Here is a 135,227-nt window from a genome sequence, read left to right as displayed (position 1 = left end):
GTCTGAGAGGAACAGTGATGGGTGTCTTGGGGGACAGAGTACCCAATTCCAGCAGTGAGGTGTATATGCTGGTAATGCCACCACCTAGAGGCCACGCTGAATGACTGCAGGTGCCCCTTTTGCCCTGGGCACAGCAGTGAGAAGACACACCGGAACCACCCCATGTTTCGAAGCTTGGCTGAGTGAGGGGCCAGGAGTTGGAGGCTGCAGTGAGCCATGACAGTGCCACTGCAGTCCAGCCCGGGCAACAGAGTGAGACCCCACGTCTTGAAGGAAGAAGCTTCAGAGTGAGAAAAGGTGCAGGCGGGTGGCATTCTGGGTGAAAGGGCTGGTGCAGGACAAGGAAGTCTGCTGGAGGGAGGTGGTGTGGTGGGGAGGGGGCTCAGGGGAGCAGCACAGGAAAGGGCCATGAGGTGGGCGGGGCTGGATCACACAGGCCCCCAACGCCAGGCTGAGGGTCCGGGGCAATAGGGCGCCATGGAGGATGTGGAAGCAGGGGAGGGGCAAGGTCTGATTCATGCGTTGTAAGACGCAAGTTAATGACGTCTGGGAGTCATTCACTCTGCCTGAGAGGAAACCAGGGACGGCTTCTCCGAGGAGGTGGCATTGCACCAGGGCCTTGAAGAACTTTCTCAAAATATTAAAGCTAAAGATATATATATAGATATAAAACGGGGCCGGGCGCGGTAGCTGACACCTGTAATCCCAGCACTTTGGGAGGCCAAGGTGGGCGGATCACTTGAGGTCAGGAGTTCGAGACCAGCCTGACCAACATGGTGAAACGCCGTCTTTACTGAAAGTACAAGAATGAGCTGTGTGTGCTGGCAGGTGCCTGGAATCCCAGCTACTCAGTACGCTGAGGCGGGAGAATTGCTTGAACCTGGGAGGTGGAGGAGGCGGGGAGCTGAGAGCACGCCACCGCGCTGCGACCTGGGAGGCGAGAGCAAGCCTCCGTCTCAAAAAGAGAGGAAAAAGAAGAAAGAAAGAAAGGGGAAGGAAGAAGGTAAGGAAGGGAGGGAGGGAGGGAGGGAGGGAGGGACGGACGGGGCGGGGGAAGGTCCAGGCATGGTGGTTTACACTGAAGAAAGAAAGGAACAGCAAGCAAGAAAGCAAGCAAGCAGGAAGGAAAGAAAGAAAGGGAAGAAAGGGAGGAGGAAGGAAGGAAAGAGACCGGGCGCGGTGGCTCACACCTGTAGTCCCCGCATTTTGGGAGACTGAGGCAGGTGGATCGTCTGAGGTCAGGAGTTCGAGACCAGCCTGGGTGAAACGCCGTCTTTACTGAAAGTACAAGAATGAGCTGTGTGTGCTGGCAGGTGCCTGGAATCCCAGCTACTCAGTACGCTGAGGCGGGAGAATTGCTTGAACCTGGGAGGTGGAGGAGGCGGGGAGCTGAGAGCACGCCACCGCGCTGCGACCGGGGAGGCGAGAGCAAGCCTCCGTCTCAAAAAGAGAGGAAAAAGAAGAAAGAAAGAAAGGGGAAGGAAGAAGGTAAGGAAGGGAGGGAGGGAGGGAGGGAGGAAGGGAGGGAGGGAGGGAGGGAGGGAGGGAGGGAGGGAAAGAGGCCGGGCGCGGTGGCTCACACCTGTAGTCCCCGCATTTTGGGAGACTGAGGCAGGTGGATCGTCTGAGGTCAGGAGTTTAAGGCCAGCCTGGCCAACATGGTGAAACGCCGTCTCTACTAAAAAAAAAAAAAAAAAAAAAAAAATTCGCCAGGTAGAGTGGTGGGCGCTGTAATCCCAGCTGGAGAATCGCTTGAACCCAGGAGGCAGAGGTCGCAGTGAGCCAGGATTGCACCACTGCACTCCAGCCTGGGTGACGCAGTGAGATTCTGTCTCAGGAAAAAAAAAAAAGAGGGATGGGGTGGGGAGTAATTTGGGAGTCTCGGAGAGAGACTTGGTCTTGGAGCTCACAAATCCTCACCTTGAGGAACCGGCTCACCCTGAGCCAACAGCCTCACCAGCCTCAAAGCATTTATTGAGCACGGCCGGCACAGCCACAGGAGGCTGACGACAGGGTTCGCGCAGTGACCCTCCTGTCCCCTTGTTGGGGGTCTCTCCTCCTCCTCTAGGAGCCGAGGGCGCTGAGGAGTGGCGTGGGGGATGGGGAGGGAGTGGCAGAGTCCCCCTGGGGCCTCAAAGATAGTCCTTTCCTGTCCTCATTCTTCAGATGGGGAAACTGAGGCCAGAGAGGGGGTGGAATGCCCTGAGTCACCCGGCAAGGACTGGAGCGGGTCTGGGTGGAGGCTGGGACAATGTGGGCTCAGCGCCCGGGGATCACGTACTCCTCGTCATCGACTGGGGCCCGGCCCAGGGACTGCAGGTTGCAGTAGACAGGCTGGGAGGCCAGGTTGACGTCCTCGTAGTTCATGTAAAAGTCACTGTCCTCTGAAGGGTGAGCCCTGTGGGGACAGACAGACCAAGGGTAGGTGGGGAAGGAGGAGGACTCGGGGCAGGCACCTGAGCTTCGAGAAAGTTCAGAGGGGGCCAGGTCCCGTGGCTCACACCTGCACTTTGGGAGGCTGAGGTAGGTATCACCTGAGGTCAGGAGTTACCTGAGGTCAGGAGTTTGAGATCAGCCTGGTGAAACCCTGTCTCTCTTTCTTTTTTTTTTTTTTTTTTTAAACAAAGTCTTGCTCTGTCGCCCAGGCTGGGGCACAGTGGCACGATCTCGGCTCACTGCAACCTCCGCCTCCCAGGTTCAAGCGATTCTCCTGCCTCAGCCTCCCGAGTAGCTGGGATTACAGGCAGGCACCACCATGCCTGGCTAAGTTTTGTATTTTTAGTAGAGAGGGGGTTTTGCCATCTTGGCCAGGCTGCTCTTGAACTTCTGACCTTGTGATCCACCCGCCTCGGCCTCTCAAAGCGCTGAGATTACAAGCGTGAGCCACCAGCGCCCATCTGAAACCCTGTCTTTACCAAAAATACAAAAATTAGCCAGGCATGGCGGCACGCTTGAACCCAGGAGGTAGAGGTTGTGGTGAGCTGAGATTGCGCCACTGTACCCGAGCCTGGGTGACAGAGCAAGACTCTGTCTCCGAAGGAAAAAAAAAGTTTCAGAATGGCTGAGTCCACCCCGAATACATAGGGGAAACTGAGGCATGGGGTAGTGTTCTGACTCCCAGCCAACCCCACCCCTGAGGAAGCTGGGGGAGGGGAGTGATTTAGGGAAGATTCTGGGGATTAACGCTGCGGTCAGAGGACCCTGAACCCCTTTTCCTTCCTTAAACATGAGATAGCGGCCAGGCACAGTGAGTCACGCTTATAATCCCAGCACTTTGGCAGGCTGAGGCAGGAGGACCCCCTGAGGCCAGGAGTTTGAGACCAGCCTGGGCAACATGGTGAGACCCCTCGTCTCTACAAAAAATAAAAGCATTATCCAGGTGTGGTGGCGTGCGCCTGGAGTCCCGGCTACTCGGGAGGCTGAGGCGGGAGAATCGCTAGAGCGCAGGAGGTGGAGGTGGCAGTGAGCTGTGATCACACCACTGCACTCCAGCCTGGGTGACAGAGGGAGACCCCGTCTCAAAAAAACAAAAATTGAGGTAGCTGTTCATTATTACACTAAAATCTAAATGTTCATTTCCTCTTGAAAAATCGGAAGCTCTGGCCACGTCGGTCACATGGTCACAAGAGGCTGCAGCACGCTGTCTGCTCCTTCAGATGGGAAACGTTTTCACCACCGAAGCAACTGACTGCGGCCCTCATATATAAAGGTAAGTCTCGGAGCCTCAGTTTGTGCATCCACAAAATTGGTCACTTAGGGAGTGACTTAGGAATATTTGTTAAGATCAACAGGGAGTCGCTTAGGAATATTTGTTAAGATCAGCAAAACCCCCAGAGAAGGACTTTCCTGCCTCCTGAACATTCTTTTTTCTTTCCTTTTTCTTTTTTTGAGACGGAGCCTCGCTCTGTTCCCCAGGCTGGAGTGCAGTGGTGGGATCTCGGCTCACCGCAACCGCCGCCTCCCAGGTTTAAGCAATTCTCCTACCTCAGCCTCCCAAGTAGCTGGGATTACAGGTGCAGGCCACCATGCCCGGCTAATTTTTGTATTTTTAGCAGAGGCGGGGTTTCACTGTGTGTTGGCCAGGCTGGTCTCGAACTCCTGACCTCATGATCTGCGCTCCTCCGCCTCCCAAAGTGCTGGGATTACAGGTGTGAGCTGCCACGCCAGGCTGCCTCCTGAATATTCTAACTCCACCCCAGCTCCTCTTGTAAAAAGGGCCAGTGGGCCAGGTACGATGGCTCACGCCCAAATCCCAGCACTTTGGGAGGCCAAGGTGGGTGGATCATGAGGTCAGGAGATCGAGACCATCCTAGCCAATATGGTGAGACCCTGTCTTTACTAAAAATACAAAAATTAGGCCGGGCGTGGTGGCTCAAGCCTGTAATCCCAGCACTTTGGGAGGCCGAGGCGGGTGGATCACGAGGTCAAGAGATCAAGACCATCCTGGTCAACATGGTGAAACCCCGTCTCTACTAAAAATATAAAAAAATTAGCTGGGCATGGTGGCGCGTGCCTGTAATCCCAGCTACTCAGGAGGCTGAGGCAGGAGAATTGCCTGAACCCAGGAGGCGGAGGTTGCGGTAAGCCGAGATCGCGCCATTGCACTCCAGCCTGGGTAACAAGAGCGAAACTCCGTCTCAAAAAAAAAAAAAAAAAAAAATTAGCTGGGCATGGTGTCAGGTGTCTGTAATCCCAGCTACTTGGGAGGTTGAGGCAGGAGAATCACTTGAACCTAGGAGGTAGAAGTTTCAGTGAGCTGAGATGATGCCACTGCACTCCAGCCTGGGCAACAGAGCAAGACTCCATCTCAAAAAAAAAAGGGGGGGCGGCAAAAGGGCCACTCTGGGTAAGCAGCATCTATCAGTCATTTACCCTCTAGTAGGAATTTGAGACAGAGTGAGACTCTGTCTCAAAAAAAAAAAAAAAAAACCGTCGGCCAGGCATGGTGGCTCACACCTGTAATCCCAACACTTTGGGAGGCTGAGGTGGGCGGATCACCTGAGGTCAGAAGTTTGAGGCCAGCATGACCAACATGGTGAAACCCTGCCTTGAAAAAAAAAATGTAGGGTAGAAATGACACATTCGATTCTAAACACAGTGCTTCTGGAGAAAAGGGATTTAAAGGAGGCTGATCTGGTGACCTCAGGGACAGGGAGGCCGCAGTGAGCATCAGCACAGAAGCTGCCTTTGTGCGCCGCGTCTTCAACACCCTGCTGCAGACCACTTCTGCTTTTGAGCCATTTCTACACCTGCTTTGCATACCCCCCTTTCCCAGCAGTGGTCTCCCGGTAGCCTCCCTGCCTCCTGTCATGAACTCTGCTGTCCAAACACGGCCTTGACCCATGACGTGGCCCCATCTGGCTCGGTCTTCCCTGCTCCCCCAACACCTTGGCTTGCAAGTCACCCCTCTCAAGAACCATTCACAGCAAATTCTTTTCCATCTCTGGGTCTCTGCACCTGAGGGGGGTTCCCACCCCTTGAAATTCCCTCCACTCCCTTTTCCAACCCACAGAATCTTTTTTTTTTTTTTTTTTCCTTTTTTTTTTTGAGACAGAGTCTCACTCTGTCACCCAGGCTGGAGTACAGTGGCGCCATCTCAGCTCACTGCCACCTCCACCTCCTGGATTCAGGTGATTCTTCCTGCCTCAGCCTTCTGAGTAGCTGAGATTACAGGTGCCTACCACCACACCTGGCTAATTTTTGTATTTTTGGTAGAGACAGGGTTTCACCATGTTGGTCAGGCTGGTCTTGAACTCCTGACCACAGATGCTCTGCACGCCTTGGCCTCCCAAAGTGCTAGGATTACATGTGTGAGTCACCACACCCACCCCCAACCTAGAAAAGTTCAACTCATTTGTCTAAGCCCAGCAAAATCATCTAGAGGCTGGCCGCAGTGGCTCACACCCATAATCCCGGCACTTTGGGAGGCTGTGACATGAGGATCGCTTGAGGCCAAGAGTTTGAGACCAGCCTGAGAAACATAGCAAGATCCCCGTCTTTACAAAAAATACCAAAATTAGGCCGGGCGTGGTGGCTCATACCTGTAATCCTAGCACTTTGGGAAGCTGAGGCGAGTGGATCATGAGGTCAGGAGATCGAGACCATCTTGGCTAACATGGTGAAACCCCGCCTCTACTAAAAGTATTTTTAAAATTAGCTGGGCATGGTGGCGCACATCTGTAGTCCCAGCTACTCGGGAGGCTGAGGCAGGAGAATCACTTGAACCTGGGAGGTGGAGGTTGCAGTGAGCTGAGATCATGCCACACTGCACTCCAGCCTGGGCAAGAAGAGCAAGACTCCTTTTCAAAAAAAAAAAAAAAAAAAAAAAAAAAAAAAAAAAAAAAAAAAAAACATTAGCTGAGCATGGTGGCACCTGCCTGTGGTCCCAGCTACTCAGGAGGCTGAGGCAGGAGGATCACTTGAGGCCAGGAGTTTGAGGCTGCAATGATCTGTGATCGCACCACTGCACTCCAGCCTGAGTGATAGTGAGACTATCTCCAAAAAAAAAAAAAAAAACAAGAAGAAAGTCATCTAGAGGTCTAGAGGTGTTGGGATTTTGTAGGGCATCTTTTTTTTTTTTTTTTTTTTTTTTTTTTTTTGAGACAGAGTTTCGCTCTTGTCACCCAGGCTGGAGTGCAATGGCGCGATCTCGGCTCACCGCAACCTCCGCCTCCTGGGTTCAGGCAATTCTCCTGCCTCAGCGTCCTGAGTAGCTGGGATTACAGGCACGCGCCACCACGCCCAGCTAATTTTTTGTATTTTTAGTAGAGACGGGGTTTCACCATGTTGACCAGGTTGGTCTCGATCTCTCAACCTTGTGATCCACCCGCCTCGGCCTCCCAAAGTGCTGGGATTACAGGCTTGAGCCACCACGCCCGGCCTGTAGGGCATCTCTTTAACATCTCATGTATGTCATGGGGACATGGGGGGCTGTCCCCATTCTATGGAGATGGAAATGGAGGTTCAGAGAGCCCTGGGTCACACGGAATCTGGGCTCACGCTGCTGACAGCCACCACAGAGCCCCGACTCTGCCCAAGCAGTCGCTTCTTCTCTCCTCGTCCTTGGCGACCAGAAACTGGGTTTACAGGTCATGAAGGGGAAGTCTGTGCCATATATGGGAACTTGCTTAATTCTTACCCCAACACACTAAGATGGGGGCTGTAACTCCCCCCCCCCATTTTATCTTACATGATTTTCGAGATGGAGTCTCACTCTGTCACCCAGCCTGGAGTGCAATGGCATGAATTCGGCTCACTGCAACCTCTGACTCCCGGGTTCAAGTGATTCTCCTGCCTCAGCCTCCCCAGTAGCTGGGACCACAGGCAGCCGCCATCACACTTACACAGAATAATTTTTTTTTTTTTTTTTTTTTGAGACGGAGTTTCGCTCTTGTTACCCAGGCTGGAGTGCAATGGCGCGATCTCGGCTCACCGCAACCTCCGCCTCCTGGGTTTAGGCAATTCTCCTGCCACAGCCTCCCAAGTAGCTGGGATTACAGGCACGAGCCACCATGCCCAGCTAATTTTTTGTATTTTTAGTAGAGATGGGGTTTCACCATGTTGACCAGGATGGTCTTGATCTCTTGACCTCATGATCCACCCGCCTCGACCTCCCAAAGTGCTGGGATTACAGGCTTGAGCCACCGCGCCCAGCAATTTTTGTATTTTTTTTTTTTTTTTTTTTGAGACGGAGTTTCGCTCTTGTTACCCAGGCTGGAGTGCAATGGCACGATCTCGGCTCACCGCAACCTCCGCCTCCTGGGTTCAGGCAATTCTCCTGCCTCAGCCTCCTGAGTAGCTGGGATTACAGGCACGCACCACCATGCCCAGCTATTTTTTTTGTATTTTTAGTAGAGACGGGGTTTCACCATGTTGACCAAGATGGTCTCGATCTCTTGACCTTGTGATCCACCCGCCTCGGCCTCCCAAAGTGCTGGGATTACAGGCTTGAGCCACCGCGCCCGGCAATTTTTGTATTTTTAGTAGAGATGGGTTTTCACTGTGTTGGCCAGGCTGGTCTCGAACTCCTGACTTCAAGTGATCTGCCTGCCTTGGCCTCCCAAAGTGCTGGGATTTCGGATGTGAGCCAGTCTTCTCCCATTTTATAGATGAGGAGACCGAGGCTCAGAGAAGTAAAGCTACTTGCCTAAGATCCCACAGCCTGCAAGTGGCAGAGCTGGGATTTGTTTGACTTTTTTTGCTTTTTTGTTTTTTTGTTTTTGAGACAGAGTCTCACCCCGTCACCCAGGCTGGAGTGCAATGAAACAATCTCAGCTCACTGCAACTTCCGCCTCCAGGGTTCAAGCGATTCTCCTGCCTCAGCCTCCAGAGTAGATGGGACTACAGGCACATGCCACCACGCCTGGCTAATTTTTCTCCTTTTTTCGTATTTTTAGTAGAGACGGGGTTTTACTATGTTGGCCAGGCTGGTCTCGAACTGCTGACCTCATGATCAGCTCACCTCGACCTCCCAAAGTGCTAAGATTACAGGCATGAGCCACTGCGCCCCGGCAGAGCCGGGATTTGAACCCGGGTCGTCTGTGTGTGTAGCTTTGCTATTCGTCACTTTGGCAGGCGTCTTCATGGGTTACTTACCCCTGTCCGGCCCACTGGTGCTCGGCTCCTGGCTGGCCCACAAACATGTTCTCATAGTCGGGAGTGGAGGGGCGGGGTGGGGTGACCACCTGGGGCTTGCGGGAGTTCCGGCTGCTGTACCGTGGCTGCCAGCCTGAACCGGGCTTGGGCCCGTCCTGAGCGGCCCAGGGCTTGCCCACGTCCGGGCTTCTGGCCACGCGGCGCCGCCAGAGTCTCCAGGCCAGCAAGGGGCCAGCGACGGCGAGCCCGAGCAGCAGGCACCCGCTGGCCGCCGCCGCCGCGATGACCGCAGGGGCCAGGCCGGGGGCGCAGCTGACCTCCAGGAAGGCGGAGAGGTTGCGCTGGGAGCCGGCGGTGTCCCAGCAGAGCAGGGGCGCCTGCCCGGAGCAGTTGTCTCTGCGGACCCGGTGCCAGGGCGCCAGGGCGCAGCCGCAGTCGGCCCGCAGGTCCAGGTCACAGCGCGCGGCCAGCGCCCCGTGCACGTGGGACAGGGGGTTCTGCAGCACGTCCAGGAGCTGAAGGCTGCGCAGGCCGGAGAAGAAGGTCGCCGGGAGCTCCCGCAGCCCGTTCGCCGACAGGTCCAGGACACGCACCTCAGGGGCGCGCAGAGACTGGTTCTGGGGCAGGCGGAGGCCGAGGCCGCTGAAGTTCAGGCACGTGTCCCCGAACTCCGTGCTCCAGTCCACACCCGCGGGGGACACGGCGCACGACAGGTCCCGGCTGTCCGACTCCGGCGGCAGCAGCAGCGGCAGCAGCAGCAGCGTCCAGGCCAGGGCGCCCCCCATCCAAGCCACCTGCACAGAGACGCGGAATCCCAGCCCCGACCTCAGCCCTGCGGCCACCCCGCCTCCCCTCCCCGCCCCGGAGTTCACTGTCATCGCTCAGGCCAGCGCGAGCCGCTCCTGAAACTGTAAAACGGAGCCCGGGTCTGGTCGCCTCCTCGGGCTGGTCGGCTGCCTCAGTTTCCCCTTCTGGGGAATGGATAGGTAACCCCGGTGCCTAGCGGGCTTGGAGGGCGAGGAGGAGACCCGGTCCCAGTTAACGCCTTCTGCTACGTCCTGGACATTTTGGGCGCCCCCTTCGGCCAGGACGGGACCCTATGCAAATAAGCGGTTGCCTTGGAAACGGCCCCGCCCCCGATCCCGGGCTCCTAGTCTCTCCCACAACGTGGGGTCGCTTGGAAGCCCTGGGATAGGGGGAGTGGGGGCTGCTGAAAGGCTCCCCCCAGCTCCGGTTGGCGTCCCCGCACAGGTGCAAGTTCTAGAGCCTCGGGCCTACCTCTTGGGTCCCACTGCCACGCTTTTGCCTCGGCGATGCTGGAAAAGCCACAGCACCCAGGGGCTGCGACCTGGCGCACCTGGATACCGGGTGCAGCGGCCAGCACCCTCCGCGGCGCTTCTGGGGTCCCTGGCGCTCCTCTGGCTCTGCACCAGCGACTCAGCAGCGGGAAGAGGAACTGGTGTCTGGGTGGAGAGGAGAGAGGAAGAATGAAGACAGAGACCCGCCCCCTTGCAGGGCCTTAAGGTTCTCACAGGAGAGGGAGGGGGAGGGGCGGCCCAGGGTCCCACTTCCCTCTCGAGAGAGCCCAGTGACTTCATGTCCCCTATTGCCACCCCAGCTGACTGCCACCTCAACTCGCTTCCAGATCTCAGCTCAGTTGACTCCCAGCTCATGTGTTACTTATTCATTCAACAAACATCACCCACGCTGGGTCCCCAAGAAGCCCTAGCCCTGGCCAGGTCCTCAAAGAAATGTCTTAAGAGAGGGCAGAGCTGGACACAGACACTCCTAGTGCCATGCAGTCAACGAAGGTCCGGAGGGAAGGACAGTGTCCCGGAAGCTCCCTGGAGGAGAAGACATTACGGCTGGGGCTTCAACACATAAGTAGGAGTTCTCCAAGTTTCCCCACACCTGTCATTGGCTCTCCAAGCTCCTCCAAGCCTCTCCCACTGAGTTCTTGCACAATGGCACCTCTATGCTGGAGGGGACAATGAGGGGGATCCCAGGAGCTTGGGAAAATGTAGCTGCCTGGAATAGCATGGTTAGGAGTGGAGACGATGGCCGGGCGCGGTGGCTCACACCTGTAATGCCAGCACTTTGGGAGGCCGAGGTGGGTGGATCACCAGAGGTCAGGAGTTCAAGACCAGCCTCGCCCTCATGGCGAAACCCCATCTTTTTTTTTTTTTTTTTTTTTGAGATAGAGTTTCACTCTTGTTACCCAGGCTGGAGTGCAATGGCGCGATCTCGGCTCACCGCAACCTCCGCCTCCTGGGTTCAAGCAATTCTCCTGCCTCAGCCTCCTGAGTAGCTGGGATTACAGGCACGCGCCACCATGCCCAGCTAATTTTTGTATTTTTTTTTTAGTAGAGACGGGGTTTCACCATGTTGACCAGGATGGTCTCGATCTCTTGACCTCGTGATCCACCCGCCTCGGCCTCCCAAAGTGCTGGGATTACAGGCTTGAGCCACCGCGCCTGGCTCATCTTAAAAAAAAAAAATAAAAGGAGTGGAGAGGATAGAAGGAATTGGTGGCAGGGGAAGGGGTCACATGGAGCCAAAGCTGGTGTGTGGGCAGAGGGGCACTGGCTGAAGAACCCCCTCTGGAGTGAGCCTGGTGTCTGGGTGGGCAACATGGGAGGGAGGCTGAGGTCCCAGAAGCAGATGGGGGCCTGAGGCAGACTGGAGGGGTATTAGTGACAAAAATGAGACTGAGGAAGGTGCTGGGAGAAGGTCTCACCTGAACCTGGTGTCAGGCAGACCAGGTTCCAACCTCCGCCAGCCCGACTCACGGTGCCCCCTTAATTGCGCTGTGCCTCCGTGTCCACAGCTGTCACATGTGCAGCGGCTTCTCCGGGACCTGGGGGCTGGAAGTCTGCTCCCCACACTTCCCCTCTCCTCCACCTCTGTCCTTCCCATCTCTCCACTCCAAGAAATGGTCAAAGGCTTTGAACTGAGACCTTGAAGAAAAAGCCGGAAACCGCTCTTCTACGTGTCCAAAGACACTCATTCCTGCCGAGCGCAGTGGCTCACACCTGACATCCCAGCACTTTGGGAGGCCGAAAGGAGGAGATAGCCTGAGCCCAGGAGTTCGAGACCAGCTTGGCCATCATGGTGAAACCCCGTCTCTACTTTAAAAATACAAAACTTAGCTGGGCATGGTGGCACACCCCTGTAGTACCAGCTACTCGGGAGGCTGAGGCAGGAGACGTTTGAACCCAGGAGGCGGAGGCTGCAGTGAACTGAGATCACTCCACTGCATTCCAGCCTGGGCAACAGAAGACCTGTTTCAAAAAAAAAAAAAAGGAAAAGCTCGTTCCTAACAAGAAAACTACAAATCATAAACTGTCTTCACCGATCAGATTGGCAGAAATCCAGCAGTGCAATGATCTTCCGTGCCAGGCGGGCTGTGGGATGTGTCCCTGGCGCAGCCTCGCCGGAGGGCACGTTGGCACAGGCCACCGGAACGACACACTCAGGCGCCTGCTGACATAGCAGGTCCGCTTCTGGGAATTCCTCCCTGCACATTTGCATGTGTACAGTGTGAACTGAGGAACGAATAAGGAAACGTGGCTCATTCATACAGGGGGCTATGATTCAGCCACGAAGAAGCCCTGAGCCACGCTACAACTGGAACCAAACCGGAGGGAGTCATGTTGAGTGAAAGGAGGCAGTTCCGAGAGGCCACGTGTTGTGTGGTTTCATTTACATGAAATATCCCAAGTAGGCTGGGCACGGTGGCTCACGCCTGTAAACCAAGCACTTTGGGAGGCTGAGGCAGGTGGATCACCTGAGGTCAGGAGTTTGACACCAGCCTGGCCAACATGGCAAAACCCCACCTCTACTAAAAATTAAAAAATCAGCCGGGCATTGTGGTGGGTACTTGTAATCCCAGCTACTCAGGAGGCTGAGGCTGCAGTGAGCTGAGATCGTACCACAGCACTCCAGCCTGGGTGACAAAAGTGAAACTTCATCTCAAAAAAAAAAAGAAAGAAAGAAATATCCCAAGTAGGCAAATGCATACAGACTAAAAGCAGATCAGCCGTTGCCAGGAGTTGGGAGAGACAGAACGCGAAGTTGGGGTCATCACTGCTAACGGTGATGGGTTCTCTCTTTGGGGTGATGGAAACATTCTGGAATTCGATAGACGTGATGGTCGCATAACATTATGAATGTGGTGAAACGCCACCGAATTGTGCAGTTTAAAATGGCTGGGTCAGCCAGGTGTGGTGGCTCACGCCCGCAATCCCAGCACTCTGGGAGGCTGAGGTGGGAGGATCACTTGAGGTCAGGAGTTTGAGACCAGCCTGGCCAACATGGTAAAACCTCGACTCTACTAAAAATTAAAAAAAAAAAAAAATTAGCTGGGCATGGTGCCAGCTGCCTGTAATCCCAGCTACTTGGGAGGCTGAGGCTGGAGGATCGCTTGAATTTGGGAAGTGGAGGTTGCAGTGAGCCGAGATCACGCCACTGCACTTCAGCCTGGGCATCAGAGCAAGATTCTGTCTAAAAATAAAATAAAATTAAAAAATAAGCTAGGCATGGTGGCTTCAGCCTGTACTCCCAGCTATTTCAGAGGCTGAGGTGGGAGGGTCACTTGAGTCCAGGTGATTGTGCCACTCCACTCCAGCCTGGGCAGCAGAGCGGGACAGGGTTTCACCAGGCTGGCCAGGCTGGTCTTGATCTCCTGACCTTGTGATCCGCCCGCCTTAGCCTGCCAAAGTGCTGGGATTACAGGCGTGAGCCACCAGCCTGGCCAGAAGCAACTTTTTTTTTTTTTTTTTTTTTTTTTTTTGAGACGGAGTTTCGCTCTTGTTACCCAGGCTGGAGTGCAATGGCGCGATCTCGGCTCACCGCAACCTCCGCCTCCTGGGTTCAGGCAATTCTCCTGCCTCAGACTCCTGAGTAGCTGGGATTACAGGCACGTGCCACCATGCCCAGCTGATTTTTTGTATTTTTTAGTAGAGACGGGGTTTCACCATGTCGACCAGGATGGTCTCGAACTCTCGACCTTGTGATCCACCCGCCTCCGCCTCCCAAAGTGCTGGGATTACAGGCTTGAGCCACCACGCCCGGCCCAGAAGCAACTTTTTAATGGGATGATCAAGGAAGCCCTTAGGGAGTCAGGAGGAGGAGATGTAGGGAACAGCAGCCAGGAGTGGGAACAGCTTGTGCAAAGGCCCCATGGTGGGAGGGTGGGAGCAGCCCTGGGTAGAGAGCAGATGTCTCCTAGTGTTTGTGCAGGCTGCTATAACAAATCCACCATAAACTAGGGTGGCTTATGAACAACAAAAATTGATTCCTCACAGTTCCGGAAGCCGGGGAAGTTCAAGATCAAGGCTCCAGCAGAATCGCTTCCTGGTTTGCAGATGACCTCGTCTCACCGTGTCTGCGGTAGGCAGAGGGAGCAGGGGAGCTCTTGGGGCCTCTAAAGACCAGAGGGATGGAGGAGCCCAGGCAGCAGCGAGCCCCGCGCAGCTGCACGCCCTCCGCGCCCCGGGAGGTTACTAGGGGAGTCCACTTCCGACACCACTTAGAAAAGAAGGAAATGAAGAAATGAGGAAGTGCCAGATCCGAGGCTGCAGGTGGTGGGGGCAGGCAGGCCTGGGGTCCGGGATAGCGAGTTTTGGAGGTTGGCCTGGAGAGGCTGGTGTCTTGGAGTCTGACAGTCTGGGTTCTGGAGGGGGTCCTGAGATTTGAGGGCTCTGAAGTCTGGGGATCCAGAGGTCTGGGAGTCCTAGGGTCTAGGGATCTTGGGATATGGAGGTTTGGTGGGGACATGGTGGGAGTTCAGGACCTGGGGATTCAGAGGTCTGACAGTCTTGGGGCTGGGGTCCCAGGGGTCTGGTGGTTCTAAAATCTGGGGATCCAGAGGTCTGGGAATCGTGGGATCTGGGGGTCCTGGAGTCTGCGGGCCCTGGAGTTTGAAGTCCTGGGGTCTGAGGGTCTTAGGATATGAGAGTTCTGGGGTCTGGGTGTCCTGGGGATCCTGGGGTCTTGGGATCCAGAGGTCTGGGAGTCTTGGGGTCTGGACCTTCCTGACACAGCCCCAGCTGGCTACACCCAGGTTTCTGAGAATGGGGGCAGCTCAAGTCTCCACCAGTCCCTCCCTGCCCGAAGGGAGCCTGGAACTTTCAGAGGCCACCTCCCTGGGGTCCCTCTGCTGCCCCATGATGTACCTCAAACCGTCCCGGGCTTGAGTCCCAGGCAGGGCCAGCCAGTCCACACAAAGACCCTCAGGCAGCCACCAGAGATGGCCCCAGACAGACACCAGTCCACCCCGCCCAGGGATACTCAGAGATGCCAGGAGACCCTCACAAACACTCAGAGACCACCAGAGGCGTGCAGAGACACCGAGAGACACTCAGAAACATCCGGAAAACCTCACACGTCCCCAAGACCCTCAGAGATATTTAGAGACCTTCAGAGACTCCCAAAGACCCTCGCAGAAACCTTGAGATGCTCGCAAAACCCTCAAATTCCCAAATACCCTCAGAGACCCTCAGAGATCTCCAGAGACTTTCAGAGATATTCAGAGACATCCAGGCCATGCGTGATGGCTCATGCCTGCAATCCCAGCACTTTGGAAGGCCGAGTTGGGAGGATTGCTTGAGCCCAGGAGTTCAAGACCAGCCTGCCCAACACAGACCAAAATAAAGAACCAAAAGTTCTTTTTGAGACAAGGTCTCAGTCTGACACCCCAGCTGGAGTGCAATGCCAAAATCCTAGCTCGTGGCATCCTGGGCCTCTGGGACTCAGGTAATCCTCCCACCTCAGCCTTCGGAGTAGCCAGGCCTGCAGGCACACGTCACCATGCCTGGCTAATTCTTTGCATTTTTTTAAGAGTTGGGGTTTCATGCCGGGCACGGTGGCTCACACCTGTAATCCCAGCACTTTGGGAGGCCGAGGCGGGTGGATCACGAGGTCAAGAGATCGAGCCCATCCTGGTCAACATGGTGAAACCCCATCTCTACTAAAAATACAAAAAAATCAGCTGGGCATGGTGGCGCGTGCCTGTAATCCCAGCTACTCAGGAGGCTGAGGCAGGAGAATTGCCTGAGCCCAGGAGGCGGAGGTTGCGGTGAGCTGAGATCGCGCCATTGCACTCCAGCCTGGGTAACAAGAGCGAAACTCCGTCTCAAAAAAAAAAAAAGAGTTGGGGTTTCACCATGTTGCCCAGGCAGGTCTCGAACTCCTGGGCTCAAATGATCCTCCTGCCTCAGCCTTCCTAAGTGTTGAGATTACAGTGTGAGCCACTGTACCAGGCCAAAACTTTTTTTTTTTGAGACAGGGTCTACCCTGTCACCCAGGCTGGAGTGCAGTGGCGTGATCTCGGCTCACTGGAAACGGCTTCTTGGGTTCAAGTGATTCTCGGCCTCAGCCTCCTGAGTAGCTGGGATTACAGGTATGCACCAGCTATCGTTATTATTATTATTATTATTATTATTATTTTGTGTGGAGATAGGGTTTTGCCATTTTAGGCGGTTCTTAAACTCCTGGCCTCAAATGATCTGCCTACCTCGGCCTCCCAAAGTGCTGGGATTACAGGTGTGAGCCACCTCGCCCTGCCTAAAAAAAGTTTTTTAATAAGTCAGGCAGGGCGATGTGCACCTGTAGTCCCAGCTACTCAGGAGGCTGAGGCAGGAGGATCCCTTGGGCCCAGGAGGTTGAGGCTGCAGTGAGCCGTGATCGCGTCACTGCACTCCAACCTGGGCCACAGAGTGAGACCCTGTCTCTAAAAAATAAAAATCACACACACACACACAAAAGCCTCTGCCCGCAGGTCCCCTGCTGATGGAGTCCGGTCTCCCCCAGGGGAATGGGGAGGGCTGACCCAGCAGCAGAGGCTCTCAACAAAGCTTGGGATTCTGGAAGGGTCTGGGGGGCTCTGGAGCCAGCGATCAGGACCAGAAGTAGGTGTAATGACCATGAGCTGGGCCAGGGAGGGCTTAAGGGTGCGGCTGGAACACGGACTGGCATGGACATCATGGACCTGTACGCATTAATTCATCAAACGATAACTGAAGCCAGCTCAGACGCTTCAAAGCTGTGTGACCTAGGACCCGTGCCTCAACCTCTCTGTGCTTTAGCTGCCTCCTCTGTATTTTTATTTTGTTTATTTATTTTTTGAGATGGAATTTTGCTCTTGTTGCCTGGGCTGAAGTGCAATGTCATGATCTCGGCTCACTGCAACCTCTGCCTCCCGAGTTCAAGCAATTCTCCTGCCTCAGCCTCCCAAATAGCTGGAATTACAGGCACACGCCACCACACCCAGCTAATTTTGTACTTTTAGTGGAAATGGGGTTTCTCCACTTTGGTCAGGCTGATCTCGAACTTCTGACCTCAGGTGATCTGCCCGCCTTGGCCTCCCAAAGTGCTGAGATTATAGGGGTGAGCTACCACACCCCGCCTATTTTATTTTTTATTTTACTTTATTTTTTTGAGATGGAGTCTTGCTCTGTCCCCTAGGCTGAAAAGTAGTGACGTGAACTCAGCTCACTGCAACCTCTGCCTCCCGGGTTCAGGCTATTTTCATGCCTCACCTTCACTGAGTCGCTGGGATTACAGGCACGCATCCCTACTGCCCGGCCACGTTTTGTATTTTTAGTAGAGACAGACAGGTTTCACCATGTTGGCCAGGCTGGTCTTGAACTCCTGACCTCAGGTGATCTGCCCTCCGCCTCCCAAAGTGCTGGGATTATAGGCGTGAGCCACAGCGCCTGGCCTAAAGTATGATTTTTTAATAACATGGGAAAACTTCCTTTACGATCACATGGCCTTGTGGGTAATAATAAGTTTTTTTTTTTTTTTTGACACAGAGTCTGGCTAAGTCTCCCAGGCTGGGGTGCAATCACAGCTCACTGCAGCCTCACATCCTCAGCTCAAGGGATCCTCCTACTCAGCCTCCCAAGTAGCTGGGGACTACAGGTGCACGCCACCACACCTGGCTAATTTTTCTTTTCTTTTCTTTTCTTTTGGTAGACAGGGTTTTGCCACATGGCCCGAACTGGTCTCAAACTCTTGGGCTCAAGAAACCCTCCTGCCTTAGCCTCCCAAAGTGCTAGGATTGCAGGCACGAGCACTGTGCCCGCCCGGCAGGTTCTAGTAAGATTTTAAAAGCCGCTGAATACCTTTGGGAGAGTCGCGGGGAACTAAAGCATGGCATTAAGGCAGCCATGGTTGGCCAAGCGCGTCCCGCCTGCCAGACTTGTGTTGCTTGGCTGGCAGCTGCTGTGACCACGGGAGGGCACGTCACTGGGCCACAGGGCTCTCTTGAGAGCTGTCCTCAACCACAGACGGAAGGAGAGTTGGCTGTAAATGCCTCCACTCCCTCCACCCTCAGGTAGGACCCGCCTGTTCTGTATGTTCTGTGCCACCTCCCTGAGAAGGGACCCACTCCTGGTGGCCCACGTTGAACCTGCTCGCCGGCGCCCCCTGCAGGGCCCCTTCCCTTCCTGCCTCTTTAGCCCCCGGGAGAGCTTCTGAAATCACCGCTCAGATAATTACGCCCCTGAATTTAGTCTTAGAGTCTCCATCACCAAGCCACCAAATTTTTTTTTTTTTTGAAATAAAGTCCCACTCTGTCTCCCACGCTACTGTGCAGTGATGTGATCTCAGCTCACCGCAGTCTCCACCTCCTGGGTTCAAGCGATTCTCCTGCCTCAGCCTCCTGAGCAGCTAGGATTACAGGCGCACACCATCGCGCCCAGCTAATTTTTGTATTTTTATTAGAGACAGGGTTTTGCCATGTTGGCCAGGGTGGTCTTGAACCTGACCTCAGGTGATCCACCTGCCTCAGCCTCCCAAAGTGCTGGGATTACAGGCGTGAGCCACCGCACCCAGCCCAAGCCACCAAATTAAGACAGTAATTTTTTTTTTTTTTTTTTTTTTTTTTTTGAGACAGAGTCTCGCTCTTGTTACCCAGGCTGGAGTGCAATGGCGCAATCCCGGCTCACCGCAACCTCCGCCTCCTGGGTTCAGGCAATTCTCCTGCCTCAGCCTCCTGAGTAGCTGGGATTACAGGCACGTGCCACCATGCCCAGCTAATTTTTTGTATTTTTAGTAGAGACGGGGTTTCACCATGTTGACCAGGATGATCTCGATCTCTTGACCTCGTGATCCACCCGCCTCAGCCTCCAAAAGTGCTGGGATTACAGGCTTGAGCCACCGCGCCCGGCTATTTTTGTTTTTTTGAGAGAAAGTCTCACTCTGTGACCCAGGCTGGAGTGCAGTGGCACAGTCTCAGCCTGCGACCTCCTCCTCCTGGGCTCAAGTGATCCTCCCAGCTTAGCTGTTATGTAGCACTGACCACAGATGTGGGCCACCACACTCGGCTAATTGTTTGATTTTTTTTTTTTTTTTTTGTAGAGATGAGGGTCTTGCTATATTGCCCAGGCTGGTCTCAAACTCCTGGCCTCAAATAATCCTCCTGTCTTGGCCTCCCAAAGTGCTGCGATTACAGGTGTGAGCCAACGTGCCCAGCGTAAATCAGCAAATTATAAAGGAGATTAGGAAATAATAGGCCTTTGGGGCTGCTCTGCCTACGGAGTGGCCATTGTTATTATTTTTATTTGCTGAGCTGTAGTCTCGCTCTGTCGCCCAGGCTGGAGTGCAGTGGGGCAATCTCAGCTCACTGCAACCTCCATCTCCCGGGTTCAAGTAATTCTCTCGCCTCAGCCCCTGGAGTAGCTAGGATTACAGGCATGCACCACCATGACTGGCTAATTTTGTGTGATGTCAGTAGAGACAGGGTTTCTCCATGTTGCCCATCTGGTCTCCAATGCCTCAGCTCAGGCAATCCTCCCGCCTTGGCCTCCCAAAGTGCTAGAATTACAAGCATGAGCTACCATGCCTGGCTGTATCCATTCTTTTTTATTCTTTTACTTTCCTCCTCCTCCTTTTTTTTTTTTTTTTTTGAGACAAAGTCTCGCTCTGTCACCCAGGCTGGAGTGTCGTAGCTCGATCTCAGCTTGCAGCAACCTCTGCCTCCTGGGTTCAAGAGATTCTTCTGTCTCAGCCTCCCAAGTGCTGGGGCTACAAGAGCCCGCCACCACGCCTGGCTAATTTTCGTACTTTTTTAGTAGATACAGGGTTTCACTATGTTGGTCAGGCTGGTCTGGAACTCCTGACTTCAAATGATCCACCCGCCTCGGCCTCCAAAAATGTTGGGATGACAGGCGTGAGCCACCACGCCTAGCCTGGTTCACAGTTTTAAATGGGCGAGTCAAAGAAGGCCTCGCTAGAAAAAAATATGGACAAGCAGGAAAACACGTTATGTTGGAAGGAGTTCAAAATGGGGATAGTGTTTTGGGGTTGTGACGTGACTGGGTGGTTTCTGTATCAACCTCCTCCTTGCCATTAATTAATTCAATACAGAAATCTAAAGATATACATTTGTAAGCCAACCTGGGAGCAAGGGCGAGGTCAAGAGAGGCAGGCTAGATCCCACCCCCACACTTACTTGGGGCTCAGTTTAGGGTGGCTTCAAGGGGGTGCTGGGGCCGGACCTGCTGGGACTCTCAGGAGTTGCTACTTTGAGTCTCTGCTGCCCTCAAGTGGTGATACTTGGAATGCTGCATCAAGGCAGCGCTGGCAGCCTCGGCAAAGGCAGCTTAGCACAGAGGGGACGTTGGTAATCTTGAGTTCATTTGCTCAGCAACAAATATTTGTTGAGTACCTACTGTATGCCAGGACGTGCTATAAGCACTAGGGGCACATCCCTGAACAAAACACGAATTTCAGCCAGGCGCCATGGCTCATCCCTGTAATCCCAGCACTTTGGGAGGCCGAGGCAGGCGGATCACGAGGTCAAGAGATCGAGACCATCCTGGCCAACATGGTGAAACCCCGTCTCTAGTAAAAAAATACAAAAATTAGCTGGGCCTGGTGGCACATGCCTATAGTCCCAGCTACTAGGGAGGCTGAGGCAGGAGAATTGCTTGAACCCAGGAGGCGGAGACTGCAGTGAGCTGAGATCGCGCCACTGCACTCCAGCCTGGCGCCTGGTGACAGAGCAAGACTCTGTCTCAAAAAAAGAGGGTGAATCTGGGCACAGTGGCACGCACGCATCTGTAGCCCCAGTTACTTGAGAGGCTGAGGCAAGAGGATCGCTTGAGGCCAGGAGTTCGAGACCAGCCTGGGAAACAAAGTCAGACCCCTCCCCTGGCTACTAAAAAAAATTAGCTGGGTGTGGTGGTGCATACTTGCCCCAGCTACTCAGGAGGCTGAGGTGGGAGGACTGCTTGATTGAGCCCAGGAGTCTGAGGCTGCAGGGACTTGTGATCGTGCCACTGCACTCCAGCCTGGGTGACAGAGTAAGACCCTGTCTCTAAAAAAATGAGGAGGGGGAGGCCGGGCGCGGTGGCTCAAGCCTGTAATCCCAGCACTTTGGGAGGCCGAGGCGGGTGGATCACGAGGTCAAGAGATCGAGACCATCCTGGTCAACATGGTGAAACCCCGTCTCTACTAAAAATACAAAAAATTAGCTGGGCATGGTGGTGCGTGCCTGCAATCCCAGCTACTAAGGAGGCTGAGGCAGGAGAATTGCCTGAACCCAGGAGGCGGAGGTTGCGGTGAGCCGAGATCGCGCCATTGCACTCCAGCCTGGGTAACAAGAGCGAAACTCCATCTCAAAAAAAAAAAAAAAAAAAAAAAAAAAAAATGAGGAGGGGGAGGAGGCTGGAGCTTGAGAGAGAGGTGGTGAGGAATGGGCATTGCCAGGGCACCTCGAAGTCAGACCTGGTACCTCCACTCCCTGCTGTGTCCTCGGGCAAACTGCTTTGCTGCTCTGAGCCTCAGACATAGGTGGGGTGCCATCTATGGGTCTCTCACACGACACCCTTGGTGCCATTATGAGCCTCAGTTTCCGCACCTGTAACATGGGGAGAATAAATGACAGCCAGATGTGGTGGTGTACACTTTGGTCCTAGCTACTTGGGAGGCCAATGTGGAGCCTCCGCACCTGGCGTGTGGGGTGTTTATCCACCCCCAGCCTCCGTTTGATTTCCCAGAAAACAGACCCAGGATGGCACACTGAGAATGTGGGGGCCCACCTGGTAACCTGCTGTGGGAGCTGGGGAAGGGCCCTGCAGGGGAAATATTTGGAAATGAAGTTGAGTCCTGGCACAGATCTTAGGGAGACTAGCATGTCCTTAGAAAGGCGTGCGGTGGTCCACACCTGTAATCCCAGCACTTTGGGAGGCCAAGGTAGGCGGATCACACGGTCAGGAAGATAGAGACCAGCCTGGCCAACATGGTGAAACCCCGTCTCTACTAAAAATACAAAAATTAGCCGGGTGTGGTGGTGCGTGCCTGTAATCCCAGCTACTCAGGAGACTGAGGCAGGAGAATGGCTTGAACCATGGAGGTGGAGGTTGCAGTGAGCCGAGATTGCGCCATTGCACTCCAGCCTGGGCAACAGAGTGAGACTCCGTGTCAAAAAAAAAAAAGAAAGAAAAGAAAAGAAAGGGCATTTCCTCGGCCAGAGAAAGCTACAGGTGAGGAGAAGCAGAGGCCAGTGGTAGGGAATGCAGCCACGTGGTGAGGCCTGAGGTCCCCTGCAACCAGCATGCACCCGGAGCTACCAGCAGCTGCTACAGACTCTCCTCCCAGACCTGGGATTTCCAAGAGTCACCTCAAGTCTCCCAGACCAGACAGGGTACTGGAGGCACTCGGATGGGTGGGGTGTCACCTATGGGTCGCTCACATGACATCCTTGGTTCCTTTACAAGCCTCAGTTTCCCCATCTGTAAAATGAGGAGAAGAGATGATGGTTGGGCACGCCTTTGGTCCCAGCTACTTGGGAGGCCGAGGTGGGAGGATCGATGAAGCCCAGAGGTTGAGGCTGCCATGAGCTATGATTGCGCCACTGTGCTCCAGCCTGGGCAACGGAGTGAGACTCCCATCTCTAAAAAGAAAAATTAGAAATGGGGCCTCCTTTGGTCTGGCAGGAACACGTTACCGGATGATGCCAGTTCCCAAGGGCTAGTTGGAATCTGGAGTTCAAGTGCAGGGCAGAGAGGTGGGGCTTTGACGTGTGGCGAGTGGGAGCTACAGAAGGTCCTAGAAGCGTAGCAGTGTACCCGGCTTTGGGTAAGCCTTGTGGAGGACAGACACGGGGGTGAGAGGGCGCAGGTTTGGCAGAGGCTCCTCAGCCAGGCCCTCCTGTATCCGCTCTGTCACCTCGGGTCCCTCACAGCCCTGTGGGATTGGTGGCATGACCCAATGGCTGGAGGGGTCACTGAAGTTCAGCTGTCTCCCGGTCAAGGTTACACAGTGAGCCAGGGCACGGCCAAGTTCAAATCCAGGCCTAGAGCCTCTATCTGGGAATTTCCGCCTCCAGGCCGTTGTTCTTGTGGTCTGATCCCCGGTTCAGAAACCCTACCTGGCTGTGCAGGAGTGAGGCTGCCTGAGCACCCCTCGTCCATGCTGGTCACCCCCAGCCTGCCTGGCTTGAAGGCCCAGCTCCTCCCACCCCACCACCCCCGGCCTCCCCGCGCGTTCACCAGCTGCTGTGGCTGCTCCCACCCTGCTGTTGTTTGGGTTTTAATTTTTGTGTTGCATTTAGAAAATTACCCATAATTACAGCTTCTGAGAGGAAACGGTCTCCCAGCGCAGACCCGCTCCCAGCTGTGGCCGCCTCCCACGCACGGCTGGGGAGGGGCTTACAGGGACCGCCAGCCCCGGTCCTGGCCCCTCCCAGACCGCCCCCCACTTTAACGAGGAGGGAGGGAGGCCGCTTCCGCCTCCTATGGAGAGGAAAAACCACCAGCAGGAAAACCTAATCCGGCCTCCTCTGCGGTATCGTGGGCCCCGCACCGCTGTGTCCTCAAGGAGACGGGACCCAGAGGAAGGCGGAGGCGGCCAGCTGAGGACGGGATGCGTTATTTCATCCAAACACTGCCAAGTCCAAGTAGGGACTGTGCAGAAAGAGTCATGCGGAGGCAGTGCCCAAGGAAGGCTTGGAGGAGGAGGAGGATGAGAGAGATGAAGAGGAGGAGGAGGGTGATGAGGGGGAAAAGGAGGGAGAGGGGGGGAGGGAGGGAGAGGAGGGGGAAGAGGAAGAGGAGGAGGGAGAGGAAGAGGAGGAGGGAGAGGAGGAGTTGGCTTCCTCCACCAGGAGGACCAAAGAGAACCCTTGGTCGAAGGAGGAGCCTCTGTTGGCGAGGCCAGAAGCCAGAGAAACAGTTTCAGGCGGCAGGAACCGCAAGGGTTAAGGCTGGCGGGTGGGGCTGTGCCGGGAGGGTACAGGGTAGAGATTACGGCCGCCTTCTCCTGGCAGTCCCCTGCCCTATAAGCAGAGTCTCCTTCGGACTCCCCCAGGCACAGACCCCGACCTGTATTTAGGGGACATCCATGGTGGGTGACTTCACTAATGCCCACCCCAACAAACACTGACCCAGCTCGGCCAGGGCAGCCCTGTCCCTGGCCCTGGACCCTGGTCTACCTGGGCCCCTTCCCGAGGCAACCTCCCTGACTTCTCTGTGTCACCTTGATTTCGCTGGCAACCCCACGGAGCTTCTCAGGTTTTTTAGTTTTTAGAAAGGGTCTTGCTGTGTTGCCCAGGCTGGAGTGCAGTGGCACGATCACAGCTCACTGCAGCCTTCACCTGCTGGGCTCAAGGGATCCTCCTGGCTCGGCCTCCGAAGCGTTGGGACTGCAAGCACAGGCTGCCACCACGTGCGGCCTCCCATGGAGCTTCTTAAACTCTCGAGGCAGAGCCCAACCTCTCCTATACACTCCACACCCTTCCATGGCTCCCTATTGCTCTTAGAAAAAAAAAAAAAAAAAAAACCCACCCCCTCCCCCACTGGGCGTGGTCCAGCACTCCGCACTCCCTGCCATCATCCCCCTCTTCTTCCTGCTGCTCCGGCGACCGCTGCGTCCTGTCTCTGCGTCCAGCACCTGCGCCATGTACCCACCTCAGGGCCTTAGCACTTGCTGTGACTACAGCCTGAACGTTCCACTTCCAGATCTTTCCAATCCACCCCTCCTCTCCCCGTTATTAATAATTATTCCTCCCCGCCCTGCCTGTCCCTCGCGTGGGTGGGGGGCCCTTTCTGCGGGTTCTGCCCCCGCAAGGCGTGCGCCCTGGTTGGGAGTGCGCGCGGCTCAGCCTCCCCGACGCCGCGTGGGACCCGGGCCCGCTCCCCTCGCACTTTCCCGCCGGCGCCCCCGGCCGTGTTTGGAGATCCTTCCCGGTTGCCATGAGAACCGCGCTCCTCGCTCCCGCCCTCCGCGCCTCCCCCTTCGCAGCTCTCGGGGCCGCCGGCGCCTCCGCCTCCCTCCCTCCTCCCCTCCTTCCCTCCCTCCGCCTCCGCCCTCCCCCGGGGAGCCCGGCCGACCCCGCCAGCACCCGTCCTGTCACCAGGGGTCCCCTCCCTCTTATGCACGTGGCACTCCCTGAAATTGCCCGACTGACTCGCCAGCTTTGGACTGTCCGCCTCCCCCGGCAGATACTGAGCTCCAAAAGAGGTAGCGACGTGTCCCGGCTGGGTCTCCGGAGCCCAGCACACAGTAGGCGCTCAATACATGTTTAATGGTATGAAGACTCACATTGACCCAAGGAACCGTGGCTCACAGTGGGCGAGGGAGCCAACCAGGGCACACAGGGTCCTGGGGAGCCACAGAGCTCCGGGAGATTAAATTGAGGGTGGCAAGAGGGGCATCTGCCGGGCCCGGGAGCCCCGGTTGTCACCAAGGCTCTGTGTGGCTTTGGGTGGGCCACACCCTCTCTGTGCCTCGTTAGAAGTAGGCGCTGGGGGGCAGTGGTGGGGGCGGTCATTATGATGACAATGCCCTGGACGCCGAAGCCCACGCCCCCCGTGGCCCTCCAGGCTCCGGGCAGTCGCCAGCCCTAGGCCCTGTGGAATCGTGTGGGCCCCTCCTCCCTCCTGCCGGGCCCGGAGGCTCGTGAGAGAGGAAGCTGGGGGAGGGGGCGGCTGGCTGGACAGGAAGTGGGAAGGGCTGGCGTCCCCCCTCCCGTGCCGGGGGCCCCTCGGGGAGGAGGCGGGGCTGGGGCTGGCTCTGCCCTTCCCTTCCTCTCGGCGGGTCTGGAGCCCCGGTGGCTCCCGACTTCCCACCGGCTAGAAAGCTTGGGGTGGGGGCGGGGAGGGTTCTCTCGTACTGGGGGGGTCGGCCTCTATGGGGGAGGCATCTGGGGGGTCAACTGGCAGCGAGACACGTCCAGACATTCACACACGCACACACGCACAGACACACACACAAAACAGCGCACGGCCACACACAGATCCCAGGGAGCTGGCGGCCCACCCACGCGCGGAGGCACACACGTGCATATTCGCACACACTTGTGCACACAACCTGACTGGGCGGCTAGGCCCGCACCACCACGGTGGAACCACAATTGCCACCGCGCAGCCAGCGACAGTCACTGGGACAGCGATCATTGGGTGTTTGCTAGCCCCCCACGCGCAAGGACGCACACGTGCAAGGACGCACACGTGCACTCACACAGGAGCCGCGTGTTTGCACACACCCGCGGGTGTGCACAGGAAAGAAAGGAATAGCCGAGACAAACAAACATCTAGACCTAGAGACACAACCGCACCGCCTTCCCCTACCCTGCCCAGGCGCACACCACCCACTGGTATCCGGGCACCCCTGCCCTGCGGGGATTCCTGCCTCAGTATCTGCCCCACCCTCTCTAAACACCCTTGGTGGGGGGGTGAAGGGCCCTAGAGGGGGAGAGGGCACCTACTGCCTGTACCCTGACCCCCGCAGACAAAAGTGGCATGAGCACCATTTACAGCTCACGGCACCAAGGCTGAGAAGCCCAGCCAGCAGTCACCCTGCACCTAGGATTGTCACCGGGTGTCACGTGGAGGTGGTGCAGGGTGGCTCCCACAGCCTGGGTACTATAGGAGCTTTGTGTCTGTGCCTGTGTTGTGTCTGTGTTGTGTGTTTGCGAACGGCTGGCTAAGTGTCCACAGGCCATGTGACTGCGGATCTGGGTAGGGTGTGGTTCTCAGGAGGCCACGACTGTGCGCCCCAGGGTGACTGCGAGTTAACTGCGTGGGCTCTGTCCACGGCCGTTGGAAGCTGTGGCACGGCCTTGTATAAGAGTGTGTCTGCGTACGGCTGTGGGTCTGTGTGCGGTGGCCTGCGTTTAGTTGTTCCAGGACGGCCACTGTGAGCTGGGTATGTGTGTCGCTGGCGGGCTGTGTGCGCGGTAGTTCCCACCCGAGCTCTGCGTGGGTGGCTCTGCGGGGTGCAACACCCAGTGTCACTGTCTGAGGCTTTAGGGGGCAACCCGCAGTAGTTCCAGCAGCGGGCTACACTTCTGTCGTGTAGAGCGCTACGTTGAGTGTGGCTGCGAATATGTGTGGCTGGGTGTGTACAACAGCTGGGGTGGCTGTCCCCATTTGGGGTGAGTGAACCTGTGTGCGCGCGCGCGCGCAGCCCCGATCGGCTGCGCGTCCCCGGGTGGCCGTCCCCGATCCAGGCCCGCGAGTGTGTAGCCGCGCCCCCAACTCCCGCGGCGGGCACTGCGCGTGCGCGCCCGGCCCGTGGTCCCGGGGGCGGGACCCACCCGCGCGCCCGCCATCGCCCCTTTAAGAGTGGCGCCCGCGGGCGGCGGGGAGGCAGCGAGCGGGGCCGCGCGCGGCGGGAGGAGGGGAGCGCGCGCTTCCCGGAACAGCCCGCGCGGAGGGAAGGGAGGAAAAAAAGGCACCCTGCGGCCGGGGCCGGAGCTGGAGCCGCTGGAGCCGCAGCTGCCGCCGCCTCCACGGCCGTCTGGAGCTCCCCCGCGCGGACGATGTCCGCGGTGCCCGCCCGGGGCTCGGGGCGGTGAGGCCCGGGGCGCGGGGTAGCTATGGCGACGGCGAGCGCGGCCCGCGGCGCCGCCTGACAGGTGTGGGCCCCCGCGGCGGCGGCGGCGCGGAGCAGCATGTACGCCAAGGGGGGCAAGGGTTCGGCCGTGCCCTCCGACAGCCAGGCCCGCGAGAAGTGAGTGCGGGGCCAGGGGCGGGGCTCGGCGTCCGCGCTCTTCCGTGGGCTCCGGCGCGGGCGGGCAGCGCGCGGGGCACGTGGGCGCGGGCGACGGAGCTCGCGGAACCCGAGCGCGCTCGAGGGGTCGCGAGATTGGCGGGGGCGCGCGACCCCCGAGGGGCGCGAGATTGGCTGGGGGCGCGCGAGACCCCGCAGGGTCGCAGGAGTTGAGGGGTGGCGGGCGGCCCGAGGGGCGCTAGACGGGAGGGGACGCGCGAGACCGGGGCGGCTGCAGGGGTCGCAAGATTGGCGCGGGCGCGCGAAGCCCGAGGGCGCGAGATTTGAGGGGGCGCGCGAGATCCCTGAGACGTGGGTGCGCGAGGCCGTGGACGCGCGGGGATCGAGGGAGGCGAAGTTTTCAGGGACGAGCGAGAGTGGTGGCTCGGGGACCCCGGGCGCCTGGGGAAGAGCTGGAGGGGCGCGCGGCTACCTGTCTGCCTTGGCCCCAGCAGCTGTGTGGGGCCCCTGGGGAAGCCGCACAGTTCACAGTCGGGGGCAGGTGGGGACAGTGGAGCCCCTCTCTTGATACCGAAGAGTGCATATTGGGGGTCCCTCTTGTTCTGGGCGTGGCTCTAGGCCGTGGGTCCCAGGAGCTCTCAAGCTGGTAGGAACAGGTTCCACCGCGCCGGTCGAGGAAGGGTCGCTCGGGTCGAGGAAGGGTCGTGGTGGGGCTGAGATCTCTCGGTGTGGGGAGGCAGCCGAATGCGTTCTCCAGGTGGCGAGCTTGGAGCTGTGACGGTCCCGCAGGGAGGGTACGGGGCAGTTTGCAATGCTGTGCCCAGGAGGAAGGGAGTCTTGTCATAGCTGATGGGGACTTGCAGAATCCTTGAAGTTGAGCCGCCTGGAGTAGCCCCGGGTGTGGAACTGGCCACCCAAGCAGAGAGGAGGCTGGGTCAGCAGGGAGGGGTCCCACAAGGACCCGCCTTGAGGGCCAGGCCAGGATGTCTGCGTGGTGGAGAGGAGCCCTGGATTTGGCTGAGTGTCCCCGGTCCTGCCTCTTCTGCCTGGGCTGACTTGAGATGCCCCACCCCTCCGCAAAATGAATGTCCCCTCTGCCCAAGAGGCCTCCCTTGCCTGTGTGCAGTTAGGAAGTTGAGCTGCATTTCCAGGCACCCTTAAGCCCAAAGACTTTTTGAAACTGGCATTTGGCTCCTGCTCAGGTTGGAAGCAGGAGGTGTCTGGCATGGTCACCCCCAGACCCCAGGTCTCCAGCCAGCTGCTGGCTTTGGAGGGGACCACTCACCCATGGGAATCAAGATCCTTCACCCGTTAAGCATTTCTGCCCTGGGTGTCCCAGGGTGTGGCAGTTGGGAAAGCACAGTCTGGTCAGGAAGGCAGGCTCTGTGGCCCTGAAGAAGCCCCCTCCCCAGCAGGGAGGCAGGAATCCAGTTACCTGGAGAAATCGAAGCGGGTGATAGTGGAGGGGGAGGGGATGTCAGCGAGTGCAAAGGCCCTGAGGTGGGACCAGGAAAAGGAGCTGGGGCTGGGCCCGGTTGGAGGAAGGGGCAACCTGCTAGAGTTCGGGGTGGGCGGAAGTGTGCTCTGGCTCCCAGGTGGAGTGAGGTTTGTAGGGATCAGAAACAGAGGCTGGGAGTCCCTGGGGATGGGGACACAGTTGCGTGAAAGACAGCTAGGGAGGCCGGGCGCGGTGGCTCCTGCCTATAATCATTCCAACACTTTGGGAGGCCGAGGTGGGTGGATCACTTGAGGTCAGGAGTTCGAGAGCAGCCTGGCCAACATGGTGAAACTCTGTGTCTACTAAAAATACGAAAATTAGCTGGGCCTGGTGGCAGGTGCCTGTAATCCCAGCTACTCAGGAGGCTGAGGTGAGAGGATCACTTGAACCCGAGAGGTGGAGGTTGCAGGGAACTGAGATCACGCCATGCCACTACACTCCAGCCTGGGTGACAGGGTGAAACGTCATCTCAAAAAAAAAAACAAAAACAAAAAAACCCAAAACACAGCTGATGACAGCCTGGAGCAAGGTAAGAAGGAAGTGATTCGTAGGTTTGAGCCGGGGGTGGTAGGGTGAGGGGATTAGTCGAATTCCCGGCCACCTTCCCCCGCTGTCCGTCCACCCCCCAACCTGCCCAGCAGAGGTGTTTTGGGGATCCTGGCCTCGGGACTCAGGGCTCTCGGCAGTGCCTCGGCTGCTGGTGGGAGGCTGCGGGAACCATCTTTAGGCAGAGCGGCCGGCGTGCTTCTGTTTCACGGAGAGGGTCCCATGTAGGTGCTGGTTTGGAGGTAGGGTTCCACTGTGAAAGAAAGCTTGGAAAACACCAGATGGCCTCATCCCCCTCCACCCCCCGCCCATTTCACAGAAGGGGACACCATGGCCCTGGAGAGGAAGCCACCTGGCAAGAACTCAGCTTCTCTGCACAGATGAGCTCTCAGAGGCAGCCCCAGGCCTGTTTCCTCATTTGAAATGTGGACGACCCGTCTTTCAGGATCTTCACCAGGACCGGGTGGGAGCCCACAGGCAGAGCACCTGCCAGGGCAGCCCCTCAGCTCTCAGGAAGTATCCGCCACGGGCAAGCCACTTCCTGCCTCCGGGCCTCACTTTCCTCCTCTGTGAAATGGGGTGAAGGGGTTACACTGCTCCAGACCTCAGCTCCCCAGCCCTGTGCTCCCCTTCCTGCGCTAAGCCTCCTGCCTCCTAAAAGTGAGGCCCTGAGGCTGGGCTCGGGGGCTTCCACCTGTCATCCTAGCACTTTGGGAGGCCGAGTCAGGCAGATCACCAGAGGTCAGGAGTTCGAGACCAGCCTGGCCAACATGGTGAAACCCTGTTTCTACCAAAAATACAAAATTAGCTGGGTGTGGTGGTGCACGCCTATAATCCCAGCTACTCAGGAGGCTGAGGCAGGAGAATTGCTTGAACCCAGGAGGCAGAGGTTGCAGTGAGCTGAGATCACACCACTGTACTCCAGCCTGGGCAACAGCGAGACTCCGTCTCAAAAAAAAAAAAAAAGAGGTCTTGCCTTCTCTTCCATCTCTCTCTGGCCTCAGTCCTCAGCCCCTTCTGGCTTCCCTTGGAGCCTACGGGCCTCCCTGTCTCACGCTAGGTCTTGGCCAGCTCACTCCAGAAAGCGACCGAGCACCTGGTGGGTGCCCGCCCTCGGGGGCTTGCAGCAGATGGTGGTGACTATGGAGTGTGCGGGCGGCAGAGTGGGCCGAGGGAGGCTGGGGTCTGAGTGGACCACTTGCAAGAAGACGGGGCTGTGTATACCCCCAGCACTCCAGTGCAGCCAAGCAGGTTGAGAAGGGGTCTATGAATGACGGCCATGGTTGGCGTCTCCTGGCAGCTCGTGGGTTTCTCCCGGCTTGATTTTGAGCCAGCACGTGGATGCAGTGGCTTGTTCATCAGCCTGGCAGGTAAGCCAGGGATGGGATTCGCAACTGGACATGGTCTTTTTGGCCCCTGGCTGGAAACGGCTGTGAGGGGCAAGTGTGGAGGGCGGTAAAGAGAGGCACCACCCTGCCGAGAAGCTGCCGAAGGCCTGGCCTTTAGGGTTGGCGGAGGGGAGGGAGGACAGCGAGGGTTGGAGAGTCCCTTTGGGGGCAGCAGTGAGACCTGGTGACATGACACAGTGACACGAAGCCATGAGTGGCAGGCATCTCCCGCCCCAGCAGCGTCTGTGTCCAGGAGGGCGCTGGGCCGGGAGCACCAGTGCGGCTGTTCTCGGTAATTACGGTAACGCACGTCAGTATGGCGGTGGCCGTGGTACATTTCAGGCCACCAGGTGCTAGCACCCCGTCCTGTCTCTGCTTCCCTGCAGCTCCATGCTCGCTCAGGTCCAGGCGCCCCCTGTCCTCCAGGTCTCGGGGTCCTTGGCAGGGAGGCTGCTCTGCCGGTGCCTCCCCATGTTTCTTTCTGGCCACCTGCCCGTGTGGCACAGGGAACCCTCGTGGGCAGGCCCTGAGAGGTGGTGCCGCCCCGGAGCAGGTGGCTGGTGGGAGGCAGGGGGCACGGGTGATTTGTATCCAGAGCTCTTTCCCATAACTGAGCTCAGGGCCCCAACCAGTGGCGCCCCCAGACCTGGCCCCCCGAAGCAGTCCTCTGGGACGGGAGGACCTTTTAGATCCCCAGATTCCCTGACTGAACAGCCAGGCTTCCGAACATTTTACCCAAAACAATCACAACCCGCAGTTCTTCCCTGAGACTGAATCCTGTTTAAAATAAAAGGACCGGACGGGTGAGGAGGCTCACGCCTGTGATCCCAGCACTTTGGGAGGCTGAGGCGGGTGGATCACAAGGTCAGGAGTCCGAAACTATCCTGGCCAGTATGTTGAAATGCCATCTCTACTAAAAACGCAAAAATTAGCTGGGGGTGGTGGACGCCTGTAATCCCAGCTATTTGGGAGGCTGAGGCAGGAGAATCACTTGAACTCAGAAGTTGCAGTGAGCCAAGATCTCGCCCGTGCACTCCAGCTTGGGTGACAGAGTGAGACCCCATCTCAAAAAAAAATAATAAAAGTACCGCCATGGAAGGGAAATGGGCAAAACCGAAAACTCTGGCCTCCCTTCACTCCCAGGATCAATTCCCAAATCCTCGGTGTGGACACAGTAGCTGCCGGCCTGCCTCGGTGCTCACCCGTGGCTCGGCTGGTCCTCCTGACATCCCAGGAGGGGTCCCGGGTGGTTTGTTCATTCACTGTGGTGACGGGGCCCTGGATGCCCAGCTCCGGGCGTTGCAGGGAGCAGACTCCAAGTCCCTGCCCCACCTCCAGCGACCTTCCAGCGGGGGCCCGCAGGCGGAGACTATCAGATGGGGAGAGACGAGCAGGCGAGCAGGCAGGGGCTTCCAAGTGACAGGGAATCCCCTGGTAGGTGACATTGCAGTCTCTGGGCGGAAGTGCCCCAGGCCGGGAAACAGTGCACAGAGGCCCTGGGGCGGCCGGGCAGCCATTGTGGGGGTGCGAGGGGTCACGGGAAGGCTTGAACAAGGAGCATGGGGGTGTCGGGGAGCAGCGCCTGGAGGGGACTCTCATAATCCAGGTGAGAGACGGTGGGTGGCCTGGCCCAGGTGTGCAGTGGAGGTGGGGAGAGGGGCCCGAATCAGGAGAGAGACTTCCTTCCGTGTTTTCTTCTCATTAATTCGGTAAATGCAGTGATGTTTGGGGACAGCTGGGTGGATGTCATGCAGGCGCACACCTGTGCGCGGCCACCAGAGGCTCCTTGGACAAGATGTGTATGTGCCGGGCGCGGTGGCTCAAGCCTGTAATCCCAGCACTTCGGGAGGCTGAGGCGGGTGGATCACGAGGTCAAGAGATCGAGACCAACCTGGTCAACATGGTGAAACCCCGTCTCTACTAAAAATACAAAAAATTAGCTGGGCATGGTGGCCCGTGCCTGTAATCCCAGCTACTCAGGAGGCTGAGGCAGGAGAATTGCTTGAACCCAGGAGGCGGAGGTTGCGGTGAGCCGAGATCGCGCCATTGCACTCCAGCCTGGGTAACGAGCGAAACTCTGTCTCGGGAAAAAAAAAAAAAAAAAAAGATATGTACGTGTACCAGTCTCCCTGACGGCCTCTGGGCAGGGAAAGGGGAGGATGGGGAAGGGGTGGGGGCTCCAGTGTCGAGGCTGGGTCTGTAGCTGCCAAGTGGACAGTGGATCCCTAGTTTGGGGAGGGTCAGGCCACGGCACCCTCTGGGCAGCCCCTACCTGAAGGCATCATCCAAACAGGCTGGGCGACCACCCAAGGAGAGGAGAGGACAGAGCGGGGAGCCGGCGGGGCTGGAGGCAGGAGGACAGCAGGAGGGGGTGGGAGGCCAGGGTGGGCTCTGAGGCCTGCCTCCTGGGTTAGGTGCTGATGGGGACAGTCGGGGAAGGGGTGACGAAGGAAGGCAGGTATAGCTGTTGGCCACCGCCTCCTTCAGGAGCCCCCCCTAGGCCTCCTGGACAGCCGGCCCCTGGGCGTGGGTGCCCAAAACACAGCGTTAGCAGGACTTCCGCTGCCCTCACCCTCCTGGGGTGGCTCAGCAGCATTCCCGAAACTCCGTCTTACCCCACTCTGGCCTTTTGTGCCCCCTGCTCTGACCCCCAAGTGGCCAGGGTGGGAAATGGCTGACCCCACTCAGCCCCTCTTCCGCACCTGATGGTTGGGTTGGCACTAGGTTCCCCAGGCTGATCGGTCTCCACCAACCCCCCGGCCTTGTGTGCTTCCCTTCACGGATGGACGCAGGCCTGTCAGCCGCTGGCACAGGGGACAACTCAGAAGCCCCTAGATGGGCCAAGGTACCATAGAAGTGGGCTGGACAGGCGGCCCTGCAGGCTGTGGGACCGGGCAGTGGAGGAAGGCGCGGGGGTGGGAGACTGGAGGGCTGTGGGTCAGGATCTAGCAGGGTGTGGGCCGGGGGCTCTCTCCGAGTGGTGTGATGATGCCAGGTGACCACTGGGCACTGTGTGTCCTGCCCCCTCCCTGCCTCACGTGGTGCCGGATGAGCCTGGCATGCCCTGCCCTGGGCCGCCTGCTACGCCCCCTCGCCTGTCTGTAGCCTCAGCACCTTCCAAGGGGCCACACAGCTCACCTCTCGACTCGTGTTGCCTGTCTCTGTCTCTCCCCTCAAGAGTGTGGCCTCCAGGATGGGCGCCGGGTGTGTGCACTGCACAAATGCGCTCCTGATGCTGGAGGAATGAATGAAGTTAATGAATGAAGGAGGGAGGCAGGCTGAGATCTGGGGCAAGGGCACTGCCCATGAGGGCGGGAAGTCCCCCCACCCCGTCCCCTAGGGGCTGGGGCAGGAACAGGAGGGCTGGAAGTCTGAAAGGGACTCGGGGGGGGGGGGGGGGGGCCTGATGGGTGGTGGGTGCTGGGATTGGAGCAGCCTGGCTGGGAGGGAGCAGAGCGTGAGTCAAAGGAAGGTTATTTTAGGATGGGGCCGGCAGCCAGGGAGGGCGGCACAGCTGAGCTGGAGGCGGCTGGAAGGGCCCCCAGGCCTGCCTGCCTCTCGCCTCTAGGGCTCAGCCTCAGGCCTGCCCTCTGGAACCCTGTCTTGAATCCACGACTGCCCCAAGCCCCGAGCAGGCCCTCACGGGCCCCTGGCTGTGCAGTACAAGGGCTCGGAGGGGCTCTGGTGGGGGCCCCTCAGATCCAGGGAGGTCCAGAAGGGCTGGTGCCACAGGACCGGGCAATGCTTTGGATAGGGGGTTGTCCTCTGCTTTCTGGTGTGGCCGCTGGACTGGAGCCAGGCAGACGGTCCAGCCTTCCCCTGTGACCTGCAGAGGGCTGTGCTGGAGCCCCCCTGGCTGGGCAGGGGTGCCCCAGGTCCGAGCTCTTGGGGTGGGCAGTGGCTGAGGGGGTGAGACCAGGGGTCCCTGGCAGCTGGGGACTCACACAGAGCCCTGTGTACATTTGGGCAGGGCGGCAGATGTGGCACTGTGGGCCTGCCTCCCCTGACCCCCACCTCCATTCCCTGGACACCGCCCCGGAATCAGCACTGCCTTGGTTGGGGACAGTGCTGGAAGAATTGAGGCCACCACAGTGGATGGGCAGCCACCCCAAGGAAGAGATGGGGTCCAGGGATGGGAGGGGCCTGTGGAGGGGGGCCCTTCCTTCCCTCCTGGGCCAGCGAGGCTGGGGATGAGTGGGGTGGCCCTCAGCACAGGACACGGCCTAGAGTGCCCACTATTCGTCCCCACCCTGCACACAGCAGTGACCCTCCTCTACGGAGACCTCCCAGGCGCTGAGGCCTCTGGAGGCATGGCGTTGGCAGGACAGGGCCAGGATTTGGTCCCCGAGGGCGCACTGAAGGGAACTGAATTCGGCCTGGAGTTGGGGGTCAGGGCTGCCTGGGAGGAGCCCGAAGGATGTTGATGGATGAGTACGAGTTGTCTGCTGAGCAGCTGGTGGGGAGAGTGCTTTCCACCCGCCCTCCCGAGAGGTGGAAGGGCTTTAGGGCGGGGCCTTGCTTTGGAGAGCCTGAGCCCCCCGGGCCACCTCGTCCCGGCAGGTTGGCGCTGTACGTCTATGAGTACCTGCTGCACATCGGTGCCCAGAAGTCAGCCCAGACCTTCCTGTCTGAGGTAAGCTGCTGCCTCCAGCCTGGCCCTGCCTCCCCACCCACACACCGCGGTCCTCCTCCATTTCCACTGGGGACCCTGGGGATGGGCCCTCATTGCCCCTCTGAAGGCTCTGGGAACTGAGGGCTGGGCGGGGTCCGGCCCTGGGCTGGCATCCAGGCTTCTGGTCCGCATGCCCAGCGGGGACCTGCTGCACATCCTGGGGCCCTCCACCCACCCAGTTACCCTTCCCTCCCCACTCCCTCCCTGCCCAGATGTTCTCTGGGCACCCTGCCGCGTGGTGGGGCAGGGTCAGATGGGGCCAGCCCCTCACCTCCTTCCTCTCCCTGCAGATCCGATGGGAGAAGAACATCACGCTGGGGGAGCCTCCCGGGTTCCTGCACTCCTGGTGGTGGTGCGTGCAGGGCTGCTGTGGGTGGGCCGTGGAAGGGGGCTGGGGGCGGGGGGGTGTGGAGTGAACGTCCTCCCCTGCCGCCCACAGCGTCTTCTGGGACCTGTACTGCGCAGCGCCCGACCGGAGAGAGGCCTGCGAGCACTCAGGCGAGGCCAAGGCCTTCCAGGACTATGTGAGTCCCCACCCCAGGGGCTCGGCTCCAGGGCGAGAGGCAGGGTGGGGGGCTGCACAGCCAGAGGAGGGCTGGGGGCGGGGGCAGTCTGGGGTTGACAGGCAGGGCTGCAGCTGTCACTCAGCTCTTGGCCACTTCTGGGGTCCCTCCACCCTCCTCTTGGTCCAGGGTCATTCAGAGTAAGGGAAAGCTTTTTCCACTGCACTGCGGTCCCCTCAGCCCTCCCACCCTCCTCAGGGCACTGGAGGGTGCCATCTCCCTGCCCTCATGTGAGCGTGTGTGGAGATGGGAAAAGCTCACTGCCTTCACCCTCCTAGGCCACGTGTGCGCTGGGGGGTCGCCGCTGCTCCACTGAGTTAGGAGCCAGGTGGGGGTGCCTGATGGGCCAGGCACTGGGACACTTCTTGACCTTGCCGGGTGCCTGGAGCTGCCCGCTCTACCTTTCTGCGGTCATTTTCCCTCCGGGTTGGAAACGATCAGAGGCCAGTATGGAGTGGAGGCTGCCGGGCTAACCGAGGGGATGGCGGCCTCCTGTTGTCACGGGGCAGCAGATGGCAGCCCTTCCCTTCATCCTCTGTGCTGGGCCACCTGGCCCCCTCTGTTGGGTCTGAGGGGGAGCTGCCGGCTCTGCCAGCGGGTGTCTGGGGGGTGCCAGTCCTGCCCACCCCCCTGCCCACTGTGCGAGGGAGCACAGGCCTCAGCAAGGCCGAGGCGGCCCGAGGGGCAGGAGGGGCGGGCGCCTGTGTTTCCGAAGATGCCTCCTGCACGCGATATGGGAGCCGGGCATGCTGAAGCCCTCGTGGTGTCACTGCTGTCCACCCCCGTGGTGCCCCCACTGCTCGTGTGTGGTCCCCTTGTCCCAGTCCCACTGGATCTGGGGCCCCAGGGGTGTCTGGAGCTGTGGGCTTGGGCGACTCCCCCCCCCTACGCCTGCCGCCTGGGTTTAGCAGCCTCTCTGGGCACCCCGCTGGGCCAGGAGGGCGGAGCTGGCAAGTCAGCGTGAACGCGCTTCCCGGGCGCGGCGGTTACCATGGCAGCGCCGGCGCGGAGCAGAGACCGCAGGGCCCGGGGCGGAGGCCGCCCAAGCCCTGGGGTGACCAAATCCCCGTGGGCACCCATCCTGCCGGGCTGCCCCTCTATTGTTCTCACTCTAACTGGGGGCGCCTGGTCTGCTGACCCCGCACGGAGGCGGCCCCTTCCTCTCACCTTCCGAGGTGGGGCTCTGTCTGCCTCTCCCCGGCTCCAGGCCGACCTTGGCGTCTCCAGGAAACACTGGAGCGCCCAGCCCATCGCCATGGCAACGCGGGGCCGGGCCATCTCCTCTTCAGGGATGATTGACGTAGGGGGTCCGGCCAGGGCCAACAGCCGGGGAGGGCCCACTGCCCGGGATTAACTCCTTGGGGCCTAGAGTTGGGAAGCCGCGGGCCGCAGGGGGCAGGGAGGCTGCAGTGGAGCCTCCTCGACCAGGAAACTCCCAGGCGTCTGCTGTGGCCCGAAAGCCGGCTGCCCTCCCTGCGGGGTGGACAGACGCAGAGCTCAGAGGGGCCACCTGGGAGCGCAGCTGCTCCAGGCCATTGTGTTGGCGGGAGGCGGCGGGGTGGGGGCCGGAGCCCAGAGGGGACCTGGCAGTTTCGAACTGAGAAAGTGGCACAGGAGCGGGCACGGCGGCTTTGGAAGGATTTGTTCTGGGCCTTAGGAGTGCTCCCTGTCGGTGCTTGGGAGCTCCGGCCTCCACCCCCTTCCCCACTTTAGGGCCCTGGCCGGAGGCTCGAAGCTGATCTCAAGAGAAGGGGCAAGAAGGGGCTGGCCCGCTGCCCCACACGGGGAGGGAGGATTTCTCCAGGGGCCCTGTTCCAGCCAGGAGGCCCCTTGCAGCAGTACCTGAGGGCAGGAAATGCTGAGACTGCAGGCAGAGTGCCCGCCTCTCTGAGCCCACGTGGCTGCAGTTCATGCCACAAACACCAGAGTGTGCCTGTGCACTGGCTTGGGCCAACCTCGGAGAGCCCATCCCCTTCCTCTTGGGATTCGGGGCCTGGCCTGGACCGTACAGACCCGGGCCATGAGAGAAGTCCTCCCTCCCTGTCCCCACATGTCCCTCTGCCCTCATAGACTGAGCCTCCCTCCCCACCTCGTCTCCCCCAGAGCACACAGGTCTAGGACTGGGAGCCAGCCGGAGTGGCCTGTCAGCCTGTCCTAGGCCAGGTCTGGGCTGCACCAGCATCTCTGACAGATAGGAGGCCCCCAGCTCTAGCACCCTGTCTTCTGCCCTTCTCCATCTGTGGAGAGACGGGGTTGGGGACCCCACCCCAGAATCCTGCTCTTCTCCCCGCTCCAGGGCGGGGCGGGTCGCAGCTGCTCTAAGGAAGAGCCTTCAGGAACACTCCTCTTGAAACTGCGGTAGATCTGTGTGTGTATTTGGGGTGTCCCGGGTAGAGCTGGGAGCCAGCTGAGCTGCCCTGCCCTGCCGGCCAGGACGACACAGGGCCAGTTGGGATGGGTCTGGAGTCAGGGGCAGGCCTGTGCGAGGTGAGAGCTGCCCTGGGTCCAGGGTCTTCAGATCCTCAGGCCGACAACCCCAGTGCGCACTGAGGCCAGCTCCCTGTCTCATGGGGCCAGCCACCTGCAGAGAAGAGGGGGCACACCCCAGGCCTAATAGCAAGTGTCCAAGTGTCCTGACCTGGCCCTCTTGGTTTCCCGCACCCCTGCAGAGCGCTGCAGCTCCCAGCCCTGTGATGGGGAGCATGGCCCCAGGTGATGCAATGGCTGCAGGCCCCATGGCGGCAGGCTTCTTCCAGGTATGGCCAGGGCTGGTGTCTCCTGGCCTCCAACTCTGGGTGGGGGTCCCATGTGGGCAAACTTCATGAGGCCGGCAGGCTGGAGTTGGGTGGGAGGTTCCTCTGTGCGGCAGGTGTGCCTGGCTGGGCCTTTCTGGGGCCAGTGAGGGAGGGCCCAAGTATAGTGGAGGCTGAGCATCTGTGCGCGTGGCCTGTACATGCGTGGGCACACGGTGCTTGGGGACTCCGTGGCCACAGTGGTCCTGGTGACCGCTGGTGCCTGAGTCTTGCCCTCAGGCCTTCCCACAGGGTCCCTGCCCTGTAGGCTGGCCCACCTCTCCGCCTCCATGGAGCCCTCCCCTCCTCTGCCAGGCCCACGAGGGCCTTGCTCCCCGCAACCCACCCAGTTCTGTCCTAGCCCCCTCCCCGGCTCCCAGCCGCCCCGACACAACCCCAATGCCCCCATGATGGGGCCTGGCAGTCAGGTAAGGAGCCATGGCGCCTGCCCCGCATACACACACATCCCCCTCCCCCAGCGCCACCCCTCCCGCCCCACAGCGTGGTGCCCTGGCCGGCGCCAGCTGGTTGGGCTTTGCCGGCTGGTTCTGGAGGAGGGGTCTCCCCCGGCGGGGGGCCCCGGTATAGCAGAAATAGGGTAGCTTTGGGGGTAGAGGGTTGGGGGAGCTGCTGATCCCCACCCACCTCTTCCAGCCCTTCATGTCACCGCGGTTCCCAGGGGGCCCCCGGCCCACCCTGCGGATGCCGAGTCAGGTGAGAAAGGGATGGTGGGGGGCAGGAGCTGGGCCGGGGAGGGAGCACCCCACACTCAGTGCTGCCGCACCCCCTCCGCAGCCTCCCGCGGGCCTCCCTGGCTCCCAGCCCCTCCTCCCTGGCACCATGGAGCCCTCCCCACGAGCCCAGGGTGAGTAGGGAAGCTCTGCCCCCTGTCTGCCCATTAGTCAGAATTCCAGCTCTAGGTGCTCCAACCTTGCTGCCTCCCAGCTGTGCACACTGGGGAGTGGTCCGGGTGCAAGCCGCTTCCCTCTGCCCCACCCCAGGGCATCCGAGCATGGGCGGCCCAATGCAGAGGGTGACGCCTCCTCGGGGCATGGCCAGCGTCGGGCCCCAGGTAAGAGGGAGCCCTGGTGGGTGGGACCCTCGGACTGTCCCCGGTCTGCCTCTCACGGCCCCTTTGCCTCCCCAGAGCTACGGAGGTGGCATGCGGCCCCCACCCAACTCCCTTGCCGGCCCAGGCCTGCCTGCCATGAACATGTAAGGCCCCCGGGACCCCAGGAGTGTGCAGCTCGCAGGCCACCACCAGCCTCATGGCTGGGTCAGCTGGGACGGGCCCTGAACCCTCAGGACAGCCTTGGATGTTGTTTATTTCATGGCCACTGTTGAGTGGGGAACAGGACTGAGGTAGCAAGAGTTCCGCAGGGCCAGTGATGGGCTGGGATCAGAACCTGAAAGCTCATGCTGGCCACTTCAGCAACGTCTGCTGCTCTGCGGCCTGTCTGGGGACACAGTGGAGCAGGGTGTGGGGGCTGTGGGGGTGGCGGTCATTCACGTGGACTAGCCCCAGGATTTGTCACCCACGGTCTCTTCCAGGGGCCCAGGAGTTCGAGGCCCATGGGCCAGCCCCAGTGGAAACTCGGTGAGTCTAAGGCTAGGTGGGCAGGCATGGGGTGGGGTGGGAGGGGCACTGGGTGAGCTGCCTGGCCGACTGCTCACAGCTGCCCCTGTCCCCAGATCCCCTACTCCTCCTCATCCCCCGGCAGCTACACGGTGAGTCTGAGCAAAGCTGTGTCGCCCTGGGCAGGGGCTGCGGGATGGCAGATGAGGGGCCATCTCTCACAGTCCCTGTCTCCCTCTGTGTGCAGGGACCCCCAGGAGGAGGTGGGCCCCCTGGAACGCCCATCATGCCTAGCCCTGGAGGTACAGCCTAGACAGGGGTGGGGTGTGCTAGGGTGGGTGTGCCTGGGGGAAACCCCATCGCACTCGGCACCCTTCCTGTCCCCTGGTCTCCCCCAGATTCCACCAACTCCAGTGAGAACATGTACACCATCATGAACCCCATTGGGCAGGGCGCCGGCAGGGCTAATGTGAGTGGGGGCTTTTGGGGATGCTTCTGGAGGCAGTGACCCCACTCGGGGGATGGGTGGCCCGAGTCCCACGCTGTCCCCATGCCTGCAGTTCCCCATCGGCCCCGGCCCGGAGGGCCCCATGGCCGCCATGAGCGCGATGGAGCCACACCACGTGAACGGATCCCTGGGTGAGTGGAAGTCCCTGCTCCCGCCCAGGCTGCTTCCGGCCCGGGCCCATGTGCCCCTGGCTGCCTCCCCCCACCGCCAGCCTGCCTGTCGGGTGGAGGCTTCGGGTGGCCCCCTGACCCCCCCCAGGGGAGCCACTCAGTGACGGGGGCTGCCCCAAGCTGGGGGGATCCGGCGACCAAAGCAGGGAATGCACTGACCCAACCCTCCACCTGGCCTCAGTCTGGGGTTTCTTGCGGGGTGCCGCGGCGGGGGAAGCTCCCGAGGGTCTGTCAAACCCAAGAATGCCGGGGGGCCTGGCACCGGCATGTCTGAGCCGGTGTCCGTGTCGGTTCGCAGGCTCGGGCGATATGGACGGGTTGCCGAAGGTAAGGGGGGCCGCACTCCTGCTAGGGGTGGGTCGCGGTGGGGGGGGCCCCCCCCGCAGGGGTGGGGGGCGGGGCAGGGAGCTCCGCGCTGACGGCGGCCGCCCCCAGAGCTCCCCCGGCGCCGTGGCCGGCCTGAGCAACGCCCCGGGCACCCCGCGGGACGACGGCGAGATGGCGGCCGCCGGGACCTTCCTGCACCCGTTCCCGAGCGAAAGCGTAAGCGACTGCGTCGACTCTCCCCCCGCGGCGGCGTCGGGCCGGAGGGGCCTGGCGGGCAGGCCCCGGCGGGGCGGCCGGGGGGCCAGAGCAAGACCGTGACCGCGGCGGGCCAGGTGGGGGGGCGGCCGCGGCATCCTTCCCCTCCTCCCAACCTCTCTCCATTCCCCCCCGCCCCCCACCTCCCACTCCTGTTTCACCGTCCAGATCCCCTCCGTTCCCACCCCGGGACCCGCGCCCCAGGGCAGCCTCCCCACGCATCGCCCCTCCCCCATTCCCTCCTGTCCCCGCCCTCTGTCTGCCCAGGACCCAGCCCTACCCTGTCCCCCATTGTCCCCTGGGGGCGGGTCCCAGCCTCTTCCGGAGCTAAGCCCGGCCTCTGCGCGCTGCCCCCTCCTCTCTCCACAGTACTCGCCAGGGATGACCATGAGCGTGTGATGGGGCGGCAGCCCCGGGCCTCTGCAGGCCTAGGCTTCTGCCCAGCGCCCCTCCTCAGGGCGAGGGGCTGAGGTCACACCTCGGGCACCTGGACTCCTGGCCAATCAAGGCTTACCCAGCTGGGAGGCCCCACATGAAAGACTTTTATCATTTTATTAAAAACGCAAGGACCTCAGAGACGTTCTTTTCTGTATGGACCCTTCCTGCCATTTGTATTTTGTTCCAGAAAGAAGGGCTCTTTGGGAGTCCCCTCTCTCCAGGACGTCAGGGGGTGGGCTCCAACAATAAATGGAAGCTGGTTTTGGTTTTTGGTAGCGTGTCTCAGATTCCCTCTTTGGTCTTCGGCCACCACACTGTCCACCCTGTGGTCTTGTTTCCCACCCCACCCCCCATCTAGCCCCACATTCCAGAAACGGGGGTAGACTGAGGCTCCGAGGTCTGGGCTCTCCCTGGGAGATGGGGTGGCAACCATGGGCAGAAGGATTGGGACGGGAAGCTGGGCGCTCAGAGCTGGGGAAGCAGAGGAAGGCAGAGCCAGGTCCCAGGCCCCAAGAACCCCAGGTGAAAGGACAGCTGAGAGTGGCAGCGGCTTTATTGTCTTTGGGGCGGCCTGGAAAGGTGGGGTCCTGGGGGGCAGCGGGGAGGAAGGGCTGGGAAACAACTGTGTGACAGGGGCCTCAGGTGGTGGGCATCTGGGGTTCCTCCACTGGGTGCCCATTGGCATCACCGGTGCAGCCGTTGGTGGAAGCGGGTACCGGTCCTTTCTTGTTCGACACAGGGCGGGCGGCAGCCAGGGGTCCGACTTGCTTGAGGCTGGGTCCTGGGCGCTCCATCTTATGCTCCAGGAGCATGTGATTCTGGGGCGGGAGGCCCACGCAGGCCCTGGAGAGGCCACACAGCTCAGCAGAGCCAGACACCCAATCGGGGGAAGGTGGGGGGCTGTCCCGGCCGCCTACAGCCCTCCAGGCCCTATGCATAGCTCAGCCAAAGGGTATCTGGACCCCGGGCGGGAACCTGGAGGCTGGGGCGCACCTGAGGATGTTCTCGATGCAGCTTCGCTGGCGGAAAAGCGCATTGATCACCGGGCTGCCTGGCGGCACCAGCGGCGCCTTGAAGAGGAAGCTGAGCAGGGACAGCACGGGGTGGAAGGTCTGTGGCTCGGGGTCGGCGTCCGTGCAGAAGCTCACGCGCTGGCACAGCTCGGTCAGCAGCGCCAGGTCTAGCATGATGGGTGCGGCCAGCAGGGAGTCCTGTGGGGTGGGCGGGTCAGGAGGTGGAGGAGGGTGGCCAAGCCCCGCCTCCCACAGCAGCCCGGGATGTGGCGCACCTCGCACGTGTTGTGCAGCACCAGTGTGTTGGTCCCGCCCAGCATTAGCTCCGAGGTATACTCATCCAGCGCGCGCTTGCTGTCGCCGACGTACGGCACGTACTTGATGACCACCTGGGGTGCAGCAGGAGTTTGCCCCGGTCCCTGCCACCCCCCTCTGAGCAACCCCACGCCCATGCCCGCGCCCCACGCACGCAGTGGTCGGGCTCCTCGCCGGGCATGTAGAGCACTGGGTTGCTCTGCACCATGTCGTCCACCACGTTGCTCTTGGACACCTCCTTAGAGCGGAACTGCAACGGCGCCGACAGGTTCTGCCCGTCGTTGTTGCCCAGGTGGTTGTAACTCACGATGGACATGGTCTGTGAGTACAAGTGACGCCCTGGCAGCTGCAGGCCCTGCGGCCCCACAAGCCAGGTGCTCGCAGCCCAGGTCCCCCTTCCTGCACTCGGGAGCCGCCCCCTCGGCCCACGCACCTTGAGGCCAGAGCTGATGAGGAAGTCCACGAGCACGGACTTGACTTTGGTCTGGCCAGACTTGAAGTCATCTCCGCCCACGAAAACCCGGCGCTGACACGCGAGCTCAAGAGCTCCGGGCACCAGGGTGTTCTGTGGGGACCCATTGAGGAAAGCACAGCCCTCCAGAATGCTGGCGACGGCAAAGAGCGTGGAGGGAGACACCTCCCGGCCAAGCTGTGGGCAAGGGGGGCAGTCAACACGGAACTTGTGTTTGAGACTGGCCCTGCCTGACCCGCTCCACCCGGGCGTGCGCCCACCTCAATGGTGCGCAGCAGGTTCTCGGCCGTGTCGTTGAGGCCTGGAACCACCTCACAGAAGCGCTCTGTGTTGGCCGTCCACAGCACGATGACTTTGTCTAGCCCCGCGCTAGACCGGAAGTCTCGGATGTCCTTGCGGATCTGCTCCAGCTGTAGGGAGGATGGAGAGGGTGTGGGGGGGGATGGAGAAGGTGTGGGGGGGACGGAGAGGGTGTGGGGGGACGGAGAGGGTGTGGGGGGGACGGAGAGGGTGTGGGGGGGACGGAGAGGGTGTGGGGGGACGGAGAGGGTGTGGGGGGGACGGAGAGGGTGTGGGGGGGACGGAGAGGGTGTGGGGGGGACGGAGAGGGTGTGGGGGGGACGGAGAGGATGTGGGGGGGACGGAGAGGGTGTGGCGAGGTTGGTTGTACGTGCCCTCGGGCTCAGAGAGCCTGGGCCACTCAGCTCCCAGGCTGTGAAGTAGGGCCTGGACTCGTGGGGTGGGGCAAAAATGGGGAACCAAGTAGCGAAGAACAGGTGGCAGGGAGCAAGGAATGCAGAATGGGACGGGACCTGCTGCGCGCGCGAGCCGGGAATGAGGTTGTCCGCGCGCGTGCTCTGGTTGGCCGCGATGAACTCAGGGATGTAGACGGAAGGCCGAGGCCGCAAGGCTTCCATGTGCGGCCACAGTTGCTCCTGCAGCTCCCAATCCAGCACCTTCGCGCGCCGCATGGCCTCCGCGAGGTTCAGCGACGAGATGTCCCAGCCTGGGGGGGGACCCTCACACTCGGCCCTGCCCAGATCCTCGGCCCCTCCAGCCCCCATCTCCCATCCCGCCCCTCCCCCAGCCCAGGGCTCCGCCCACCATCAAACACCAGGTCGTTGGGCGCCACCATGGGCAGCAGCGCACTGAAGGGCACGAACACCTCCTGGCCCTCGGCGTCCAAGCCCAGGCTCACGGTGCCCACCTGAGTCAGCGAGCCGTAGTAGTTGGCTTCCTGGGGGGCAGCAGACAAGGCGAGGTGACGAGTGGGCGTGGTGACGAGTGGGCGTGGTGAACGCATTGCTACCCGGCCTGGGCCCCGCCTAGACCCACAAGCCCCGCCCCACTTTCGGGCATTTTCAGTTCCGGGCTCTCAGCCAGGACGGAAGCCGCTGCCCCCAAGCCCCTCCCCCGAGACCTCCGACATCTTAAGCTCCGCCCCTGTAAGACTCCCGAGGAGCCCCCAGTACCTCGCGAACCCCCTCCCCGGTGTCCGCCCGCAGCCAGGCCCCGCCCCCTGCAAGCCCTCCCGCCCCGCAGAGCCTCGCCCCCTGCAGGTCCCTCACCCCTACAGGCCCCCAGCCCCAGGAAGGTCCCTGGCCCCCTACAGGCCCCCAGTCGCAGAAAGGTCCCTCGCCCCCTACAGAACCCCCATCCCCGGAAAGGTCCCTTGCCTCTCGCAGCCCCCTACCCCACAGAACCCCGCCCCCTGCAGTCCCCCCCGGCGGCCCTGCAGAACCCCGCCCCCTGCCCCCTGCAGCCCCCTGCGGCTTGCAGGCTCCTGCCCCCACCCGCAAGGACTCGCACCGAGCACCCTGCCCACCGCGCCCCTCCCGCCCCCACCTTGCGGCCGCTGCGCGTGGGCCAGGACAGACGCAGTCGGTTGGCCAGCACCGCGGCGGTGAGCGTGGAGCCGTTGTTCCCGCCCCAGCCGACAAGCATGACCCCGAGCCTGGGCACCTGCCGGGCGGTCCGGAAGGTGAAGCGCGTGGTCGTGGGGTGCACCTGGAGACAAGCCAAGCAGTGAACCCCGGGTCCCATCCCCTTCTCCCCTCGCGGCAGAGACGGGGTTGGAGACATTGAACAATCTCCTCCCGCCACCCGACTCTCCAGCACGCCCCCTCCCCCGGCTCCCTGGCCCACCTTGAGGACGCCGCCCTCGCGGCTGACGCGCGTCGTCCGGTACTCGTATTGCGCCTCAATAGCCTCGGGGCCGTAGACCACGTCCGGGCTCTCGACGAAGAACTGGGCGGCGGCCTCCATCGCGGCGGGCTGGGGGCCAGGGGTGAGCAAGGGGTCAGCGGGGACAGTAAGTGGCCGGGCCAAGCCGGCCTGGGTCCCCAGGGAGGCCGCCCCCACCCCAAACCACGCTCACCGGCGCGGAGTCGGCTCAGGCAGCGGCAGCGGACAGCGCGGGCTCTCGGGCGCGCGACCTCCGGAGAAAAGCGCTCCGGCCCCGCCCCCGCCCCGCCCCCGCCCCCGCCTCTCCCGCGCCTTGGAGGAGGGGCCCATCATCTGGAGACCCGGGTTCGAGGCCCGACAACCCGGAGCCACCGTAGCCATCGGTTCTCCGTCTGACGGAAGTAGCTGGGCGTCCTCGAGCGCTGCGAGTATTGGTTCACCTCACTCGCTCCGCAGCCCTCAGGGGCACATGGCCGCCTATTCCCCCTTTACAAGAGGACAATGAGGATAAGCAGGAGCTGAACCACAAGTCAGGGGGTGGAGCTGGGCAGGGAAGCTGGGCCTCCGGCGGAGGCGGTAGAGGTTCTGGGTCAGAAACACTGCAGGGGAAACTGAGGCAGAGGACCAGAACTCCAAAGCCAGAATCTCCTCAGATTCTCCTGCCACCTATTCCACTTCATGGGCAGCAGCACCTTCCGGGCACTCCCATCTCCTGGCTCCCTGTGCCCGCCCCCATCCATCTCAGGGGGGACGATGTCACTCGGTCCCATGGGGTTCAACCAGGATGGGGCCTGTTTGGCCTGTTTCCCCACCTGCAGCAGGAGGGCTTGGCAGGGGTGGGCCGGAGGGGGAGGCTGTTCACTGGGAAAGGGAGGGGACAGGCACAAGGGCAGGGCTGAGGCAAGGGAAGAATGAGGCCTGCACAGCAGGGCACCCCCCTCATGTGTGCTGATAAGGGAGCGTGGGAACCCAGCGGGCAGGCCGGGGCAGCTCCCCCAGGAACTTTCCAAAACAAGCGCCTGGAGGCCGGAAAGTTTCCACCACTGGAGCTGGCCCAAAAGGTGGATAGTTGGGAATGTTTGCAGGAGACAGGGCCTGACCTTGGAGAATGGGGGCTTAAGACTCTGGTTCCAGGCCTCACCCTGAAGGGGCCCCAGTCTGTGGGAGTTGGAAGTGGACTGGGACACCCCGCTCCCCAGTGGGAGGGAACTCACAGGCAGGGCCCCTCCAAGGCAGGCTTCCCAGATGAGGGGGCTGCTGGCAAGGGTTTTGAGACATGAAGAGGAGTTCGCCGAAATAAAACTACAGGCCAAGCCATCTGAGCTTGAAAAAGTGGCAGATGAAAAAGCAGCCACGTGGGAGGCAGTTTGGGGACTAGGGAAGGCCCTGAGGGCTGGGGATAGGGAGTGTGAAAGAATATTCAGTATTTGTCCTTGGTTCTGTTAGACATTCAACTCAATCACCAGTGACCAATGGTTTAATCAATCACATCTATGCATGAGATGGTTGGGGTTCAGAACACAGAACCCCCCCAAGTATGGGGCCTTGGCCTGCTGAGCACTTTGAGCAGGACATTGGAAAGCTCAGAAGTGAGTCTCTCTGACCTTCTCCTGCCCTCCTGCCTCTAGCTCCTTTCTGCCCTGGAAACCATAGAAACCAGAATTCCTCTTCCCCAAGCCAGGTCAGAGAAACTGGAGCCCTTCTCCCCTAAAACAAGCCGCAAAGCCAGCAAAGGTCACCGTCTGCTTGCTCCCTTGAAGACCCTCATTCCGGGAGGGTCATGCCCATACCCTGGAGGAAGGAATGTTACCAGGAAGTCTGGGCAGGCTGGCTCCCCTCCCCCACTCAGTCTGCTCCCTTTAGATCTACACAGTGTTCCATCTCATTGCTACACATTCTTCACAGAACCTAAGCAGAAGAATAGGCAGCCGGCCAGGTGCAGTGGCTCACGCCTGTAATCCCAGCACTTTGGGAGGCCGAGGCGGGTGGATCGCTTGAGCCCAGGAGTTTTGACACCAGCCTGGGCAACATGGGGATACCTGTCTCAATAAAAACAAAAAAATTACCTGGGCTTGGTGGCGCCAGCTTGTGGTCCCAGCTACCTGGGATGCTCAGGTGGGAGGATCACCTGAGCTCAAGAGGTGGCGGCTGCAGTGAGCCATGTTGCACCACTGCACTCCAGCCTGGGCAACAGAGTAAGACTGTCTCAAAAAAAATGGGGTTTAGGGGGAAATATGGAGGTGCTGGGAGGGTGGCACGCCCGGAAAAGGAATAGAAGCTCCACGGCCCGCCCCATACCTTGCCCTGTGTGCCTCCTCCATTTGGCCATGAGCATTTTCCGGAGTTCTCTGAGCTGTTGTAGCAAATTATCAAACCTGAGGTGGGGGTCTTGGGAACTCACATTTTATCGCTGGCTTGCCAGAAGAACAGGTGACATCTGACACGGGTGCAGCCCTGTGGGACTGAGCCCCGTAACTTGTGGAGTCCGTACCATCTCTGGGAATAGAACTGTTGACATCCTGTTGGTACTGGAAGATCAGAGAATTAGGGAGCTTGTGCCTCAAGGCAACATGGGGCTCAGGAACCTGTGTAATTGAGAGACGGGAGGAAGGTCCCAAGACCCAGCCACGAGGCAGCTGGCAGGATGTGGCCTAGGGACAAGGGAGGGAGTCTGGCCCCTCCAGTCAGGCCTGGGTGTGCTGAGGTGGGTTGTGAGATGCGCCACTGTCTCCCAGCAAACCGTGGGCTCCCTGAGGGCCAGGATGAGGCTCTCTCGGTCACTGCTGTGTTGCAGAGCCCAGATGGAGCTTGGTACAGGAGGGGCTGCAGTAATGGGGTGCCGGTAGAAAGAGGACAATCCAGGACCCTGGAAGGCAGCAGGAGAGGGACTGGCAGCCTGGAGCCCCTCTCCACCAGGGTGCCCAGGCCATGAGGGTGAGGGCTCTCCTGGGCATGCGGGGGGACTGGACTGATGGCATCCATGACTCAGGGAGGTCAGGGGACCAGCTGTGACCTCTGCGGGCCGTGGGGGTCATGGCCAGAGTACTGCTGGACAGTCAGCTTAGGGCTGGCAGTGGAGGGCTGGGGGAGGCAGGACTGAGAGCTGGAGGAGGTTGGTGTTGGGCGTGGGATACAGGGACAGAGATGTTACCTTGGGAGAACAGCGTGGCCAGGCTGTGCTGGGAGCAGGACTTCCCCTCCCTCGCCCCTCAGATGCCTGGGTGGCCTCAGAACTTGGGCCAAGGACGCTGGCCAGCAGGGAGGCCAGGCCCCACAGCTGCAGGCCCAGGACCTTTGCCCACGGTCCTATTATTTGTGTTATCCCTTACTAAATGGCCCTTGCTTGTCCTTGGCCAGCAGGATGAGCATTATGTTCTCCATGTTCTCCAGCTCCAGTTCCACCTGCACAGCCGCTCTCGCCTTATCATCCCCATCCCCTCTGGTGGCACGGGATGCCCCTGCCCCAGTACAGGAAGAACAGGTAATAACATATTACCGTTGCCTGCTGCTTTCATCAGAGGCTGACAGTCACAGCTGGTTCCCCCAACCCACGCCGCACTCCTGTGGCCTCTGGTGCCACAGGAGGCCAAGGAATCCCAGTGCCGGGTTCACCCCGCCCTGTCCACAATGGAGGGTACCGCTGTGCTCACACGCCTGCTGTGGCTCCCCAGCCCCCCATCCTGGCCCAGCCTGCCCCCCTCACATACAGGGCCCTCTGCTTCAGTCCTCATATCGGGCAATGGCTCAGGGAGGCTGCAAACTTTGCCGTCTCGTCTGGTTCCAGCTGGAGCCCCTGAACAACCCTTCCGCATCAACATGGCGGCCCCAGGCCACATCACCTCCCGATGCCAGCCCACTGCCAACCAGAGGACAGGGACAGCCAACACAGAAACCAGGCTGACACCCCCAAAAATACCCCCAAAACACACCACACCCATACACCCCCACACCCACAACACACCCACACACTACCCACCCATCACACACCCACATACCCCACTACCCACCCACCACACACATCCACACCACACACCACACACACCCTAACGCACACCACATGCCTACATACACCACACCCCTCACACCCCACCCACAGATACACTACACCCACACCCATCACATACCTACCATATACCCACATAGATACACCATACCCACACCACACCCCCCCAATACAATACACACAACTCAGATACACCACACCCCCCAACACACATCACCCTAACATCACATCCAGATACACATCCCAACACACATCCACACCACACACACACCCCAACATACCCAACATACCACACCCACACCCTAACACACACCACATCCCTACACAGATACACCACACGCCCCAACACACACCACACGGATACAACCACACATACAGATACATCACACACACACACCCCACACACATGGATACACCCACACACACAGATACACCACACACCACACACACACACCCACAGATACACCACACACACACAGACACACCACACACCATCAACACACACACACACACACACACACACACACACCACACACCAGCCAGGCAGCCTGGGCTGCCAGGTTCAGTTCAGTGAAATTTATTGTAGGACTGAAAAAAGTCAGCATTCACCTGTTTAGTGTACAAAAAGGACACTAGATCTTTTAAGAAAATATTAGGAAACTGAAGACGCAGATGCCTTTCAATTGTAACATTTTGGCAAAAGTGGAAAGTTCTTGTAAACACCAACCCCATGGCTCAAAATAGTTTTTCTCCACAGTACAACATTAAAAGCAAAAAAATAGTATCAATAAGTTAGACCATATTTAATCAGCTAGAACTTTGTCCACCAACCCCCAAAACAAAACTTTTCTTAGCTTCATAATTCCTTAAAAGGAGAACAAATAACAAAAACAACAACAACAAAAAGGCAAATTGAACTGACAGCCCCTTGGACTGGTTCCCAGGGCAGAGGGGCGGGCAGTCCCTTGGTGGGACCTCCTGAAATCGTCCCACCTCACCCGTGTCTGCAGGGCTGCCTGTGAGCGACACAGTGGGGTCCGGCCCACTCAGGTTCCCCCAGAGCCTGGTCGGCCCTTCCCCAGCCCGGCCCAGAAGACAAAAACAACAGCAGCTATTGAAACATGAAGGAAATTTCCTCAGAGCTTTGGGAACCCGGGGGTCCCAAAGGGGAGAGACTCGGGCAGGGGTGGGACGCACTGTGGGCCCTCCGCAGTCAGCTCTTTGGAAGCCATCAGGAGGAACTCCCCCACCCCCCGGTTTAGAAAAATAGACACATCTGTATTTTTGCATTTCTGCTCTCCCTGCCTGACTGTTGATGGCAGCAGTGACCCCCATGTGATCCCTGGGCCCTGATCACAGCCACCCCCACCACCACCTTCCCAAGTCATGGCTTCATTTGGCCCTAAATGGGAACACATACCTCAGACCCCGCCATGCCCTGGGGGGTCCCCATACACGCACACGCACGCACACACACTTGTGTGGCCCCCCGATGCTTTGGGGGACACTAGACTAGGCACAGCAACAAAGCAGCAATTGGGGTACCTGTAGAGCCTGCGCCCCCAGAGCAGGCAGACCCATCCTCCTGGCTCCCCAGCTCTGCCCAGGGGTCCCTGGGGCCCCCACTGGTGCCCAGCCCTCCATCAGCCCCTCCCTGAGTGCAAACCTTGGCGGTGGCTCTGCTAAGACGACCCCAGGACCCATAAGTGGACAGAGGGATGGAGGGAGGCCAGCAGCATGGAGACCACAGGGACTCAACAGTGTGGAATGGGCAGCAGCAGCAAATGGGAGCCAGAGGACATCGCAGAGTACAATCTGATGCCACTGCAGCAGTCTCAACTGGGAGCACAGAAACACCGCGTCCCCCGACAGCTGGGGGCCCGAAATAGCAGGGCAGGCCTGGGGGAGCCGACAGCTCTCTGGCCCCCCTTGGCTCTGAGCAGCTGCCTGGGGGCACCAGCTGGAGTTCTCAAAATAGCCACGCTGGCCACCCTGTTTGCTTGCTGGAGCAGAGACCCTTACTGAGGAGGAGAGGCCAGGGACTAGGGTGCCTGAACACAGAGCCAGAGATGAGCAGAGGCCACCTGCCGGGTCCCCGCCCTCAGAGCTCGGCTGCACCTTCCGACAGCCTCTTTAATACTGCAGGCAGGACCCAGGGCAGCGGCTAGACCCTGGGTGTCCGAGGAGAGGGAGGCACAGGTTTAGAAAAAAGATTCTGCTTCTCTTTTGTACAAAAATAGACTCGAGTCTCATTAGCAGTAGCTAAAAGTGGCTCTCTTTGTATAAAACTAGAAAAGGCAGGCGCGCCACCCCGAGGGCCTAGGAGTCTTCTGGTGAGAGAGGAGGCTGAACCGGGGCTGCAGCCAGGAAGGCGGCACTAGGCTTCCTGGGGAGCCCGTCACAGGCAGGAACTGTTCAGGAGGCGGGAAGGGCCAAGGTGGGCCTGCAGCCCCCCGCCAGGACCAGACGTCTGCAGGGGCTCCCCTGAAAGCCGGCAGTGCTGGTTCAGATGAGCATCTTCCTGGGGTTTATTTTTTGAAATAAATCCTCTCTCCCCCGCCTTTTGCTCCCCCCACCCTCCCAGATCCCGCCATGGGGCGGGCGGCTAGGGCCAGGCCTGCAGTTGCCGCTGGTCGTACTCAGCGATGAGCCTCTTGATGTGGGCCAGCTTGCTGTGCAGGTACTCGCAGCGGTGCTTCTCCTGGCTGTAGTTGGTGTTGGTCTGCGGGACAGCACGGTCACACTCAGGACAGAGCTCCCCACTGCGAGCAGGCCAGCGCCCCCCACACCAAAGACCTGGGCTCAGTGCCCAGCAAAGAGAGTTGTGGTCCAAAAGCAGAGTGGGGGTTGGTCCCGCGCACGTCCTAAGTTTGTGTGGCTGCGCCAGGACACCACGGCTGAAGACTTGGGTGGGGGTGGCGGGGTGACTTTGGACTCAGACCCAAAGGCTCTACCCACACCTTGGAGGATTCCAGAAAGGGTCTGGGGGCCGCACCAGGGGAGCCTCCGCAGCTCACAGGACAAGCTCAGCTGCTCCTGAGTGCGTCTGGGCGGGGAGGCTACTCCAGGCCCACTCTCCTCCCTCTGGCTCCCACGGTCAGTTGGAACCCATCCCAAAACAAAAGACACTCACCTTTTTGATTTTTCGATATTCCTGCAAAATCTGCCCTCGAGTAGTCTAGAAGAAAAACAAAATTTTGAAAAAACAAAGTATGCCCCCACCTGCAGGAAACCCAAATTGAGTAGCCCCAGATGCTCTGAGAAGGGTGGGGGCTGGGACAGTGGGGCAGCCTCACGTACAAGGCCAAGTAGCGCCCCAGGGGCCCGCAGCGGCAGGAGCTCCGGAGTGGGTGGGGCACGAGGGAAAGGCTGCAGGGCCTCTTGAGAGCAAGAGCAGGTGGGGCACCGCTGTTGTGGGGGCCTGGGAGGACAAGGAAGTGTGTGTGTGTTGTGGGGCGGGGGGAGGGGGGGGCGGTGTGGCAAAGCAGGAGGGAAAGGGAGGGAGAGATGCCCCTAGAACCCCATCATGAATCATCTTTTTTGGAACCAAAAGGGTCCTCGGCCAGGGAGAGAGGCCCCAGCATCTGATGAATCAGGGCCCAGCCCTGCAGCCAAGTCACCAGTTTTGAAAGGTGGCAGGTGGGGAGGCTACGTCCAAGGCTGTGACTGAGGATGGAGACACTCTGTCTACACGGGGCAGCTGAAGGAGCTGTGAGCCCAAGCCAGGGGACCACAGGACTCCTAGTCCCCAGGACCACAGGGACCCGCCACTTCCCCACGGCAGTGGGTTGTGGCAGCACAGATGGGCCCCAGGGTGCTGCTGAACAGAGCTCAGTTGTGGGGTCTCACGAGGGTATGGCACAGGTACCAAGAGCCCTGTGTCCTGGGCTGTGAGAGGACCCTGGGTACTCGAATGTGTGGGGATCTATGTACCCCGGCTCGCCCCCGACCCGAGGAGGTGGGTCACAGCTATCCCACCACAAAGGAGGCTGACAAGCTGGGCTGCCTTCGAGGACCCCCGTGACAAGGCCCCAGAACCATGGGGTTGCCGCACTGGGTGCTTGCAGCACCCAGGGGAGGAGCTGCCTGGGGAAGAGACAGACTCTGGGGCCACCAAGCAGGCCAGGAGGCTCGCGGTCGTATACGCCCAAGTGAGCCCTGGCCCCCGCCAGAGCTGGAGCACAGTAGGCAGCAGGGGGCTCTACCTCGTACTCCTCGGAGCCCTGGGTGAGCTGTCGGAGCTGGGCGTCGAGCTGTGTGAACCGCCGCGTGATGCGCTCAATGCGGGCGTGCAGGTCGCGGTACTCGCTGTACTCGGCATTGAAGTCGTTCTTGTAGCTCTGGCGCTGCTCTGAAGAGGAGATGGCTGCGTATTTCCTGAGATAGGAGAGGGGCCACTGAGTGGATGCTGGAAGAACCCAGCCCCACACAGGCGGCGGCCGTCCTGGCCCAGAAGAGGCTGCCATGTTGGGAATTCACATACCCAGATCTGCAGTGGGTCTGCCTCTGCTAACCTGCAGTCTGAGGGAGGGGTCTGAACCCAGAAAAGGGAGGCCTGGTCTACAGGTCCCGGACAAACACTCACAGCAAGTAGTCGGGCGTCTCCGACGTGGACGTGGGAACACTGGAAACGCTGCAGGTTCCATTCAAACCTACGAGAGCAAATGCGCACCTTCTGAGTCTGCACCTGTGGCACCAGTCTGCCGGAAGCGTGCCAGGATGGGGTCATGTGTGAAAAATGCATGCTTTGCTGCTAGAGGGACATGGAGAGATGGCAGATGGGGTGAATGTGTGGTGGGTGCAAGGGCTGAGCACCTGGCATCTGGCGACCGTGGGCTGCTGGACCTGGGCATGCCCTCCAGGCGGCGAGAGCTCGGCATGCACCTGCGTGTCCAGGGCAACGCCCTGCAGGGCACAGACAGCCCAGGCATCAGCATGGCAGTCGCATTCTTGTCAAACAGCGGACAGGTCAGGGAACTGCAAGGCCAAAGCCTGCACAACCGGTCAGAGCTTCCCCGAGGCCAGGCCTTTGCTGCCTCCACTGACCGCATGTCAAAGGTCACTAAGCTGAAAACAAATGACCCCTGGCCTGACCCAAGTCCCTGGGGCATCCCGGTCTCTGACCAGGCAGGCCAAAGACCCAGCCAGCAGGACTTGCACCTCTGTTGCTGACAAAGTTCCAGTCCCTTGGTGTGCGCCCCACCCAGATCATCCCATCCTTCCCACTGGACACTGAACTGCAGGCTCCACAAGGCAGCTCCAGGACAGAGGAGCCCATGGGCCACCCCAATCAGCCATCCATGAGTGATGTGTCGACGCACGAAGATGCTCAGCCCTTCAGGAGCCTGTCCAAAGCCGCAAAGCACAGCTGATGGCTAGCTGGGGCCTCAGGCAGCTGTCCTGCTCCTCAGCCCCATGGTGGGGTGCCTCGGCCACATCAGATAACACCCTTGAGGGTCTGGAAATCGAGGAGGGGTAGGAGGACTGAGGTGCCCGCTGCCTGGGACCATAGTCGCCTCATCCCCTCAGACCACAACTACAATTCAGTGTGTTTCCTAGGCTGTCCTGCAGGTGGCCCTCTTTCCAACAGAGAAATGCTTTTATTACTTTCAGAAGTATCCTCAGTATACTTTTTTCTTTTTTAGTGACATCGTCTTGCTCTGCTACCCAGACTGGAGTTGCAATGGTATGATCGTGGCTCACTACAACCTTGAGCTCCTGGGCTCAAGTGATCTTCCTGCCTCAGCGTCCCAAGTAGGTGGGACTATAGGCATATGCCGCCATCCCTAGCTAATTAAACATTTTTTCTGTAGAGATGGGGTCTCACTAGGTTGCCCAGGCTGGTCTCAAACTCCTGACCTCAAGCAACCCTCTGAACTGGCCTTTCAAAGCACTGGGATTACAGGTGTGAACCACCACACCTGACGATTTTTTTTTTTTTTTTTTTTTACTTTTTAGTAGAGATGAGGCGGCTCACCTATATTGCCCAGGTTGGCCTTGAACTCCTGGACTTAAGTGATCCTCTTAACTTGGCCTCCCAAAGTGCTGCGATTACAGGCGAAGCCCACTGTGCCTGGCCCTACTGTGAATTTTCAGAGGCCCTCTGCACTACGCCAAGAGCAGGAATCTGCCATCTCCGGTTTGCTGAGCCCTTTCTCTCAGTGTAACACCTGGGCAGCATCTCTGCGGCCAAATTCCCAAAAATGGACAGAGCTCACTCCCCACAAAGGTTGTAACACTCCAGACTTTGGGCCAGGCGCTGCCTTCAGTATCGCCACCACCCCAACCTGGGATGTCTTTAAGAGGCTGTGGCCTTCCCAGGGCCATAACCAATTGGGCATGTATTGAATGGGTCTGACCCTGGTCCGGGATGGAAGGAAGTGATGGGCAAGGTGCAGCTGTGACGGCCGAGCCCACACTCCCACCACACAGTGCCCTCCCTGGGTATTCTAGAACAGGTAACTGCCATGTGTCAGGCTGGTCAACATCACCTCCTTTGACACCCCCAAGATCTTCACCTGCTAGGATGACAGATGGGGAAATCAAGGCTCAACCTGGTGCCAGTGGGACCTTCAAAATCCAGCCGTTGGCAAATCTCAGTGGCCCCTTGCTCCCACTCAAGCACTGGCCGAGCTGGTCCCTGCTTCTGGGCCCGGGGGAACATCCCCACAGCAGCTCTTCTCCCCATCTGTCCCCTGTAACAGCCCGTTGTCTCTCTACTTGCTTGTACTGGGCAGGAGCTTGGGACAGCTAGGACATACCTTGCACATGTGGCACCTCCGGGACCCTGGGTAAGATAGACCACCAGCACCAGGCTTGGCATCTGGTGCCTCCTATGTCTTTTCTTGGTGCTGGGACATCTACCTCTGGTTTCCACTTTCTCACCCATAGTAAAGATGACAGCCCCTGGGCCCGGGGATGAGCTGCCTAGGGGCCAACATGCACCAGGCAGGAGAGGAAACCACCCTGAGTCCCTGGGCCTGTCTTGGCATCTCGGCACTGGGCATCCAAGGAGGGACACAGCCCAGGGAGGTCTATGGAGTCCGGACCCGGGCCCAGGGTCTCACTTCTGCCATTTGAGAGAGATCCTGGCCCAGGTCTGGCTGTAGGGTGTTGGGTGTGTCCTGGGAATCAGTAGTCCTGCCCTGAGCGTGGCCCTGGTCAGAGAGGCTGCCCAGGGAGTGAGGTCGCCCTCTCCCCGTTGGTCCCCACATGCAATCCCACGTGAGCTGGGAAGCCTAGCACGAGGCAGGGCTGACCCAACCCCGAAACTTCCCCTTCCTAACCAATAAGACCCAGCCGCAGCAGCGAGGACCTACTCTCTAGCCACAGCAAGAGACAAGGGCATGGCCCTCTGAGCACTGCAAAGCTGTAATGAAAGAGAGGCTCCCATCCTCATCCCAGGAATGCCCCTGACTCAGCCTCCTCCAGCAGACACGACCCAAAAGCACGGCAGAGGACACCACCTGGGCTCCCTTGGGCCAGCTGGCACTGAGAGCGAGGTGGCTGTGTGCAACCAGCCACCACTGCCACATGGGACCACAGCAGCCCCCACTCCCTGCGGCGGTGGAATAGCCGCTGCACCCTGGCCACTGCTTCTGCTGGTTCCTGTAAATCGGCAGCTGCACAGGCTCCTGGCCACAGTGCTGAGCAGGTGCTACTGCTGCTGGGTGCCAGTGCCTGGGCTGTGGGCTCGGGGCTGCCCAGGTCTCCTGACTCCCCAACCCCAGCCTGCCAGGCCCTGTCCCCACAGCAGAAATGTACACTCCACAGCAGCTGCGTGAGGCCTATGGAGGTCCAAGTGTCATCCCTTCACCACCAGAATCTGCCCCTCCACACCTGCACTGCCTCTCCCTGAATAGGGCTGGCTCGCCTGGGCCCCCACTGCCTTCCCTGAGGCCCAGCAGACCTCAGCATGGCCCTGGCTCCCGAGGTTTCCCTGCAGTCAGAGCTGGGGCCTGGACCCACGTGCTAGCCCCTTCCGTGGCCTCAGCTCCACACCAGGCACTGGGCCCCAGGCCTCCAGTGCTGGCCTGGCACATTGACTGCATGTGGCACCAGGCACTCCAGAGGAGAGGACCAGTGCAGGAATGTAGTGGGCCAGGTGCCAGGCACACAGGGCGAGTCTGTAGGGGCCCTGGGCAACAGAGCCCCCTCGCCCAGCCTCTACAGCTTGAGCCCCCTCAACACCCATGAGGGTGAGGTAGACGTGGGGCTAGTGCTGGGAATCCTGGCAGCGCCATTCTGCCAGGACACCTACCTGGGGCATCTGCTGGGGCTCCAAGGGTGGTGTGGGTAGTGGGCGCACAGTCCGGGGGCTGGGCCCGGGGCCTGTCCTCAGCTGCCCTCTCCTTGTCTTTGTGCTTCTTAGACTTCTTCTTGGGCTTGCTGCGTGAGGGACTGCCATGGGGCCTGCTGGGCTGGGCACAGTCCGTCAGCAGGGGCAGACCGAGGCGTGCGGTGGGAGCTGGGGCAGCTGCTTCCCCGTGCTCACAGTCCCGGCCACTGTGGCCCAGGTCATTGCTGACATCAGCCAGGGGGTCATGGGCCCTCGGGGGCTGCAGCCTCAGGGGCAGGTGGGTGCTGGAGCTGAGGGTGTCTGTGCTGGCTGGTGGGCCCGGGGTGGGCAGCAGGGCCTCACGGCCGTTGGGCACACCCAGCTTCCCGTTGACAGCGGGCTGAGCTCTCTGAGTGAAGTGTGATATCCGGGGTTTCTTGTTGGCTAGGGGGTCGATGAAATCAGGAGGCTGCGGCCGTTTCTGGGGAGGAACAGAGACCATTTTAGAGGGGAGCACAGAGCGGCTGCGCAGCAACAGGCAATCCCGTGGCCCAGCCAAAAAAATCCAGCGCTGCCTGCAAGGCCCAGGCCGGCCACACGGGGGCGCCAGGGCACCAAGCCAGGTCCTTGGTGCTGCTCAGGGTGCCCTCGAACTGAGCCCTTCAGCCTGCTGAAGCCAATGCAGGGGAGGGCAGGGCTCAGCCTGTGCAGGCCATCCCTGGGGACTGGTCTAAAGCACTGCTGTGCTCAGCATGCTTCCTCAGCGACAGCTGTGACACAGGGACACGAGGCCCAAGAAACCCCACATCTGAGAGCCGCCCCCATCCTGGGTTCTACATCGTGAACTGGGTGCCCTACTGGCAGGAATCTGCCCCCAACCCCAACCCAACAGCTTTCCCTTTGATCCCTAGGCGGAGACAGGCAGCTCAGCTCGGAGCAGCTCACGTTCCAAGGAGCTGGTGAGGAAGGTGACAAGGGTGACTGACGCAGCACAGGGTACCCTGCAGGTACTCAGGACAGTTGCCCCAGGCCCTCCCCATTTACCTGCGGGGGCGAGGCAGAGCGCCCACGCTCGCCTGGGGGGCTGGAGGCAGCAACATCTCCAAGGAGGCTGCCGGTGCTCTGTGGCTGGCACAGCTTCCTGCGAAGGAGAGACAGGGCTAGGTCAGACGGTACTGAGGAGGCCTAGAAGCCCCAGGCGTGTATCCACATGGGGGTCCGGTGGAGATGCCTCAAGGAAGGGACCCCTCTCCAGAGCAGGGCCAAGGAGGTCACAGGAACCTGGGTCTGAGCCCATCCTGACCCGGCTTCACCCACTTCCCCACTCACTGTCCCCCTGCGCCCAGAGGAGGGCCACTTTGTGTAGGTGCCTGCTACCAGGGAGACCAAGGACACATGCTGGGGTGCTGGCCTCTGCTTTTAAAGACAGCTGTTCAGGCCGGGCGTGGTAGCTCACGCCTGTAATCCAAGCACTTTGGAGGCCAAGGTGGGCGGATCACCTGAGGTCGGGAGTTCAAGACCAGCCTGACCAACATGGTGAAACCCCGTCTTTTTTAAATAAATAAATAAATAAGTAAACAAAGACAGCTGTTCATCCTGCTAAGAACGCTCACTGCAGAAACTGTCCAAAATGCAGACGAGAACGGAGACCCTGGCCTAGGATGAGACAGGCTTCCTGGGAGCCCAGGTCATAGTAGGATCTGGAGGACAGTCAAGTGGCCACCAGCTTGACCTTGATGCAGCCGGAGAAGGGAAGAAACACCCCAGTGCATGCCCCTTCTGCCACTCATGTGATCTGGGCGAGGGGAAGCCCTCCGCCCCCACCAGCAACCCTGCAGCTTAAGGGTATCCTCTCTGCCCCAGCCATCCTCTCCCAGCAGCTGCGCATCTCGAGGGAGCCTAGAGCCTCTCCAGGCCCCTCCAGGCTGAAGCCCAGGGCTATGGCGATTCTGCCAGCCAGTGACATCCAGAGACCATCTCGCTGACTGATGGGCTCAGCTACAGACCACCGTAGCTGTCGCCTCCCTGGTGGCCTAAGAGGAGAGCCATGTGACTATAAACAGAGCTCCCAGTTAAAGACCGAAAACCGAGGACAGGCATTTGTGTCCACTGCAGAGGCAAAGCAGAGACAAAAGGAGGAGCGAGGACACTGCAAAGTGTAGCAGAAGCATGAGTGGTGACTGTCGCAGGATCCAGAGAATCCAAAGCCCAGAGCAAGAGGAACTGTGACCTCAGGGGACAACAGGCTGCTGCCAGGCCAACCCCCACAGCCCTGCTCCAGGTCCTCATCACTGCTGGTTGGGGCTGCAGGGCAGTAAACCCAGGGCTGTCAGGTAGCAAAGAGGCTTGGGCCACTCCTCCAGGCAGCTGGGAAGCTACCTGGGCTACAGCTGGATGACAGGATGGCCAGATGTGTGGCCTCAGGAGAAGAAGCAGGGCCCAGGACTAGGCCATATCGGGGATTCAGAGGCCCCACGCTGTGTAGGAGTGTCCCCAAGGGCTGCACTGCAGCTTCCGGGCAACAAATGTCACACCTCAAAACGGAACAGGACAATACATTTGAAAAGAGAGACTCCACAAGGAGGAAAACATTAAAAAATAAATCAACAGGCGGGGCGCAGTGGCTCACGCCTATAATCCCAGCACTTTGGGAGGCAGAGGTGGGCTGATCACCCAAGGTCAGGAGTCCGAGACCAGCCTGACCAAAATGATGAAACCTCGTCTCGCCTCAAAGTACAAAAAAAAAATTAGCCAGGTATGGTGGTGGACGCCTGTAACCTCAGCTACTTGGCAGGAGAATCACTTGAACCTGGGAGGCGGAGGCTGCAGTGAGCTGAGATTATGCCACTGCACTCCAGCCTGGGTGGCATCTTTTTTCTTCAAGACAGTCTCTCAAATAAATAAAAAATAAAATAATTAACAAAAACACCCGTTTTAGTATCCTTGGAAAAACAATACATTTAAGTAGACGCTTCATCAAAGCAGCTATACAAGGGGCCAATAAGCAAATGAAAAGATGCTCAATGCCATGTGTCTTCAGAGAAATGCAAATCAGAACAAGACACCAGCTACTCTGCCTATGAGTTGGCCCTGCCCTGCAAGGGGCAGTAACAAACCCACCAAACAAAAAACAAACCACAAGATACCACTTCATACACACTGAAGGATGGCTGCAATAAAAAACAGAAAATAGGCTGGGTGTGGTGGCTCATGCCTGTAATCCCAGAACTCTGGGAGGCCGAGGCAGGTGAATCACCTGAGATCAGGAGTCCGAGGTCAGCCTGGCCCAACATGGCAAAATCCTGTCTCTACTAAAAAAAAACCACAGAAATTAGCCAGGTGTGGTGGCGGGCAGCTGTAATGCCAGCTACTTGGGGAGGCTGAGACAGGAGAATCGCTGGAACCTGCGAGGCAGAGACTACAGTGAGCCAAGATCACGCCACGGCACTCCAGTCTGGGTGACAGAGCAAGACTCCATGTCAAAAAAAATGAATTAAAAAAAACAACCAGAAAAGAGCAAGTGTTGGGATGATGTGGAGAAACTGGAACCTGTGTGCGTTGTTGGTGGGACTGTGGGATGACGCACAGCGGTACACGCCCGTAACGCCAGCACGCTGCGGGGCTGAGGCACGGGGTGACCTGACTTATCTCAGACCCCTGCGGCCCCTTCACAGATGTGCAGTGGGGGCAGACTTTAAAGACTGCAGAATTTCCTCTCTCATCTACCCAACACAGCTGACTATGTGGCTGCAGTTGAACAGAGTTCAAAATAACCATTAGACCTTGACTGCCACTGCCTGGGAAGTGCTCAAGAGAAGGGGAAACCCACGTCCACACAAACCCTTGTCCACGTATGTCCACAGCAGCTCTAGTCAGAGTTGGCAAAGGGTGGAAACCTCCCAAATGGCCCTCAGCAGGTGAATGAATGACAGCATGTGGTCCATCCACACACTGGGCTATGAGTCAGCCATGAAAAGGAAGCACTGACACGTTACATGGATGAACCTCGAATATATGATGCTGAGTGAAAAACGATACACATAATGGTTGATATGGCTCAAAATCTTTTTGTTTGGGCTTGTTTTGAGACAGGTCTTGCTGTATTGCCCAGACTGGAGTGCAGTGGCACAGTCACAGCTCACTGCTGCGTGGGCGTCCTGTGCTCAAGGGATCCTCCCACCTCAGCCTCTAGAGTAGCTGGGATCACAAGAGCACACCACCATCCCTGGCTAATATTTTCATTTTTTGTAGAGATGAGGGTCTCACTATGTTGCCCAGGCTTGTCTAGAACTCCTGGGCTCAGGCGATCCTCCTACCTAAGCCTCCCAAAGTGCTGAGATTACAGGCATGAGCCACTGCACCTGGTCCTGGTTCAACATTCTTCATGGCCACAAGTTTCCATGGATTACATGTCAGCCACATAGTCACAATTCCATTGATCTGAAATGTCCACCACAGTCAAATCCGTACAGACAGAAAGCAGATTAGTGGTTACCAGGGGCTGGGGTTGTGGGAGGGAATGGAGAGCGACTCCTGATGGGGACAGGGTTTCCTTTTGGGAAAATAAGAATGTTCTGGAACTAGACAGAGGTGGTGGCTGCACAACACCACGAATGTACAAAATGCCACAGAGTTGCCCACTTTAAATGAGTGACTTGTGTTACATGAACTGTATCTGAATAAAGCTGTTTTTTTTGTTTTTGTTTTTGTTTTTTAAGCATCCATAGAGTAGGTTAAAAATAACAACCTGAGCCAGGCATGGTGGCTCACACCTGTAATTCCAGCAATTTGGGAGGCCAAGGCGATGGGGGGGGATCACCCGAGGTCAGGAGTTCGAGACCAGTCTGGCCAACACGGTGAAACCCTGTCTCTACTAAAAATACAAAAAATTAGCCAAATGTGGTGGCACAAGCCTGTAATCCTAGCTACTCAGGAGGCTGAGGCAGGAGAATCACCTGAACCCGGGAGGTGGAGGTTGCAGTGAGCCGAGATCGCATCATTGCATTCCAGCCTGGGCAACAAGAGTGAAACTTCATCTCAAAAAAAAAAAAAAGATATCTCATCCGGGCGTGGTAGCTCATGTCTGTAATGCCAGCACTCTCGGGGGCCGAGGCAGTTGGATCATGAGGTCAGGAGTTCGAGACCAATCTGGCCAACATGGTGAACTTCCATCTACCAAAAATACACAAATGAGCCAAGCATGGTGGCGGGCGCCTGTAATCCCAGCTACTCGGGAGGCTGAGGCAGGAGAATCGCGTGAACCTGGGAGGCAGAGGTTGCAGTGAGCTGAGATCGCGCCATTGCCCTCTAGCCTGGGTGAGAGAATGAGACTCCGTCTCAAAAAAAAAAAAAAAGACATCGCTTTCATGAAATAAGAACATGATGCTATGAAAAAGCAACAGGGAAGACTCTCAGAAACTAGAAATAATAGGCTCCCATGGCGGCTCACAAATCCCAGCGCTTTGGGAGGCTGAAGCAGGCAGATCACTTGAGGTCAGGAGTTCAAGACCAGCCTGGCCAACCTGGTAAAACCCTGTCTCAATGCTTGGGCATCAGAGCAACACTCTGTCTCAAAAAAGAAACTACAAATAATAATAGAGACGGGATGAGAAATGTCAGAGAACTCTCCCAAAAGGATAATAAAGAGCAAGAGATGAAAAGCAGGAAGAGAAGGATGAGCTCCAGCAGCTCACCAAGGGCAGTTTGAGGTGGCCTGCAGTAGGGCAGTCAGGCCTTTCCACTCCTGCACGGGGACAGAAAGACAGATGGATGGATGAGGCAAGTTTTCAGCCTGTGAGGTCCGTGGTACCCTCCCAGGGTTGGGGTGCGAAGCCTCTGACCCTCGGCGTGGAGGGAAAGCACCTTAGACTCTGCAAGTCTAGATGTGACCAACCACCGGCTCAGCAGGACCACCGTCTGGGCATGAAGATGTGGCCAGCAGTCCTCCCAGAGCCCTGTCCTCAGAGAGGTGCTCTAGAGCTGGGCTCCCGCGGCACCAGGGAGGAGCAGGAAGCAGGGTGCAGCCTCTGGCATGGGGATCACATGAGGGGAGTAGCTCAGGCGGGAGGTGAGGACACTAGGCAGTGTGTGGTTTGGGCAGGGGACTCAGGAACTCCTGGGGGGACCTGCAGGACCCCTGGCCCATGGATAGTGATGAGAGGTGATCTGGACACCAAGGACAGCTTGGGGTTGCATGTGAAGAACAAAGATAACATGAGCAGAGAAACCACCCCGAGCCACACATGGTGCAACTCAGCTGGGAAGGCTCTTGCAGTGACTTTGGGCCCCCACACCCCCGTCTGTCTCATGGCCTGCACCAGGTGAGTCCTGCTGGTAAAAACACCTCAAGGCCCTGCTTTGATGTATGTGAGGTCCTGGTGTCAAAACTGCTATAAATGGGGCTTTCTTGGGGGCGGGGTGCTAAATAAGAAAAGAAACAGCTGTGCAGAAGAGCGCTGCAGGTCACCTTCTATGTGGTTACAGTCGAGGGATACAAACCCTAACTCTGCACACCAGTTGAAGCTTGGGAAGACAATGCCACGCCCACTGCCGGCCCAGAGTGAAACCCAAGTGCCTGGGGGCTGGCATGAGCCCCGCAGCTCACTCTGCAGAAGGAATGTGAGCCTTGAATCAGGGGAGCTGGAGGAGGTGGCTCGAGCCTGCATCCCAGGGGAACTCCCCGACGCCCCCAGAGATGCAGCCCAGGCTTCTCCTCATTCCACTAGCTCTGAGCAGTTCTCCTTCCAGTGCCCTAAGGGTCTGTGAAAGCCAGGGAGGGGGCCAAGGGAGAGGACACAGGTGCGAGGATCGGGGCGGGTCTTCTGCCAAGACTGTGCCTCAGGCAGCCTCCCACCAGCCAGGGAAGTACCCCACAGGCCCCTGACCTCCACTTCCGGGGCAGACAGGCAGGCACTACCCATCGGGGGAGTCGAGTGGACCCCCATTTTCACTCTGCTTTCCAGAGGCAATTACTGCTTTAAATAGCTGAACTTCCAAAAAACAATCACAAATCATAAATACCTCTGAGTCCCTGAGAAATCACTTATGGACTAATTAGCAGACTGGCCTGCTTCACAGCCTGCACTCCCCAGGCCACATCGGTAGAGAAGGAAATCATTAGCCGTCTGCCTCCTTAACCACTGCTCCCCCGAGCTGCTGCCACTCCTGACCCTGGGTTCCAATTAGCCTGAGGGGATGCATTTAATTAACGCTGCTTAATGACGCCTGCCTGGAGTGTTGGTTTGCCTTATTTCTCTACTTCAGGTTCTTGAGAGACTCTTCTCAAAAAGTCAGTGAACTTCCGAGGCCCTGTGGGGATGCCCAGGTTGTAGAGGGAAGCATGAGGGGAAGCTGGGGACAGCAGAGGAGGGTCCTGGCAGACTGAGGCCTTTTGTCTAAATATTCTGGGGTTGGGGCCAGTGACTCATGCCTCCATCCCACTCTGTGGGGGTGGCCTTCCCCCAACCATGGGAGGCACCACCCCCACCACGTGGGCAGTAGAGAGGATGGCCAGAGAGGCCTGCTTGGACCCTTCCATCCTGTTCCCAGGACCTCCTGCCTTCAGGACCACACAAGACCACCCCAGCATCCTCTGGGTAAGCTCTGGCCGCCTTCAGGGGGCTGGGGACATGCTGGGGGATGGGAGGTGGCATTACCGGACAAGCACCCGCTTCAGCAGCTGCTGGTCCCCCTCTGAGTAGCCGGGCCAGTCCTTCTGCACATCCTTGTACATGCAGTCCTGCAGCGTGCACGTGCCGTCCTTAGCACTCATGTTGGCCACCTGCAAGACAGCCAGCCATCACTTTGTGGGAAGACCGAGAGTGGTGGGGAACTAGAGGGAAAAGATCAGATGGCAGGGTTGGGAGAGTGTGCAGAGACAGCGGGAGACAGACCTAGACAGAGGAGAGGAAAGAGGACGCCCCACTACTGACCTGTGCCGCCTCCCACCCCCAGCTCCCCTACACACAGTCGTCAGGGTGCAGAAGGGACCCTGAGGGTCACGGAGCCAGGTCCCGACTCAACTGTCTTACAGGTACTAGGGCCAGGCTGGCTTCAAAAAGGGGAGGGCTACTCCCTGCAGTCCTGAGACCCCATCACCTGCCCCCTGGCCCGCCTACGCTGTTTCTCTTTTTTCTTTTTTTTTTTTTTTTTTTTTGAGACGGAGTTTCGCTTTTGTTACCCAGGCTGGAGTGCAATGGCGCAATCTCGGCTCACCGCAACCTCCGCCTCCTGGGTTCAAGCAATTCTCCTGCCTCAGCCTCCTGAGTAGCTGGGATTACAGGCACGCGCCACCATGCCCAGCTAATTTTTTGTATTTTTTAGTAGAGACGGGGTTTCACCATGTTGACCAGGATGGTCTCGATCTCTCGACCTCGTGATCCACCCGCCTCAGCCTCCCAAAGTGCTGGGATTACAGGCTTGAGCCACCGCGCCCAGCCTGTTTCTCTTTTTTCTTTTCTTGACACAAGATCTTGGCTCACTACACCCTGTACCTAAAGCCATCCTCACACCTCAGCCTCAAAAGTAGTGGGACCACAGGCAGGCATCACCATACTCCAGTTAATTTTATTTTTTTGTAAGATGGATATCGCTATGTTGTCCAGGCTTCTCTCAAGCGATCCCCTAGGCTCAAGCGATCCTCTGACCTTGGCCTCCCAATGTGCTGGGACTCCAGCCACCACACCCGGCTCCTGTTTCTTCCAGGCTGAAGTGCAGTGGTGTGATCAAGGCTCACTATAGCCGAAACCTCCTGGGCTCAAGCGATCTTCTCACCTTTGTCTCCCAAGTAGCTGGGCTACAAGCATGCACTATCACACCCAGCTAATTTTACTTTTTGTAGATATAGGATCTCAATATTTTGCCTGGCTGGTTTCAAACTCCTGGCCTCAAGGATCCTCCCAATTAGCTTCACAAAGTGCTGGAAACAGGCGTGAGCCAGCTCCACTCCATTTCGATCACAACTCCTAGGGCAGAGTTGACCATGGCTGGGGATGCTGGGTGCGGGGTACCTCCAGGGCCAGGCCTGAGCCCACCTTCCTTATAGCCAGCCTGCTTTGCTGTCGCTGGTTAACAAGAGCTAAGTTCGTGTCCCAGACTGCTGACAAAGATGGATTCAGACCATCTGCCTTAGAGGGACCTGAGGAAGCTCCAGGTCACTGCCCTGAATGGGTGCTGTGTGCCGGCCTGCGGGGCGCTCTGGTCTCCATCTTGCTGCAGACGCGCCAGCCACCGTTTGCTGCATCCAACACAGCTCTGTGTCACAGCATATTTCATGGGCAGCATTTTTAACAGGTGAGTAATATTCTACCTACAAACTGCTGCCAGTTTCTCTGTAGAATAAACAGACATTACTGTGTGCAGGTTTTTTCACGTTGGCAACAGTTTCCTTCGGCGGGATACCCAGAAGCCAGATTAATAAGTCAAAGGCTGAGTATTTTTATGGCTCTTGACAGGCTTTGCTAAACATCACCCACCTGTCAACACCCCTATCCTCGTAGGAAAGGCCTGCGGGTTTCCCTGGGGCCCAGCTAGTCCTAGAGGCGGACACCTTCCATCTCTGCTGTAGATTTTTCCACAGAGGGAGGGTCAAGCACCTTAAAGGGGTACAATTTTGTCACTGCCATTCCTCAGTGTGTCTGCAGGCCTGGTGGGGGCTGGAAATGACCAGTCTGGGTGAGGTAAATCCCCCTCTGCTAGCCAACAGTGTCCGGCTGATCCCCATAGCTGCTAGGGAGAAGCAGCTGCGTAATGAATATAGAAGCAAGCAGAGAAGCTGTCCAAGGGAAGTCACAGTGGCATGGGAAGGGACACTGCCCGCAGATGCTGACCAGGCCTGCTCCCAGGAAATGCTGAACCAAAGTCACCTGGAGAAGCCAGGCCCTAGCAAAGACGTCTCCTGGCCAGGTCAGTGCAGGTCCCATATCTGATAACTGCATCAAGCTCCCTTCAGCCACACCCACTGGCACCACGCTGGCCCTGGCTCAGGAGCAGGATGGAGGTGGACAAGGGCCAGGCTGATATCCCAATATCCTCCCAGGGAACGTACAGCATGGTCCCACCAGCTCCACACCCGAGCGGGATGCCTGTGAGGAACTCCGTAAACATAGAGGAATGTCCTTCCAGCTGCTATCCCGGCACATCACAGCATGCGCTTCTGCTGCAGGCACCACCTGTGTTCCCAACATCCCAGTTCCGTCACCCTGGAAGGTGTATGAGGCTCGGCTGTGCCTCCTCCTCGACCACAGCAGCAATCCAAGGAGACCCATCCCCAGTTCACCTCAAGGCTGCGTCCGCACAGCCTGGCTGATGTTCTGAAGCCAGTACAAGTTGTTCCCCTTCCCAGAGCCCCAGGAAGCCAGGGTGGGGCCTCAGGAGCCTCCACGGGTGAGGGGCGGTGGAAGGCAGCCAAGGCCATCACACTTGTTCATTGCAATGCCCGGGGTGTTTCTCAACAGCAGGCTCCACCTGCCAGCACCACATTCTGGCTGGCCTAGCCCCCAACCCCGGGTAGGCATGCTGCAGGTCACAGATAGAAGCCCGAGGGTTCAAGACATGAAGCCCCTCACCCAGAGGCACAGCTGGAGAGCAGCAGGCAGCTGATTCATACTGAGGCCTGCCAGGCTCTGCCTGGCTTGTGTGGGTTCCTTCCCCAGGCCTTGAGTCTACAAATTGTGTATAGCCAAAGCCTGGATCCACTGTGCCAGGCCCCACTGCCCATATGTCAGCAGACGGTGGAGGGAGAGGGCCTGGGCTCCATGCTGAGCCCACCTCCCAACCCAGGACAGTCAGGGCCATGCCCAGAGACATATCCATGGCCCCTGTAAGTGTGTTCTCACACAGGAGGCCCCAGGTCTGAGGCAGGTTCGGAACCTGAGAGAGACCCCAGGAAGGGCTCTTCCCTGCCAGCCCCAATCCCAGCCTCCATGCTCTGGCCCATCCCACCCGCATGAAACCATCTGTGGAGATGGCCGGTAAAGACACGACATCGGGGTGGCACATACCTGCTGGAGGAGACCATCCAGCGCATCCTTGTCCGCCTGCGTCAGGCCATCCTTCTGAAGCCGCAGCAGCAGCTCGGCCTTGCGGTAGGGCCTTAGTGCCAGGAGGTGCAGCACTCGGTCACGGAAGGGCCTCTGGGACACCCCGCTGCCCCCGCTCACAACACTGGTACCACTCTTCCTGATGGCACTCGCCAAGTTGATGGGGGTTGCCCGCTTCCGGGAGGGCACAGCGTCTGTTGCGCCTGGGGCTGGTTTCCGAAACTGAACCTTCTTACCTGCAACAAGGCAAAACACAGAAGAGTTCTCTATTAAGGAACAGGGAGGGCACTGCCGTGCCCTATGGCCAGTGCCACTGGGTGGGTGCCCAAAGGTTTGAGACTACAGAGAGTGCTGGCAGCACTCCACGTCAGCCACAGCAAAGCGCTGCTTGCTCCTTGGGCACCCTGGGCGGCCAAGAGCGCCACCTGCTGCCCACAGCTGGCACCTTGCAGGGCACCCAGCCTCAGGAGTGGGAGGTACAGGCAGTAGAACTGTGTCAGCGCCTTAACTGACTTCATCACAGGCGACCTAAATCCTGGACAGCAAAAACAGCTGATCACTCTGGTGGGCAGTGTGTGTGTGGTGGGGGGTTGTTTTGTTTTTGAGACAGGATCCTACGCTGTCACCAGGCTGGAGTGCAGTGACACAGTCATGGCTTCCTGCAGCCTCAAAGTCCTGGGCTCCACAATCCTCCCGCCTGAGCCTCTGGAGTAGTTGGGACTACAGGTGAGCACCACTATGCATGGCTTTTTTTTTTTTTTTTTTTTGAGACGGAGTTTCACTCTTGTTACCCAGGCTGGAGTGCAATGGCGCGATCTCGGCTCACCACAACCTCCGCCTCCCGGGTTCAGGCAATTCTCCTGCCTCAGCCTCCTGAGTAGCTGGGATTACAGGCACGTGCCACCATGCCCAGCTAATTTTTTTGTATTTTTAGTAGAGACGGGGTTTCACCATGTTGACCAGGATGGTCTCAATCTCTTGACCTCGTGATCCACCCGCCTCGGCCTCCCAAAGTGCTGGGATTACAGGCTTGAGCCACCACGCCCAGCCTGCATGGCTAATTTTTAAAATTTATTTGTAGAGATGGGGTCTCACTATGCTGCCCAGGCTGGTCTCAAATTCATGGGATCAAAGGACCCTCCCACCTCAGCCTCCCAAAGTGCTGGGATTATAGGCCACAGCCACCTCACCCAGCCTGAAGTGGGGGCTGCTTGTAAACCCTTCTGATGTTAAACCAGGGAGTCCCTGAACTGCAAGAGGCAGTCACTCCCAAGCCTGCACTTCGGAGTCCATATGCTGGCCCCACAGGGCTGCCATTTTTGTTTTTTTAAAGTGGGATAAAAGGTGTCAGGGCCACTTTCAGCAGCTGCCCTGGAGACCCTGGGGTGCAAGTAGCACCCCAGCCTTCGGCCTGATCAAGAGCGCCTCTGGCAGGCATGGCTGTGCCCAGAGCCCTGGGGAGAGCAGGTTCCCCTCTAGCTCCAATGCAGACAGAGACGTGGGCAGGTCCAGCACGCTGCTGCTCCCCTGCTCTGTCCTGAACGATGCCCTGGCATCCTCAGGAGCAGGGTCGGCCGAGCAAGCTCAACATCGCCTCAAATCCTTCCCAAAAAAGCTCTTTATAACGCCATCCCTCTGATCTTATCCCTCAAAATCTGATCTGTCAAATTAACCCAGAAAGCCACGCTTTCAGAATGCCCAGGGCCAACGCTGATGCCTCTGGGGTCTGTTCAATGGGGTCCTGATGGCGGGGCCAGACTCACCCCTACAGGGCCAGACTGATCAACAGGGAGGAGCAGCAGCCTGTTGGGGTCGCTGTGAGACAGAGGGACATGCACATTCACATCTTAACAATGTCCCCACCAGAACGTAAACAGTTTCAAAACCCCTCACTGTACCCAAAGTGGTGTGCTAAGACACATTTCTCACCAAGTTTCTATCTCAAGGACCCACAGACTTATTAACACGTATGTGTATAAGGTCAGGTGCGCTGATTCAGGCCTGTCATCCAGGCACTGTGGGAGACCCAGTCGAGAGGATCATGAGCCCAGGAGTCGGAGACCAGCCTGGGCAACATAGCAAGACACTGTCTACACAAAAAAATCTAAAAGTTAGCCACGGGTGGTGGCACACGCCTGTGGTCCCAGCTACTCTGGTGGCTGAGGTAGGGTCACTTGAGCCCAAGAGTTTGAGGCTGCAGTGAGCTATGATTGCGTCACTGCACTCCAGCCTGAGTGAGAGAGAAAGGTCCTGTCTTTAAACAAAAAGAAAAAAACAAAAAACAAAACACGTGTACAGCTATCTCTTCCACTGTCCCCACAGCAGCCCTGTGCTTGGGGCCCACAGCCCAGGGCCTCACCATCATGGACCGGACTCCCTGGCCATGCAACGTCCACCTGGGCCCAGTGTTGACCAGGAGGACCAACCCCTGCATCCACGTCTGCAGTTTCATTCAGAGGGAATCCCTCTGCCCAGTAAAGGGAAATCACATGCTTTCTTTGAAAGGAGGAGAGAAAGGAATTGAAATCCCCCCAACCTTTTCTTAAAGATAAAACTCAAAAGCCATCAAGGCTGTCGTCTGCTCTGAACCATCTCCCTCTTCCCTGAAGCCTGGTACCCTACTCCTGCCAGAATGAATTCCCATGACTCCTGAAGCTCTGGTCTAAGAGGCGGGACCACTGTTTACTGCAGCTCTGTGAACAAACAGTACTTTTCTTCCCACTGTCAAGGCCTGTTGGTTTCTCAACTTCGCTGGGATGTTTCCAAGTTGATGCTGAGCCGCCAGAGCCTTTCCACAGTGCTGGGTCGCTGGCAACAGGGCCTGTGAGGCTCATTTCCTGCCTGCTGATGGTTGTGGTGGCCTTGGGGAAGACAGACAGGTCCCAGAAACGAAACGTGTCTGCCTGTTCTCTTATTCATCTGTCTCTGATAGCTGACGTTTTAGGCAAAACTTCAGAGGGCCAAAGGCAAAGCTTTCCCTCCACCCCCACATGACCCTTCCGTGAGCAGTGAAGGATGACAGTCTCTCCAGACCAAGGTCACCAGATACCCCAATCTGTTTCTCCCCTCCCAGTGGGATTCCACACATCCATCTTTGGGATGGGGCGACACACAGTCCAAGCTACTTAACTGAGTCACTAATGGGGAGAGCAGATTCAGAGAGTCAACCTCCGGCAGAAGTGACACATCATTCAGAGTGTAAGGAAGGGCCGGCCAAGGAGCTGGCTGGTCAGCCTCCTCGGTTGATTTCTGTGCAGGGCACAGCCAGTGCCCAGCCTGGACAGGCCCCAAACGCCTCCTGACCCTGGCAGCTGCCTGGCCGCCCTGCAGCCCTGCCAGCCCCGCTGCTCACCCAGGTAGCGGCCTCCAGCCTTGATGACAATAGCACTGCGGCTCCGCGTCTCCTCCTCTGCCTGGGCCATGCTTTGCCGCGCCTTCTGGTAGGATTCGTCAGTGGCGCACACCGTGATCTTGTCCTGGATGCTGCCCAGGCAGTCCAGGTGGACATCCCCATGACTGTAAGACAAGGCCAGGAGCCGCGGTCAGCAGCTGGGACGATGCAGGGAGGCTCTGTTGAGGGCCTGAGCCCCCAGCCCGCCACCTGGCCTACAAAACAGGTTCTGTCAGCACCGTTTCAGGCAACACGGTTTCAGTGGGGCACATCTCCACCCTGGGCCAGAGGTGGCAGGGTGACCTCAAGAGCCGGTGAGGTGCTCTGGGGTGGGGCGGCGCCTCACCTGGAGACATACTGCTGGATGCAGTCGAAGCTGCCCTGGGGGCTGTCGCGGCCGATGTTGGAGAGGTAGAAGGAGAACGTCCGTGCCTCCTCGGGGCAGTCAGGCTGGGGGATGGAGATGTGCTGTGTGGAGGGGGAGGGGGTGTCACCGGGAGGTCCTCGGCATGGAGTCAACCACAGGACAGGTCCCGGCCTGCATCTCCTGCACAAGTCCTCACAGTGCAACCCTCACAACGGGAGTGTGCTGGCCCCGTCCCCTAAAACACACCCCTGCTCTCTTGCCGGTGACAGGAATGGGTGGCCAGTGCTCAGCAACACACACTGTGCAAAGAGGGGACTCAGGCAGCTCTGCGGGTGGGCGTGGTGCCAGGGGGCTGTTTTCAGCAGCAACAGCTCTGCTGTCTGAGGAGGACAGTGCTCAGCACCTGCCTGGATACAGGGCCCCCACCCCAATCATGTGACCCCTAGAAAGTGCCTTGGCTGGACCAAGACTCACTTTCCCACCATCACATGGACAGACCTGGCCCGGGACACCCTATAAGGTAAATGCAACAAGAACGGCGTGGGCAGCCACCCACGACTCTGGCACTCCTCCTTGGTAACCCTCCTTATCAACAGCCCTCCTGAAAAGGACATGGACTCCATGTGAGTCTCCATTCACCGCAGCTGTGAATGAGGCAGGCTTGTGTCCTGGGGGCCTCCCAGATCAGAGGCACTGGTCACACCAGCCTGACTTTGGTTGTGCCCCTGCAGTCCAGCTAAGCAAAGCTCCAGCCCTGCCTGGGAGGATAGACAGCTGGGGGCAAGTGGGTGAGTGGACAGACTGGGCTGGTCCTGGCCAGGCTCAGTGCAGAGTGGCATTGCATCAGAGGCCACTACAGTCCAGGCTGACCCCAGACCCTCTGTGAACAGAGGTGGCCCTTCCTAAAACTAATGCCTGGGCTTCGGCACAAGGTCCTCACAGCTAGGCTGGCAAAAGAAGGGCGTCAGATGGTCAACAAGGAGGGGGCGACATGGGAGGAGCCCTCAGGCCTTGTTCCCTGGCTGCAGCACCCCCTTGGCACCCAAGCCCTGTCTCCTATTTGGTGACATCATGAGCACAGGAGAGACTGCGGCTCAATCTCCTGCCCCCTCGCCCCGCCTGTGCCTCACCTGTGAGACAGAGGACAGGGCTCCTGAGCCACTGGGCATGTAGAGTCCCACTGATCCCCAGCTCCTGCCATGTGGCCTTGGGTGAGACTTGTCCACTGGGGTGGTGTTTGGACCCACAAGGGAAGCCATGGCTGCACCAGCCCAGTGCCAGTCCCTGCTCCCAAAACAAGAACAGCTCCTGGATTCAGCCACTCCGGCAGGAAGAGTCTGGCCTGGGATTCCAGGCATTCCCTGCACCAACCAGTCCCTGCACCGGCCTGCAGACCCTTCTCCAGAGGCCCGTCCTGCCCCTCCCCCAGGTTGAACACTGCTCTGGGAGAAAAGCCGTCCTATCTGCTGGAGTCTGCCCAGCGCCCTCTCTCCACCTCAAATGTGTCCCCCTAGGGCAGGAGCCCTTGTCCTTGTCATGCTGATACAGAAACCGAGACCCCCGCAAGCTGAGGGGTCCAGGCTCAACCAGCGTGCCAGTGGAGGGCGAGGCTGAAGCCCACTGCAGGCCCACCATGCCAGTCAGTCCCCACCTGAACACAAATGCACGTCTCTATCAGGGTCAGAGAAAGCAGAAACGGTCTGCACTCAGCATCAGAGAAATCACACACATATGGCCTCTGATGATTCACCCTCAGGCAGGGAAACACACACACAACCCCCATCCACACACAAATATAATCCCCTCATACACACAGCCAGGCACACAAACCCCTCCACACACAACCACCCTATAACCACACACACAATCCCCCCCAACAGAGACGAACGTACACACACACACGCGCACACACACCCACGCACGCACATGACCTCACACACAAACAACCCAGACACACACAATACCCCCCAAAGCACCACACACATAACCTCCCCTGCACAACCCCTCCATACACAAACACAACCCCCACATCCTGGCACAACCCGTCCACACAAACACAACCTGTACACACAACCCACATATGCACACCCCCCCCACAGCCACATGCACACAAACCCCTACACACAACCAAACACAACACACACACACACGGCCACATACAACCCACACACAGCTACACAAGCACACACACAGCCACACAAACAACCCCCACACACAACCTACACATACAAACGCAACCCCCCACACACACATTACCACACAAACAAACACAACCCACACAAACACACCACACACCCCGAAGCCTCTGCCAGAACCATGTGGATAACCCTGGCCGTCCAGACCTGTCCTGCTCCAACACCACTGAGGTATTTTTCACCCAAAACATACATGTGCCACCCCATCCTGTCTGCACCTCCCTTCCCAGATATCACCTTTTTTTCTTTGAGACAGAGTCTTGCTCTGTTGCCAGCCTAGAGTGCAGAGACACGATCTCAGCTCACCGCAACCTCTGCCTCCTGGGTTCAAGCAATTCTCCCACCTCAGCCTCCCGAGCAGCTAGGACTACCGGCATGTGCCACCACACCCGGCTACTTTTTTACATTTAGTAGAGATGGGGTTTCACCACGATGTTCTCAATCTCTTGATCTCGTGATCCACCCGCCCCGGCCTCCCAAAGTGCTGGGATTACAGGCGTGAGCCACCGTACCCAGCCCCGAATTTTATTCTCATTCATATGAATAACTGGAAACACGCTGCTGGGATGAAGGAACTTCAGGTTTCTGAGGCTCTGCGGTGGCCAGGTGTACAGGTGACACGGTGACCCAGAATGAGCCGGCCAGGGAAGCTGGAGACTTACACGCTCAGGTCCCTGCCAGAGTCCAGAGTCTGTTCATCTCTTACCTTTGAAATCCATCCCAAATTGGGGCCTGCTGCACCCCCCACCCAACCCCCTAAAATCTGCAGGGCTGCTTTTACAGTGCGGGTAGGGAGCTGGAAGGTTCTGAAGAGACATATTAAGTTGGGGTAGGGGGTGCAGAGCAAAATGACTGAGAAAAACGAGGAAAAACGCTGGCTCTTCTGGGCAGTTTAGAAAAAAGATAAGGACGGGGTGCAGGGGTTCATGCCTGGAATCCCAACATTTTGAGAGGCCAAGGCAGGCAGATCGCTTGAGCCCAGAACTTCAAGACCAGCCTGGGCAACACATGAGGCCCTATCTCTACAAAAAATGTATAAATAAATTAGCTGGGTATGGTGGCGGGTGCCTGTAGTCCCAGCTACTCGGGAGGCTTGAGCCCAGGTGGTCACGCCTGCAACGAGCCACGGCTGCACCACGGCACTCCAGCCTAGGCGACAGAGCATCTCTAAAACAAAAACAGAAATAAGAACACAGGGTGGGTGGCCTCAGGCACTAACCACACAGCACACACAGGAGCCCAAATAATGGACTGACCAGATCCTCTCTGTCCTGGAAGGTTTTCGGGCCAGAAATAATGTTTTCTACATTATTGTTATTTCCCACCAAACTCTCAGAATAAAATCTGTTGTTCTTTGTAAAGAGAGTCATGACCAAGTGGCCAAATACAACTTCGAGGAGAGAAGCAGCCCCTTTGGCCCAGCGGGAGCCTCACCTCCTCAGTGTCAAGCCAAGGGTGCTTTTTTTGTTTGTTTTTTTGAGACAGAGTCTTGCCCTGTCACCCAGGGTGGAGTGCAATGGCACGATCTCAGCCAATTCCAGAGATTCGCCTGCCTCAGGCTCCTGAGTAGCTGGAGTTACAGTGCCACCAGACCAGGCTAATTTTTTGTATCCTTAGTAGAGACAGGGGTTTCACCATGTTGGCCAGGCTGGTCTCGAACTCCTGACCTTGTGATGCACCTGCCTCAGCCTCCCAAAGTGCTGGGATTACAGGCCTAAGCCACCGTGCCCGGCCTAAGCCAAGGGTGCTTTCTTAAGCATTTGCTTCCACTCCAGGAGCCACACACACCATGGCCAGCTGGAGAAGAGCCACGCGCTGTGCCCACCTAGGGTCCCCAGCTGCTCAGCCTCAGCACAAGGATGGCTCCCAATTTAGGCATTCTTAGATTGTTTCTAAATTGTCCGTGTCACAAACAACACAGCAACATGTACTCCATGTGGCTAAATTTTTGTACCTATTACAAATTACTCCTGAGGAATCAATGCCTAGCTGCCCAGACACTGCTGCAAGGCTGCTGAGAAGCCCTGCCAAATCTCCTTCTAGAAACTGCCATGCAGGTCCCACCTTGGTGCACCTGGAACATCCCTGAACACCAACTGCTTTTTTTTTTTTTTTTTTTTTTTTTCCTTTTTTTGAGATGAAGTCTGCTTCTGCCACCCAGGCTGGACTGCAATGGTACGATCTCAGCTCACTGCAACCTCCACCTCCTGGGTTCAAGTGATTCACCTGTCTCAGTCTCCTGAGTAGCTGGGATTACAGGCATGCACCACCACATCCGGCTAATTTTTGTATGTTTGGTAGAGAGAGGATTTCACCATGTTGGCCAGGCTGGTCTTGAACGCATGACCTCAAGTGATCCACCCTCCTCGGCCTCCCAAAGTGCTGGGATTACAAGTATGAGCCACTCTGCCCAGCCTTTTACTGGCCTTTCTAGGGTTAAATCCTAGAAGGAATCCCTGGACAGCTGAGACCCCACGTCAGCCCCACTCAGTGTCTGGGAAAGGGCAGAGGCTCCAGACAGAAGCATGGTCAAGGCAAATGCCCTGGAGCCAAGCATGCTGCTCTGGGGCAGGACACAACATGGCAGTCCCAGCTTTCTTGTCACTAAATGCCATAAAGTGACTCTGATGAATCTACCTGTGTGGGGGAAGGGAGAGGTGCACCTGCCATTGTAAGGGCACCTGCCACACAGGCAAGGAGGCAGCTGGGCGGAGATCAGACCCCCACCCCAGGAGCATGTGGGCCGACACCCTAGGCTGGCCACGGTGCACCCACATAAGAGGGAGAGGCGCGTGAGGGACTGAGCTCTGGGCTGCAGGAAGGACGCTGGTTCTCCTGACCTCAAGTTCAACCTGCAGATGCCCTCGAGGTGGACAAAGAAGGTGATGGACAGAGAGAGAAGCATGGCCAAGGTCCCTAAGTCACAGGGTCTCCAGCTCGAGTCCCAGGGACCTGTGGGGAATGGGGTCCCTGCATCCCACACAAGACCCCGAACACTGAATCGGCACGTGCACCTGACAACAACCTAAGAGTCATCCCTCCAGCCCCAAGACCTAGACAGTGAACCACAGGAGCATGGGTGATGCTGGCTGACTGGATCCATGAAGGAACAAACCTCCAGGGAGTGCTCCGACAAAGACGGGCCCAGTACAGGCTCTGGTGGCAGGCTGCCGGCAGCATGGCCCAGGACCAAGAGCCCTGGAGCTAACAGCCCACTGATTAAAGTAAAGCAGCTGGCCAGGCGTGGTGGCGCACGCCTGTAATCCCAGCTACTCAGGTGGTTGAGGCAGAAGAATCACTTGAACCCGGGAGGCAGAGGTTGAAGTGAGCCAAGATCGCATCGTTGCACCCCAGCCTAGGCAATAAGAGCAAAACTCCATCTAAAGAAAAAAAAAGTGAAGCAGTAGCTTCACCCCACATCGCTGGGCCTGGGGGGCCGGAGTTCTGTCCCCAGTTCGTGCTTGCCTGGGTCCCCAGGAGGCCGCCAGGGACCCTGCAGCAGCCCCGACTCTCAGTGACCTGGGCCCCGATGCACATGTGCTTAGGCTCCAAGTCAAGGCACATGGCATGCGGCATACACGGACACCACTGTGCACTTCTGCCATGGCCAGGCTGCAGTGTGTCATCTGACACCCTTGCTGGGATGGGGGTTGGGGATGAGGGGCTCCCCTGCTGCTCAGGTTGTGGGGATGGGGCATGGGTGCAGGTAGCTGCACAAGGCACACAGTAGGACACCAGAGGGCGCTGTGGGGCTGCTCTGGCAGCAAGCACAGGCTAGCAGGCCCCTGCCCCCAAGCTCTGACCCTTGAGAGAATATCCTGGGGAAAGTAAAAAAGAGGTGGCCAAAGGGTAACCACAAGACCCAGCTGGGGCTGATGGAGGTGTGGGATTGTCAACTGGCTAGGCTGCAGTCCCTGGGGAGTCATTATTCTATGACATCCAGTCTAGGGATGCCATGGAGGTACTCTGTGGACATGGTTACCATCCACAACCCAGATACCATAAGCAAGTAAAGGAGATGACCCTCGATGGTCCAGGTGGCCCCATCGAATCAGCTCAAGGCCTTAAAAGGCAAACGGGTTTACCAGGAGGAAAAAGAAATTCTGCCTGAGGACTGCTCCATCATCTCCCACTGGGGGGCAGGGGGGCCTGTAGCCAGCCCTAAGGATTACAGACTCCCCACCCACAGTCATCTGAGCCCACTGCTTGCAATGCATCTCTTTATCAGCACACACAGACATGCATCTCCTAGAGGCTCCATGTCTCTGCGGAACCCTGGGTACACCCGGAAGCCCACTGATCATCATGTCGGTATCCCCTCACCCAGCTGTGCAGAGCTCTCAGGCTGTGGACAGAAACTGATTTAGGTACAACATGGTAACTCTAAAAGAAAAACAGGTGCAGTGGTTAACAATGTAATTCTAGCACTTTGGGAGGATAACGTGGGAGGATCATTTGAGCCCAGAAGTTCAGGACCAGTCTGGCAACATAACAAGAGTAGTCTGTCTTTAGAGAAATAAAATAGGCCAGGTGGGGTGGCTCACGCCTGTAATCTCAGCACTTTGGGAGGCCAAGGCAGGTGGATCACCTGAGGTCAGGAGTGTGAGACCAGCCTGGCCAACATGGTGAATACTCCATCTCTACAAAAGCACAAAAAATAGCCAGGGATGGTGGCAGGCACCTGTAAACTCAGCTACCTGGGAGGCTGAAGCAGGAGAACTGCTTGAACTGGGGAGGCTGGAGGTGCAGTGAGCCGAGGTCACGCCACTACACACCAGCCTGGACCACACAGCAAGACTGTCTCAGCGGGGGAGGGGGGACCCGCAATAAAGGCTAGAAAAAAACATCAAACCACTCTAAGGCACACGGGGTGGGTTGGGGGAGATGGAGAGTCCTAAGACAGAGGGTCAAGGAAGGTAGACTCCTCACCCTTTCTGTCATTCCCTGATTTTTCTTTTTTTTTTTTTTTGAGACGGAGTTTCGCTCTTGTTATCCAGGCTGGAGTGCAATGGCGCGATCTCGGCTCACCGCAACCTCCGCCTCCTGGGTTCAGGCAATTCTCCTGCCTCAGCCTCCTGAGTAGCTGGGATTACAGGCACGTGCCACCAAGCCCAGCTAATGTTTTTGTATTTTTTAGTAGAGACGGGGTTTCACCATGTTGACCAGGATGGTCTCGATCTCTTGACCTCGTGATCCACCCGCCTCGGCCTCCCAAAGTGCTGGGATTACAGGCGTGAGCCACCGCGCCCGGCCATTCCCTGATTTTTCTGTAAGATGGTCATTTTGAAGGAAACATTATTTCAAAAAAAATGAGGGTGCCGAGTCTCTATGAAGCTCTCCCGCAAGCAGAATCCAGACAGATGCCCGCGGTCCTCGTGCCCCCTACCTTTTTGGCACCAGGGACTGGTTTCATGGAAGATGATTTTCCTATGGATGGTAGAAGCGGGGTGGAGAGGCACAGGGGAGGATGGTTTCAGGCTGAAACTGATCTACCTCAGATGAGGCATGAGATTCTCCTAAGTAGCATGCAGCCTAGATCCCTGGCATGCACAGTTCACAACAGGGTTCACGCTCCTGTGAGACTCTAGCAGCACTCCTCTGACAGGAGGCAGAGCTTGGGTGGTCACGCTCGCTCACCTGCAGCTTGCATCCTGCTGCGTGGGCAGTTCCTAACCAGTCCAGGGCCAAGGGTTGGGAACTTCTGCCCTATCAGACCGGGAGCCAGGTGCAAACTGCTGCACGAAGCGGGCACCGGAGGGGTGCTGGGAGAGGAGAGCCGCCCATCGCCCAGGCGGCCTGTGAGGGGCACCAGACCCGGCCTGGTGTGGCCCCAGCCAAGGTATCTTGGAGGCCTAGAACCCAGCCTTGCGTGGAGGCAGACAGGGCCTAAACACTGCTGTGAGCTGCTGCTGTGCCCAGCGAGCAAGGACAGGCCTGAGACTATGCCAGTCCCAAGATTCCAAATATGAATAATTAAGACAAAAACTCACCCCTTGACTTCCTTGAAATCGGATTGATGGCCTCAGTGAAACAGAATCCTACAAAAAAAGAAAAAAGAGGTGAGGGGAACGTGAATAAAGACACTGGGAAACTCAAAGCCTCCCTCCCCAGGTCTGTAAGGAGCAGGAAGATGGTGCTCTCAGGAGAGGGGAAAGGAAATGCACACATCTGAAAATGACAGGCAAGGTCACTGGAGCAAGGGTTTTGAAAGGATCAGTAGGAGTTCCTCAGATAGACAGAGGACTGAGGCCACATGACAGGTAAGAACGAGACCTCCAGATACAGGCAGCAGGCAGCTCCAATGCCCAGGCTGGCGGCAGGCCCAGGATGCAGGGGTGGGGAGTGTGCCATCCTTGGAAGCCACCACCAGCCTGTGACTCCACCCAAAGAGCAGGGCAAGGCTCAAGGTGCCCACAGCCTTGCCAGAAAAGGAATGGCAGGTCTGGGCTGGCCCTGGATTAGGACTCTCGCAAGGCCCCATGCAGGCAAAAGCAGCTCCCCTCCACTCTCACAGCCCCAGTTGGTCCCCGTGAAACCACCAACGCAGGCTAAGTCCTGTCTCACAAACACCAGCTTTTAACACCCAGGTGGGTGAGCACTGTCTGCCAGAGTGGGTGTGGAGGGGCCACCTTACAGCCTGGGGTGGGCGCCTGAGGCCTGCACAGCTGCACTGCATGGCCTTGGGGCAGCCACACGGCTGCAGGGCAGTTGGTCACTGCGCTTGGAGCAGTGGAATTTCCAAGGAAAAAATAAACGAAAGAGCTCAAAATAAATACTGACGTTTCAGCTATTCAGAGACCAGCCTTCTGGCAGCATCTGAGTAAGAACTAGGACCCAAGGAGGACTGCACCTCTGCATCTTCTTCCCTCTCCCCCACCTGGGGCCCTAAGCATGCACCTTAGTGTCTCAGATGTCACCCCACGGCATGGCCCTGGTTGGTCGCCATGATCTTCGGCCCCCAAACCCACCCCTGCACCACCTGGCCCCAGTGCCCCACTCAGGTCCAGCTCACTGAGATGCCCTCCCACCCAGGCCTTGCTTCTGTCCTCAGAGTACCCCCACCCTGGGCTCCATCTCCCACTGCTCAGGTCTTACTCCCTCCTACCCTGGCCTGCCCACGGCTCTCCTCAGAGAGCAAAGCGCCACCTGAGTCTGGAGGGGCCTGGTGGAAGACCCGGGGTAAGCAGAGCAGCTCTGCTCCTGGGCCAGTATCATCCACCCCATGGGTCAGCCCAGGGTCCTCCCTCTGGAGCTACTCAGCACTGTTCCAGGACTCTGGCTGGAGCTGGCACAGGGGCCTGACCTTTGGAAGGGGTGGGCTCTCCAACTGCCCACATCCAGTGCCCACTAGCTGGGCACGACGGGAGCTACTAGGAGCAGGGCAAGCTGCCTGGGACGTGAGACATAGCTGGCCTCTGAGCACCTGCTCCATGGTGGCCCTGAGCCATGGGTCTGCTTGGCCAGCTTAGACCATGCAGCCATATAGACACGACATGCACAGTGCCCAGAGTGGGAGACACCAAGCACCTCACTTTTGTCTACCAGGAGCCTCCTTCCTTGCCAAGACTCCTCAAGGATTCTGCTGCTTAGGGGAGAATAGAGGGGTGGTGCTCCTCTGTCCTAACACCACCCAGGCCCTGACACCCCAGTAACTGCCCCATGCTTCTCAAGCACACCGCCCCTCAGCTGGCACACAGGCCTTCTTCACAGCGAGCATGACTCATGGTGCGAGCCATCACTGTCCACGGCACAACACATCCATAGCCCACTCCCTGTCCTGCTCCAGGACTAGGAAGCAGCTGCTGCAGGCACAAGGGCCATCGTGCTGCTGCAATAAGGGAGGCTCATCCAAAGCAGCTCAGGAAGGGCTGGCCCTGTCCCCCAAAACATGACCCAACCGCTAGCCAGTGCTGCTACTGCAGAGAACAGGGGACCTTAGCCTGGCTGGGCCCTTGGAGAAGCAGCACTTGAGTGATCTTTGCTTAGAATTTGGTTAAACAGGCCAAGCACAGTGGGTCACGCCTGTAATCCCAGCACTTTGGGAGGCCGAGGCAGGCAGATCACTTGAGGTCAGGAGTTTGAGACCATCTTGGTCAACACAGTGAAACCCCATCTCTACTAAAAACACAAAAATTAGCTGGGCGTGGTAGTGGGCACCGTAATGCCAACTACTCAGGAGGCTGAGGCAGGAGAATCACTTCAACCCAGGAAGTGGAGGTTGTAGTGAGCTGAGATTGGGCCACTGCACTCTAGCCTGGGCGACAAGAGTGAGAACTAAAAAAGAATTTGGTTAAACACAGACATGAAAAAGAGAACTACAGGGACTAATGAAGGTGTAAAAGACACCGGATGCTATTACTCATCAGGGAAATGCAAGCTGCAACCACAGTGATCTAGATTGACGGCCATAAAAATAAAAAAATAATAAACACACAAAACACCGAGATAGCGCTGCACCTATCAGAGCAGCTAATCCAAAAGAGGCAGAGAAGAGCAAGTGCTGGGGCGCAGGCCCAGAACCTCTGCCGCCGTGGGCGGGAGCGGACCAGGCTCAGCCACTGGGGAAGCTACCTGGCAGTTTTCTAAAAGGTTAAACAAAGGGTTACAAACACCCAGCAATTCCACTCCTGAGTATACACCCACGGAAACACACTTCTGTACAAAAACTTACACCTGAATATTTACAGCAGAATTATGTAGAGTATCCAAAAAGCGGCAATAACCCAAACGTCCATCCGCTGGTGGAGAGAGAATCAAACAATGGAATATGGGGGACCTTGTCAAGTGAAAGAAGGCTGCACACCACGCCACAGGCTGCATGACTCCATTTTTACACATCTCCAGGAGAGGCAAAACCAGAGAGACAGAAAGCCGATCAGTGGGCTTCCAGGTGGGAGTGGGGAGCAGCTGCAGCCAGGCGAGGGTAGAGGGTCAAAGCTCACTGACTATGCACAAGATGGGGACGTTTCAGACGGTGTTCGCGACACCTCCCAAACTGCCCTCGAGCTCACAGGGGTCGTCTTTGTTGACTCAGATCACCGGAGCAACATTCTCTGACACACACAGCAAGTTCTGGAACAGGTGGAGGAGAGGGTTGTCCGTCAACCATTTTCAATGCCCGAGTGAAAGGAAACTGGCTTAAGACGCAGGAACCACATAAAGCAAAGGAAACACCAAAGCAGAATGGACCTGCCCATGCCACTCAGGGAGCCCCCTACAAACTCACAGCACCAGTCCTCACAGGCTCAGGGAGCACACAACCAAGGCCAGGCGGGAAGGGTGTTCTGGAGGAGGCAGCAGCAGGGGCAGAGCCTGGGGCAGGGACTCAGCACCGCGGCTGCAGAGAGCAGGTGGGGCCCATCTCTCATGGCCCAAACCTCTGCAGAGGGGTCGGCTCGGGGCTACCGCGAGCACCCTGTCTACTGTCCATGTGATGCCTCTGCATGTGCAGCTGTGAGCCAGGGATGAGGGCTGAGAAAACAGTGGTGATGACGAGGCCTATCAGAGTGACAAGGGACAGGAACCAATTAGGGTGCACAACCCACCCACCCCCACGGAACTGTGCCAGGGCAGCCCCAGCTGTGCAAAGCTGAGGGTGACAGGCCTCAAATGCACTGATTCTCCCGCCCTCCCCGTCGCTCCAAGCTCCCTGCCGTCCATGCCATCCAGTGAGGCATTTAACCATGTTCTCGTAGCTGACTGCCAAGCGGGTCACCTGCAAGACTCCTTTCTTGCCAAGATGCTCATCCCCCAAGGGTATGGAGAGCGAGACTTCATGCCTCAGAGGAGAAGAGCTGAGGAGCCGCAGAGCCAGCCTTTCTCCATGATGCTGGGAGGACTAGTGCCTGTCCCCATGAGAGCTGGCTGTCATGGCTAGGCTCCCAGCTACTGTGGCTCACACTGTATCCCCACCCTCCATCAGGAGACCAGGCCCTTGTCAACAACAGATCAATTCACTCCCAACATCACACACGCATGAGGGTGACACTCTACACAGGACACATCAAGCCATTAACAAACATGGGCACCAAGACTAACTTCTGTCTAAATCATGGCCAGCCCTGTGCAGACCATTGGGCAGAGACCCACCGCGTACGAACCCACCTTGTAGATACCCTTCTAGGGCATATACAAGCAAAACCCTACAGACACGTGAAGCAGTGGGAAAACAAGACCCCTAAGCCGGGGGAAACTGAGTTAGCAGAAAGATGTAGGAAGCACAGAGATGCTAACCGAACAGACAGGGGTTTCGGGACGGCTACTGTGAACTCAGAATGCTCAGCGCCTAAAGGCAAACAGCTGAAGAGGAAGAAGTGCGGGCATCCTGAGAGCCATGAGGGGCTTCTGGAGCTGAGACATGGAGCATCTGGAACGAAATGGCCACTGGAAGTCACTGCAGGCAACGCAGAAGAAAGGGCAGTGAGCCTGAAGACAGAGCCACAGGAGCCACCAAGATGAACCCCAGAGAAAGAAGCCTACAGGAAATGAACACCACCTCGGTGACCTGCGGACAACAGCAGGGGATCCCACGTACAAGAAACTGGAGTCTCGAGGGTGGGCGGGGGATCTGAGAAAAGAGTGGCCAGAAATTCCGTAATGTAACGAACACTATAAACCCACAGACCCAAGAGGCCTTGTCAGCCCCCAGCAGGAAAACAAAGAACCAGGTTGGGGCACATCATGAGCAAATAAGCAGAGCTGTGAAAGTCACCCAAGTGCTGACACCGGCCCCAAGACTGGGAGCGCATCTTCAAAGTGCTGAGGGAGAAACACCACCAGACCATAATTCCGTGCCCGGTAAAAAGAGAAGGGGAAATAAAGATTCACTTAGACAAAAACCAAGAGAATCTTCTGTTGGCAGCGGGCCTGCACCGCGAGGAAGATTCTAGAAGTTCTTCAGAAAGAGGGAGATCTGCAGAGGATGACGCGGGCACAGTAGTGTGCGTGAATGAAAAAGGCTCTTTTCTCATATGTTTCTGCAAAGATCATTCAAGGCATAAATAACAACAGTGAGGCTGGGGTTTCGAATGTGGGGTGCTAATAGATGGTAAAGAGAACACAAGATGGGAGTTGGGGGGATAAGAAAAAACACAAAAAGCAACTGGGGTGCAGTGCCCTGACAAGCCAATCGAGGGCCCCAGGAGGTGAGTGTCGGCTGAGCCTGAGCCAGCCAAGTTCCTTCAGGGAGTGACCAGCCCTCACCCTCTGTGCTCCCCAGCCTGGCCCAGTGGGAATGCCTGACAGCACGTGACCCACTGCATCCTCTTCTGGCTACTCCCTCTAGAGCCAACATGCGTGGTGTCATGGCCGAACCCTTGTCAGGAGAGCCCAGTGCCCTGTTACCTCGTCTGTGCATCAGGAATAGCCAGCAGCACACATGATTTTCCTGTCACCTTAGAAGCGTTGGGGTTGGGCTCAGGCCGAATTAATTAAGTAACGGGGTAACTCAGTAGCACATGACACCTGCAGGGTGCTGCCACCCCACACCAAGAACAGCTGGCAGGGGGTGAGCCATGCCTTAAGCCACCACCTGCCCAGCCTCTCAGACCCTCCGGGGGGTCATGTCACCCCCTCTGCACCCTTCCCTGGGCCCCACACTGGTTGACAACTGCTCTCAGGCCCTCGAGTGACAGAAATCCATCTTTCATTAGCCAGCATGAGGTGTGGAACTGGGAGCTCCTGAGAGACAAAAGTCACCCTCGCTGCTGTGCTTCAGGCCAAGGCCCCAGGTGGGAGTTGAGGAGCCTGGCAGGGCTGCCACTGCTGGCCTAACACGGTCACTGGGTCAGCTGGGTCACGCTGGGGCAGGTGGGGACTGAGCTGCGCCGAGACTTGCACTTTCCAGACCCAATGGGCTCCAGACCATGGCTCTGAGGACATACCTCAACATAGCAGGGCAGTGGTGCCTGGGTCCTGCAGTCACTCAGCCTGGGTACCCGCTGAGGCTGCTCAGCACAGACCGAGAGACTCCTGCAGGCAGCTCCCCGGCAATGAGGCCACTCCCATAAAGACAGCAACGATGCCTTCCGGAGAAATGGGGAGGGCACAGAGCGTTGACAACATCAGGGGCTCAGGCTTGGGGGAGCCCTGCAGCTGAGACCGGGGAAAGGGTGAGGAGGAACCTCTCCAGAGCCAGAGAATCCCCTGATCCTCTCCCCTCCAGTGAAGAGCACTTCCGGGCATGAAGCAACAGGAAGTGGCTTACAAAATCCTAGTGTTACGAAAACCTCCAGGCCTAGTGACCAGTTTACAGGAAGTGTGGTGGGTGAATCTTCCCCGGGCATGAGGCAAGGTCTGGAGCCATTTCTAATCCTCACCACTGAGGACGGGGAGAACCCCCAGCATCTGGTGCAGGGGAGGCCAGGGATGCTGCTCAGCACACTGCAGGCAACACGGAATCTAATCTCCTGCCCCAAATGTCAAGCAATGCAGGGGCAGAGAAGACCCGGGCTGACCCTGCCACAGGAAGCGACCATCAGAGCAGAAAGCAAAAAAAAAATCTATGGAAAAAAAAAACCTGCTCCCATCAGCAGATATAAATGGCATGAGGGGGAAAGGATGGAAGGTATAAATTACCACCGGCAGAAGATGTGTGGATCCCAACTTGACCAGCCGCTGTGGGCAAAGCCAGACGGAGGCAGGGGTGCAGGGAGCAGGCCATGACGCCACTGGAGCTGCTGCTAACTGGGTCAGACATGGACGCTGCACCCACGTTACGTTTTTTAAAAAGCAGGTCTTTATCTGCTGCCAATAAATACTGTCATTGGAAAAGTTAGGATTGAAGAATAAGGGGATACCTAGGATTGTTGGCCAGCTGTGGTGGCTCATGCCTGTAATCCCAGCACTTTGGGAGGCCGAGGAAGGTGGATTTCTTGAGGTCAGAGAGTTCAAGACCAGCCTGACCAACATGGCAAAACCCCATCTCTACTAAAAATTAAAAAATCAGCCAGGCGTGGTGGCATACGCCTGTAATCCCAGTTATTTGAGAGGATGAGGCAGAAGAATTGTTTAAACACGGGAGGCGGAGGTTGCAGTGAGCCGAGATTGCACCACTGCACTCCAGCCTAGGCGACAGAGTAAGACTCCATCTCAAAAAAAATAAAAATAAAAATAAAAAAAGAAGATATCTTGGATTGTTTTAAAAACACTTCGCCAAAGACAAAAACTGGGGAGAGGGCACAGCAAAGTCAGGAGACACACGGATGGACGGGGCCTAATCTGGCCAGGACCCAGGACACCTGCTACCGGCATGGGGATAATGAGGCCCAAGGCAGTGAGTGCCAAGGCTGCCCCAAGGACACACAATCCTTCCCCCCACCCTCCAGAAGCACCCACTCAGCAGGAGTACCCACTCTGCCCAGGCAGCACGTTCTGCCTGCTGTCTACTGAGCAAGGCCTGCCACCCCACCCCCGATACAGGAAATGATGGAAAGGAAGGCATCTGTTCCTTCTTCAGAAGTCCATCTTGCTGACTCTCCCAAGCACCAGTGTCAGCGCACATGCCCTGATCTTACAGAGCTGGGTCACCCTGCCAAGCCATTAAGTCCCGGGAAGAGCCCTGCTGGTGACCTCCCCACAACGGGCCCCCCTTTCCAGTAAAACACAAATGATTGGGAAAGCCTATTCAGGAATCCTCCCTGAGGCTTCCTGGCAGGACTGAAGCAGGACACTGAGGCCACGGAGAGTTCAGAAAGTGACCGAGTGGGGCTGTCTCTGTGAACTACAAAACAAAGGACGATCCGCCTAGTGGGCTTGGCTGGCTCAGGGACAAGCCGCGGAACTTGGACAAACACACCATGGCCTTCACTGGTTGAAGCCTAGGGAGCCAGGCAGCCACGGTCAGGGCAGGGGAGAGGCCAGGACTCACAGCAGCTCCTCTGCCAGCCTGGGAGGACAGTGATGTACTCAGCAGGCCGGGTGGGCCTGTAAGAGCAGGAAGGGGACTCCAACTGGCCACAAGCCAAGTGTAATTCAGCGGCCGACACAGCAAGCTTTTTTTTCTTTCTTTCTTTCTTTTTGGAGACAAACTTTGACTCTGTCGCCCAGGCTGGAGTACAGTGGTACAAACACAGCTCACTGCGGCCTCAACCTTCTGGGCTCAGATGATCCTCCCGCCTCAGCTCCTGAGTAGCTGGGACCACAGGTGCACACCACCACCCACGGCTAATTTTTCTATTTTCGTAGGGATGGGGTTTCGTCACATTGCCCAGGCTGGACTTGAACTCCTGGGTTCAAGCACTTCAACAGACTTGGCCTCCCAAACTGCCAGGATTACAGGTGAGAAGCCACCGTGCCCAGCCCACAGCAGGTATTTCCATCTACATTCATGAAGGTGTACAGAAAGTTTATGGGAAAGGTGTTTTCAGAAATCTTGTAGACAAAAAGATGTCAATTGCCCAAAACTGTGGCATCCACACCTTCCAAGCATCTTGCTTGCTTTTCCCAGGTGAGAATGCTGAGCAGGCCACCTTGCCTTCTGCCCAGTTTCCCACATCCCCGCTCAGAGCCTGACCCTCCCCACTACCCCAGCAATCTTGGATCTGTTTTCTGCCCCTACAGTTTTGCCTTTCCAGAAAGTCTTATCAATGGAATCATGCAAGGTGAGTTTCCCATGGTCCTTGCAACAAAAGACGATGTTTTGGTGGCTTAAAACAACCGAAATTGGGCCGAGCACGGTGGCTCACGCCTGTAATCCCAGCACTTTGGGAAGCCGAGGCGGGTGGATCACGAGGTCAGGAAATCGAAACCATCCTGGTCAACATGGTGAAACCCCGTCTTTAGTAAAAATACAAAAAATTAGCTGGGCATGGTGGTGCGCGCCTGTAATTTCAGCTATTCGGGAGGCTGAGGCAGGAGAATTGCCTGAACCCAGGAGGCGGAGGTTGCGGTGAGCCGAGATCGCGTCATTGCGCTCCAGCCTGGGTCACAAGAGCGAAACTCCGTCTCAAAAAAAAAAAAAAAAAAAAAAAAAAAACGAAATTGGATCTCTCACGGATTGGGGGCCAGAAGTCTGAAATCCAAATGTCAGCAGGTTCCCTCCTTTTGGGAGCTCCAGGGGAGGACCTTTCCTGGCCTCTTCACCTGCTGGGGGATCCAGGCACTCCCCAGCTTGTGGCTGCATCACCCTAATCTCTATCCCTGGGGTCATGCGGCCTTCAAGTCCTCTCCTGTCTGCGTCAAATCTGTCCCTCTCTTACCAGGACACTTGTGATGACAAACAGGGCCCACGAAGATAATGCAAGGTAACCTCCCCATCTCAACTTAATCTCATCGGCAAAGGCCCTTTCTCCGCAGAAGGTTACACTCACAGGTTCCTGGAATCTGCTGTGGCCATGATTCAGCCAGCCACCTACTCAGCATCACGCCTTTGAGAGCCATCCTGTGTGCTGCCCTGCTCTATAAATACGCCACCTTCCGTGCAACCACTTGCAGGATGAAGGACACAGGTTGTTTTCAGTTTGGAGAATTAATGAATCAAGAAGCTATAAACACTCATGGACAGGTTTTTTCGTGAACGTGTTTTCATTTCACTTGGTGAACACCCAGGAGCCTAACTGCTGGGCCATGGAGTAGGTGTCCATTTAATTTAATATGAAACCGCCAGGCTGGCTCCCAAAGTGGCTGTACCATTTTGTACTGCCACTAGCAATGACAGCTCCTGTTGCTCCCCATCCACGTCAACATCTAGTGCTGTCGGCTTCTTTAAAATGTCAGCCATCCTGGTTGGTATGTGGTGTGGTGACAGCTCACAGACGTTCATGTTGGGGTTTCCCTGCTGATTAAGCACATTGAGCATCTTTTTACAGGCTAATGTGCCATTCTTCTAGCTTCAGTGGTGAAGCTGTCCAAATCTTTACACCATTTTCAAAAACTGGGTCATTTTCTGCTTTATGGAGATGAGGAGTCTTGCTCTGCCACCCAGGATGGAGTGCAGTGGTGCAATCTCGGCTCACCGCAACCTCTACTTCTGGGTTCAAGCGATTCTCCTGCCTCAGCCTCCCAACTAGCTGGGATTACAGACGGCGCCAGCACACCTGGCTAATTTTTGTATTTTTAGTAGAGACAGGTTTTTGCCATGTTGGCCAGGCTGGTCTCAAACTCTTGACCTCAGGCAATCCACCCGCCTCGGCCTCCCATAGTGCTGAGATTACAGGCGTGAACCAGCGAGTCCAGCCAAGATTTAAAAAAAAAAAAAAAAAAAAACTGGGTCATCTTCTTATTGAGTTTTGAGGGTTCTTTATTTTCTCCTAGTCCGTGGCTTGTCTTTCCATTCTTTTTTTTTTTTTTTTTTTTTTTGAGGTGGAGTCTAGCTGTTGTTGCCCAGGCTGGAGTACAGTGGTGCGAACTCGGCTCACTGCAACCTCTGCCTCCTAAGTTCAAGTGATTCTCCTGCCTCAGCCTCCCAAGTAGCTGGGACTCTACAGGTGCGTGCCACCACATCCAGCTAGGTTTTGTATTTTGAGCAGAGACAGGTTTTCACCATGTTGGCCTGGCTGGTCTTAAACTCCTGACCTCAAGTTATCTGCCTGTCTTGGCCTCCCAAAGTGCTGGGATCACAGGGGTGAGCCACTGCGCCCTGCCTGTCTTTCCATTCTCTTAACAGTATCTCTCAAAACACAGAAGTTCTTAATTTTGATGAAGTGGAATTTTCCAATTTTTTCTTTTATGGGTTGGTCTTCATTTTGCATCTTAGTTCCTCCCATCTTTTTGATTTTTTTTTTTTTTGTTTGTTTGTTTGTTTGTTTTGAGACGGAGTTTCACTCTTGTTACCCAGGCTGGAGTGCAATGGCGCGATCTCGGCTCACTGCAACCTCCGCCTCCTGGGCTCAGGCAATTCTCCTGCCTCAGCCTCCTGAGTAGCTGGGATTACAGGCACGTGCCACCATGCCCAGCTGATTTTTGTATTTTTAGTAGAGACGGGGTTTCACCATGTTGACCAGGATGGTCTCGATCTCTCGACCTTGTGATCCACCCGCCTCGGCCTCCCAAAGTGCTGGGATTACAGGCTTGAGCCACCGCGCCTGGCCTAACCATCTTTGTGTTTTGTTCTGTTTTTGAGACAGGGCCTCACTCTGTTGCCCAGGGAGTGGGCAGTGGCACGATCACAGCTCACTGCAGCCATAGTCTCCTGGGGTCAAGCAATCCTCCCAAACTGGCCTCAAATAGCTGGGACTACAAGCATGCGCCACCATGCCTGGCCACTTTTTTTTTTTTTTTTAACTCTTTTGTAGAGATGAGGGTCTCCCTATGTTGCCCAGGCTGTTCTCAAACTCCTGAGCTCAAGTGATCCTCTCGCCTCAACTTCTCAAAGTGCTGGGATTTTAAGCATGAGCCATCACACTCCCATCTTTTTTTAAATAGCTCTATTTTAGGAAAATCCTCCAAACTGCCATTCTTTACCAACTCCCCTTTCCCCTTCCAAACAAGCAGCTCTGGTTAACTACTGCCTACACCCCCAGCTACCACAGTCACCAGTGAAGGGTCTCTTAGATGCCTTCATCTGCATGCGCTCCGGATCATGACCACAGATGCTCCCTGGATAGTCCCCGGATGCCACCACCCACCTGGCAGTTGCAGTGCAGGGTTTTTGGACACCGTCCAAGCCCTTCTTCCAGAAGGCACTCAGCAGGTGAGCGGAAAGCGGCCTCTGTCATCGTGGGAGGCCCCTCAGATGTCTGTCCATTCCTGCGTCATGGTTGGGGGTGGGGGAGCTGCTTGGACTCCCTGAGCACAGCCTGTCCATAGAAATCACAGCCAAATCACAAGCAAGGACTCATGGTACCACAGACGGCCAGCCACCATCACTAACCCACTCCCGTCCTAAACTGCACAGGATTGGGTTCCAGTTGTCACAACCGAGGAAAATGCAGGGCTGCCTGAGGTCACAGCAGACCTCATCCCAACCTCACAGGAAAACCGAGCTCTGGGGTCCCCATTAGGCTTTCATAATTTATCCAAACTCACATGACCCCAGGGCAGCAGGATACGACAAACATTTACTATGCAATTCTTCAAGTTATAGTGCTTCTATGCTCCTGTGTCCTGCTTCATCAGTTAAAGAGAAGTCTCCCTCCAAGGGAGGGAAGAGTGCCCAGAGTGCCCTGCCTGCCCTGCCCGCCCTGCCGACCCTTCCTACACCTCCATGGGTCATGCTACAGGCACAGCCCAGGCCTGCTTCCAGGAGAGTACATCTCAGAGCCATGCAACCCACGCCTAGCCCAAGCCCTCTAGTCAACACCTTCCTTAGCTTTGCCTTTCCCCTTTATTATTCCACCTTTTGCATCTGCCTTTCTTCAAACAGGAAAAGACGCTATCATATGTGGGTACCTGCCGCACACCCCAGGGGCACCTGGACCACAATGTCAGGCCGCTCTGTCCCCTCCAGCACACTCCACAGTGTCTGAAACAGAGCAAACCTGCAAGTGCCAGTGTGATAGGCACAGGATCCCCTTTGGCAGCCAGGTACCATGGTGGTTCATGCCTGTAATCCCAATACTTTGGGAGGCCGAGGCAGGTATATCACTTGAAGTTAGGAGTTTGAGACCAGCCAGTCCCTAACAGAAATACAAAATTTAGCCAGGGGTGGTGGCAGGCACCTGAAATCTCAGCTACCTGGGAGGCTGAGGCAGGAAAATCGCTTCAACCTGGGAGGGGGAGGTTGCAATGAGCTGAGATCACGCACTCCAGCCTGGGCAACAGAATGAAAATCAGTCTCAAAAAAAAAAAATTTTCTTTTTAGCCAGGTGTGGTAGTACACACTTGCAGTCCCAGGTACTCAGGTGCTGAGGCAGGAGGATCACCTAAGCCCAGGCGATCGAGGCTGCAGTGAGCCATAGCTCCACCTCTGCACTCCGGCAGGGGTGACAGAGCAAGATCCCGTCTTCAAAACAAAACAAGATTGGACTCAGTGGCTCATGCCTGTAATCGCAGCACTTTGGGAGGCTGAGGCAGGGGGATCACAAAGTCAGAAGTTCAAGACCAGCCTGGCCAACATAGTGAAACACCGTCTCTTCCAAAAATACAAAAATTGGCTGGGCACGGTAGCATGCCCTTGTAATCCCAGCTACTTTGGAGGCTAAGGCAGAAGAATCACTTGAACCTGGGCAGCAGAGGTTGCAGTGAGCCGAGGTCATGCCACTGCACTCCAGCCTGGGTGACAAAATGAGACTCTGTCTCAAAAACAAGGGTGGGGGACAAGGAAGCACAGGAGGCTTCACAACTTTAGCCGTGCGCTTCTCAAGAGGAGTACAAGTGTTTGGTGGGGTTTTTCTTTTTAATCACTCACTAAAACTCACCAACAGGTACTGAACTCAGCTTCTGCACCTAGAAACTTAAAATGCAAGGTCTTCAAGAAGCAGCCTCTCAGCAAACCTGGCCTCTGCCCACGGTCTGCGGCACCAGACCACTCCTGCTCTCCTCCAGACAGCAGTGACCATGATCTGATCACATCTGACAATGGAAGAAGCTAAGGGACTGACCTAGGTCACCGGTATCCTACAAGGCACAGCATGGGCCTCTCCTAGCCCTGGGTTCCTGACATTTTCAAGGTGAATGAGAAAGCTCTAAGGCCTGCCATGGGCTATCCCCTTGTCAGAGCCCAGGCCAGGCCTCCGTGGGGGTCAGGTCCCTGAGAATGCAGCTCTGTCTTGCCACTGTGCTTTCTGCTTGGGCAGCTAGGAGGCCTCGTACCCCACTCACCTCCACGGGACTATCTGGAGCCCCGCAGACGTGGCCTATGGGCTCTCCTGTCCCCAGGAGGCCCCTCCAGGCCTCCATCTCAACTCCCCTGCAGATAAGGCCATGGGTGTGCCCTCGACCTGTCAGTCTCTCAGTCCACCTCACTTTTGGGCCCTCCAAGCTCAACTGCTGTTAGAGTGCTACCTCTCTGCTACGCTCCCAAGGCTGCCTGTCCTCAGCCTCACCACAGAGCAGACTGGCCTCTTCTGCCGAGCCCCAGCACACCCAAGCTCTCCAGCTGCCTCCGCCTCTCCCCTGAATACAGCTAACACTCCACTACAGGAGCCCATCTCCTCCCAGGGCCAGGGAGACCAGGGAGACCAGGACTGACCCCCAACCCAGGGAAGGCTCATCTTAAAGGCAAGATTCAGGCCCAGCCCAGGGTACTCCATGAGGCTTGGCGGTTGAAGGAGGCGGAGAGGGTCCCTTGCCCAAATTCACGCCACATTTACAGTCACTGGGAAAGCCATGAGGATGGAAACAGTAAGGCACTCTCCTCAATGCACCTCGAAGCCCCTCAGCCACTATTTCTCCCTGAGAGCATGGCCGCCCCCAGCTTTGGCAGGAAGCAACAAGCCCCACAGCACAAACACCCCCAGGCTACCTCCTCTGCAGAGGGCTTACACCTGGGGTGGGCACCCTGTGACCTGGGAAGGAATCTGGGGAGTTTCGCTCTTGTTACCCAGGCTGGAGTGCAATGGCACAATCTCGGCTCACCGCAACCTCCGCCTCCTGGGTTCAGGCAATTCTCCTGCCTCAGCCTCCTGAGTAGCTGGGATTACAGGCATGCGCCACCACGCCCAGCTAATTTTTTGTATTTTTAGTAGAGATGGGGTTTCACCATGTTGACCAGGATGGTCTCGATCTGTTGACCTCGTGATCCACCCACCTCAGCCTCCCAAAGTGCTGGGATTACAGGCTTGAGGCACCACGCCCAGCCTTTACCCAGCCCTGTTTCTAACAGTCTGGTACAACAGATCCACCCAAGACATGCGCTGTGACCCAGAGCGGGGGTGTGGTCCTGGGAGTGTCCACCATGGATACGACCCAGGTCAGGAGGAGATGGTAGCTTGCCAAGCTCCTGAGGCACATGCTTAGGATCCAGAAGGACCCTCTGTCCCTCTTCCAGTGGTCAGCCACACTCACCAAGGCTGCCCCTGAGGCCCTTAGAGACCCAGGGGGTTCTGAGAAAGGAGCCTCTGAACCAGAAACCACACCCTTTCTCGGGCCCCTGTGTCCCGTCAGCCGCCTGTATGATTCATAGCTCAGCACCAGAGTTGGCTCTCACTGCCCTGTCTCATCATCTGTCCACTGCACCCTCTGCAAAGCACCCAAACCTCTGTCCCAGGAGACAGGGGCACAGATCACAGAAACATAAAAGACGCTGCGGAGAGAATCTGGCACTCTTCGAGGCATGATCTGTGGCCCCTAGCCAGTACTCACTCCAAGGGTGCTCTTAGGTCCTCTTCCCATACAGTTTGAACCTGCAACCTGGGAGCGGCCACATCAGGACCTCAGGCATGTGACCTTGCTGGCCACAAACGTGGGCATCAGGTCCTGCCTGCCAACTCACCCACATGTGCCTCTGAAGCCCATCAAAGATGCTGCCAAGATGCTGGCCTCCACTATCAGCCACAAGCCATGCTGACACCTCTGATGCTTCCACCACCATATGGGAGGTAAATCCTAATCACTCAGGAACATGAAGGCCCTGTGCGGACAGACCCTGCCGTTCAGACCCGCTACCCACAGGGAGGCCCCCTGAGAAAGGAGTAACTGCTTCTGAGCCAATGCCCATATGGGTTAACATTCCCCATAAAAACCCATCAAGGGCTCCAGAGACATCCCAGAGGCTTCTAGGAATGTCTGAACAAGCCAACCACCCCAGAGAGCCAGGTCACCCCTCAAACAGGCCAGCCCAGTGAGGACAGAGTGTCCTGAGGTGAGCATCAAAGAGGCGCCACGAGAGCCAGGCCTCAATCTTCCTTCTCGTCTGAGGAGTAGCCGGGCTTGGGGGACAGGCCCTCAGTGTGGCCATGAGCCACCTTGAGCACTTGGGATATGCTCAGATCCCAGGCTGTGCTATCTCAGGAAAATATTCCACGTTGCTGGGTCTGACGGAGGCAGCTGCATGAAACTAGTGCACTTTTCAGAGGGAACCTGATGTGGCCACAGCCAGGCTGCATTGGCCCCTCAGGGAGGCCCCAGACCAGATAAGCACTGCCTGCATCTTCCACTAAGGAACATCTCTGGGATGAAGACCCGTGCAGCTGCCTGATGCTCAGGTTCATCACCAACAGTGCCAAGTTGTTCCTCCTGAGAGAAGGAATCAGTCCCTTCAGATCCTCATCTCCATGAAAGGTGAGCACATGGCTTCTAACAGGCCCAGGTGCTTATCTTTGGAACAACAGGATCTATTACCCAGAAAAACAAAGTAGAGCCTTCCAGGTACAATCTGTACTTTCAGACTCCAAACACCCAGGAGCTGTGCTCAGAACCCAGCTGGCAGGGCCAGCTCTGCCCCATCCAGCCATGGTCACAGCCACCAGAATCCAACCTACCGTGGGAGGGGCCCTGCCCGACTCTGGCCACAAGGCTAGTGAGTGTCCACCGTGGTCTCACCTAGTAATGGCCTCAGCAGTGCAGTGCGGTGTGGTGTGGGCATCCTCACATGGTGGGCCCATCCTGAGAAACATGCCTGAGGGCACCTGGCACCTGGGTCTTATCTCACAAAAGGATCTGCCCTGTTATTGAGTTAGGTCGTGGGTAAGCGCACACCAAGATCCACCAACTGACTTCTTCCCAGAAAGATGCCTGTACTCAAACAGCCTGACAAGAAATGTCACCAAACTGGACTCCTCCCGACCAGCAGCACAGAACCCAGATTACAGCGCCCACGGAGCCCAGAGGAGACCACACAGCAGGAAGTGTGTGGCACTGCCAAGCTGGATGGGAGCTGCAGAGGCAGCCTGTGACCAGCGGGGCACGTGCTGGCTAGAGCTGGCCCAGGGCAAGTCCCCAGAACTCAGAGTACCCAGGAGGCCGGGGCTCAGGATCCGGGGCTCAGGATCCAGGGCTCTGGGGCAGAGCTGCATGCTTCCAGCATCCACGGGGCGGGGGCTGGAACAGAGCATGCTCTGCCAGGTGCTCAGCACCTACACACCCTCAAAAGTCTGATCGCAGGGAGCTTCTACGGACAGGGCTGTGCGTCTTGAGGGCCAACTTCGAGAAAAAGACCAAGGCTCAGGGAAGCCAGTTGCCTTGCTTAAGGCCACCAGCTCAGTAAGTGGCAGAGCTTGGGCTGAAACACAAGACTCTTCCAAAATGATGAGGCAGTGGCCCCCTGCTATGTCAGCGTGTGCCTTTTCTCTTTCCACATTGACGGGATCGACCTCTTCACAGGCATGGTCCCCGACAGGCTGACCCCCGTCCTGTATGGAAGCTGTGCAGGCACGGATCCCTGCATCTGCAGGCCCACTTTCGTCATCCCGCCTGCAAGGGTTGTGGAGGAGCCTTGCCTGACAGCCCAAGGGAATCGGAGCCTGAAATCTCAGTTGGTTTTTTTTTTTTACAGAACGTTTTGTCACCTGCCTTCAAGTAAAAGCACCCGATTTCAGCTCAAGGTGACAAGGATCAGGTATTTGCCTGGAAGCTGACACACGCCAGAAGGCACTGGAGCTCTGCCAAACACGCTGCAGATCTAGGTCAGGTCGGGGTGCAGATGTGAGCGAGGGGCACTCTAGCACAATTCCAGAAGTTTCAGGAAAATGCTGAAGTTCACCCAGGTCAGACGACCACCCCGCTGCAAACAGGTTAGAGAAAACCATGCAGGCCCTAGCAGACCTTCACTCAGACCTCGGGCTGGCTGCCCGCAGCTGCTCCAATCCCCCTCATGTTAGCCCATGGCTCCCCCAACCACCACTCACTCCCACTGGGACCTCAAGAGCCCCAGGTTCTTGGCTGCTGCCATCCAAGCCCCAAGCTTCTTCCCAGCCAGCTCTGGCACCTTCTCTAGCCTCCTCACAGGGGAATCTTACCCAAGTATCGGTCGGATCATGCCCTGCACACCTCAGGTGCCTGATAAGACCAGAAGGCTTGGCCCTGCAGCCCCAGCAGCCCACACTGGCCCCTTCATGGTACTCACACTCAGTGCTATGTGACCCCATGCCTACTGCAGTCTAGATCTGGGATCCACCCGGCCGATGACTCCCACAAGGCCTCATCAGAGAGGCTTTCTGAATATGAGAGCTCACTGGGGCCCCGGCCCCTGGCTGTGGGCATCTCACTGATTGGGGGGCAAGGTTGGTCTCTTCCCACCTAAAGGTAAGTTCCACAAGAAGGCAGTCCCTCCTGTTTCTGCTGACCCCTGGGGCTAATGGCCTAGGATAACAGAATCAGGGCACAGATGTGCACTAAGCAGAGATTTAGAGCTGGCCCTGACCATGCTGTGGGGCCTCTGCTGGTGCCTCAGGCCTCAAGCCACCTGCACGTGGGGCTGGCCAGGCCAGGTGAGACACAGCCTTGCTTACAAGCCGGCTGCATCTGACAGCAGAGTCCTGCTATGGCCTTCTCTCTCCTGGATGCAATATAAAACAATCTTAACTTAGAGAAAACCTGCAGGAACAGTACAAAGAACAGCCATATTCTGTTAAGTTTCCCCCACCTGCCCCGCACCCCTATTACTCACACACTTAAGTACAGCACACACCTGCTTCTTTTTTTTTTTTTTTTTTTTGAGACGGAGTTTCGCTCTTGTTACCCAGGCTGGAGTGCAATGGCGCGATCTCAGCTCACCGCAACCTCCGCCTCCAGGGTTCAGGCAATTCTCCTGCCTCAGCCTCCTGAGTAGCTGGGATTACAGGCACGCACCACCATGCCCAGCTATTTTTTTTGTATTTTTAGTAGAGACGGGGTTTCACCGTGTTGACCGGGATGGTCTCGATCTCTTGACCTCGTGATCCACCCGCCTCGGCCTCCCAAAGTACTGGGATTACAGGCTTGAGCCACCGCGCCCGGCCTTTTTTTTTTTTTTTTTTTTTTTACACACCTGCTTCTTGAACCATTTGAGAGCCGGCTGGAGACTTTTCCAGACTGTGCCCCTAAATGCAGCATGTTTCCTGAGAGTAAAAATACTCTTCTGGGCTGACACGGTAGGCACCAGCTTCACATTTACTATCAATGTGACACTCCAGGCCACCATCCGTCTCCAATGTCATTGCCTGACTTGGAGGCAACCTCACGAGCAGCCAGTGGGCAATGGCGCACTGCACTGAGCTGCCCTCTCATCTGCTGCCTCTAATCTGCAAGTTTCTTGGCACGGTGGCTCACGTCTGTAATCCCAGCACTGTGGGAGGCCGAAGTGGGCAAATCACAAGGTCAAGAGATCAAGACCATCCTGAACAACATGGTGAAACCCATCTCTACTAAAAATACAAACATTAGCCAGGTGTGGTGGCAGGTGCCTGTAATCCCAGCTACTCGGGAGGCTGAGGTAGGAGAATCGCCTGAACCCGGGAGGCAGAGGTTGCGGTGAGCCGAGATCACACCACTGCATTCCAGCCTGGGTGACAGAGCGATACTCCATCTCAAAAAAAAAAAAAAAAAAAAAAACCAAAACCATGAGACCACCAGCCATGCCTCTGTTCCTGCCTTCCTCACTCCTGGGTCAGGTGTGATCATGAGGCTTTCTGTGTACATCCTAGGTTTGTAAATGAACCCCACTAAGCTGCACCAAGGGCTCTTCAAGAGGACCATTTGTCACAGCATCTTCACAACCATTCCATCAACTGGCTGCTTGTGACATTGGAAATCTTGCACACAGCATCCAGTTTTCTCCAGGCAGGACCTGGCGCAGCTTCCTGCCCAGAGATTCCACTCTCACAAAAGGAGAGATGGGAACTGGGAGCTTCCTTCAAGGAAGCAGCTGTGTGTTGGGGCTGATGGAGGGGTGTGTTGGGGCCCCTGGGGAGATTGGCACAACACAAGTGCCCTGCAACCTCTTGGAGAGCCCTACCTGTACCAGGCCCCAGGGCAGCATGGCAGAGGATGGTCTCAGGTTGGAATATACCATGCATGTAAAACAGCTTTGGGAACTTTCAGGGGCCATACAAAGCTTACTACTTTTCAACTCGAAAACACTGCTTTAGCCTTTTAATACGTCACTAAGGCACACTGATGCATACCCAAGACTCTCAAAAACAGCCTAATACAGTTTGAGTGCTTCAAAAACTACCAGCCAGTTTGGTACACAGACCACACTTAGGAAAGTGAACACACGGCGGCTGCTTGCCAAATTCAACATGTGACTCCACAGAGCAGAACCTGCAGGGAAGGCAGGCCCACCTCCAACCACTGAACTTTGGCCAAAACTGACAGCCAAGAGGCAATGCCATCCCATCCCAAGTGTGGGGACGCACACCTAGGAGAAGAACAAGCAGGCCACGACATTGTCCTTGCCAGCTGTGCCAGCAGGCAAGCGACACACCTCCAGAGGCTGCGCAGCTTACCTGTACCACAGCAAACCCCACTCCATGCCAAACCACCCAACGGGAAACAGTAGTGAGCACAGCATGGACCACAGAGAGTAACGCGAGTGGGCAAAACCCCCGAGAAGCCGCCAGGAAGACGCGGATGAAAGCGAGATACTGTGTGTGCCCAGCACCAACGCCCAATTAAGAGGAATCAAAAACTCTACTGAGTGAGAGGACATGGGAAAGGTCCTGGGATGGGCCCACTGTCGGCCAAGAGGGGCCCATGCCTCTGACAATGAGGTGGACCCTTCAATCTTCCTCACACCTAGAGGGAGCTCTTCCAGGCCAGCCTGGGCCTCAGAGTGAGGGGCCACTAGGAGGAGGGAGCAAGACACTGGCCCACAGCACAGCCAGCTTCAGAGCCAGGTGGATGAGGCGGGGGCCAAGCCAGAGGCCAGCTACTCAGGGGAGTACACAAGGATAGCCAGGATTCACTGGGACAGGATCTGCCCAATCCCAGGCACTTCCCACTGGTCCATCTGACACACCTGGCTGGGGCCCAAGAGGTAGTGGCATCACATAAAAGCAAAAGAAAGCTGAAACCACCGATCTGGGCAAATTCAGACTCTCCCACAAATGGTCCATCCTTGGGGAGCATCCCCACATCCTTGGCCTCCAGCTATAGATCTGAAGGTGGGCAGGAGCAGGGGAGGCAACATGGGCACCAGTGACCAGGGCAGCCCTTTCCAAAGGAAGGCCCTGAGCAGAGTCAAGAGGAAGAGGAAGAAACGCTGGGCCTGGCCAGCAGGTTCTGGAGCCTTATGAGGGTAATTTGGGCTCAGGAGACATACAATCTGAAACCAGGCGTCACCCACAGAGAGTACCCCAGAGGCTGCTGAAGTGCGTCCCACAGAGGCATGAGTAGCACCTGCCGTGGGGACAAAGGACTTACAGCAAGTAGAAGACGCTCTGATGCTCTACACTAAGCTGCCCAGGGCCCCACAGCTTCGCGGGACAGGAGCACCCAGAAGGTTCCCACCACCACAGCCAGATATCCCATTGAGGATGCACGCCCCCAGCCCAGCACCCAGAGTTGAAATGAAGGCTTCCAGGACAGCAAGGGAGAGACGTGACCACCCTAGGGTGGGCCATGGGAACAGCTGTGGATACAGAAAGGCCCCTGGAGCCATAATCCACAGAGAGCACCAACTATGTCTTCTGAGTTGTGGGCAGGCCAGGAGTAGGCCAGGATGGGAGGGAGGTGTCCCAGGTGAAGGTCCAGGCCTGTGCTGACTGTGCCCCTTGGTGGGCAGTGTTGTGGCAGTGCTGCAGTCAGCGCTGCCAGAACCCAACAGTGAGCAAATCTAAGTCAATTCTGCCAACCGGCACCACCACCACCATGGAAATCCTGCAACCAGCCCCATTCGGAGTAGATGTTTACAACTAAAAGCTCCAATGTCCCCAACCACAAAAGTCCCAGTAATCCACACATGGGACTTCCCAAAATACCATCTCTGAGGGAATACAACTGAAGAAGCCAAGGAGGAAGAGATGGTGTTTAGACGAGAGAGAGGGCCCGATGACGACGGACACCAGACACCTGCCACTTGTCACACTGCAGATGCCAGGAGGAGGAGTGGGAACAGGAGGTGGCAGCATGGGTTAGCATTCTGCAAAGAAACCCAATGACCTTCCTGTTTTTGCTTCTGAGCCAACTTAGGGAAGACATTTTGGGCCACCAATGCAGAATCCAGAAGCCCCTGCCTGGGGAAACACAAGGGGCCACCCAGTCAGGTGTGCCAATGCATGGCAGAGCTTCAGTTACTGACAGGACAGGACAGTGCTCCCGACAGTCAGCTCAGCACTACCAGCTGCTGCACACCCACCACATACAGGCGCAAGGCTGGGGGGCACTGCTCTGCAGAGTTCCTGGCCCCTGCCAGAGTGGCTCCCTATCACCTGCTTATTTTATCAAGCGGCACTTTACAGCTGGTTTAATGTGGTGTAACAAGAAGCCAGCTTAAAACAAAAAGAGAATCAGCACCATGCCAGGCTGGCACCCAGTGCAGGGGCATCCCTGTGAGCATCCACGGTCTGGAGAATGTCCAATGGCACAGCCTGCATAGCAGTCAGGGACACAGGTGTCTTTATGGCACTCTGGGAGGGAGCACCCCACTCTGGGGTGATAACTGGGATGAAAAGGAGGTGACAGAGTTTTTCTGTCTTATTTTTGGAAAAGCTATCTGGCAAAGCTGAAGATCAGCAAGGGAGAAAAGTGGACTCGTGAGAGCAAGGGAGCCCCAGGAGGAGGGTGCACCTGGCCAGGTTCTGAGGAGCTGAGCTGCCCATACTGGGAATCCAGGGCAGGACACAGGCCCTTGGAGGTGACAAAACAGACAAAACAGGATGCTGGGGGACACACGTCCCTCCTCACCCAGCCCCACTACATGTTCCTCTAATAACAGGTCACCAAGCAAGCTGATGTGGCCCCAGACACCCAGACACTCAGAGCTTAGGGGATACACAGAGCCACAGCTGCTGGGCATGCAGGGGCCATGAGGAAACATCTGAACGGGGATGGAAAGGGACAGGACCCGTCACCCTGACCGCCTGGCACTGGCAGGAGTGGAGAGTGGGCCGTTCCAAGGCACCTGCCCAAGGCCCAGAAGCACCACCCTTCCTTGGGTCCTGCTGGGCTTCCCTCCTCAGGGAGCCTTCCCAGCTGCAGGCTGGCTGAGGGCCCACAGGACTGTTACTCTTCACTCCTGTTCAGAACTCACCTGGCTAACTAGCAGTCACACCTGAAGGCCTAGCTGCTACCTGGCCAACATTAAGGACACACACTCTGGCCAGCCACTAGGTCTGACCCCACCCTGGACACCCTGATTGCTCACGTCCCCGTACCTGATCCAAGGGGCTCACTGCAGCCCTGACTCCTCTGCATCCGGGGAGGCCTTGCCTGGTGGCTGTATCATGCAGAGGACCTGCAGGCAGTCACAGCGGGTGCAAGGGTCACCTGTGCTGGCACCCCTGCCAAGCATACATCACCTTATTTTGGCTTCCTCGGTCGCTTGTGCCAACAGGCCAGGGACAGCACAGAGAGGTTGGAGGGGTGAGGTTGAGGACGAGGGGAGGTGGGCAAAGGGCATCTGTTAGCCATCTACCCAAGGGTGTGCTCACTGACGCACAGAGGCCACTCCTGCTCTGTTTCTTCAGTGCAATCTTGTGACTCTCACGATCACCCACATCTGAAGACACATCCTGACTGAAATCCATGACGTGTGGTTCACTTTGCTAAATTTCCCATTTTCTACAGAGCTCAGCATTCCTCAACTCCCATCTGAAACTGCCGTGTACATGTGATCCCTGTCACGTTCATCTCTGCCTGGGAGGAAGGGGAAGTGGCTATGGGCTCCTGCAGCCTGGGCCTAGTCATCAGAGCAATGATGCTCTCTGTCATTGGTCAGCAGAGGTCAGACCCACCTGTCAGGCCTCAGGAGAACCTGACACCCCCAGCAGGGTGGATCAATGGGTTAAAAAGTCACAGCGGAAAACTCGAGGTGCAACGTTAAACAAACAGAACTCTCCCGGCTTTATCCCCACCAAGGCCCGGTGGTGACACTGGCGCATGAGCTGTCTCCCCCCACCAACACACCCCACGGGCTGTCATGAGAAACACTGCATATCCCAGAACCTGTCTGCTCTGGGACACTCACCATGGAGCCCTGCCACCACCTGTCCAGTGGACAGGCCCTAAAGAACTCACAGCCCCTGAAGCCCTGAGCACCCGAGGAGCCAGCTGGCCCAGGGATGTGTGATGCCTGCACACAGGAAGCTCTCAGTCCACGGCTCCAGCAGAGGAAATAACTCTTGCCTTGTGGAGACAACTCAGGCCTTGACTATTCTGGGCTGCCAGGTCTGTGAGAGCAGCAGGTCAAGGCTCAGAACATCTCACCCTCCTGCCAGCATGGCCAAACCTCAGGGGCTGAGAAGGATGGGCAACTTCTGGGTGCCAGAGAGCAGTGCCATGCCGGGACATTGGATAGACACAAGCTGCTGTCCCATGGCCCCACTCCTCTCCCATCCTGTCCTCTCTTCTCCCTGCTCCTCCTTGGTGTGCTTTCCTCCGCATCCACCACAGCTCACCCAACGGCAAATGCAACCCTCACTAGTTAGGTTCTTGGTAGTAGGACTGAAGACAGCTTCTGCTGTTCTTCTCTGTGCAATTCTTTGTCCTAGGGACGCTGTGGCCAGTCACACCCTCCCACGGGTGAGGGTACCCGGCAGTAAGCCCCAGCTGCTGCCATTACTCATCCCACTTCCCAGGCAGGCAGGAAGGCAGGTGTGCCAAGCACTGGGCAGGGCCATAGCGTCTGTGCCACACGCACACGTGCGCTCTTCATCTCGTCCAGAGTTTCTTACTTTTGGTGCTTCAAGAGCCCTCAGTAACTCGGGCTCCTCAATATGAGCTACCCTGGCAGAGCACTGGGGTTTCTATGATGGGAAACGGCTGGGCCAGGAAAGGGAGCAATGTGTGCTTGACACCCTCCAAGCTGCTTTGGGACACAGCTCCCTGAATCCCTGAACACCCCACGGACAGGAAAGCAAAGTAAGGAGAGTGAATGTGCATGGCAGGAGGGGCTGCAGGCACTGACCTGACCTCCCACCACCAGGATGACCCCACGCTGCAGAGGGAGAAACTGAGGCCCTGAGGGTGGCACCACTGTACAGTCAGGTGCCCCCACACTGTGTCCTGCTCTGTGTCCTCAGGTGCCCCCACCCTGTGTCCTCCTCACATGCCACCCAGCACACATGTGGTCAACACCAGTGAGGCAAAAGATGCAGCCTGGGCCCCATGCTGGCCTTCAGCTACCCTTGGGACAACAGTTTCACACCCAGAAGCTCTGTGCCTAGGCCCACTGACCCAGCCTCCCTCCAAGCCCTGGATGCCCATGTGTGCCCAGGCTGCTGCCCCTGGGACCCAGGCCACACCGCAGGCAATAGCTGGGTCTGCAGTCTGGCTTGGAACCAGCCCCAGCAGAGTCAACGAGGAGACAGCCCTGCTGGCACCGCCCCAGGCCTGGGCCCTGTCTCCCGCACCCTCCAGCGACCTGCCTGGGCCACCCTCCCCTCCAGGGGCACCTGCTTCTAAGCTGCCTCCCACAGTGGAGGGACAGCCATGCTGCTTCAGAGCAGACCGTGGCAAGTTACCCTCTCACCCAGGAGAAAGGGATCCCAAGCTCCTGTGCGTTTAGGGTGCAGCATCACCCCATACTTCTGCTCAGCGGGGTGCCATGGCTCACACCTGTAATCCCAGCACACTGGAAGGCCAAGGCAGGAAGATCATTTGAGGCCAGGGGTTTGAGACCAGCCTGAGCAACATAGGGAGACTCCGTCTCCACATAAATAAAAAATTAGCCAGAGGTGGTTATATCTATAGTCTCAGCTATTTGAGAAGCTGAGGTAGGAGGATCACTTGAGCCCAGGGGCCAAGGCTGCAGTGAGCTATGATCACACCATTGCACCCCAGCCTAGGTGACAGAGTGATACCCCGTCTAAAAAAAAACAAACAAACAAAAAAAAAAAAACAAAAAGAGACTTCTGCTCAACAGTATGTGAACTTCACCTTGCACACCTAGAAGCTCTTTACCTTTCTCAGCTTAGAGATTAGAGGGAACCCTCCCACAGAGATGCTACGATCAGAGGGTCAGGGACCCTGTCTCATTGATCCTACGTTCTAGGCCAGATATCACCTCAGAATCCTTCTCAACACAGCTATACCTCCTATCTACAAGGACTGGGCTACAAGATGGAAGTGATTCCACATCATGGAGTCATGTGGCTCCAGGCACATGGCCCTCGACCAGTGGGACCCTGTGCACAGGTAAGACAGCCAGGGCAGCCTGGAGATAAACTGGACACAGGCCGCCAGCACTGACTGTCCCCTCCCACTTGCCAGATCTTGTGTGAGCTGAGCACATTTCACTGGAACAAGCAGGCATCTATGAGCATCCAACTCCAAAAATAGTGCCACCAGGAGAGGAAGGAACACACTCTTCTAAGCTGCACCCGGTCCCTGCCCTCAGACACCTCCCTGCATGGTTTGTGCCTGGCCTGCGGCAGTTCAAGGGTCACACCCAACTCTGAAGAGGGAGAGATAACATCCCCAGATAAGGAGTGAAAACAGGCCAAGTCTGCTGCCAGAGCCCAGCCACAGACCCACAGTCCCTTGGCAGAGAACTGCCCAGGAAATCCTCCTCTGAGTCTTTCAGGCCAGTGGTATCTAACAAAGAATCTAATCTACACATGGCACTTGCCCCAAGCTAAAAAAGTTCTGGAAGGGTCTCCAGGCCTCCCCAGCCCGGGGTGAGCTTGCTCCTATGGAGGGAGATGCCTGCCTGCCCATGCCCACCACCTCTGCACATCAGGCCAGTCTAAAGCCACCATGATCTGGCTGCTCCTGGTTTATGGTACACCTCCCTGCTGCAAGAAAGCAGGCCATGTGAGGGCAGGGGCTTCATCCCTCCTGCTTCCTACTGGAGAAACACTCCCAGGGGCAGCCGAACCCTCTCACTGGGTGCAAGCTCTCTGCACAATCATTCAGCTGAGGATCAGGGACTGCATTCAGAGCCCAACTAGCCTCAGAAACAGGTTCTGCAGGCCCCAGTACCCATCCGGAGGCAGATCCCCAACCCCTACTTCCAACTCCATCCCCAGAGATGAGGAGGATGCAGGAGTCTGGGGCTGCCTCCATGTGGCGGCTGCTCCCAACTCCTGCCAACTCCGCAAGGGACACACACACCCGCCCTTCCCATCCAGGCTGCGCATGACTGTGTTTTGTTTTCAATTCCAAAGGTCACATACAGGTCACAAATAAAGAGGCCGGTTCCCATTGGAAGCTTGATGCAATCCCTGAGAAAAACTCCCGGAAAACCCAGAAACTCCCATGTAGGCTGAGAAATATTTTGAGTCTGCATGAGATAAAAATAGGAGTCACTTCGGGAGGCTAAGGCAGGAGGATCGCTTGAGGCCAAGAGTTAGAGACTGCAGTGAGCTATGATCACACTCCACTCCAGCCTGGGCAACAGAGCAAGACACTCTCTCTAAAGATTAAAATAAAATAAAATACAAAACAGGAGTCAGCAGCCAGGAGGGTAGCCTGTCCCAGAATAGATGCCCTCAGGTTCAAGGTTCGACACCATCTGCACTAACTGTGTGACCTCAAGTTAGCCAGTATCTTCTAGACGTCCCATTAATGAAGTAAAGGGGCCAGAACAGAAGGACTCACCAAAGTGTCAACTGGCCCTGGCCAACAGCAAGGCTTCACAGGACTGCTTGGCACTGCACAGGCCTGAGCCTGGCCCCAGGACAGTGGCTCCACTAACACACCAAGTCTTCCTGCCACACCCTAGACCAGCGGCCAGCAAGCTTCTTCCACAAAGGGCCAGGGTCAGTATTTCAGGCTTTGCAAGTTAGACAGTTGCAGCCCTGGCTGCCATCACAGGGCAAGAGCAGCCATAAATGACAGGTAAGTTTCAGGGCTGAGTAACCCGATTTAAAAAAAAAAAAAAAAAAAAAAAAAAGACAGGTAAGCAAGTAGGCAGCTGTGTCCCAATAAAACTTTATTTACAAAGACAGGTGTCAGGCCAGACCTGGCCCTTTGGCCACAGTTTACCAACACGCTGCACAGTCTCTAAGGTTGCTGCTGAAAAAGATCACACCACAGCCCACTTTGTCCGTGTCCTAACAAGGCAGCAAGCATACCAGAAGGCTTGGTTGTGGGGATAGGCAACCATGGCAGTGACCCTAGGCAGAACCTACAGTCCTCAGTATCCTTGAGGACACATAAAGAGGCTCTGTGAGTCACCTCTACCACTAATTCCATGGGGAAATAGAGCAAACATGAGGTGGACGCAGCCCAGGTTCCTCTCAGGATCTCAAGAATAACATCTCGGAGAAGCTGTAAGCAGGAGGCACCCACCAGGGCCCTTCCCCACAGCAGCCAGGTTGGAGGTCCTGTGAACCAGGCTGCCCTGATGCAATTAAGCAGGCATCCTTCTCAACACAGTGCCCCACTGAGACCCTCAAGCCACTCCGTCCGATGTAGGAGACGACAAGATCCATAGCAGGAAGCTGAATGTTCCCCCAAAAGTCACTGTTTTTTTAAAAGGAGGAAAGGAAAAAGGAACTTCCCAACCCAGTTTACCCGCCTCAGGCCTGTGGAAGATGAGGCCACCCCAAGCCCTGTGGGTTCTTGGGGGTGTGAACCTCCTGAAGGAAAGGCAACGTGACAGGGTGGCTGCCCTAACCTGGCCCCTTGGCCCACAGGCCACTCCAATCAGCCTACCCTGGATGGAGGGGCCAGACCTCGTGTCTCCAGGATGAGCACAGATGGAGATATGGGGGCCAATGCGTGCACATGCACGTGTACACGCGCGCACACACACACTCGCCTCCACACCTGGAGGCCTGGGCTCCTCCTGGAATTAGGTGGACTGTACCTGCCCACAGGATCCTAAGAAAATTCTGCTCCTCCTCTTCCTTCCCATCCACCTTCAGCAAATGCCTCAGGGCCAACCTAAGGGCAGGAGTTAGACCCCCACCCAGCCAGCACCCCCCAGTGGGCTGCACCTGACCTGCATAGCCTGAGGCCACTTATTACTTTGAAGAAAGTTCATTTTCCACAACAGCTACCTCTTAATCTAAAAGGGAAACAAAGGGCTAAAAGTAGAGATTCTGCACCCATCTAAGCTCTTTGCCCAGGAAAGGCCCCGAAGCCTCAGTACCTGCAGGGCTCAGAAGTCCTGCCACTGAGAAGCTCAACTGCCCAGGCTAGCCTCACCCAAGGCCCTTCCTAACCCTCAATGTTTACAGAAACTCATGTCCCAGCCAGGTTAGGTGGCCCATGCCTGTAATCCCAGCACTGTGGGAGGCCCAGGTGGGTAGATCACTTGAGGCCAGGAGTTCAAGGCCAACCTAGCCAACAGGTGAAACCCCGTCTCTCCTGAAAATACAAAAAACTTAGCTGGGCGTCGTGGCACACACCTGTAATCTCAGCTACTTGGAATACTGAAGCACGAGAATTGCTTGAACCTGGAAGGCAGAGGTTGCAGTGAGCCAAGATCAAACCACTACTCCAGCCTGGGTGACACAGCAAGGATCCATTTCAAAAAAAAAAAAAAAAAAACAGAGAGAAAGCACATCTCAACAGGCCAGGCAACTGCACACTGGCTTTGGAGAAGCAGGGCACAGAACCACTGTCATCTCCCCTCAGCCCCAGCTTCTCTCACTGCAGGGCCACACTGGGCTCTCCCTGTCCCTTTCTCTCACCTGGGCCCAGGTGATCCTGCTCAAGACCTTCCTCTGTCACCTGCAACCAGGTGATTACTGGGTCCATCCAGGGGCATCAGAGGCCGTGCAGACCCTACCTCTCACAGGACAGTCACATACATGAGGGTATTTAAATGACTCCGAGACCATCCCACACCCATTAATAATATGGCTACCATCAAAAAATAACCAGTGGAGGCAAGGATGTAGTGAAACCACAAACAACCCTTGTGCACTGTTGATGCGAATTAAAATGCTGCAGCCGCTGTGGAGAACAATTCGGTAAATCCTCAAAAATTAAACATACAGAGATCCAAGATGGCTGATCACTAGCAGCTCGGGATTGTAGCTCCCAGTAAAAGCGCAAAGAACGAGAGGACGCCACACCTTCACATGAATTCTTGTTGCTCACGCACCAGGAGATTCCCAGCGGAGGAGCCCCACGGGTCGCCAGCGCGACTCTTGTGACCGGCGAGGCGGTTTTGCCGGCGCCTTGGAGCGACGGTTCTTGGTGCAGAGTCAGAAAAGCACCATCTATCTTAACGCCGCTGATTTAGTCGGCGCAGTGGGTTGCTCAGATTTCGGCGCTGAGAATCAATAAGTTGGACGTCCACTCAGAAACCCAATTACAAAGACGGTAAATACAAAGACCACAGATGGATAAATTTATAACGAAGGGAAGAAAACAGCCAAAAAAGGCTGAGAATACCCAAGATCAGAACGCCTCTCCCTCAGCGGGGGATCCCAGTTCCTCATCAGCAACAGAACAAGGCTTGATGGAGAACGAGTGTGTTCCAATTAAGGAAGCAGGCTTCAAAATGTGGATAATGAGAAACTTCTGTGAATTAAAAGAACTTGTTCTAAACCAATCTAAAGTAACTAAGAACTTTGAAAAAAGATTTGATGAAATGTTAACAAGAACACACAATTTAGAGAGGAAAATAAGTGAATTGATGGAGATGAAAAACACAATACGAGAACTTCGTGAAGTATGCACAAGTTTTAACAGCCGAATTGATCAAGCAGAAGAAAGGATATCAGAGGTCGAAGACCAACTCAATGAAATAAAACAAGAAGACAAGATTAGAGAAAAAAGGATAAAAAGGAACGAGCAAAGTCTCCAAGAAATATAGGACTATGTGAAAAGACCTAATCTACGCTTGATAGGTGTACCTGAATGTGACGAAGAGAATGAATCCAAGCTGGAAAATACGCTTCAGGACATTATTCAGGAAAATTTTCCCAACCTAGTAAGGCAGGATAATATTCAACTCCAGGTAATACAGAGAACACCACAGAGATATTCCTCAAGAAGAGCAACTCCAAGGCACATAATCGTCAGATTCACCAGGGTTGAAATGAAGGAGAAAATACTAAGGGCAGCCAGAGAGAAAGGTCAGGTTACCCACAAAGGGAAGCCTATCAGACTTACAGCAGATCTCTCAGCAGAAACCCTACAAGCCAGAAGAGAGTGGGGACCAATATTCAATATCCTTAAAGAAAAGAACTTTCAACCCAGAATTTCACATCCTGCCAAACTAAGCTTCACAAGTGAAGGAAAAATAAAGTTTTTTGTGAATAAGCAAGCACTCAGAGATTTCATCACCACCAGGCCTGCTTTACAAGAGCTTCTGAAAGAACCACTACACATAGAAAGGAACAAACAGTATCAGCCTTTCTAAAAAAATTATCAAAAAGAGCATCAATATAATGAAGAATTTACATCAACTAATGGGCAAAATAGCCAGCTAATATTAAATGGCAGTATTAAACTCACATATATTATTATTAATTCTAAATTTAAATTGACTAAATCCCCCAATCCAAAGACAGACAGGCAATTTGAATAAATAACTAAAACCCATCAGTATGCTGCATCCCGACCCATCTCACATTCAAGGATACACAAAGACTTAAAACAAGGGATGGAGGCCGGGCGTAGTGGCTCAAGCCTGTAATCCCAGCACTTTGGGAGGCCAAGGCGGGTGGATCACGAGGTCGAGAGATCGAGACCATCCTGGTCAACATGGTGAAACCCCGTCTCTATTAAAAATACAAAAAATTAGCTGGGCATGGTGGCGCGTGCCTGTAATCCGAGCTACTCAGGAAGCTGAGGCAGGAGAATTGCCTGAACCCAGGAGGCGGAGGTTGCAGTGAGCCGAGATCGCGCCATTGCACTCCAGCCTGGGTAACAAGAGCAAAAACTCCGTCTCCCAAAAAAAAAAAAAAAAAAAAAAAAAAAACAAGGGATGGAGAAGGATTTACCAACCAAACAGAGAGCTAAAATAAATAAATAAAAAGCAGAAGTTACAATTAAGCAACAAAGATTAAAAGAAGCAAAGAAGGACATTATACAATGATAAAAGGATCAATGCAACAAGAAGAGCTAAAGATCCTAAATATATACGCACCCAATACAGGAATACCCAGACATACAAGACTTATAAAGAGACTTAGACTCCCACATAATAATAGTGGGAGACTTCAACATTAATATTAGACAAATCAGTGAGACAGAAAATTAACAACTATATCCAGGACTTGAACTCAGATCTGGAACAAGTAAATGTAATTAACACGTATAGAACTCTCCACTTTAAATATACAAAATATATACTCTTATCAGTACCACATCATATCAACTTAGAAGTTTAAATGAAATTTTGGTTGGCTCCTTGTTTGTTATTCTCTTCCCTCATTTTCTTTTATATCTTCATCAGTAAGGACAATTATAGGCATACCCATATTTAGATTGCATTCTAGCCCGGGCAATAAAGCAATACCCCCATCCCCTCTCCCTCTTCCTCTTTCTCTTTCTTCCTCTTCTTTATTCTTTTTCTTATTAAAAAAAAAAAAAAAAAAAAAAGAGGCCGGGCGCAGTGGCTCAAGCCTGTAATCCCAGCACTTTGGGAGGCCGAGGCGGGTGGATCACGAGGTCGAGAGATCGAGACCATCCTGGTCAACATGGTGAAACCCCGTCTCTACTAAAAATACAAAAAAAAGGCCGGGTGCGGTGGCTCAAGCCTGTAATCCCAGCACTTTGGGAGGCCAAGGCGGGTGGATTACGAGGTCGAGAGATCGAGACCAACCTGGTCAACATGGTGAAACCCCGTCTCTACTAAAAATACAAAAAATTAGCTGGGCATGGTGGTGCGTGCCTATAATCCCAGCTACTCAGGAGGCTGAGGCAGGAGAATTGCCTGAACCCAGGAGGCGGAGGTTGCGGTGAGCCGAGATCGCGCCATTGCACTCCAGCCTGGGTAACAAAAGCGAAACTCTGTCTCAAAAAAAAAAAAAAAAAAAAAAAAAAAAAATTAGCTGGGCATGGTGGCGCATGCCTGTAATCCCAGCTACTCAGGAGGCTGAGGCAGGAGAATTGCCTGAACCCAGGAGGCGGAGGTTTTGGTGAGCCGAGATCATGCCATTGCACTCCAGCCTGGATAACAAGAGTGAAACTCTGCCTCAAAAAAAAAAAAAGAAAAGAAAAAGAAAAGAAAAGAAAAGAAAAAAATTAAACATAAAGGCCAGGTGCGGTGGCTCAAGCCTGTAATCCCAGAACTTTGGGAGGCCAAGGCAGGCAGATCACCTGAGGTCAGGAGTTCGAAACCAGCCTGGCCAACATGGTGAAACCCCGTCTCTACCAAAAATACAAAATTTAGCCAGGCACAGTGGCAGGCTTGCCTGTAATCCCCACTATTCGGGAGGCTGAGGCAGGAGAATCACTTGAACCTGGGAGGCAGAGGTTACAGTGAGCTGAGATCACGCCATTGCACTCCAGCCGGGGGCCACAGAGATAGACTCCGTCTCACACACACACACACACACACACACACACACACACACACACGAAACAAAAGTGGAAGCAACCTGAGTGCCCATGGCCAGAGGGAATAGATGAGCACGATGTGGTCCATCCACACCACGGGACATTAGTCTGGCCCCTGCCCACTGCCCACCTCACCAGTGGAGGTGGCCTGATGGAGAAGGTAAAAGTACAGGGGCCACCTCCCTCTGTCAGTGCTGTAGGCTTTCCAGTGGGAAAACTGCTAAAGAAACCATGAAGCTGGCCAGGCACAGTGGCTCAAGCTTGTAATCCCAGCACTTTGGGAGGCTGAGGTGGGAGGACTGCTTGAGCCAAGGAGTTCGAGGCCAGCCTAGGCAACATAGTGAGACCCGGTCTCTACAACAACAACAAAAAAAAGAAAAAATAGTTGGGTGTGGTAGCACGTGCCTGCAGCCCCATCTACTGAGGAGGCTGAGGGGGAAGGATAGCTTGAGCCCAGCACAGTGAGGCAGCAGAGAGCCATGACTGCACTCCAGTCTGGGCAACAGAGCAGAAGGCTCTGTCTCAAAAATAAAAATAAAGAAACAGGCTAGTTGTGGTGGCTCACACCTGTAATCCCAGCACTTTGGGAGGTCAAGGCAGGCAGATCGCTTGAGCTCAGAAGATCGAACCAGCCTGGGCAACATGGTGAAACCCCAGCTTTGCAAAAACACAAAAAATAACCAGGTGTGATGGTGGGTGTCTGTGATAGAGGCTGTGGTGAGAAGACTGCTTGACACTAGGAGGCAGAGGTTGCAGTGAGCCAAAACTAGGAAGCCAGTTATTTATTTCAGAAAAAAATAATAAAACCCTAATAGCAGGCAAGGCGCTGTGGCTCACACCTGTAATCCTAGCACTTTGGGAGGCCAAGGCAGGTGGATCACAAGGTCAGGAGTTTGAGACCAGCCTGGCCAAGATGGTGAAACCCCGTTTCTACTAAAAATACAAAAATCAGCCGAGTGCAGTGGTAGGCGCCTGTAATCCCAGCTACTCGGGAGGCTGAGGCATGGTATCACCTAAACCTGGGAGGCGCCGGGCACGGTGGGTTCACGTCTGTAATCCCAGTACTTTGGGAGGCCAAAGTGGGCAGATCACGAGGTCAAGAGATCGAGACCATCCTGACCAACACGGTGAAACCCCATCTCTACTAAAAATACAAAAATTAGCCGGGCGCGGTGGCTCAAGCCTGTAATCCCAGCACTTTGGGAGGCCGAGGCGGGTGGATCACGAGGTCAAGAGATCGAGACCATCCTGGTCAACATGGTGAAACCCCGTCTCTACTAAAAAAATACAAGAAGTTAGCTGGGCATGGTGGCGCGTGCCTGTAGTTCCAGCTACTCAGGAGGCTGAGGCAGGAGAATTGCCTGAACCCAGGAGGCGGAGGTTGCGGTGAGCCGAGATCGCGCCATTGCACTCCAGCCTGGGTAACAAGAGCGAAACTCTGCCTCAAAAAAAAAAAAAAAAAAAAAATTAGCCGGGCGTGGTGGCACGCGCCTGTAATCCCAGCTACTAGGGAGGCTGAGGCAGAAAAATCACTTGAACCCAAGAGATGGAGGTTGCAATAAGCTGAGATTGCGCCACTGCACTCCAGTCTGGAGACAGAGCAAGACTTCGTCTAAAAAAAAAAAAAACAAACAAACCTGGGAGGAGACAGAGGTTGCAGTGAGCCAAGATCGTGCCATTGCACTCTAGCCTGGGCAACAGAGCAAGACTCCATTTAAACAAACAAACAAAAAAACCCTAAGAGCAGAGCTACAGGAGAGGCTATTTTAAATTTTGGAGGGCTTTGCTTTCCTGGGTCATTTTTGGGTCAATGAGGAAAGCAGCTGACACCTCTTGCATAGCCAGGGAGAGTGAGCCTAACCTCCGGGATATCACCTTCACCTGGGGAAATTGGGGCTAAAGGAGGGTGCCAGCAGCCTGGAGCCCCAAGTTGCCAATGGGAGCAGCTGCACCAATGTGCCTGATTCTCTAATACGCAGTTCTCAGGATCCTTCAAGGGAGATGCCTCCTTGTGAAAACATTTTCACCAAGTGTATAAAAAGGACACAGGGGGCCGGGCGCGGTGGCTCAAGCCTGTAATCCCAGCACTTTGGGAGGCCGAGGCGGGTGGATCACGAGGTCAAGAGATCGAGACCATCCTGGTCAACATGGTGAAACCCCGTCTCTACTAAAAATACAAAAAAATTAGCTGGGCATGGTGGCGTGTGCCTGTAATCCCAGCTACTCGGGAGGCTGAGGCAGGAGAATTGCCTGAACCCAGGAAGCGGAGGTTGCGGTGAGCCGAGATCGCGCCATTGCACTCCAGCCTGGGTAACAAGAGTGAAACTCTGTCTCAAAAAAAAAAAAAAAAAAAAAAAAAAAAAAAAAAAAGGGACACAGGGCAGCGACGATAGCATTTCATGAAGAGCTGAGGCACCCGATGGGCCTAAGGGAAGGACAGCGGTGTTAGACTGGTGTATACACTTGCGGTTTCCCCATCTGAAGAATAGTGAGAAGGACTGACCACAGCCCTCCGTAAGTAAGCTCAATTTCTCCAAGGGGGAGCAAGCCAAGGCGGGCTGAGCTACCTTCCCTGGCCTCAAAATTGCAGCCTCATGCTTCAGGCTCCATTCACAGACACACAGGCATGCCGGGCCATGGCCTGTGCTAGGTCACCTCACCTCAGCGCTCTGTGTAGCCTCACTATGGGACAGTGGACTGGCCTACACGCACACAAGGCCTGCAGCATCCAGGCATCCCCAGAACCAAGCACAGTGCCAGGAATACGAGAATGCGCGGAGAATACTGACCAGTCAAGCTCCACAGTGCACAGAAGGTGCAGCCATTAAAACATAAAGTGTCCAGGGAAGAAGAGACACAAAATAATAAATCGCGCCACTATGACAACAGGGCACACCCAGGTGAGACAGAGGAGGCTGCAAAGGTGTCAACATCGATTGCCTGGGGCGATGAGAACAGACTTGCTACTTTTAGGTATTTTGCAGGCTTTCTACCCTGAGTTATACTGCTTATATAGTAAAAACGAAAAAAAACTTCACAGGTCACTTTTAAAACAGGAGTTCAGTGATTCGAACTCAAAGCCCTATCACTTCAGAGGGTTGCAAGAGTCACAAACATGTCCGCTGGCTCAGCCAGGAGCCGTGTCTCCACTTGGCCGGGAAGGTCCAGCTCTGGAGGATATAATTAGCATCAGACTCCAGGGCCCACTGCCAGGTCAGATGGAGGTGGGAAGTCTCTAGTAGGCTTTTATCCGGGGGAACAGTCTCCCTTGTGGATGGTTATTTGGACACCAGCTTTTTTCATTAAAAAGCAAAGTGACAAAATAACCACATGTCATGGCCATCTCTGTCATTCACTGCACCTGCAGGTCAGAGGCCATTTGGATGCATTGTTCTACAAGTCCCTTTGGACTCTGTGGCTGACTACATAGGTGAGAATGAAGACAAGAGATTCAGAGTCCCAGGAGAAAATGTGACATCTTAATTCATCAAGGCAAAAAGCAAATGGGGAACAAGGCCCTAAAACAAAAGGACACAGTCCAGGCGCGGTGGCTCACAACCTGTAATCCCAGCACCTTGGCAGGCCAAGGCAGGTAGATCACAAGGTCAGGAGATCGAGACCATCCCGGCCAACATGGTGAAACCACGTCTCTACTAAAAATACAAAAATTAGCTGGGTGTGGTGGCACAAACCTATAATCCCAGCTACTCGGGAGGCTGAGGCAGGAGAATCGCTTGAACCTGGGAGGTGGAGACTGAAGTAAGCCAAGATTGCGCCACTGAACTCCAGCCTGGCAACAGAGATTCCATTTCAAAAAAAAAAAAAAAATACAAAGGATACAAAAAGAGGCCAACCCCCAAAGGCACAGTACCAATCACAAGTCTGTGCCCTGCCAAGTAGCGTCAAACAAGGCAGATACCCCAAGAAGCAGACCTCTGAAAACCAGGGTCTCCACCCTGGGTAGCTGCTTCAAGCCCAGGGCTACATGGAGCAGAGAAGCAATCTTGTTTGTCAGGCTGGCGGGCTCCTCCCTCAAGGTCTCCTAGACGGGATGTCACAATCTGGGTGTGATGTCAAAACTGCTTCAAAGGTGACGAACTCTGGCCTTGGCCATGAGTCAACAGCGGGGTGGGTTTCCGAATGAGCACCGCCTGCTGTTTACACACAATCACAGCCCCGACAACCAGCTGGAAGCACAGTCAAGGGTCACGGTGCCGAGGGCGGAGCTCGGTCCCTCACACATACTCTTGCCTGCTTCCTCCGGACCATCAGCTCAGGCCCACAGAATCAAGCTAGCTTGTCCTTTTCCAGCACCTTCTTGGAGAACCCACCCAGAACCATCAAATCCTCACCTTGAAACACACAGGTCCACCATACTCCGATGCAGCAGTGAGCCACTCCTGATGCCCCCTGGCAGCCCACCTGCTCCATCCAGCCCATCCAGCAGCCACAGCCCTTCAGAGGTGGCAGAGCCCAGGCCATGACACCTGGGTTCTGGGTTCTTAGCTACTTCCCCGCTGGGAGATCTTGCCTGGCGATTCAGCCTCCTCCCAAGTCTCCACCCTTCTCCTCACCTGAGAAATGAGAACTGCTCCCACCACACAGCAGATGGGGGATGGAATGGAGTAACGTGGGAGGCACACCCAGCACTGGCTGCGGGGGCGGGGGGTGTAGATGCCCATCACCTTTCCACTTTCTTGGGGAATGGGGCACAGCACAGCCAGCAAGCGGAGGAATCTGCTCACTCACATCACCAAGGTTCAGGCCTCTTGGGACACAGAATGTTGGCATTTAAGTGGGGCTCAGAACCCCAGTGTGACTCTCCTTCAGAACAGTGTCCCCTTCACCTCAAGCCCCTACAACCTCAAATGAGAGCTTGGCTCAGCACTCAAGAGGCAGCATGGAGCAGTGAGGACAGCCGAGTGCCCTTGGACAGGTGATGACACCCGTCAGAGCCTCCTCTGCCCCTGTCATGAAGGGGGACCATAAACTTGCTCTCCGGCAAGGTGGCCAAGATGATGTGCACCCATGGGAAGGGATGGGGGTCTAGTCCGGCGCCAAGAGGGACAGCGCTAGCACTAGGTCTCTAAAGAAGGCCTTCTCTGAAAAGCAGGCAGGGCTGGCAAGAAGCTGCCCTGCTCAAAACCAAGGGAGGTGTCCAGTGGGAAGGGAAGACAAGTCAGGCCTCTTGAGCCCCAATCCTTGCTATCGGAATGGATTGCAGGCTAAAGTAAGGCTCCTCCTGCCACGGGTGCCCAGAATGACATCCACGAAGACCACCCACTTAGCAGCAGAGAGTAGCCTGCAGCACAGTTCCAGGGCCACCTAAAAGAGCCAAGTACTGGCTGCAGGCCTGAGGCCCAGCACCCCTCTACCTCCACTCCCTTTACACCCTTCCCTGGGACAGCATGCCAGCTGTGCCTGGGACCCTTCCCCCAGCAGAGTGCAGCTCCATGTCACCTGCTGGAGGCACCTATGACCACCTCACCAACACTAATGTTCACCGCCAGCAAGTTCCTCTTGCTAATTTCTGTGCCATCCTCCCTGTTCATGAATTCTCTGTCTCCTGCCACTAGAATGTATTCCTGATACTAGCTCATGATATGAGATCCATCTCAGTCACTGGTGCGTATCCCGCCCCCAAGCCATGGGCACTGACCAGAGGCTCAATCATACTGGCTTAGATGAGTGAGCCCGGAGTCTCCCACCGACTCCGCAAACCTCCAGGCAGGGACCAGCCCCCAGGAGCCAGTTCTGGGTACGTTCACTAAGGACTCAGAGCACAAGAGGGACCGGTCAGGGTTATGCTGGGGGTCAGACCCTCACACCCCCAAGAGGAAGAGAATCTCAAACTCAGAAAGGGTCGGGCACCAGGACCCTCACAACCCTGAGAGAAGGATCGGGACCTTGAGAGAGCAGGTCAAATACTGCTGACCCCAGTCCTAAGAAGATTTTGGAGATGGGAGGGGTCAGGCACTCACCCACGGTCTCAAGAGGCAGGTAGAGCTGAGATTCACATGGAGAGAGGCTCTAATCCCAGGCCTCATGAAGCCCTTCCTGGGACCTCAATTTTTTCTGAACAGTGTGTTCCTCTCCACCAAGGAGCTTGTAACCCAGGAAAGGTTACTCAGCAACAGCGCCCACCCAAACCCCTAATGATGAACTACAACCCAAGTGCTCCTGGGAGGGTCACTTCCTCAGAGTAAGCAGAGGTTACTTCTCCACGAAGATGAATGACACTGTCCTGGAAGGAGTGGGTATGTCTATGCTTCCTCTCTTTCCTCGCCCAGAAATTACTCATCAGAGCAAACCAGGAGATCCACAAGAACAGCCACCTCACAACCCATGAACGTTCTGTTTCATTTTGTTTTTTGACACAGAGTTTTTCCCACTGTCACCCAGGTTGGAGGGCAGTGGTATGATCTCAGTTCACTGCAACCTCCGTCTCCCAGGTTCATGTGATTCTCCTGCCTCAGTCTCTCAAGTAGCAGAGATTACAGGCGCACACCACCACAACTGGCTAATTTTTTTGTATTTTTAGCAGAGACAGGGTTTCACCATATTGGCCAGGCTGCTCTCAAACTCCTGACCTCAAGAGATCCTCCCGACTTGGGCTCTTTTTTTTTTTTTTTTGGGGGGGGGGGCACATCACACAATTTGATTCTCTGCACTGCCTTGGGCTCTCAAAGTGCTGGGATTACAGGCATGAGCCACCATGCCCAGCCATCCCACACAGGTTTTCATATTCAAAGAAAAACTGGGGCTGGACACAGTGGCTCATCCCTGTAATCGCAGCACTTTGGGAGGCTGACACAGGAGGATCCCTCAAGCCCAGGAGTTCAAGACCAGCTTAGGCAACATGGGAAACCCCATCTTTAAAATAAAATTAAAAAAAAATTTTTTTTTTTTAATTAAAAGAAAAAAACTGGGCCAGGCACAGTGGCTCATACCTGGAGTCCCAGCACTCTGGGCAGCTGAGGTGGGAAGATCACTTAAGCCCAGGAGTCTGAGGCTGCAGTGAGCTATGATCAAACCACTGCACTCCATCCTGGGAAACAGAGCAAGCCCCTGTCAAAAAAAAAAAAAAAGAGAGAGAGAAAGAAAGAAAATAAAGGAAAGAAAAGAAAAGAAAGATTAAGGTAGACTGAGAAGTAAAAAAAAAAAAGAGAGAGAGAGAGAGAGAGAAGAAAGAGAGAAAAACTAGGCCAGGCACAATGGCTCACTCCTGTAATCCCAGCACTTTGGAAGGCCAAGGCAGGTGGGTCACCTGAGGTCGGGAGTTCGAGACCAGCCTGACCAACATGGTGAAACCCTGTTTCTATTAAAAATACAAAATTTAAAAAAATACAAAATTAGCTGCGCGTGGTGGCGCATGCTACTTGGGAGGTTGAGGCAGGAGAATCGCTTGAACGTAGGAGGCTTGAGCCTGGGAGGCGGAGGTTGTAGTAAGCCAAGATAACATCACTGCACTCCAGCCTGGGCAACAAGGGCAAAACTCTGTCTCAAAAAACAAAGAAAGAAAGAAACTAGGCCAGGCACAATGGCTCAATCCTGTAATCCCAGCACTTTGGGAGGCTGAGAAAGGAGAATCGCTTGAGCCCCAGAGTTTTAGACCAGCCTTGGCAATATATTGAGACCCCATCTCTACAAAAAAATTTAAACTTAGCCAGGTGCAGTGGTGCATGCCTGTGGTCGTAGCTATTGAGGAGACTGAGACAGGAGGATGATTTAAGCCTGGGAGTTTGAGGCTGCAGTGAGCTATGATTATGCCACTGCACTCCAGCCTGGGCGATGTAGCAAAACCACGTCTCAAAAAAGAAAAAAGGGCCAAGCGTGGTGACTCACACCTGTAATCCCAGCACTTTGGGAAGCTGAGGCAGGCAGATCACTTGAGGGGTCAGGAGTTTGAGACAAGTCTGGCCAACATGGTGAAACCCTATCTCTACTAAAAATACTAAAAATTAGCCAGGCATGGTAGTACACACCTGTAATCCCAACTACTCAGGAGGCTGAGGCAGGAGAATTGCTTGAACCCGAGAGGCGGAGGCTGCAGTGAGCCAAGATCATGCCACTGTATTCTGGCCTGGGCAACAGAGCAAGACCTTGTCTTGAAAACAAACAAAAAAAACTGCACCAAGTTCATGGTAGAATGAGAAGGCAGCAGCTACGTGTATTGTGGCACCTTCACCTTCCACCATGCTGCTCCAGCTAGCTACCAAGTCAACACCAGAGCCCTCCAGGGTGAGAAAACAGGAGGGCTTCTACCTGGGCTAGGATTACCTGGCCCTGGGAGCCACAGAGAAAGTTCCGCAGCAAGTTCCCTTCTAGCCCCTGCCACACCTCAATTTGTGAAAGCCTCTTTGCAATTGAAAACTAAAAATAAAAGCTCTCTCTACAAGTTGCAATTGGCAAACTACATAACCACAGCACCAGGGAACAGAACACTCTGGCTGCCGGTTGACAGAACTGTCCAAGTGAGAGTTTGTGCATAACCAGTACACTTCTCTGGTTACACAATAAGTTCTTCAAGCCGCCTTCCTCAAGCTCACGACCCAAAACAAGAGAGCACAGAGCTGCCCTGTCCTTAGAGAAGTCCATCCACTACATTGCCCCATGGGCAAGATTAAATTTGAAAGTAGCCGAGCCAGGAGGGCACAGTGGCTCACACCTGTAGTCCCAGCACTTCGGGAGGCCGAGTGGGGTGGATCACTGTAGGTCAGGTGTTCAAGACCAGCCTGGCCAACATGGTGAAACCCTGTCTCTACTAAGAAGACAATGATTAGCCAGGCATGGTGACAGGCATCTGTAATCCCAGCTACTCAGGAGGCTGAGACAGGAGAATTGCTTGAACCTGGGAGGCGGAGGTTGCAGAGATGTCAATGCACTCCAGCCTGGGCAGCAGAGTGAAACTCCATCTCAAAAAAAAAAAAAAAAAAAGCCGGCCAGACACAGTGGCTCACGCCTATAATCCCAGCACTTTGGGAGGCCGAGACGGGTGGGTCACGAGGTCAAGAGATCGAGACCATCCTGGTCAACATGGTGAAACCCCGTCTCTACTAAAAATACAAAAATTAGCTGGGCATGGTGGCGCACCTCTATAGTCCCAGCTACTCAGGAGGCTGAGGCAGGAGAATTGCTTGAACCCAGGAGACGGAGGTTGCAGTGAGCTGAGATTGCGCCATTGCACTCCAGCCTGGGTAACAAGAGCGAAACTTCGTCTCAAAAAAAAAAAAAAAAAAAAAAAGCTGTGAGCCGTTTAATCCCAGCACTTTGGGAGGCCGAGGTGGGTGGATCACGAGGTCAAGAGATCGAGACCATCCTGGCCAACATGGTGAAACCCCGTCTCTACTAAAAATACAAAAATTAGCCAGGCGTGGTGGCACGCACCTGTGGTCCCAGCTACTCAGGAGGCTGAGGCAGAAGAATCGCTTGAACCCGGGAGGCAGCGGAGGTTGCAGTGAGCTGAGATTGCGCCACTGCACTCCAGCCTGACTCCATCTAAAAAAAAAAAAAAGAAAAGAAAAAAGAAAAAGAAAAAGAAAAAAGAAAGTAAGTTGCCAAGCCACTTAAATTACCAGACAGCTATTTGAGAAAAATCCAAGTTTGAATCACCCCAAAATATAATCCAGTCAGCCAAGTTGCTCTGGATGGCTTGGAGAAGTTCTTCTAGGGAGCCCCTCCTGGCTGGCCAACACACTGCCCTCCACAACTGGGCTCTAAGCAAGGAGCTTAACAGTCTGCAGTTAACTTCGCCCTAACATGAGGAAAACCCAGCTTAGAGGGGGATGTAAGCAATACCCTAAAGTAAAAATAGCAGCATGACAGCATGAGGTGGACACACAGGCGGACTTTCTGGACTAAAGCAAGGAAGGGCAGCATCAGAGAGAAGGCGGGGCTTCTGTCCCCAAAGCGCAGAAGACAGCGGTGACCAGGTACCAAGTCCATCGCAGTTACATGACTCACGAGCTCTCCCTCAGCTGTTTCCAGGAAAGCGTGCTTTCCTGCAGGACAAGTCAGAATCGCTCAGGGAAAAAGACCCAGAGCCAGAATTCTACCAGGAAGAGAGGCTCTGACTGGTCACGGGGCAGTGGCTGCTCTCGCTGCCACCGTCTCCTCCTCACCTGCAGGGGCGCCTTAGCCTCATCTTGGGGAGTCTTTTTGACAAGGTGATAACTTGCGATTCCAAAAAAGATGAAATCCTCATTCTATGAAGGGGAAAACTGAGACACCGGGACAGGGAAGAAACTGCCCAAAGACACAGGAAGAAGCAGCGGACGGGTGGGCACCGGGAGAACGGTGGAAACGAAACAGGGGAAGAAATTCCCGGCTTAGCTAATGGAGCTGAACAAGTTTGGGGCAGGAAGAAAGCCACATTCCTTCCTAGTTAGTCTCCCTCCTCACCCGCCCGCGGCACCCCCCCATCCCCAGTATACACAAACACACACACATACAGGGAGAAGGGCTCTCTAAGCCTGAGACTGGACCCACCCGCACTCCCTTGATGGCTATGAAGCCCCCAATCTCCAGGAAAGGAGTTACAAGGCTCCTAAACCACTTCCCCTGGGGACCTGACCACTGGTCATTTGCAACTTCTGACCCAGCACGGACAGAGGGGTCCATGACGCAAACAGAAATTAAAAGGCAAGTTTCTGACCACGGCCCCAGATGCGCCCCAAAATCAGGCCCAAGAGAAGATACACAGCAGCCTCCCCTCCCCACCACCGGCCAGGTGGCAGAACCGAAACGCCTCAAACTTCCCCCAGATGGGCCCAAATCGGCCTCCGAGAAGTTCCAGAGTCAGCGGCCAGGTGTGGTAGCTAGAGCTCCCTCCCGTGCGGCAGGGATCCCCCTACATGTGCCCTGACGAAAACATCACAGCCGCTCCCCAACAATTCCACTCTCCAAGGGTGTCCAGAGCGACAGGCTCACCTGGGGGTGAGGGGAGCAGAAAGCTGGGGACAAGCTGTCAGTTTCTACCCAAAACTCCTGGTTCCAGGAATCAAAGTGGCCCAACCTGAGGGGCTCCCTCGGAACGCGTCAAAGCCGGCCCCCAGGTGCAGACACAGCCTCCCACCCAGTCAGAACAGGCCCCCACAAGTGACCCGTCGACCGCACCTGCCAGGCACCCAGACGACCGCTGCTTCCCAGGACAGACACAGTCACCCCCGCCAACGACGCTGCCCGGGGCCCATACAAATAAGCCCCCGGCTTCCTCCCATCACCGTGCCCGGACCGCGCGGCCCACCCGCCCGTCGCCCCGCCGCCAGGTGCGCACACTGGATATCCTTCCCAGGTGGGGGCGGGCCAGAAAGGCCCCGCAGGTGCGGACGCCGACGCCCCCCCGGGTCCGGCGCGTGAGTCTGGGCCGCTCAGCAGTCCCGGGCCGCCCGCCTGTACCGTCTCCTGGTGCTGAGAAGAAACGCGTTCTCTGCGCTCCAGGCCGGACGGGCGCCCACCCCGCGCCCCGCCGGCCCAGGGACCCGTCGGGGCAGCACCACAGACCCAGCGTCTCCAAGCCCGGACGCCTCAGTGAGGGGAGCGCGAGGCCGGCCCGCGCCCCGACTTCCCCGACCGCCTCGCCGGGCCCCATGCCGCTCACCTGTCTTGCGCGGTAGCTCTCGAAGGCCCTCAGGGCACTGTCGGTGAGCTTCACATGGAACACCGACACCTTGCTGCCGTCGCTAACCCGCCCGCACGACAGCCCATAGCTCCTAGCCTCCTTCAACGCCGCCATCTTGCGACCATCTCTCCCCCGCGCCCCCTTCCCGGCTCTAGCGCCGCGGCGCCGGCCACGCCCCGCCCCGCCGCCCGCTGACGCGCTGCATTATTCATGAGACGCGGCTGGCCACTCCCCCCAAGTCCCGCGAAGCCAACAGTTGCCGCCACACCGCCAGGCAGCGCACTATATTATTCAGGGACGTGTCCGGCCGCGCCCCCTGCGGGCCCCGCAAAGCCCACAGTCAACGCCCCAATGTGTTGCATATTCATAAGGCACTGATGCCCCGCCTCTTCAGGCCCTAGAAGTGGCCACTTCCGTGAACGAACTACGCCGCAACACGCGCACTCCTCCGGGCCCCGCCTCCATAGTATTATACATAACCCTGACTCAGCCGGGCTTGTCGAAGCCCCGCCCCTACAGCCGCTGACGTAATGCATTATTTATGAGATCTCTACAGGCTTCCGTCTTTGGCTTCGGTGGAAAGCCGCAGAGAGGGCGTGGAGGAGGCGGGGTCGGCGCGAAGCACGTGGGTAGGCCCCGCCGCGGGCCCGGGCTGCTGGGCGTGGTTATGTAAACGACACGCGCGCGTTGGACGCTGGGTTGGGCCTACAGGGCATCCCTTAAGTGGGGCGGATGGGCTACCCCCAGGGAAGGCACTGGACCGGTAGGTAGAGGAGGAGCTGGTAAACTTTTTCTTCTGAGATGAGTACTTTTAATAGGATAAAATCCCGCATCCCCACAGGCCCTGAGCGATGGTGAAGTCCAATTTCGTTTTCCCGGATTTTTTTTTTTTTTTTTCTTTTTTCCTTTTTGGGTGGAGAGTCTGGCTGTGTTGCACAGGCTGGAGTGCAATGGCGTCATCTTGGTTCATTGCACCCTCGACCTCTCGAACTCAGACTGATTCTACTTGTCTGGGTCTTCTGAAGTGCTGGCATTACAGGCATGAGCCACCTAGCCTAGTGTTCCATTTTCTTTTTTTTTTTGAGACCGAGTCTCGCTCAGCTGCCCAGGCTGGCTGGAGTGCAATGGCGTGATCTCGGCTCACTGCAACCACCATTTCCCGAGTTCAAGTGATTCTCCTGCCTCAGCCTCCGGAGTAGCTCGGACTACAGGCACCTGCCATCGTGCCCAGCTAACGTTTATATTTTAGTAGAGTCAGAGTTTCACCGTGTTGGCCAGGCGGTGTCCAACTCCTGACCTCAAATGATCTGCCCGCCTTGCCCTCCCAAAGTGCTGGGATTACAGAGGGAGCTATTCCACCGGCCCCGTTTTTTGTTTTTTGTTTTTCTGAGACGGAGTCTCGGGGCTGGAGTACAGTGGCACGATCTCCGCTCACTGCAACCTCCGCCTCCCGGGTTCAAGCCATTCTCCTGCCTCTGCCTCCCGAGTAGCTGGGACTACAGACGCCTGCCACTGTGCCCGGTTTTTTTTTTTTTTTTTTTTTTTTTTTTTTTTTTCGGTAGAGATGGGGTTTCACCATCTTGGCCAGACTAGTCGAACTCCTGACCTCGTGATCGACCCACCTTGACCTTCCAAAGTGCTGAGATTACAGGCGTGAGCCACCGCTCCCGGCCCTGTTTTTTCTTTTTGGTTTTGTTTCGTTTAAGACGTGGTTTCTCTCTGTCTCCCAGACCTGGGGTGCAGTAGCAGGATCTCAGTTCACTGCCACCTCCGCCTCTCGGGTTCAAGCAATTCTGCCTTAGCCTCCCTAGTAACTGGGATTACAGGCGCACCCCACCACAGCTGTATAATTTTTGTATTTGTAGTAGAGACAGGGTTTCACCATGTTGCCTAGGCTGGTCTGGATCTCCTGACCTTAAGGGAGCCACCCACCTCGGCCTCCCAAAGTGCTCGGATTACAATCGTGAGCCACGACCCGCGTCCCCCATGTCCAGGTTTTTGTGTAGACAGATGTTTTCCCTTCTTGTGGGTACATACCTGTACAGCAGATCCGTGAATAATGAGGCTTTGTTCGACACTGTTTCATCATAACGCTCATGCAGAAACAAAAATGATTTCTGGACTGGCCACTGTCTGTGTGAGTTTGCACGTTCTCCCTATGTATGCCTGGGTGTTCTCCCAGCACTCTCGTTTTCATCCATATCCCAAAGAAGGGTGTATTAGATTAAGTAGCAAGTCTCCATGGTCTCAGTCTGAGTGAGTGGGTATGTGTGAGTGCCCTTGGATGAGATGGCATCCTGTTCAGTATGGTTGCCTACCTGCCATCCTGAGCCGCCAGGCAGGGTTCTGGCCATCAGAGACCCTGAACTGGCATAATTGGGTAAATCATTATTTTACTGGGTTTTTTTTTAGATGGAGTGTTTCGAGGCCGGGCGCGGTGGCTCACGCCTGTAATCCTAGCACCTTGGGAGGCCGAGGTGGGTGGATCACCTGAGGTCAGGAGTTCAAGACCAGCCTGGCCATCATGGTGAAACCCCATCTTTAAAAAAAAATAATAAGAGATGGAGTGTTGCAGGCCGGGCGCGGTGGCTCAAGCCTGTAATCCCAGCACTTTGGGAGGCCGAGGCAGGTGGATCACGAGGTCATCGAGACCATCCTGGTCAACATGGTGAAACCCTGTCTCTACTAAAAAAAAAAAAAAATACAAAAAAATTAGCTGGGCATGGTGGCACGTGCGTGTAATCCCAGCTACTCAGGAGGCTGAGGCAGGAGAACTGCCTGAACCCAGGAGGCGGAGGTTGCGGTGAGCCGAGATCGCGCCATTGCACTCCAGCCTGGGTAACAAGAGCGAAACTCCGTCTCAAAAAAAAAAAAAAAAAAAAAAAAAGAGATGGAGTGTTGCTCTGTCGCCGGGGCTGGATTGCAATGGCGCAGTCTCGACTCATTGCAACCTCCACCTCCCCGGTTCAAGCAGTTCTCCTGCCTCAGCCTCCCACGTAGCTGGGATTACAGGTGCCCTCCATCATGCCTGGCTAATTTTTGTATTTTTAGTAGAGATGGGATTTCACCATGTTGGCCAGACTGGTCTGGAACTCCTCACCTCGTGATCCACCCACCTCGACCTTCCACAGTGCTGGAATTACAAGCATGTGCTACCACGCCCGGCCTTTTTTTTTTTTTTAAGATGAAGTTTCCCTCTTATTGCTCAGGCTGGAGTGCAATGGAACAATTGAACCCAGGTTGGCTCACCGCAACCTCCGCCTCCCTGAGTTCAAGCCATTCTCCTGCCTCTGCCTCCCAAGTAGCTAGGATTACGACATGCGCCACCACGCCCGGCTAATTTTGTATTTTTAAGTAGTGACAGGGTTTCTCAGTGTTGGTCAGGCTGGTCTCAAACTCTCAACCTCAGGTGATCCACCCCTCCCAAAGTGCTGGGATTACACTAGGTGCCACTGCACCCGGCTTTATCTTACTTGTTTTTATTAATTTGTCTTTTTTTTTTTTTTTTTCCGAAAATCAGTAAAATTATTTTAGTCATTATATTGAACTTATACAAATGGTGGGATGTAATTGTAGGGAGATTTAATTTTTGTCTCCTATTAAAATTTATCCATAGGCCAAGTTTTACTTCTGTTCCCAGATGAAAACGTTCTGAAAATATTTTAGGTAACATGAAGCCTGAAGCCCCATGATCAATAATTTAAATATCCAGGTTATATGATATGTAAGACTTTTAACTGATATTAAGATTCCTGCCTTTCCCAACACAGGGTCAATTATGGGTGGGAAGCCTGAAGTCGCAGACTGAGCATGGATGTGGCTGGTTTCTTCTCTATGTTGTCACATAGTCTTCTATTCCTCTTCTATCTGCCTACCCCTCGTTCTGACTCTTCTTTGCTGCATCATGGTTAGGGAAAAGATGTGAGAAGGAGAGTAACTTGCACTTGATGGTTACTGTCTTGAGTTGACACCATCCTCTTTGGATCTGGCAGACATTTGAAATTGACTTTTTAATGATGATTTTAATGTGTTATTTGGTGACCTACCCCTGCCCTTTCACTCTCCTATAAATCTGCCTTGATGAGAGTGATGGCACATTGCTGACACATTCCTTACTCCTTTTTCAGTTCCTAAGCATTCAGAAATACTTTCAGATTCCCTCTAGTAAGCTGTTTACTCCTGCAGGCAACACTTTTGTACAGGATCTTGCATATCTTCAAGGCTTTCTTGTTGACATCTTTGTATATATGATCAACATTTGTTCTCATGCCCTTGAAATATTTCAGATGAAATTCGGACAGCAGCCTTCAGAGTCTCTTCTATTTAACCATCATAACCTATCTTTAGTCTTGTGATGAGGAGCAGGATCCTTCTGCAATTCTCTTCCCCATGGAGTTGGAGATAGTAAGTCACAACCCACTGACAGCTCAAAAATCTAATAATCATCTTGAAGCTACTTATTAATTTGTCTTAAATGTATGTATGGCTCACACTGATTTCAGTGTTTAATATTGGAAGTATTTTGCAGCCTGATGCAATGGTGCATTCCTGTAGTCCCAGATACTCGAGAGACTGAGGCAGAAGGATCGTTTGAATGTTCAAGACCAGCCTGGGCAATATAGGGAGGCTCTCCCAAACCCCTCCATCCCATTTTTTTTTAATTTTTTTTTTATTTATAAAGATGGGGTTTCACCGTATTGGTCAGGCTGGTCTTGAACTCCCGACCTCAGGTGATCCGCCCACCTTGGCCTCCAAAGTGCTTGGATTACAGGTGTGAGCCACCGCGCCCAGCCTCTTTTTTTTTTTTTTTTGAGACGGAGTTTGGCTCTTGTTGCCCAGGCTGGAGTGCAATGGCACGATCTCAGCTCACCGCAACCTCTGCCTCCCAGGTTCAAGTGATTCTCCTACCTCAGTCTCCTGAGCAGCTGGGACTACAGGTGCATGCCACCACACCCTGCTTATTTTTTTATTTTTCAACAGAGACTGGGTTTTACCATATTAGTCAGGCTGGTCTCGAACTCCTGACCTCGTGATCCACCCACCTCAGCCTCCCAAAGTGCTGGGATTACAGGCCTGAGCCACTGCGCCCACCCATGTTTGGAGCCTTTAAGAGTTTGGGGCTGCCGGGCGCAGTGGCTCAAGCCTGTAATCCCAGCACTTTGGGAGGCCGAGGCGGGTGGATCACGAGATCGAGAGATTGAGACCATCCCGGTCAACATAGTGAAACCCCGTCTCTACTAAAAATACAAAAAATTAGCTGGGCATGGTGGCACGTGCCTGTAATCCCAGCTACTCAGGAGGCTGAGGCAGGAGAATTGCCTGAACCCAGGAGGCGGAGGTTGCGGTGAGCCGAGATCACGCCATTGCACTCCAGCCTGGGTAACAAGAGCGAAACTCCGTCTCAAAAAAACAAAACAAAACAAAATAAAACAAAAGTTTGGCCAGGTGCAATGGCTCACACCTGTATTCCCAGGACTTTGGGAGGCCAAGGTGGGCAGATCACTTAAGGTCAGAAGTTCGAGACTAGCCTGACCAACATGGTGAAACACCGTCTCTACTAAAAATACAAAAATTAGCCAGGTATGGTAGCTCACTCCTACAATCCCAGCTACTGAGAAAGCTGAGGCACAAGAATCACTTGAATCCAGGAGGTAGAGATTGCAGTAAGCAGAAATCACACCACCGCACTCCAGCCTGGGTAAGACAGTGAGACTCCATATCAAAAAAAAAAAAAAAAGGCCGGGCGCGGTGGCTCAAGCCTGTAATCCCAGCACTTTGGGAGGCCGAGGCGGGTGGATCACAAGGTCAAGAGATCGAGACCATCCTGGTCAACATGGTGAAACCCCGTCTCTACTAAAAATACTAAAAATTAGCTGGGCATGGTGGCGTGTGCCTGTAATCCCAGCCACTCAGGAGGCTGAGGCAGGAGAATTGCCTGAACCCAGGAGGCGGAGGTTGCGGTGAGCCGAGATCGCGCCATTGCACTCCAGCCTGGGTAACAAGAGCGAAACTCCGTCTCAAAAAAAAAAAAAAAAAAAAAAAAAAAAGTGGTCTGGGCCTGGTGGTTCATGCCTGTAAACCCAGCACTTTGGGAGGCCAAGGAGGGCAGATCACAAGGTCAAAAGATCAAGACCATCCTGGCGTACATGGTGAAACCCCATCTATACTAAAAACGTAAAAACTAGTTGAGCATGGTGGCCCATTCCTTTAGTCCCAGCTACTCCGGAGGCTGAGGCAGGAGAATTGCTTGAACCCGGGAGGTGGAGGTTACAGTGAGCCAAGATTGTGCCACTGCACTCCAGCCTGGTGACAGAGCAAGACTCCATCTCAAAAACGTAAATACGGCCGGGCGCGGTGGCTCAAGCCTGTAATCCCAGCACTTTGGGAGGCCGAGGCAGGTGGATCATGAGGTCAAGAGATCGAGACCATCCTGGTCAACATGGTGAAACCCCGCCTCGACTAAAAATACAAAAAATTAGCCGGGCATGGTGGCGCATGCCTGTAATCCCAGCTACTCAGGAGGCTGAGGCAGGAGAATTGGCTGAACCCAGGAGGCAGAGGTTGCGGTGAGCCGAGATCACACCATTGCACTCCAGCCTGGGTAACAAGAGCAAAACCCCGTCTCAAAAAAAAAAAAAAATGTAAATTCAGAATCTGAGAAGCTGAGGCAGGATCACTTGAGCCTGGGAAGTCGACATCACAGTGAACTATGATGGTCATGCCACTGCACTCCAGCCTGGGCAACAGTGTGAGATCTTGTCTCTAACAATAATCATCATCATAATGCATTATACGTCTTTTTGCTTAAACTCGAAGTTTCCAAGAAGCTATCTACAATGCTAAGTGAGGATTTACTGTATACCCAGGAGGAGAATTGTTGGATCATACAGTAATTCTACGTTTCACCTTTTGAAGAACGGCCAAACTGTTTTCCACAGGAACTGCACTATTTCGTCAATCTCTCATTCAATAGGTTTACAGGTTTATAGGAAGCCAAAGCTGGAAACTGGCCCTGCCCTGCCCGGGTCACAGGCAACACACCAAATGACTCCCGGCCTCCCAGGTTTCCTGATATAGAATGTTCTTTAATGCTTTTCCTTGTTGTTTTAGTCTATTCAGAGACAGGGGTCACAGGCTGAATTTTTGAGGAGAGAGAGGAACGTGAAGTTCAAGGACCTTCTGTCTGTCTCTTAGGTGATCTCATTCATTCTGTCCACTGCTCCAGGCCAGCACAACCATTCTTTTTTTTAGAGACCGGGTCTCACTGTGTTGCCCAGACTGGAGTGCAGTGGCTATTCACAGGCACATTCATAGGCGTGATCCCACTACTGATCAGCACGGGAGTTTTGACCTGCTCCGTTTCTGACCTAGGCTGGTCGGTTCACCCCTCCTTAGGCAACCTGATGGTCCCCCACTCCCGGGAGATCACTATATTGATGCTGAACTTAGTGCGGACACCCGATCAGCATAGCACTACAGCCCAGAACTCCTGGGCTCAAGCGATCCTCCAACCTCAGCCTCCTGAGTAGCTGGGACTACAGGCACATGCCACCATGCCCAGCAGCACAACCATTCATTTACTGCCCAACTATGAACTGCTCACCCTAAAGGCAATGCTAGATACCTAGAATCTTTTTCAGTAGTTGACATTAATATCCCCATGTATCAAGGGAGAAACTGAGGCTTGAAGGGGTAAGGCCATAGGCAGGCTGGGATTTGCAGTTGAGTCTTTCTTTTTTCTTTTTTTTCCTTGCTGTGTCACCCAGGTTGGAGCGCAGTGGTATGATCTCAGCTCACTGCAACCTTCACCTCCCGGTTTCAAGCAATTCTCCTGCCTCAGCCTCCCAAGTAGTTGGGATTACATGTGCACGCCAGCATGTCCAGCTAATTTTTTTTTTTTTTTTTTTTTTGAGATAGAGTCTTGTTTTTATTAATTCTTCTTTTTTTTTTTTTTCTTTTGGAGGCAGAGTCCTGCTCTGTCACCCAGCCTGGAGTGAAGTGTCACGACCTCTGCTCACTGCAACCTCCACCTCCTGGGTTCAAGGGATTCTCCTGTCTCAGTCTCTTGAGTAGCTGGGATTATAAGCGTGCACCACCACGTCTGGCTAATTTTTGTATTTTTAGTAGAGATGAGGTTTTACCATGTTGGCCAGGCTGGTCTTGAACTCCTGACCTCGTGATCTGCCCACCTTAGCCTCCCAAAGTGCTGGGATTACAGGCATGAGCCATCACGCCTGGCTGGATCTTTCTTTTTTATTTATTTGTTTGTTGTGGTTGTTTTGAAGACGAGTCTCACTTTGTTGCCCAGGCTGAAGTGCAATGGCATGATCTCAGCTCACTGCAACCTCTGCCTCCTGGGTTCAAGCGATTCTCCTGCCTCAGCCTTGAGAGTAGCTGGGACTACAGACGCATGCCATTATGCTTGGCTAACTTTTGTAGTTTTTAGCAGAGACGGGTTTTCGCCATGTTAGGCAGGCTGATCTGGAACTCATGACTTCAGGTGATCCACCTGCCTCAGCCTCCCAAAGTGATGGGATTACCGGCATGAGCTACCACAGCCAGCTATTTATTTATTTTTAGAGATGAGAGTCTCACTATGTTGCCGAGGCTGGTCTGGAATTCCTGGCCTCCAGCAATGCTCCTCTCCTCCTCAGCCTCCTAAAGCGCTGGTATTACAGGCATGAGCCAGCACACCT

General features: G+C 56.1%; 4 protein-coding genes across 10 annotated transcripts; 1 reads left to right on the top strand and 3 right to left on the bottom strand.

The window, feature by feature from the left end:
• Nucleotides 1–1,547: 1,547 nt before the first annotated feature.
• Nucleotides 1,548–10,070, bottom strand: LRRC25 (leucine rich repeat containing 25). The gene is made up of 3 exons (XM_039465976.2): nucleotides 9,874–10,070; nucleotides 8,596–9,389; nucleotides 1,548–2,398 (listed from the first exon to the last, which is right to left on the bottom strand). Exons 2-3 carry the CDS (start codon nucleotides 9,378–9,380, stop codon nucleotides 2,260–2,262), a joined length of 924 nt encoding a protein of 307 aa, XP_039321910.1. The 5' UTR covers nucleotides 9,381–9,389; nucleotides 9,874–10,070; the 3' UTR covers nucleotides 1,548–2,259.
• A 17,047-nt stretch (nucleotides 10,071–27,117) lies between these two features.
• On the top strand, nucleotides 27,118–42,566 carry SSBP4 (single stranded DNA binding protein 4). Of its 7 annotated transcripts, none has more exons than XM_039465593.2 (17): nucleotides 27,125–27,558; nucleotides 35,551–35,623; nucleotides 35,953–36,014; nucleotides 36,102–36,186; nucleotides 38,895–38,981; nucleotides 39,672–39,731; nucleotides 39,813–39,882; nucleotides 40,019–40,089; nucleotides 40,165–40,232; nucleotides 40,569–40,614; nucleotides 40,710–40,745; nucleotides 40,841–40,895; nucleotides 40,992–41,062; nucleotides 41,154–41,232; nucleotides 41,570–41,598; nucleotides 41,707–41,930; nucleotides 42,223–42,566. In XM_039465593.2, exons 1-16 carry the CDS (start codon nucleotides 27,500–27,502, stop codon nucleotides 41,914–41,916), a joined length of 1,161 nt encoding a protein of 386 aa, XP_039321527.1. In that variant the 5' UTR covers nucleotides 27,125–27,499; the 3' UTR covers nucleotides 41,917–41,930; nucleotides 42,223–42,566. The 7 variants fall into 7 exon arrangements, with proteins under 7 accessions (XP_074240477.1, XP_039321525.1, XP_074240478.1 ...); XM_039465594.2 differs by having other exon boundaries at nucleotides 27,127–27,558; nucleotides 41,707–41,814; XM_039465591.2 differs by having other exon boundaries at nucleotides 27,120–27,558; nucleotides 40,019–40,232.
• A 260-nt stretch (nucleotides 42,567–42,826) lies between these two features.
• Nucleotides 42,827–46,560, bottom strand: ISYNA1 (inositol-3-phosphate synthase 1). The gene is made up of 11 exons (XM_039465590.2): nucleotides 46,469–46,560; nucleotides 46,237–46,365; nucleotides 45,937–46,098; nucleotides 45,196–45,328; nucleotides 44,904–45,097; nucleotides 44,352–44,501; nucleotides 44,053–44,268; nucleotides 43,774–43,938; nucleotides 43,580–43,693; nucleotides 43,285–43,502; nucleotides 42,827–43,134 (listed from the first exon to the last, which is right to left on the bottom strand). Exons 2-11 carry the CDS (start codon nucleotides 46,354–46,356, stop codon nucleotides 42,930–42,932), a joined length of 1,677 nt encoding a protein of 558 aa, XP_039321524.1. The 5' UTR covers nucleotides 46,357–46,365; nucleotides 46,469–46,560; the 3' UTR covers nucleotides 42,827–42,929.
• A 4,279-nt stretch (nucleotides 46,561–50,839) lies between these two features.
• ELL (elongation factor for RNA polymerase II) lies at nucleotides 50,840–126,718 on the bottom strand. Its single transcript, XM_003942284.3, has 12 exons — nucleotides 126,511–126,718; nucleotides 81,539–81,586; nucleotides 73,333–73,454; nucleotides 72,948–73,111; nucleotides 69,557–69,831; nucleotides 66,212–66,336; nucleotides 59,601–59,697; nucleotides 58,539–59,037; nucleotides 54,864–54,930; nucleotides 54,484–54,655; nucleotides 53,412–53,456; nucleotides 50,840–53,000 (listed from the first exon to the last, which is right to left on the bottom strand). Exons 1-12 carry the CDS (start codon nucleotides 126,643–126,645, stop codon nucleotides 52,884–52,886), a joined length of 1,866 nt encoding a protein of 621 aa, XP_003942333.1. The 5' UTR covers nucleotides 126,646–126,718; the 3' UTR covers nucleotides 50,840–52,883.
• Nucleotides 126,719–135,227: the final 8,509 nt, after the last annotated feature.

The sequence above is a fragment of the Saimiri boliviensis genome, chromosome 14 (assembly GCF_048565385.1).
Source record: "Saimiri boliviensis isolate mSaiBol1 chromosome 14, mSaiBol1.pri, whole genome shotgun sequence".
In the NCBI taxonomy this organism is placed as follows: Eukaryota; Metazoa; Chordata; class Mammalia; order Primates; family Cebidae; genus Saimiri; species Saimiri boliviensis.
Note: the sequence above shows the minus strand (reverse complement) of the source record. Positions and strands in the feature narration are given on the sequence as shown.

Bases quoted from the DNA above. Each gene is read 5' to 3' on its own strand.
- LRRC25 (XM_039465976.2), bottom strand. From the start codon at position 9,380: ATGGGGGGCGCCCTGGCCTGGACGCTGCTGCTGCTGCCGCTGCTGCTG. The intron at 2,399-8,595 runs GTAAGTAACCCA...CTGTCCCCACAG, and splicing joins CACCAGTGGGCCGGACAGGG to GGCTCACCCTTCAGAGGACA.
- SSBP4 (XM_039465591.2), top strand. From the start codon at position 27,500: ATGTACGCCAAGGGGGGCAAGGGTTCGGCCGTGCCCTCCGACAGCCAG. The intron at 40,615-40,709 runs GTGAGTCTAAGG...CCCTGTCCCCAG, and splicing joins CCAGCCCCAGTGGAAACTCG to ATCCCCTACTCCTCCTCATC. The intron at 41,599-41,706 runs GTAAGGGGGGCC...GGCCGCCCCCAG, and splicing joins ATATGGACGGGTTGCCGAAG to AGCTCCCCCGGCGCCGTGGC.
- ISYNA1 (XM_039465590.2), bottom strand. From the start codon at position 46,356: ATGGAGGCCGCCGCCCAGTTCTTCGTCGAGAGCCCGGACGTGGTCTAC. The intron at 45,329-45,936 runs GTGGGGGCGGGA...GCTGCCCCCCAG, and splicing joins CCACGCGCAGCGGCCGCAAG to GAAGCCAACTACTACGGCTC. The intron at 43,135-43,284 runs GTGCGCCCCAGC...TGGCCTCTCCAG, and splicing joins TGCATCGAGAACATCCTCAG to GGCCTGCGTGGGCCTCCCGC.
- ELL (XM_003942284.3), bottom strand. From the start codon at position 126,645: ATGGCGGCGTTGAAGGAGGCTAGGAGCTATGGGCTGTCGTGCGGGCGG. The intron at 59,698-66,211 runs GTAATGCCACCT...TCTCCTTCGCAG, and splicing joins CTGAAGCGGGTGCTTGTCCG to GAAGCTGTGCCAGCCACAGA. The intron at 53,001-53,411 runs GTGAGTGTCTTT...GCTGTCCCGCAG, and splicing joins AATATCGAAAAATCAAAAAG to ACCAACACCAACTACAGCCA.